The sequence below is a fragment of the Hemitrygon akajei genome, chromosome 21 (genome assembly GCF_048418815.1).
Source record: "Hemitrygon akajei chromosome 21, sHemAka1.3, whole genome shotgun sequence".
NCBI classification, from domain to species: Eukaryota; Metazoa; Chordata; class Chondrichthyes; order Myliobatiformes; family Dasyatidae; genus Hemitrygon; species Hemitrygon akajei.
The window spans coordinates 35,321,156-35,465,334 of NC_133144.1; the positions used below are offsets into that span (position 1 = coordinate 35,321,156).

Below are 144,179 nucleotides of genomic sequence, written 5' to 3' on the forward strand. Positions count from 1 at the left end.
GGCACAACCCGTACTTTTTGTCTAGGTCATACCTGCCCTAGAAGAGATTTCAATGATCCAGTAATCTGAAATCCTGCCTCCTATACCAAATTTTTCAGCCACACAATCAACCTATTCTTACCCTCATCGGTGTGTGGCACAAGCAGCAACCTAGAGATTATTACCCTCAAGGTTTTGCTTTTCAACTTCTTCCCTAACTCTCTATATTCTCTCTTCGGGGCCTCCTCCACCTTCCTACCTATGTCATTGGTTCCAATATGTATAATGACGTCTGTCTGCTCACCCTCCCCTTTACAATGCTCTGGATCCAATCTGAGACAATTCTGACTCTGGCACCTAGGAGACAACATACCATCCAGGTATCTCTTTCATGGGATCAGAATCTCTTGGCTGTTCCCCTAACTATTGAATCCCCTATCACCAGGGCACTCCCCTTCTTTTCCCCCAACCCCACCTTTCCTTCTGAGTCACATAGCTCGACGCAGTGCCAGTGATCGGCAGCCTTTCCCTGGTAGGCCACTGAGGTACGTTGCACTATTTCCTTTTCTTCTCCTGACAGGCACCCACTACCTGCCTCCTGCAACTTAGAAGCTATAGGAATGTAGTCATAGAAACATAGAAAACCTACAGCACAATACAGGCCCTTTGGCCCACAAAGCTGTGCCGAACATGTCCTTACTTTAGAAATTATTCAGGGTTGCCCATAGCCCTCTATTTTTCTAAGCTTCATGTACCTATCCAGGAGTCTCATGAAAGACATTATCGTATCCGCCTCCACCATCATTGCTGGCAGCCCATTCCATGCACTCACCATTCTCTGCATAGAAAACTTACCCTGACATCTCCTCTGTACCTAAGGTAGATGGTCATCATTATCTACCACCTCTGCTTTTTCCAGCAGGAGCCAAAGGTCATCCAGCTGCAGCTCCAGTTGCCTAACATGCCCTGTAAGGATCTGAAGCTGGATGCAATACTCCCATGTTAGACATGAAGAACACACACAGTTCCTGGACCTATTTTCACATTAATAGACCAAGAAAGAAGGAAACTTACTAGAAACCTATCAGCCTCCGCCTCACCTCATCAAAGCCTCAAACCACTCTACCTGTCCCACTCCCAATGATGTCCTCTCTGCATAAAACTCTTTTTAATGGTCCTTGCCAAATGCTTAATTGCTCAACCATCACACGTTTGCTGAATGACCCGACTGGCTCCACTGTTTATTTTTCAAAACTTGCACTCAAAGTCTAAGGCCAATAACTCTGCTGATTGCAAGAGTGCTGAAAGACCTGAGTAGTCCATTGTTTTCTTTCAAACCTCGCACTCAAAATCCACAGGCCAACAGCTCTACCGATTGCCATATTTTGATCCATTATCAAAGCATCGAGGAAGGATGAGAAAAGGGTAAACAGGTAACTTTATGTAAAACCTCACACTACAAATCAATTTTCTTTGGAGCTATGATTGAGAAGTGATGTGATCCAAACTACAGGATAAATGAGGGTTTTTGGATGGAGTGGACACTTTAACAGATCCAGAGGTTGTAAGATAGCTATTGTGAGGGTGAAAAATGTACAGTAATTGTTTTCTTCATGTCCAGCCATTAAATAGAAGGAACCTAAATAATGAGGAACCTAAAACCATTTTTAAAAATGAGCCAGCGATCTGTATAAGAAGTTATTTTGTCTTTTACTTCATTCAATAAGAACTTGGGAAAATAACAAGGTGGGCTGTGAGAAGGGGCACTCAGTAGCTCAGCTCTCAGCAGGCAAGCCCGAGGTAAAGTCAGCAGTGTTCAATGGTCAGAGATCACCTTTCACCATGCAAGAAGCATTCGATATTGATTTGTTAAACAGGGAAATAATTTACCACTTAAATTATGAAATAAGTTCTAAAAATCTTGTTCGGAATATTGGTCATAAAGTGGGGGCAGCACAGAATGCAGTGAGCAGAGAAGCTGCCTTACTGTTCCTGGGATTTAGGTTCAATCCTTACATCAGGTGCTGCCCGTATGGAGTTTGCATCACCACCCTGATACCCTATGAGTTTCTCTGGTTTCCTCCCACATCACAAAGATGTGCAGATTGGCAGGCTGTTTTGTAACATTCTTCTGAAGATCCTACATAAGTGAGAGAGAGCTTGAGAGAGTGAGAGTGAGGGTAAGGGTGGGAGAGAGGGAGAGAGAGAGTGTGCAGAAGATAGTCTTTTTAAGTTCTCAGTCTTCTTAAGTACAAATTCTTCACAACAAAAATCTGTAGAACCTGGAAATCTGAAAGAAAAACAGAAAATGATGGACGCATTCACCCAGTCACATTGATTTGAGGAGTCAGAGAGAGGTACAGCATGCTCGCTTTAGCACAATGAGACCACCCCAATAATCAAATGACTATGTATGCCAATCCCTCATAAATCCCATTCTATTCTCTCCACATAACCTTCGACCTCTTTAGCTGCTACTCACCTACACGGTGGAGATTTTACAGTGACCAATTAACCTACCACCCTGCACATGATTGGAATGTAGAAGGAAACGGGAGGAAACCCATGTGATTATAGGAAGAAAGTGTGTCAGAGATAACAGTCTTGTTAAGTTTCCAGTCTTCTTTGGTACAAATTCTTCACAACAAAAAAAAATCAGCAAATGGTAAAATTCTGAAAGAAAATCAGTAATGATGGATACACTCAGCAGGTTAGGCAGCTTCTGCAGAGAAACCAAGCTAACATTTCATCAGATCTATGAAGTGCTAGAAATCAATTTTGTTTTTAAGTTTCAGAGAGGTGGGTGAGGGTGAGGGGGGCATGTGTAGAGGGAAACAAAGGAATCACCTTTGCTAGGGATGAGATCATGAGAAACTGGATGAAAACAGATGGTGGTGCTAATTGAAGGAGAGTGACAAATATTTCTAGATGCAATTGATCTGCCTGGAGGAGTAAATGGAAGGAGACAAATGAGAGCAGAGTAGAGAGAAACAAGGCTGGAACTCTACAACTCTGCTTCAAATCCAACAATATCCATGTGGCTATCAGTCACCACTTTGTGACGGCAGTCTGCAGAATATTAATTCACATCCAGCCTGCTACCATTCTGATGAAACACAACATGTGGACAGAATGGACAAGCAGACACAAGATAATGCAGATGCTAAAATCTTCGCTTAAGAAACAGATGGTGGAAGAATCCAGTAGGTCATATAGCATCTGTGGAAGCAAAGGGATGAGGGGTAGGGGTGAGCAAGGAGCCCAAACTGTTTTTCTTAGATAAGGGGCCCAAAGCTGCACACAATTCTCTGTGTGGTCCAATCAAGGCCTTATAAAGCCTCAACAGCACATCCTTGTTCTTATAGTCTAGTCCTCTCACAATAAATGCTAACATTGCATTTGCCTTGCTTACCATTGAATCAACCTCCACGTTAACCTTTAGGAAATCCTGCACAAAGACTCCCAAGTCATTTGTACTTCTGGTTCTTAAACTTCCTCCCATTAATCTATGCCTTTATTCCTTCTACCAAAGTGCATGACAATGTAGCTCTCTACACTATATTCCATTTGTCACTTCTTTAATAATATTCTTAATCTGTCCAAGACCTTCTGCAGAACCCCTTCTTCCTCAACAGTACTTGCCCCTCTAACTAACATTGTATTGTCTGCAAACTTGGTCACAAAGCCATTAATTCCACATCCAAATCATTGACGTAAAACGTGAAAAGAAGTAGTCTCAGTATAGACCCTGCAGAAAACCACTAGTCACTGGCAGCCAACTAGAAAAGTATCCATTTATTCCAATTCACTACACCCTACCAATCAGCCAATGCTCTAGCCATGCTAGTAAATCTCCTGTAATACCATGGGCTCTTAACTTGGTAAGCTGGCTCATGTGTGCCACCTTGTCAAAGACCTTCTGAAAATCCAAATAAACAACATCCACTACTTCCCTTTATCTATCCTACTTGTAATCTTCTCAAAGAATTCCAGCAAGTTAATCAGGCAACATTTCCCTTGAGGAAACCATACTGACTTTGTCCTATCTTGTCCTGTGTCACCAAGTACTCCATAACCTCATCCTTAATAATTGACACCAACATCTTCCCAACCATTGAGTTCAGACTAACCTGTCTATATTTTCCTTTCTGCTGCCTCTCTTCTTTCTTAAAGAGTGGAGTGACATTTGTAATTTTCCAGTCCTCTGGCGCTATGCCAGAGTCCAATGATTCTTTAAAGATCATTACTAATGACTTCACTATCTCTGCCACTACCTCGTTCAGAATCCTAGGGTGCAGTTCCTCTGCTCCAGGTGACTTATGCACCTTCAGGTCTTTCAATTTTTTGAGCACCTTCTCCCTTGTAATAGTAACTGAACTCACTTCTCTTCCCTCATACCCTTCAACACCTGGCACACTGAAAGTGTCTTCCACAGTGAAGACTGATGCCATCTCCTTGTCCCCCATTATTAATTCTCTGGCCTCATTTTCTAGAGGTCCTATATCCACTGTCATCTTTTATTTTTTCTGTACTTGAAAAAAGGTTTTTCTATCCACCTTGATATTATTTGCTGGCTTGCTTTCATATTTTGTCTTTTCCTCCTATTGATTCTTTTAGTGCTTTCTGTAGGTTTAAAAAGTGTTCCAATCCTTTCTCTTCCTGCTCAATGTTTCTTTATTGTATGCCCTCTCTTTTGCTTTTATAGTAGCTTTTACCTCCCTTGCTTAGGAGGACGATGGCACCTAAAGGTGACTCCTTCCTTTGCATCTTCAGGGTACTAACATTTAACATTCATTCTTTGGGGCATTCCTCTGTTTTCATGGATGTTGCGAAGAAAAAGAATTTCAGGATGTGATATTGTATACATTTCTTTTGATATTAAATGTACCTATTAAAACCTATTGAAATGTTGACAGCCACAGTTGTAATATTTTGTAATATGAGTATTTCTGTTTTTGGAATACATCTATCCTGCACCATTCTCATTTTTCCCAGAAAGTCAAGCCATTGCTGCTCGCTGTAATTTAAAGGGCTTAGAAATTTAAGAGTTAGTAATAACCTGAGCGGTAGGAGACAAGTAAATTAATTTAACTCAACGAATAAAATTAGGCCCAAAATTAAACTTCTCTAAGGTCTTAAAAAGATAATTCCACTCAATCCTATCGAAGGCTTTTTCTGCATCTAAGGATAAAATACACTCTGATATTTTTTTGGATGGTGAATATATCACATTCAATAACCGACATATATTAAAATGTGAGTAACGATTTTTAATAAATCCTGTCTGATCATGTGATATAATAGATGATAAAATATTTTCAAGTCTTCGAGCTGAGATTTTGGATAAAATTTTTGCATCAACATTTAATAAAGAAATTGGTCTGTATGAAGAACATTTCTAAGCCCTTTGAATTACAGTGGGGAACTAGACAAGGTTGCCCTCTTAGTCCTTTACTTTTTGCTTTAGCTATAGAACCCTTAGCAATAGCATTTCGAGAATCTAAGGACATTTCTGGTATACTAAGGGAAGGTATGACTCATAAAATTGTGTTATACGCTGATGATATTTTACTTTTTATCTCTAATACTGAAACTTCTTTACTTTTGGTTCTTTTGTTAATTTCCCAGTTTAGTTCTTTTTCAGGATATAAGCTGAATTTACATAAAAGTTCATTAAAGTTCTATTTCCTTTAAATGACCTAATGTCATCAAATGCCAAATTTCCGTTCCAAGTTGTTACAAGTCAATTTACATATCTAGGTGTAACAATTACTAAAAACTTCAAGAACTTATTTAAAGAAAACCTAAACTCCTTATTGAATTATGTGAAAAAGACGCTTTCTAAATGGTCTCCTCTTTCTTTATCCCTAATTGGCTGAATTAATTCAATTAAAATGAAGATTCTTCCTAAATTTTTATATCTTTTTCAGGCCTTACCTATATTTATTCCTAAGACCTACTTTGATTCTTTAGATTCAATTTTAACACCTTATATTTGGAATAATAAACAAGCTCATTTAAGTAAAGTTTACCTACAAAGAAATAAAGAGATGGGTGGATTAGCCCTACCCAATTTTAGGTTTTACTATTGGGCTGCCAAGATAAGGAATATTATTTTCTGGTCTTATTATACTTATTGTAAAGATTGCCCATCATGGGTCTCCTTAGAAGTTAATTCTGTAAAAAATTCCTCTATTGTCTCTCTTCTTGGATCATACTCTTCTTTTTCAGCAAATAAAATAACAGATAACATAATTGTTAAGCAAACTTTAAGGATTTGGTCTCAATTTAGGAAATTTTTTGGTTTAGCGAATTTTTCATTATCATCTCCCATTCTCCTTAATTATTTTTTTGTCCCTTCCATGACTGACAAAGTCTTTAAGGATTGGGATGAACTAGGTATTAAGTATTTTTGGGACCTGTTTATCTCAGGATCTCTTGCTTCATTTGACCAATTGTCAACTAAATTTGCACTCCCAAAAACACATTTTTACAGATAACTTCAAATTAGAGATTTCTTATGTTTCCAATTAACTACTTTTCCTATAGGTCCTGATAAAAATTTACTGTATGATCTTTTAAATTTAAAACCTTTTGTTAATGGTTCTATTACTGGTATCTATAACTTGTTGATTGATTCTAGACAAGACTTTTTAGATAAAATAAAAAAAGCTTGGGAGGATGACCTAAATTGTCAGATTTCAGATGATAGATGGAATAAAATTCTTAAACGGGTTAATAAATCATCTTTCTGTGCTCGTCATTCTCTTCTACAATTTAAAGTGGTTCATAGACCTTACATTTCTAAACAGAAGCTGTCCAGTTTTTATCCGAATGTTTCTCCACTTTGTAATAAATGCAACTCTGCTGATGCTTCTTTAATTCATGTTTTAGTTTTGCCCTAAAATTGCAATGTTTTGGCGGGAAGTATTCCATACCTTCTCACAACTTTTTAGGGTCCAATTTGATCCAAATCCCCTTACTGCCTTGTTTGGCATTATTGCAAATGAAGATATAACTTTAAGCCATTGCTGCTCTGCTTTCATCCCTCCCAGCACCTCCTTCCAATTTACTTTGGTCAACTCCTCTCTCATACCACTGTAATTTCCTTTACTCCACTGAAGTACAGCTATGTCCGACTTTACTGAGGAAGATCTGTACCAGCAAGGCGGCTGGACCGGATGGAGTTTCCCCACGATTACTGAGGGCCTGTGCGACTGAACTGGGAGAACCACTACAGCGCATCTTCAACATGAGTCTAGATCAGAGAAGAGTACCCAGACAGTGGAAAACATCCTGTATTGTCCCGGTACCGAAGAAACCACAACCAAAGGAGTTGAATGACTTCAGACCTGTTGCCTTGACGTCGCACGTGATGAAGACCATGGAGCGGCTGATAATACAGAATCTGAGGCCACAAACCAGGCACGCCCGGGATCCGCTTCAGTTTGCGTATAAGGAGAAGGTGGGAGTGGAGGATGCTATCACGTATTTGCTGCACAAATCACTCTCTCACCTAGATGGGGTCAGTTGTGCTGTGAGGATTACATTCCTTGACTTCTCTAGTGCCTTTAACACCATCCAGCCCAAGATCTTAAAGCACAAACTAACGGAGATGGGAGTAGACTCTCACATGGTGGATTGGATAGTGGACTACTTGACAGATAGACCTCAGTATGTGCAGTTGGGAGACTGTAGGTCTGACACGGTGGTCAGCAGCACTGGAGCGCCACAGGGAACCGTACTCTCTCCGGTCCTGTTCACCCTGTACACATCAGACTTCCAATATAACTCGGAGTCCTGCCATGTGCAGAAGTTCGCTGATGACACGGCCATAGTGGGGTGTGTCAGGAATGGACAGGAGGAGGAGTATAGGAAACTGATACAGGACTTTGTGATATGGTGCAACTCAAACTACCTGCGTCTCAATGTCACCAAGACCAAGGAGATGGTGGTGGACTTTAGGAGATCTAGGCCTCATATGGAGCCAGTGATCATTAATGGAGAATGTGTGGAGCAGGTTAAGACCTACAAGTATCTGGGAGTACAGTTAGACGAGAAGCTAGACTGGACTGCCAACACAGATGCCTTGTGCAGGAAGGCACAGAGTCGACTGTACTTCCTTAGAAGGTTGGCGTCATTCAATGTCTGCAGTGAGATGCTGAAGATGTTCTATAGGTCAGTTGTTGAGAGCGCCCTCTTCTTTGTGGTGGCGTGTTGGGGAGGAAGCATTAAGAAGAAGGACGCCTCACGTCTTAATAAGCTGGTAAGGAAGGCGGGCTCTGTCGTGGGCAAAGTACTGGAGAGTTTAACATCGGTAGCTGAGCGAAGGGCGCTGAGTAGGCTACGGTCAATTATGGAAAACCCTGAACATCCTCTACATAGCACCATCCAGAGACAGAGAAGCAGTTTCAGCGACAGGTTACTGTCGATGCAATGCTCCTCAGACAGGATGAAGAGGTCAATACTCCCCAATGCCATTAGGCTTTACAATTCAACTGCCAGGACTTAAGAACTTTTTTTAAAGCTATTATTAATGCTTTTTGAGTTAGTGATTTAGATGCATATCATATTATTACTGAGTTAAGTATTGTATGTAATGAGTTTTTGCTACAACAAGTGTATGGGACATTGGAAAAAAATGTTGAATTTCCCCATGGGGATGAATAAAGTATCTATCTATCTATCTATCTATCTATCTATCTACTTTCTCCCTATCAAATTTCAAGTTGAACTCTATCATATTGTGATCACTGCCTTCTAAGGACTCTTTTTACCTTAAGCTCCCAAATTGTCTCTGGTTCATTACATAACATGCATCCAGTATAGCTGATCCCCTAGTAGGCTCAACAGTAAACTACAGGCAGTCCCCGGGTTATGTACGAGTTCTGTTCCTGAGTCCGTCTTTAAGTCGGATTTGTACGTACGTCGGAACAAGTACATCCGGTATTATTTAGCGTCAGTCAAATGTTTGTCTTAGTATATAGCACATATTTTACCTTTCTATGCATATAAAACACTTAAGAAATGTATGTATTCCAATAATTAAACCACTGCGTTGCTTAGTAATAATTGTAGCTTTCATCAGGGCAGAGCCTTTCAAATGCTCCATTACTCTCACTTTATCCTTTATCCTTTAAAATAGTTCAGATCGTTGACCGACTGTAGCCTAACGCTTTTCCAATGACCGATGGCGTTTCACCTCTTTCCAAACGCTTTATTATTTCCACTTTATTTTCAATCACGATTGCTTCCCGTCAATGGAACAGAAACACTGCGGGCGTCGGGTCCCGACCTCCTCCGGCTCCTGAGGTCTGCTGGGTCCTAAGGACCACCACGCACCATCAATGGAACAGAAACACTGCGGGCGGTGGGTCCCGAGCTGTGCCGGTTCCAGAGGTCCGCTGGGTCCTAATGACCACCGCACTGCAACAGGCCAAATGGGACAAGTGGGGGCTGTGCTGGGTTTGGGTATTTGATCCTCCACAATATTTCGCGTGGGAATTTAAACTGGAGGTGGCTGTGTTTTTTATAAGCAGTCAAGTTGCGAGCTCGAAATCAACCTGGCATGGTATGGGAGACACTGGATCGACAACAACCCAGCACGGGAGCGGTCTGTCAATGGATCGAACTCGCGAACCTCCGTTCTCCAGCCTTGCGCTGATCTCACTGCGCCACCAGCCGACCGGAATGGGGTGGGGGGGGGGGCGAGGTCAGGGTCAATCTTACTAAGAACAATTTAAGCCAAATACAAAGTTAAACACTAAACTCAGTGACAACGGCAATGACTTAAAATGGCAGGCGGCGTCACAAAATGGCAGACGGCGTTCTGCTTCCTCGGTTCGTAAGTACGAGTTGTCCATAAGTCGGACGTTCGTAACTCGGGGACTGCCTGTACTCTAAAAAGCCATCTCTTAAGGATTCAACAAGTTCACTCTCTTGAGATCCATTAGCAACCTGATTTTCCCAATCTACCTGCTTGTTAAAATCTCCCATGACGATCATTCCCATTGTAATCTGTGGTCCACATCCAAGCTACTGTATAGGCCAGTATGTAACAGCCATCAGGGTCCTTTTACCCTTGCAGTTTCTTAACTCAACCCACAAGGACTCAACATCTTCCAATCCTATGTCACATCTTTCTAATGATTTGATTACATTCTTTACCAGCAGAGCCCCTCTGCCTACCTTCCTATCCCTCTGATACAACATGTAACCTTGGACATTCAGCTCCCAGCTACAACCATCCTTCAGCCACGATTCAGTGATGGCTACAACATCATACCTGACAACCTGTAAATATGTAACAAGATCATCCACCTTATTTCTTATACTCTGTGCATTGAGAGATCTAACACTTTGAGTACTCTATTTGCTACCCTTTTTGATTCTGTATCTGTAATGCACTGATAATCATCCTACTGGCTTCAATTTTGTCCTATCATCTGCCTGCCCTTCCTGACAGTTTAACTGCATCCCCAAAACTTCTCTCTTTACAGCAACATCTTCCCAACCACTGAAATTAGGCCTACTGACCTACAATTTCCTTTGTTCTGCCTCCCTCCCTTCTTAAACAGTGGAGTGACATTTTCAATTTTCCAGTCCTCTGCAATAATTCCAGAACCCAATAATTCTCGAAAGATCATCACTAATGCCGCCACAATCTCTTCAGCTACTTCTTTCCATCTGGTCCAGGTGACCTATCTACCTTCAGACCTTTCAGCTTCCTAAACTACTTCTCTTTAGTAACTGCAATTAAACTTACTTTTTCCTCCTGATGTTCTTGAATTTCCAGCATACTGCTAGGGTCTCCCACAGTGAAGACTGATGCTTAATAAGTTCATCTGGCATTACGTTGTCCCCATTACAACCATTCCAGTGTCATTTTCCAGTGGCCCAATATCCACTCTCACCTATTACTTTTTATATATCTGAAAAAAAACTTTTGGTATCCTCTGATATTATTGGCTAGCTTATTTTCATGGGTGCCATGGTAGTGTAACAGTTAGCAGACCCTATTACAGCTGGAGTTTGGAGTTCAGTCACGGTGTCTTCTGTGAGTTGTCTGTACGTCCTCTCTGTGGAACATGTGGGTTATGCCCAGGTGCTCTGGTTTCCTGCCAGTCCAAAGACATACCATATAGGTTAACTGGTCGTTGTAAATTATCCCACAAGGGCCTACTCTGCACTGCAGCGCTAAGTAAATAAATATTTCTTCTTTTCTCTCCTTACGTGTTTTTTAGTCATCTTCTGTTAATTTTAATTTTCCCAATCCTCTAACTTCTTACTAATTTCATTGCTTTTGCTTTTATGCTGTCTTTGATTTCCTTTGTCAGCCATGGTTTGCCTCATCCTCCCTTTAGAATGCTTGTTCACCCTTGTGATGTATCTATCCTTTGCCTTCCTAACTGTCCCCAGGAACTCCAGCCATCATCCCTACCAGTGTCCCATTCCAATTAACTTTGGCCAGTTTCTCTCTCATGCCTCGGTAATTCCTTTTAATCCACCGTAAAACTGATCCAGCTGATTTATCTCCTCCCTCTCAAACTGCATGGTGATTTCTATCATATTATGATCACTGCCTCCTAAGGGTTCCTTTACCTTAAGTTCCCTAATCAGATAAGATTCATTACACAACACCCAATCCAGAATTGTGTTTCCCCCATTGAGCTCTACCAAAAGCTCTTCTAAAGCCATCCTGTAGGCACCAACAAATTCCAGCACCAACCTGACTTTCTAAATCTACCTGCATATTGAAATCCCCAATGACTATGTACAATGTACTGTGTATATTAATCAAAATGGCTTCTTTGTTTTGTTAAGAGTAGGAATGCTTCTTTGTTATGGTAAGTGCTTTCTCTCACAGTTGTTTAGCGTTAGAATTGCTGGTAACGGGATTGTATTCATTTGTTAACCAATGGGGAATTGTTATTTTGTCTTGTGGGTCTGGGAGGGGGTTTTTCACGGTCTTTTCGGGAAGTCGGGAAGAAGACAACGAAGAAGGTGGACGTGTGCTGCACTGCTCAGTCGACCACCAGGGTGGTCCCAGGTCTCTTCCTTCATATATACTGTATTGTTAGTACTCATTTAGTTTTAGTAAAATCTTAAAAGTATATTCCATAACGGTATCTGGTGTGAGATTGATATTGTGTGTGCGACGCGGCATAAACTTGATTCCCACAGCACCTGCGTATACGGGAGGCGGGGTTGGTGAGTGGCTGGATTTCCTTTTCCCCTAGACATATACCAGCCTGTTGGGTAAGTGTTACAACTATTATAACATTGCCTTTATTACATGCCTTTTCTATTTCTACTTCCCACTGAAATTTACATATATCCCACATCATGGCAAAAGCTTGGGGGCCTGTATATAACTCCCATCAGAGTCGTTTTACCCTTGCAGTTTCTTAACTCTTCCAACAAGGACTCTACATCTTCTAATCGTAAGTCACCTCTTTCCAAGGATTTGTTTTCATTTTTTTACCATCAGAACCATCTCACGCTTCTAGCTACCTGCCTGTCCTTTTGATACAATGTGTATCCTTGGATAATAAGCTCCCAAATATGATCTCCTTTCAGTCACAACTCAGGGATGCCCAGATCATATCTGTCACTCTCTAACTGCACTACAAAAGCCTGTATCATATTCTGTATACAGAATGCATTCAAATATAACATCTTCAGTCCTGTATTCATCACCCTCTTTGGTTTTGCCTCCATGTTACTCTTCAATTCATCCCACTGACTACAATTTTGCCCTTTCTTCTGCCTGTCCATCCTCACTGTCTCACAATACACTGTATCAACTTGTATATCAATTGCCTTATCCTCAGCCCTATCACTCTGGTTCCCATATCCCTCCCAACTTGGTTTAAACCCTCCTAACAGCTCTAACAAACCTACCAGCAAGGTTTTTGGCCCCATTCAGGTTCAGGTGTAATCAGTCTTTTTTTATACAGGTCATATCCTCTCCAGGAGATCCCAATGATCCAGAAATCTGAAACCTTGCCCAACGCACCACTCCCTCAGCCACTCATTTATCTGTACTATCTACTCCTGCCCTGTGTAGCATGCGATACTGGGAGTAAACCAGGTATTACTACCTCAAAGGTCCTGCCTGCTCTTCAAACTCTTCTGTAACTCCCTGAACTCACTGTGCAGGACCTCTTCTCCCTTTCTAGCTACGCCATTAGTGCCGATGTGCACCACAACCTCTGGCTTCTAACCCTGTCTTGAAAATCTTCTGCAGCCATCTGAGTCAACTAGGGTGCTCACACCTGGGAGGCAACACACCATCCTGGCTTCTTTCTCACGGCCACGGAATCTGCAGTCCATACCCCTATCGAGTCTCTTATCACTATCCCTTTGCTTGACTTTACCCTTTCCTACTGAACGTCAGACGCAGTCACAATGCCACTGGCCTAGCTGCTGCTGCTGTGCCCTGATAGGTCATCTTCCCCACCCCCCCAATATTATCCAAAAATGTATACACTGCTGAGGGGAATGGCCACAGAGGCACCCTGTAATGACTGCTTAGTCTCCTGGTGGTCACCCATTTACTATCTGAAGCCTGCACTCTGGGTGTCACCACCTCAGTAAAAGTCTCATCTATGAAGTTTTCAGCATCCCAGATAGCCGAGTACATCCAGCTGCAGCTCCACTTCCTTGACATTGCCAGTAGGAGCTGTAGTTGGGTGCATTTCCTGCTGATGCAGTCATTAGAGAAATGTTAGGGGCCCTGAAATCCCACAGTTCATAGGAGGAGCATTCTATTGACTGAACTACCATCTTGCCTACACTTGTTATATCACTAACTTCTCGAGCTTATATCCTGTGCCTGTTCTCACCCAAAGCCTGACCACTCTGACACTGTGCAGTCATACAACGGCCACTCCGCTTAAACCTCACTTCATTTTATTGGCCCTTGCTAAATTACGTTAATCCAAACAATCTCCTGCTCCATAGAGAAGATCCAACTGGACTCACTTGCTTTTTAACACTGCCACATTAGTTCCATAGGGAACTATGTCCAACTCACTCTGCAATCTCCCACTCCGCAGACCACCCTCTGTATAAAAAAGGTTAACCCTCAATTTCCTATTGACTTTCTCCTTTCAGCTTAAACATATGCCCTCTCAACTGTGATTCCCCATCACAGGGAAAAAGACTGCACGCATTACAATGGTTATAAGCAGAATTTGTGATGTCTTTTTCCATTACCTCATTTACTAAACAGCTGGGAGCAATTAATCTGTGCCTCTCATGATTTTATACAGCTCTATAAGATTAGCTTTCAATATGTCATGCAAGCAAGGAAAATAATCTTAGCCAATGCAATCTCTCCCAAAACACAATCCTTCAAGTCCTGGCAAGATCCTTTTAAAACTTCTACAGCTTTTCCAGCTCAATAACATCTTGCCTATAATAGGGTGACCAAAAGTGCATTGATAGGCAGATGTAGTTTGTTGAAGGAGAGAGGGTTGGAAATAGTGACAGGGGCCAGTAAATTTTATGTGGAGACAACAAAAAGCTGCAATGGTGGATTCTGATAAGAGAATAAGATATGAATGGAACCAGATAAGGGAGAGATGGTAGGAACAGACAGAGTAGGAGATAGGAGACAAAATTTGTTGAGCATGTTGGTAAGAAGCCGATGGAAGTACATGAAGGGACGGGAAAAGGAATGACAGTAATGAAAAGCATTCAGGACGCACAAGGTAATAAGGGATTATATGGGAAGAGCGGTGATATTCTGAGGCAATGGATCAATGATTGCATTGACAGAGAGTATAGTAGCAAAGGGCCAAATGGCTCTTATGATTCAGTTATTTCTATGTTTCTAGAAACAGTTTGGCATTTAATTTAATAGTGCAATTCTGCAGATAACCAAACAGTGAGTGGCCCCATTCTTGTTTCTGCAGTTTTGATTTTAATAAAAATGTCGACCACCACCCTCAAATCACCCCTAGATTCTATAGCAATGGAGACACAGGAGACAGCAGAAGCTGGAATTTGAAGCAACAAGGGAAGTCTGGAGAAATTTAGTGGGTCGGGCAAAATCCATGGATTGAATTGGATAGTCAATATTTTGGGTCAAGAGACTAACTATGATTTCAGTTTGAAGGGCATGGCTTTGGAGATGAAACTCATGACCTTAATATTTCTCATAAGGCTTCCTCTAGCCTTAGATATGAACATTACTTTATGTCATCAATTAACCCATAATGTCCTCTGGGTTAACTGATAATTGGAAATCTAAGACCAGTAGTGTCCAAGAGTGTGAGTATTTAATAGGACAAAATGCCAGCACAGAGCAAGGCATTGCCATGTAATAAGAATATTTAATGACATGTCAGCCACCTTACAGAGATATTCCCAACCATGGTTACAGTAAAATGAAACACAATTATCAGAGACATACTCTGACCTACAGTACATCCATAATTTGTGTATTCAATGATCAACTCTCTGCAAGCCAGCTGCAGAGCAACTCCCCGATATCCTGTGAAGAAATCAGATATCGGGCAGACATGAGGTAAAATTACGTGTGTTCTCACAGCTAGAATGGATCTGACTTGCACATTTAATAGCCAAGACTCCTGTTCACACCTGCGTTGCTGTGATTTGCAGGTTAGTTTGACCTATTTGTCAAATAAAATAACTGAGAGACCAAGAGCTGACTAGTTCCTTCATGTTGCCTAAAAATTAATCATTAAACAAGATGAAGTAAAGATCAAGTATTTGAGCTCTCCTTAGCCTAAGTGTCCCACAGCTTCAGCCTGGCTCAGGAGTCTTCAGCAGGTCAGAGGTCAGAGTTAGAGACTCTGTGATGTCAAATCAAAGCATGATAAAAACACAATTTTGAAGCACTCACACAGTGCTGTGGCAAGACTATGGACGGGTTTGGGATTAAATAGTTACCATTTGAGAACTAAGTGACAAACACAGCTTGTAATTGGCAAAGCCTTGTGCTAAGCTGCTTACTTGTCTGGTCCAAGAACGAACACAAAGGTCTCAATCATATGCATTTCTTGACCCAAGACCACCCTGTTGCTCTCCCACAGGTTTTGCCAATCTTTGATGTGACTCCTAAGGCAGACAATCTGACTGTCCAAAGCCCAGCCATCAGTCAAGATGACTCTGCTGCAGACATGCAACGTGGCCGTGCTGTGCACTGTTAACTAAATTCCATGGATGTGGTCAGCTAAAATACGATGGCATGATTCTCTTAGAGAACCTCAGATGCCAGAAAGAACAACCATGCAAATGAGCTGGTTAATGCAGCATTTTGGTGACTGAATTATTGCTGTTCACTAAAGCAGGACCAGAACGCAAGAGTTCCCTCAAGTCCTGAATCTAAAAGAACTTCAAAAGGAGTATTAATTGACCAAGTGACAATAGAATTTATAGCAGATAAACAGTATCCAAATTTCTCCCAGCACTCTTCCAGATTCCAGATCTCTATGTTCCAGTGGATGCTCCCAAGATGTACAAACACCATTATAACCATTGCCTGTGCACACACTACAAAACAGCCACACCGTGCTAAAATACCAGAGGGAACAGATTACAAAGGCATTGTAGTCAGGGCTCTTTACTCCAAGATTCAATGCAGAAATCCCCGAATAAGTAGTCTTCCTTTGGCGTGGTGGGTGGTGTGTACTATTAGCCTAATGCCGGAAGAGATACCATGGGACTGGGTGAAATGATTGTTTTGTTTGTAAATGACCCATTCATCTGGCAGAGTGTGAATCAGCTTTATTCTTGATGCAGTCGGTTTCTAGACAGGTGAAGGTTATTCCCATTTATTAAGATTCTTAGGAACTTCAGCCAGAAACTTGGATCTTTAACAGTTGTTCAGGACAGAACACTTATTCCAGTAACATTTAAGATTGGTGTTGGAAGGTTGTGGGTGATGCCTGTCGCCTTGCATAGGTGTGAAAGAAGGGTAAGCAAAAGGGTTAATGAACTAAGTAGCTAACTTGCATTTTTCAATTTGAACATTGTAGCCCAATGAACTTTCGTAAACCAATGTCCTAAACTTAGACCTGCAGACGGCAGACAAGTCTTTCAGAATCAGGATTCAGGCACTGAGTGTAGATGGTCATAAAGAGGAACACACACTCATGTGATTTAGTCACTTGTCTATTCTATGCTTAAAAATTTCTTGCTCCTGGTCATATATATATGCTTATTCATCAGTATGATATATGCCCGAAATTGCTCTGTAACTACAGGCTTTCCATGATATCAATGTGAATAAAGGTATCACCACGTGAAGTCTGGTCTCTAGAGTCATTTTACTTCAACAGTATGTCTTCTAGCACTTGCTCTTGACCTACGGGGTGTAGTCATCTGCATTTAATCCACTATAAACCTAACTGAAGTCTTGAGAATGAAATGGGATTGTAAGTAACCAAAATGCCTTCTTGGACCAGCATAAGCTCCTCTGCATAGATTACAATAGCTTGTCAATTTGAGTAAAAGATCTAAGAGAAGTTATTCAAGAGATGGAAATAAAGAAGGAACCAAATCTCTTATTTCCACTAACAAAAGAATTGCTTTACACCAAATGTCTACAATACATCTCTAAAACTTTGAGCATTTATCTAGCCATCACATTCATTCCCCCTTCAAATTTAGTCTCAAATATAGGCTCAATGTCTAGTCAAAAATATAATATTTGTCCTAAAGGTATCTCTAAAATTGGGTGAAAAATAAGCCCTGAAATTCTATAAAAAGAATTTCTATAATTTAAAATCAAAAATAAATTCACATCCCCTATAATTTGATTTTTAACCCTAATGTCTAAATTCAGTAAAAATAGGATTAAGATCCTTTGTAACCCTGTAACCCCATCTAGCCTCAACACCATGCTAAATCTTTATAAAATCAAGTCATAAAAATAATCTTTCCTTTAATAAATAAATCCCTCATGTGTGTGCATAATATATGTGTTTCCATTATTATCTGTACTCAGGCAACTGCTGTGTCCTTGTCGTGCCTAATAAGGCCATTGCACATCCATCCAGGAGATGTTAAATTTACAACGCTTCTGAAGAAGGTCCAAGAACCTTCAAGCTTTATCTCTGACAATAAACTGTATTCCTTCAGTGACTGGAAGACAATCAAAACTTCTCCCTAAATTAGGTTATTCGAAAGTTTCTGTTCTCGAGCAGGCTGGCGGATCTATTGGCAAGTGTTGCTGCGTCTTTGACAAACTTGTAGCCAAACAATTTCATCGCTGGCTCACACACTTGTTGGACAACTCTGGCAATCTTGAATGGCAGACCGAGTCGCCATTTCTCGAACTGCTCTGAAGAGTTTTTGTGCGTTGAGTAAACATTGTCACTGGCCTTGGAAGTTTGGGTGTTTTCGTAAATCCACTTCTTAACCTCAGGTGTGAAGGGAATGCCAGCAAAGCGGTACATCTCCTGTGCTCTCTTCAAGGGTTCTAGAGCAATGTCCTCATAGCGCATCAGCATGAAGCGATCCTTGAGCCAAGGTGGTTGGCTGATACCAAGCTGTGCTGAGGCACGGAGGTTCTCGCAGTTCCCTCGGAGTTTACCCACCTCCTCATCATCAGGCACTTCTCCTTCATTGGCCCATTTCTTCCACGCTTCATACTTACTGGGGAAGGCCACCATCCGAGAAGCCAGCACAGCCCTGGGATCCCTCACCAGCTGAATGATCCTAAGGTTAATCCTAAGGTCCTCCACCAGCGGCCGAAGAAACTCCAGCTGTCTTAGCCGGACAGTCTTCATGGCCACGTGCTGCTTCTGGAGGCATGCCTGAGCGGCCAAGGTCATGTTGAGGAGCCCACAGTGACGCAAACGACAGGGAAACCTCTCCGTCCCCCCTCTTTTGGCCGGAGTGCAGACCGCTCCCTCACACAAGGACTTGCTTGAGCCTCGCCGGAACAGGAAGCCTGTAATATGGCGGTCAGGGATTGGGAACAGGAAACTTTCTAATGCATACAGATCACACAGCATTAACTGCTGCACCACGTCGCGATATATGATGGACGTGGCCACACCATTCATTCCACCTGGTTCAAATGTAACTGTCTTCTCCACATGCCACAGTGGTTCAAACAGGTAGAATATATTGTTGTTCTGGTTAAAGAATTCACCAACAAACGAAGAGCCTGTCCTTGTCGTTGCCATCAACAGCAAGTGTTTCCTCTCTACCAAATCCTTTCTTTCCTCCCTTCTCGGCACAGCCTGCAATGACGAGCAGTTTCTCTGTGCTTTCAGCAGCTGCCAGAGGGCAGTGTTTGAGCTCAAGAGAAGGGAGTTGTTCTCAGTCAAGGCTCTGGCTGAAATTGTGTTGTTTGGCCCCACCAATTCCATGTGAGGTAATTTCAGCGTAAACTTGTCCGATACCCTGAAGAGGAAGAAGGTAACATATTAATAGAATTATCTTCAGTTAATCCAGACTTTAGATTTAATCAGTGGATGTTAGAAGAAAATAAGGAAAACATATCAGAAATCGGCATTACAATTTTACCAACAGATCAAAATTATAAAGAGTGGCTATTGCTAGATAGACACTATGAATTAATATTAATATAAACAATTTGTCAAGGTATAGATATCATAAATGGGGCCAGCAATGGATGGGCATTATACAAAGAATCTATTAATGAATCCATCTTATCAGTGGGATCTGTCAATGGATCAACATCATACATAGAACAGATTGTCAACAGACTGACGTTCCAATTACAGCCAACTGACGGCTGAGGAGAATAAACAAATTTTTACATTTACGCAATAAATCCATATTATAAATAGGATGTGTCCGTGCATTATTACACTGAGAATTTATCAGTTTGTTTATGCTAAAGAACTAAATGTGTAAATCAATCAGGATTAATTATTATTTATAACACCAGTTTCACTCGCTGCTGGATGGATATCTGGCAGCATAATAGCATTAGAATATGTTTCTGGTGCAGCAACTAACCAAAATGAGATCAAATCCCAACACAGTGTGAAAAGATGAAACCAGGAAGCAAAGGTCACATCCACAGGGTGAGAGGCCGATCTCTACCATGGCTCCCATACTGGTTCACAGCTAATCAGCACCTGCACTGAAGCAACACACGAAATGCTAGTGGAACTCAGCGGGACAAGCAGCATATATGGAGGAGAACAAACATAAGCATTTTGAGCCAAGACCTTTCATTTGGACCTGCAATGAAACAGCCTGTACTCTGTGGATACCAGAACACATCACAAGTTTGGTATATGGTAGCACATATTTCATTTCCTCACAGACTATACCCTTCCACCACTAATGCAAAAAAAAACAGCACAATTGAATATTACAAACAAGAGAAAATCTGCTGATGCTGGAAATCCAAGCAACACACACAAATAATGCTGGAGGAACTCAGCAGGCCAGACAGCATCTACGGAAAAGAGTACAGTTGATGTTTCAGGCCGAGAACCTTCATGAGGACTCTTTTCCATACGTGCTGCCTGGCCTGCCGAGATACTGTCACCTTGGACAACTACAGAAGGTGCTTTGGAACTCCAGCGGATTCAAGGTACCCTGCAACTAAACACCTCCCTTCAACATCTCGGGGCCAGATCCTTATTCTCTCAACACAACCTCTGGAATATGAGGGTTAGTTAACCCTTTCCACATTTTAAGGAATTGTCCGTCTATCACAGTTTATTTGCACAATAAATGCTGAGCTTGTTGGTAACCGCCGAACAGTTTATTTATTAAGGAAATATACAAATAGAACACATCAACTGTTTGGGATTTATAAATAGAAATCTAGGCAGGATTTAGTGAAAGAACAAGGAGTGGAACTGCCATGCACCCAACCTGCTTCCTGAAATCACTGCCCATACCACTCGCACTGAGCTGGATGTAATTAACAATAACAGAACATATAGCTACAGCTGTAGGCTACTCACCCCCTCAAACTTACCCCACCATTCAATATGATCATGGCTGAACTGCCCCAGGTCTTATGAAATCTTTTGTGCCAACACCCTATGGTCATGAAAAAGTTAACTTCTTTCACTTTACATACTCACAAATATCTAGCCTCCTCTGGGGAAGATAAATCCAGACATTCATCATTCTGCACAGCCAAGCTCTGAATGTTCACCCCCTGAACTTTTAGCTAAGTCCTTCATTTGAAACTCATCCCCTGGTGGATGCATCTCAAGAAATCATTTTGCCTTCTTCTACATCTTGTATGTTTAAATACAGTCATTCATCATTTCTTTAAACTCCAGAAAATGCAGATCTTCTTTAGAAAGACTAATTGATCTGACACTGCACATGGGACACATCAGGTCTCAGGAGGCACCAGCAGAAAGGGAACTTTGGGGAGCATTATACTGAGACCACATCCTGAAAAGCTTTGGCAAGGTTTTGATAGAATGCAAATTGTGTGGCAGAACACTGTCTCCTCTTAAAATGGGGATTCATGCAGAAGTGAATTATCTGCTACTTAGAGACTGCAATAGATGTACATTATTTTAAATTAAAAAACTAATTCAAAACTTGTAAACATTAATAAATAATTTTAAATGTTAATATAAAATAATTACAAGACAAATAACATCCCTTTATTTTTCTTATCCTGTGGACAGGAATCCACATCCTGCAAAACAGGGATTCTTTCGTCACGGTGCCCAGCAGCTGAGGGAACAACAAATAAGAGTCTATTTGTGGAGATACACAGCATTTCAGCCCACTGAATCCATCCCATGTTGACAGTAATCCCTTTCCTCACTCTCACCAGTGTTCCCCAGATTCTACCACTCAACCCCATGCTAGGGACAATTTACAGAGGCCAGTTAATCTACCAACTTGCACCTTGCTGGGATGAGGGAAGAAAGGAGAGCACTTGACGAAATGCACGTGGTCACAAGAAACTCCACAATGACAGCACTCAAGGTCGGTACTGAAACCAGGTCTTCAGCGCTGTGGCAAACATGTTTGCTCTCTGATACTACAGATCTGCGCAAGGCTGGGGTTAAGAGGAGTGACTGAACACTCACAGCTCCCTGCTCTCCCCAGAAACAGGCAACATGGGTTGTTGGTCCAGTCTTATTAACAGAAGGAGTCGTGCATGAACTGGGATTGCATTTGTAAGTGATCCCTAGCTTTGCTTCCTTAAAGAATTTAAATGAGATAAAATTTGAAATCATGAGCATCTATTAAAGGAAAGAAACAGTTGAGGTTTCAATAGATTTGTACGAGATTAACAATTGATATTGTCTTTCACTTTAGCACGGTTAGTGTGAACTACAATTATTAAAGCAAAAGTTTTCAAGTTCTTTGTCATAAATTTGATGACAATAAACTTGGGATCTTTTATTTTGATGAGTTTCATTCTCCCTCACCCTGCTGAAGTGAAAGGAAATGCAAGCTATTTATCTGCATTTGCTTAAACTGGAGATGCTATTTATGGCTGGAAAGGGAGACAGACGTACCATAGATTCACTGCAGGCTGCAATCAGCATAATCTCTACTTGTAAATTAATACAGAAACAGGGAAGAGTATTCAGCCACTTGAGTACTACCATGGTGGTCTTTGTGTCCTTTTCTTTTTGCACTAAGGCCTTGCTTTTACACAGTCTATTTTATTCAATGTGATGTGATGTGATGGCATCCGTTAATCTTGCGAGACCAAGTGTCTGCGCCTGGAAAGTCTGTGTCCTCTCCAGGGTGCAGGCCTGGGCAAGGTTGTATGGAAGACCGGCAGTTGCCCAAGCAGCAAGTCTCCCCTCTCCACGCCACTGATGTCAGTAGAAACAGTTCCGCCAGGCTTAGAGGCTAAGCCACATGAGAAGGCCAGGAGTTCAATATATGGTATCATTTTATGTATAAATTATATTCCATGTCTGGCCTGTACCTACATGCCTTTGATGCTACAAGAGGTCTTTCACCATACCTGTGCACATAACAAGAAGCTTAACTTGAGCATGGCTGTAATTGGATGATTTGCACCTAAACACCATTAATGTTGGCCGGCTGGTGGCGTAGTAGCATCAGCACCGGACTTCGGAGCGAAGGCTCCTGAGTTCGAATCCAGCCGGCTCCAAAAACCTGGAGAGGGATGGGCTCCGCCAGGTTTCAAATGCCCGAGCCGTACGATGAGCAATCACCAAAAAGATCGGTGCAAAACGGCGCCCCGATGACTCCACCAGGAGTTAAGGCGCACACGCATACCATAATTGGGTAAAAGACATTGAGTTAGTTGTCCAGAGCTGCACCATCGAAATCAAATGGTTAGTGACAGACCAGACAAGTTTATTTTCATCAAGTAACTCAACTGTTTGGAGATGTAGCTTACCTGGAAATTAAGTTGTTTTCTTTCTCAATGATCACAAGAGCAACAACAAAAAACAGAATAATTGCATATTTGCTCCTCATTCTCATCGCTACTGGCTTTGAGTCTGGAAAGCTGACACAGTCCTGCACGGGAAGTCCCTATGCACTGAAGCGTTCCCTCAGAGATCCTGTAAAACCAGCTTCCGTGCCAGTGCAAGGCCAGTTTGCCAGTGAAGGCATGGGTCACATTAGCTTTCTCTTCTTCCCCAATCGCACCAAACTGTGCTGCAAAGACAAAACAGAGAAGCGGGTTTATTAATGAGTACATGATTCTCCCTGTAAAAAAAACCTGCCCCAGTACTTCCATCAATTCAAGAATGCATTCTTGAAAGCTTAGTCTCTTGACCTTCTGCTCACCCTACGTACTGATCTATGCCTCTCTCAGGGAACATCTGCACCTCCCTCACTGAACACGTGAACCTAATTCCCATCGGTGTATCTCGTATTGAGCATCAGTCCATTACCCCACCGGCAGTCGTAATCTTAACCCCCCCCCCCCCCAATTCATAGTGTCTGTGCTCTCATATAATTATTGTAGAGACTTTTGCATCGTTTTGCATGACTTTATTATCACAGAGACATCAAAATGACACATCATTTTTCAAATGCCATTAACAAAGCCCATGTGAACTGCATACAATTTTTTTCCTTTTCACATTTGATCATCATAGAAATGAACCCCAGGGTGCTCATTGCTTTTCTTTGTGTTTATTACCTTGGTTAACAGACATTGCTATTTTTATTTAAACACTTGGCAATTGGTTATTGGAAAATTGACTGCTGGTACAGGACCCATCGCTGAGAAAGCAAAAAGAACGGGCAACTAGTGAACGTTTGGGAGAAGTTCAGTGAGGCCAGTTGGATACTGGGTAAGAATCGTTATAAGGAGTCTGTGCCCTCAGCTTAGACGTGATCAGAGATTTAAGCCTGACTCCACTGTGGTCTGCAAATCACCTGAACAATTAACACCCACCGCGTTCCTCCTCCACTTCCCCAGCACTTGGAGCACACTTTGCGTCCAACCACCACAGGACCTCTGCATTTTTTAACAATTGCTTCAAGCTTTTCAGAGAGCCCATTTCACGCAGTGCCAACAGCATCACCACAGAGAGGGCTTCATTATTGGAGTCTTCATCCACAATCTCAGGATTTCCCAAATTCCTGCCAGACCTGCGAAGTTCTAGTCCAGTGGTTCCCAAAAAGGGTGGGTGATATTGCCCCCATGGGGGCAGAGGAAGTTTCTAAGTGGGTGGAGGGGAGCCCTCAGTAGAAAGGGGAGCAGCAGAGAGAATACAGTCTTAGATTAAGAAATGAATTGCTTCTTACAAGCATTTGATCCTCAGTGTCTCATAATTGATTATATGTTTACATGATAATTTGCTAAGCATTCTCTTAAGCTTTGCTCGAAGCATGTTATACCTGTTGAAAAGCAGTGTGACACTTCTGTATTTGGCATATCATGAGAAATATGGGCTGAAGAAACTGTGTTATTTCCAAGACCAGGCCGAGCATTATTGCTGTTCATTACTGTAGTACAGCGATAGCTAATATGATTCCCATACTCTAATCACGCAGTGACGCAATTCCTCTGAATTGGGGTACGACGATCATTGGGGTAAAGTTTAGAATATGTCCATATGAATGGTCTTGACCACAATTTTCTAGACCATAGCCAAACCAAGATATCACTGCTCGACTTAACGTACCTTCAGGTAGAGAGGTCATAAGGTTCCTCTTTATCGATTGCCGTGCATGAGGTTGGACTTAAACAATAAGCGATTGACCATGCTTGCCTATTCATAATGGAAATGGCAGAAGCAGACTAAATGAAAAAGAACTGCAGACAGTATAGTGTGGAGGATCTGAAATATGGAATTATACCAGCACCAAGCAACCAACAGAAGCCAATGGGCAAACACGAGGAAATCTGCAGATGCTGGAAATTCAAACAACAACACACACAAAATGCTGGTGGAACACAGCAGGCCAGGCAGCATCTATAGGGAGAAGCGCTGTCGACGTTTCGGGCCGAGACCCTTCGTCAGAAGCCAATGGGTCTGCTCTGTGAATTTTTTTTTCAAATGAGGCAATGAGACTATCCAGGCTCCTTAACATTCAACGAGAATACACTCTGCTAAAGCAAACAAGAACATGGTTTATTTTCAGTCACTTCGAGAAAACTTTCAGAAACGGAAAGCGCTACAAAATATGTTTGCCAGTTAACAGTGACACTAGTACATCAGACACTAGTACATCACAACAGTACATAAGGTGACTGACAAGAAATAATAAAGTAATGGTGGAGTCTTACTGTTTTTGGGTCTGCAGGTCCTGGTGTAGATGCTACACATAAACAGATATGGGGGGGGGGGGGGTCAATATTTCAGGTTGTTGAGCAATTTTTCATAAAGAGGACATTCCACTCACCAACATAACAGGACACCACCATGGGGTTATTACTTTCTTGATACCAGCTGTAACTAACATATTTACCATTCACTGTGTAATTCACTAAAACATCTTATTGCAGAAAACCTAAGTGATCGGCAGCACAAATCATTAAATACTATTATCACAGCAGTAACTAAAATCAAGACCCATGCTCTCAGTTCTTGACTATTTCAAGAGCTCTGTATTGAGAATGATTAACAGTTTGAATATTGCTGTTGCACACACAAGTCAAATAGCTCTCAAAAAAGAAACTGCTTGAGATGGTCTTATCCATTCCTGAACACTTGAAATGGGGAATTAACAGGAAGGATGGAAGAAGAACTGATCTCACCACAAAATGACCTTGAGCTGAAGGCAAAGGTCATTTTGTCGCAGAAATAAATCTCTGAATACTATCCTGCACTGTGGAAAAAGGTTAAGATACTCTTTATTGACCTTCTAACATACTTATTGGAACGCCATTTCAGTGCAGTCGCCCAACTTCTTTCAAAGCAATGAAACAGACTGCAAATTACTGATCGTGGGGATCTGAGACTCCTTCTGAGTGACAATCAGCCTGATGTTGAGAAGCTGAAATCACTGCACCAAGCCCATCCATCTCATTGAAAAGAGAAAAGGCAATGAAGTAGTCAATAGTTAAACTACTCATGTAATGTCAAAATTGTTGATGAAAATTGTTTTTACTGTAATTAAAGAAATAATTTTATTTATAGCTTTAAATAGATTTAAATAGCTTTTGCAATTATTTGTCACTGCTTTGAATTTGAAGTTCCTTTTTTTCTTTCACTATGTATCATTAGTCAAAATTATTTACAGTTGTTATGTAATGGCTGGAAAGGGAAAGAGATCACTGGGGATGTGGTCTGGAAGCCAAGGGGGCAGTAATTCAAAAACATTTGTGAATCACTGATCTAGTCACTATTGTGCAGAATATGACATTGGGTACAGAGAGACCCCAACTAAGGAACATGATAATGAATGATAATAATTATCTCATTATCCTCTCAACGCACTGGAGCTATGCTCTACCCCTATATATCCCAGCAGGGAGCTGGCAGTTCTGCACAAGTTCTCCTGCCCAGTCGGACTCCATGAGTTGTCCCGTGGAAGAATGTTCTTCTGTCCACATCCTTTGTGCTGGGTCTCCCCAGATGGAAGATATTGTATGAGCCATCAGATGCTTACAGGCGTTGGCAGAACATCTGCCTGCTGAAATTTGGGCAGATGTTCATAGTTTAGAGGTTACAAGGGGCTACTTGACATATCCAGCACTGCAGAAGTTACGTAAGCTGTTAAACAGGGAGGCAGTTTTCCTACTGCTTACACAGTAATGTGCATTGAGAATCATACAATACTTACACCAAGAGAAGTCTAAGAGCACAATCTCAGAGGAAGATCTCCTGGGCTTCAAACAGTGGCAGCACTGAGGCAGACCAGCACTTGCATAAACAAACACCTTAGTGACAGTCAAGTGTAATAGGACAGCCTTTCCTAAGATTAATAGGAGGAAGAAAACTAGAATACGGTGATTGTGAAGCACCATCTCCTCAGGGAGTCTGTAACCCTTCCTTGTTCCTTACAGACTCCTGAGGCTCTGAAGCATGGTGGTCAGAAGCTGCGCTGCAAAGATATGCTCGAGCACTGGCATGAATGTCAACACCTGGGAAAAAGATGCTTTGGACAGAAGAAGTTGGTGCTGCATTGTCAAGAAGTCAATCCCAGCTATCGAGGAGAAAAGGCAGAAGAAATATGAAGCAGGTCATGAACGCAGACATTCGGTGCTAGACCAGTCAAATCACAAATGTGACCGATGTGGGAGACAGTGCCGATCCAGTGCTGGTCTTGTGGCCCATAAACGTGGCTGCAGAGTCTAAACTCTCAGCACAGTCAACATCGAAATTGATGGCCAGCCAAAGAAGAAGATGGAACATTTGAGTAGGATGTTGCCTTGCATCTTGGGTACAATAGGAAGCAAAGCTCCTTCCTGAACTGCCCACCAGAATCAGTTTTATTATCTCTGACATATGTCATGAAATTTGCTTGCATAAATTGCTTGCTGTTTTATTGCAGCAATATAGTGCAAGATGGAAGTCACATAAATAAATAGATAAATAGATAGATAGATGCATAAATGGTACAAAAATACTGTACATGGTTTCATAGACCATTCGGAAATCTCTTGGCACAGGGGGGAAACTGTTCATATAATGCTGAGTGTGTTATCTTTACCTCTTCCCCGATGGTAGCAGTGAGAAGGGGGCACATCCTGGGTGGTGAGGAACATCCAGGTCTATGAAGTCCCATTAGATTTAATGCAAAACTCTCTCCCTATAATCTCATCAATGATGGATTAGTTGTCACATTACTCAGTGCCAGACCTCTGCTCTGTCTGCCCTGCCAGATTCTACATATTATGGGAAGAATGTAGTGGTGTGCCATATTTAACTCTCATCAGCTCTGCAGGGGAAGGGAGAAATGAATCATCTTCAGATTGAGCACTGGGCCTACCTAACACTTCAGATACAGTTTGGCAATGCAGATACTGTACATAGAAATGATATCCAATTTCAGCCATTTCAATTAGCTTTCTACTTTGTAAGCTTCTAACACTGCTAGCTAGATTTCCAGACAAGTATTTGTGTTTATGTTTGTGCTTATGTCAGAGTTTAGTTACCATACTAACCAAGTTCTATTTGTTTCAGCTTTAACCATTTTCTCAAGTCAGCACTCTAACAGACACCAACTGCAGTGGAATTAACAATTTTAGGGAGGCTTCCACTTCCCATTTTAGGTTCCATATCAATTTGAATCACAAATCCTGTAAAGGAGGCATTGTTTGTCCAACATCTTCCACGTTTTCAACCACAGCTTCCTAGAGTTGGGAAGCGGGGATGAGGCCATTTCTCGTGGTGTTCTGAAGAAGTTCTCCACTGGGTTGTCCAGTGTCCAGCCCCAACTCCCATGCACATCAGAACAGCATAAAGAGGCCGACTTTTGTAAATTAAAGCACTTTTCAAAATACCCCATCAGCTTGGAACTCAATGGAGGTATTCCAACGCCTCAAGGACAGCAGCAGTCCAAGAAGGCAACTCACCACTATCTTTTGATGGGCAACTAAGGATGGGCAATTAAATATTGGTTCAGCCTGTGAAGCTGACACACCTTAAACAAATAAGTATATATAAAAATGAAGCCTAATACAGTTTGAGAAGTGTCAGTTCTTCAATCAACTAGACAGCTTCTTCAATAGTAAAATATGGAACTTTGGGAACCATAATTTAATTTTGTCTGTTAGAAACATCAGCTACATCCATCAGGGAAGAGGTACATGGGCCTGAAGACCCATTCTCAATGGTTCAGTAACAGCTTCTTCCTCTCTGCCATCAGATTTCAGAACAGTCTTTCAACACTACCTCATTAGTCTTTTCTTTGCACTAGTTAACTAATTATTTTGTAACTTATAATAATTTTATGTCTTTATACAGTACTTCTGCCACAAAACAACAAATAAGACAGAGATAATAAACATGATTTTGAGTGCTTTGAGGCATGGAAGCAAGAGGTTGTTCAGTCCCTCTCACACTGTTCCCATCATTCAAATTACTTCAGGGACAACTTCTATCGATCACATTCAAGTTATACTCCTGGCTTAACACCCAAAGACCCAACACTGCCTTCTGCTGCATCTCCACCATCTCTGGCAGGGATGAAGACCTCATTATTGCCCATTCATGAAGTCTGTAATCTAAATCATAAACGTGGAAACCCATTCATCATTAGACCCCTAAGATACTTTCAGAGTGCTGCGGGTAGCAGGAAAGTTGCTTAAAGATATTAGGGCCTGCTTAACCAAGACAGATAGTGTGCTAAATATGTCAAGCTAGCCATTGGGTGGTCTCCGGGTGGCTTTTGGACTGGTGTGGTGGCTCAGTGATGGAGAACAGAGATGGGGTCCTTGTGATCCTCAGGGTTTTGTACAAGAATATAAGGAAATCAGAGCAGCTGGGAGCCACTTGACTTCTCAAGAATGCCCCTCCATTCAGCATGGTCACAGATGACCAGCCCCACGCCTTAGCTCCTTTTCAGTGCTGATTCCCACAGTCCTCAATTCCTGAATTTCTCAGCTCTTTCAAAAATGCATTTAAAATATGCCTGACTACCTGTACGTGCCCCCTACAGCCCTTGGGGGAGTGGGGGGGGGGGGCGCGTGTAAGAAGTCCACAGACAATCTCCTGTCTGCAAAAAAATTGTACACAATTTGGTTTAAAATGACCAGACTTGTGACTACATTGCATCGTTTGCGACTCTCCCACAAGTGAAAAGACCTCAACATCAACCCTGCCAAGACCCCTGAGAATCTTCCATATTTCAATAAGATCCTTCGTCATATTTCAAAACAGCAAATAATACAAACCCAACCTGTATGGACCACCTTGATAGGTCAATTCTCAACAGGAATCAGCCTGCTATATCTCCTTTGGATTGCCTCCAATGCTACTACATCCTTTCCTTGATAAGGGGACCAAAACTGTTCATGACACTCCAGGTGTGACTCCCTTCAACAACTGTACAATGGCAGCAATCTTCCTTATTTCTAAACTCCATCTCTTTTTCCATAAAGCCCGATGTGCCACTTACCTTCCTATCATCTTACTGCACCTGCCTGCTAATGTTTTGTTATTCATGCAGTAGAATACCTAGATCTCTCTAAACTTCACTTATCTGCTCACTCTCCCCAATTAGACAGTAATATGCCTTTTGATTCCTCTTATCAATGTGCTGAACCTCACACTTCCCCCACGTTACTCTCGATTTCTTGTACTTTTACTCCATCATTCTATCTGTGTCCCATTGCACAATCACAATGGCCTCATTGCAACACGCCCTTCCTGTCATTGCAGACTCAATGAAATCTAAGGATGCCTTAGATTTTATTTCCTTCTGTATAAATAAGAGCTAAGTCATGGTGTACTCTGACATCCGTCAGAGCTGAAGACCAAGTTATTCCAGCTGTTTGCTTTCTGAGTGGTAATCAATTTTCAACTCACGCCAACAACATGAGTTTTTAAATTTGTGAACCAAAGTATGGCACCGTGTGAAATGCCTTTCAGAAATCTAAGTACAACACACATACAGCTAGCTCTTTATTAATGCTTAGCGTACATAACTCAAGCAAGTTTGCCCAACGTGACAGATTTGGACACGTTTGTTCAAATGCCATCATCATGCTTGTCATTTATCATTGATTTACTGTTGACCCATCTGTTCTTCTATCTGTCCATTCATCTCCCTAGCTGCACCAGGAACTGAAACGCTTTGCTACAGTGTGTGTTGGTGAAAATTGCTGTAGAAATGCAAGTTCTTTCGTTTCATTGCGCTGCCTAGTCACCTTATCAGAGATTAATTCATAAGCAAAAGAGGTAAAAAGAGGAAATAATTAATGGAGATGCATAAAGTTTGGACAGACAAATTTTCACTTTCTAGTACTTAACTTGGTGTCAGGAGGTAGGCTACTCGGCCCTGTACTTTGTACGATCTTTCTGCTATCCAATCTGCTATGTTATATTTCTCTCTGTATATAAGTGATACAATTCTCATTGAAGCTAATTATTGACCCTGTCTCCATCACCTCTTTGAATAGCAGGTTCTTGAACACTCTCCACTGTGGGCCTTCCAGCTGATTAATCAATTCTTTGTCCCCAGTTGCTGATTCTCCTGTTGGTGGATGCAGCCTCTCCTTAATTGCCCCATTGAAACCCTCCATGATTCTGAATGCCCCTATTGAAGCCCTGCTCTTGAGGGCAATTGACATCAGTTCCACTCAAAGCATTTTTGTTCCAAAGAAAATATCAAACCAGCTTGCTGTCAGCTGAAGTAAGCATAATAGCAAGCCAAATATTGAGCAACTTTAAAGAGGACCCTTTCATTTCCTATTCGATTAAAGTTGAATAGACAAGTACATCACTGAGTCCCTTCAACTACCATAAAAGCAACGATACAAACACTTCTTACAATGAATAGCATCTGGTCTCCTCTGATTCTGGAGTTTCTCAGAAATGGACAGTATTCTTATTGAATACTCCCATACTGTTAAAGGTCTAGATGGGTTAGAGTTTGTGAAATGTGTTCAGGAAAGTTTTCTAAATCAATATATAGATGTACCAACTAGGGAGGATGCAATATTAGATCTCCTATTAGGAAATGAGTTAGGACAGGTGACGGAAGTGTGTGTAGGGGAACACTGGTTCCAGTGATCATAACGTCATTAGTTTCAACTTGACCATGGATAAAGATAGATCTGGTCCTCGGGTTGAAGTAATAAACTGGAAAAAGGCCAAATTTGAAGAAATGAGAAAGGATCTAAAAAAACATAGATTGGGACAGAGTGTTCTCTGGCAAGGATGTGATTGGTAAGCGGGAGACCTTCAAAGGAGAAATTTTGAGAGTGCAGAGTTTGTATGTTCCTGTCAGGGTTAAAGGCAAAACGAATAAGAATAAGGAACCTTGGTTCTCGAGGGATATTGGAACTCTGATAAAGAAGAAGAGAGAGATGTATAACATGTATAGGCAACAGGGAGGAAATAAGATGCTTGAGGAGTATAAAAAGAGTAAGAAAATACTTAAGAAAGAAATCAGGAAAGCTAAAAGAAGACATGAGGTTGCTTTGGCAGTAAGGGTTAAGGATAATCCTAAGAGCTTCTACAGGTATTTTAAGAGCAAAAGGATGGTAAGGGATAAAATTGGTCCTCTTGAAGATCAGAGTGGTCGGCTATGTATGGAGCCAAAAGAAATGGCAGAAATATTAAATGGGTTTTTTGCATCTGTATTTACTAAGGAAACTGGAATGGGGTCCATGGAAACCAGGCAAACAAGTAGGGAGGTCATGGAACTTATACAGATTAAAGAGAAGGAGGTGCTTGCTGTCTTGAGTATTTGGATAGACAAGGACTTATTAGAAAAAGTCAGCATGGCTTTGTGCGTGGTAGGTCATGCTTAACCAATCTATTAGAGTTTTTCGAGGAAGTTACCAGGAAAGTGGATGAAGGGAAGGCAGTGGATGTTGTATACATGGACTTCAGTAAGGCCTTTGACAAAGGTCCCGCATGGGAGGTTAGTTAGGAAGATTCAGTCGCTAGGTATACATGGAGAGGTAGTAAATTGGATTAAACATCGGCTCAAAGGAAGAAGCCAGAGAGTGGTCGTGGAGGATTGCTACTCTGAGTGGAGGCCTGTGACTAGTGGTGTGCCACAGGGATCAGTGCTGGGTCCATTGTTATTTGTCATCTATATCAATGATCTGGACGATAATGTGGCAAATTGAATCAGCAAATTTGCTGATGATACAAAGATTGGAGGTGTAGTGGACAGTGAGGAAGGTTTTCAAAGCTTGCAGAGGGATTTGGACCAGTTGGAGAAATGGGCTGAAAAATGGCAGATGGAGTTTACTGAGGACAAGTGTGAGGTACTGCATTTCAGAAGGTCAAACCAAGGTAGAACATACAAGGTAAATGGTAGGACACTGAGGAGTGCAGTAGAACAGAGGGATCTGGGAGTACAGATACATAATTCCCTAAAAGTGGCATCACAGGTGGATAGGGTCGTAAAGAGAGCTTTTGGTACATTGGCCTTTATAAATCAAAGTATTGAGTATGAGTTGGATTGTAATGGGGAGGTTGTATAAGACATTGGTGAGACCGAATTTAGAGTATTGTGTGCAGTTTTGGTCACCTAATTACAGGAAGGATATTAATAAGGTTGAAAGAGTGCAGAGAAGGTTTACAAGGATGTTGCTGGGACTTGAGAAACAGAGTTACAGAGAAAGGTTGAATAGGTTAGGACTTCATTCCCTGGAGCGTAGGAGAATGAGGGGTGATTTGATAGAGATGTATAAAATTATGATGGGTATAGGTAGCGTGAATGCAAGCAGGCTTTTTCCACTGAGGCTAGGGGAGAAAAAAACCAGAGGTCATGGGTTAAGGGTGAAGGGGGAAAAGTTTAAAGGGAACATTGGGGGGGGGGCTTCTTCACGCAGAGAGTGGTGGGAGTGTGGAATGAGCTGCCAGATGAAGTGGTAAATGCGGGCTCACTTTTGACATTTAAGAAAAACTTGGACAGGTACATGGATGAGAGGGGTTTGGAGGGATATGGCCAGGGTGCAGGTCAGTGGGACTAGGCAGAAAATGGTTCGGCAGAGCCAAGAAGGGCCAAAAGGCCTGTTTCTGTGCTGTAATGTTCTATGGTTCTATGAAGCCAGTACTTCTGCATGTCCAGGGGGAAACTGGAATTACTGGTAAATAACAACAGGTATTGCTATTTTAAGAGTCCAGGCAACATTGAGTTTTATTTAACTGCAACCTCTACTCTAATGGTCATACTTGAGAAATCTAGACCATCACTGGCCTGGTGACACGTGTTAATCATTAGCATTATTTAAGCACCTTTGATAGCTCTTTGTTTGGTGCAGTTTGTCTGTAACCATCTGTAATGATTTAAAAAAATCTTTATACTGCACTAATTGCTGCAGAGGCAAACTAAAAGATCTGTTGAGACTGAATGAATACCACATGTTTTCCTAAATTAAATTGTGCATTTACATCCCATTCCCAACAGTCAAATGTCCTTGTAAAAACGACTTTCATGTTTATGGTTCTATTTTTTACACACTGTCCCAAAGTGGTTTGCAGCCAATTAAGTATTTCTGAAGTATTGTCACTGATGTGTCATGTTGTAAACGCAGCAGCCATTTTGTGCATTGCAAGTTTCCGCATACAGCAATGTGATAATGCCCAGAAAATTACTTTCTAAAAATGTTCACTGAGTGACGAGTATTGGCCAACCCACCAGGGATACAACTAATGCCAGCTGGCCTTCAAATGGTGCCATAGAGGTTTGCATCCAATTGGGAGAGCATGTGGTGCCCGATCTATGATTCCATGTAAAAGATATCACCACTGACAATGTAGCATCCACTCAGTACTGCACTGGAGCAGAATGGTGTACTTGCGAAATTTAGACAGCAATGCAGTTCCAGAGACTGCATTTTACTGCTGCAACTGCAGTCTGGATGTCAGGTTAAACTGAGACGCTACTGCTTTAAGTAAAATATTCCAAAATGACTGCGGACCGAGAAGCAGGACAGCTCTCTCCCCGCAACCTGCCCGATGTTTACTCTCCAACAACCGATGCATGTGGGTGCTAAAAGGCTACTGCAATTTGGACAAGTGTCCAGACATCACAGATGCTTGAATGAAGCAAGAGCTTTTATCAACCAACATATTTCTTCAACAGGTCTGCAGACTGTAATTTCCCTTTTAAGAGCGTTCCTTTGGACCAACTAAACGATCTGGCACTTTTGTGATCTTCTGGGAGATTTGGCGAGCTAGACTCTCGAGAGTGCAGGTATACGGCTGGGTGGGCCATCACTGAGGATGGACATCCCATCAAGACCTGACTGCGGAAGACGGACCCATAGTCAGCTTGATTACTTTGTGCCACTTAAAGCATCAAACACGATTAAAATTTTCGAGGATGAGAACAAAAAAGAAGGTTCAGGTGTTCAGCACCATCTGCCTGTGTCTGACCGGTCTCCCTCTCTTCCCAGTCCTGGTGGGAAGTTCATGAGCCTTTGGTCCCACACTGCCAGGTTCTGTCCTGTGACCATCGGGCTCCAGGACGGCTTCATTTGCCTTAGCACGTAACACGCTCCACCGCTGTGGACTCTGCAAGTAATCGCCACTATGCTATTTGTTTACGTTTTTAATGACTGCGTGCTTTGTTCTTTCATTGTACATTATATGTTTGAGTCTTTATGTGTTTTTTGTTACTTTGCTTTGTGGCTGCCTGCAAGAAGCCGAATCTCATAGTTGTATGCAGTATACATCCCTTGATAATAAATGTACTTTAAACTTAGACTGAGGGAAAACTTGAAAGGAGTTTATAAGATTATGAGGGGCATAGATAGACAACTGATATCTTTTTCTTATGGTCAAAATGACTAACAACAGAAGGTGAGCAGTGGTAAGTTCGAAGGAGATATGTAGGGCAAGATTTTTTTTAAAAACAGAGTGATAGGTGCCTGCAATGCACTGCCAGGGATGGTGCTGGAGGCAAACACAATATGCAGAGAATGCTGGAATACAGATCCATGTAGGCAAAAGGACCATGTTAGTAGGCTTTTATAAGCGAGTTTAATTAGTCTGCCTCAACATTGTGGACTGGCTGGCCTGTTTCTACACCACACAGTTCTCTGTTCTGTGCGGAATCCTTTTTGTAAAGTTGGCAGCAACCTGCAAGAAGGAAATTGGCGATCTTTAAAATCAGCAGCTCTCTAAATGTAAACATCATTATTACCATCCTGATCAAGGGATTCAGCCTGAAAAGTTGCCTGTTTATTCATTTCCATAGATGCTTCCTGACCTGTTGAGTTCCTCTATCATTTTGTGTGTGTTGCTCTGGATTTCCAACATCTGTAGAACCTTTTGTGGTCATTATTACCTTGCCACTTGTACATTCAACCATTCTCACACATTTTGTTCAGTATGGTTCACAATCCCAACTCACCATCCTTAGCTCCACAAACCCACAAACACCGGCACCTCAAGGAACTTCTGTACATTATGACACCATATGAAACACTTGGGAGTTTAGCAGAATGAGTTCATTGCTGCCAACAACTGAGGATGTTATTTTTCTATTGCTGGTGTTGAGGTTGCTGGAAGGTGTGAGCAGGAAGTGTGAAAGTAGGTCACTGATGACCCAGCTAGGAATACATTTTCATATATTTGCACAATATCCCTGTCAGCACATGCTCATGGACGGACATTGGCACAGTCCAGCATATTAGAGCTCAGTCAACGTATAAACCCTGCTTCGGTGCAGTAATCCTTGCCTCAACCTCAAACATTCTCCTGGAGTTCCCGTCCTTCCACCATTGCTGTCCCTTTTATCTTCCCCTGTCTTCCAAGATCTGTGAACTCTTCCAACTGTAACTGCACTCCTTATTTTCCTCACTGCACCTGTGGTAACTGTCCCTTCAGTTGCCTTTGCCTTGAGCTCTCAAATTCTATTATTAACACTCTATTTCAACTATCACTTTAAAAATAGAGCATGCCACCAACAAAATTTTGGTCGCCTGTCGTATTACAGCTTGTGAAGTTGTATCAATGCCCCTTTGGACATTTTACAGAACTGAAAGCATTAGGCAGATGTAGGCTGTTTAGGCATGAGTCAGAAAAAGGTATTGGACAATACAGTCGACCTTCACTAATCTGACTACCAGTGATCCGGTTCCTTCGATAATCCAGCCCTGATTTCAATTTTTCCAAGCAACTGTAATTTCAAATTTCCCGGGCCACCGTACCAATCTGCTGTGCATTGTTTTGGTTGCGCTAGACCTGTTCACATGTTGGCGCACCCTTGTAAGCACAGACAGGTTGTTTTCCTGCATTTAATATTATCATTTGCATGAGGCACAGCCACCCAGCACCCACCTGTCTCACCCACCAGCGGCGGGGGAGCTAGCGCACGCTGGTTCGGTCCGCCTTCTCACCTGCCTGCCAACAGTTGCGCACTACCCTCCAGTGTCGCTCGGCTGGCACTCCGTTCTCTTCTGCCTACGACCTCAGATCAGGCGTGGCAACCCGCTGAATTTAAGCATATTACTAAGCGGTGGAAAAGAAACTAACGAGGATTCCCTCAGTAACTGCAAGAGGGAAGAGCCCAGCGCCGAATCCCCGGTTGCGTGAACTATGGTGTATAGAAGACCTTCTATCTCCGACTCCTGCTTCTGCTCACCCAGATGTGCTGCCACCAAGATCAACAGTTTTTGAAGAAGCTGTTGTGCCAGTTTCAGCACCAGTTCCTGATGCTTCACTCATTTTGCAAGATGAAGATGTTGATGATCCTGACAACCCCACACTTGCAGACATGTAACTTTGCCTGAAGGTATATTAATCGTCTCACTTTAGAAGCGGAAATGCTCAACTGTTCTATTTGTTATGATCCCAGGCCCCTCCTTTGTGAGAATCGCCAGAGCCCTAGTGAAGGGGGGGTCAATGACCCAAGAGAAGAGAGAGATACGTGCGGTGTCCCTCGTTTCACGGCGAGGCAAAGCTGGCGACTGTGGTCATTGTCTCGTGGAGACACCTTTGTGAATTGGGAACTGTACTACGTGTATACCCTCAGGGCAACGTGGGTGGAGAGATGGAGAGAGATTGCATCATCCCAACCTGATTGACAGCTGAGACCCCGTGAGTTCAGATAAAAGAGGGGTTGTAAAGACGGCCCCCCAGACGCACCAGAAGACACGCTAGAAATCCTGCGACAGCGTTTAATAGCGACAGCCGGTGGTGGGGTTCGTGTGCGTCTTTTCCTTGCCTGGGATTGGCGACCTCACCACGAAAGAACGGCTTAGCTACAGGGGAGGCCACAAGTGAGCGTCCATTCCCCAACGAGACTCCGACGAATCAAACTCCTAAAGGTTGGAAAAACCCGCTGGGTAACTGTTTCATTTAATCTCTATCTCTCTCTCTCTCTAACAAGGTGCACCAACGCGACACCACAAAAGACGGCAGCTGGTGGAACTGCAGTGACCGCAAGAGACTTTCAGATATACAACGGACAATATATACATTACCCCTAGACAACGATAGAGCTTATTTCTTATTATTACTATACCTGTGCTTTAGATTGAGTATTGATGACTTATGTTATCTGAATGTTTGTATTAACCTTACTTTTGTGCCCCTTTATAAATAAAAACGTTTGAAAATGGTACCATCAGACTTCAGCGGACCTCTCTATCTTTGCTGGTAAGTGATCCAGTTACCGGATACGTAACGTATTTAAGTTAATTCCTGTACATTTACCTGTACCCTTTATTTTATCTGTGCCTGTACAGTATATTACTTTATTAAAATTTCACTTGCTACTCATTTAATATTTCTGTTTCATTATTATCTAACTTGTACTGATTTACATGATATTGTAAAGGTATGATGAGGCGGTTAGCCATTGCTTAATATGATCCTTCTGTAATTCGGTATTTTCACTAATCCGGCACTCCTCAGGTTTCAATGGTGCCGGATTATAGAAGGTCGACCTGTACCTAAAGGATAAAACCAAATTCCACTAGGACCCCTTCAGTCAGTGCCACTGAGCAGTGGTCAGAGGCTCCTGTTCAAACTGTTGACCCTTTTCAGCAGCACCTGGCATTCTTTGAAATCTTCCCTCCCTAAATCAGGAATAACACAAATATTGCTGGTTAAATCCTGCTCCTTGTCATATTAAATCATCTGCCAACAAATGAGGCTACTAATCAACCAGGACAGTGAGTTGTGGACGGGGTGGTGCCCTTAGCATCATTTAAAGTTTTTCATACCCTATGTCTGATAGTGAAAGGAGGCAACAATGTTTTCCTATTTTTGGTTCCCATTGCTAATACAGGTCCAATGCAGCAATATCTGCATACAAACTAAAATACCAGGTTATCTTGTCTTAACTTAATTCTAGCAAAGTGCCCCTAACCACAGCTTATATTAAGCAGTAGTAAATTAAGGCAACAGGACTTGCTGTGCTGTCTATAAGACATTTTGCCACTTATCCAAGAGGCTTCTCCAGTTCTGATCCATGGTGGGTAGTTTTCCAGCTTATAAACTCTGTGAGTTGTTTCTAGGTAAAGCAATCACATGAGGGTCGTAAGAGTAATAGAGATAATGAGAGGGTCATTAGTCTTATCTTTGCATGAATGGAACTGCTGTGGAGATGCCGGGGCAGAGATGTGAGGACTACACTGCAAGTAGCTGATAGATGAGGTCGTACCTTTTCCCTCTGTTCAGGGGTGGGAGTTCCAGTTTGACAAAAATGGGTTTTTTAACCCCTCTTTCAAACCACCTGTCCTTATCATCAAAGGAGTGTCCCTTGTCCTTTAGGTGTAAATATACAGCCGAGTCTCGACCTGAGGTGTCAGCCCTCCTATGTTGGGCCATCCGTTTGTCAAGTGATTGTTTAGACTCACTGATGCACAGATCTGTGCAGTTCTAATTGCCTTTAAGCATCTCACAGAGTTTGTAAGCCGAAAAACTACGCTAGGGATCAGAACTGAAGAAGCCTCTCAGATGAGTGGCGAAGTGTCTTCTAGAGAACACAACAAGTCCAGTTGTCCGGATTTACTACTGCTTGATATACAATGACCTGGATGACTTAGAATCTCCATAGATCTAACCACAGCTGTGTCACTCTTCCTTTGAAGTTAATCATCGACACCAACTTCATCATTTTGTGTCAAAGAATGTTCACTTTCTGTTGCAGTTCACTACCCATTAGACAATGGTTCAAAGTTACTATGATGTTGCAAATTTTTGGTTTCTGAGAATTCAGACATCTCCTCTCTGGCATGGAAGTGAAACTACGGTAGTTCACCAATTGAAAGGCTGTTAATTAAACTAGACCTTAAAGTTAGAGCTCGAAGGTTGAAGACTGAATGTACTCCATTGTTCACTGTGGAGTCAAGTTACCCATTAATAAAGCTTACTATGCCGACAGGTTCCTCTTAGTGGAATGGAAGGGTGCACCGAGATATGCTAGAATGTTAGATATTTAATTTGTCTCACTCTTCACACTATGGAGATCTGTTTTACAATTTGCTACCAATGCAAAATCTTCTTAAGAGACTGGAACTTGTCATTAGTCATGAAATGTCTTGGGGGGAATTGTTAATATATTTACAAGTGGGGTATTCTAGTGGTTGTTGGTTAAGCATCTCCTGCCTACAATGTAGCTCTTACATCGGAACAGTCAGCCAGGTTCAGCATAACAGCAGTTCATGCTAAAGATTCCCACAGAGTCAGAGTCATAGAACCATAGCACAAGTAAACAGGCCCTTTACCACACCAAGTCCGCGCAGACCATCAGTGTTACACAAATCTCATCTTATTCTTCACAATTCCCCCTCATTTGAACACTCCCCTGTACATAGGGGAGAACAATTTACAGTGGCCAAAGTACATGTGGAAGGAAACTGGAGCACCCAGAGGAAATCCACACAGTCATAGGGAGAATGTGCAATCTTCAAAGAAACAGACCCCAAGGTCAAGATCGAACCTGGGTGACCAGAGTCAGGAGGCTGTGTCACTGTGCTGCTCACTCCTAAACTGATTCAAATGCATAGCGTACCATATAGCCTACTGTATAATATGGGACTATTTTATGTCGCAGTAACACATTATTGAGCATGCGCTATTCGGCGCGTAGTAATCTGTATATATGTGTTCAGTTTGGTTTCAATTAGTAAAGAACCCTGTTAACGTAGCTCCTGTCTCCGGCGTTATTATTAATGATATTGTTGTGTAAACGGCCACATACACATCACATCAGATTGCTCACTGCCCCTCCTCTATGACTGCACTGAATTCAACCAGTATCAGGTTTAGCAAACTGGGTCACTGAAGCTGAGAGGCCATTAAAGATGGAACTTTAGAACCAAATGTGTTAGATGGCTCCCTTCACCTTGTAACGTACACCAGTTTTGAAGTGTTAGGTCTCCCATTGTTGAAGGTTACCTTTTGTATCACATGCAATAAACTGGACAATACGGCGAGTCTGTGCAAAAGTCGTAGGTGTATATTTCTATACACATATATATGTATACTGTAAAATACCTTTGTACAGTATTGTAGTAATTTTATGCATTGCACTGTACTGCTGCGACAAAAAAGGCTAATTTCATGACATATGTCAGTAATGATAAACCTGATTCTGGTATGGGTCTCTATTGTGGACTGAGAGTGGGAAGGGGGCAGGGAGAGGGGAATCATGATCAGAGAAAGGGGAAGGGAGAAGGGAGTGAGAAGCACCAGAGAGGCATTGTGTAATGATCAATAAATCAATTGTTTGGAATCAAATTACCTTAACCTGGTGTTTCAGGGCTGGGTGTGTCTGCATTCACTCCACACCCCTCCTGCGGCACTCCACCCATGCAACAGACTCTGATCCCACCGGATTTACAAACTCGCTCTCCAATCCATATTAAAAATATAGTACTGCAAAAAAGCCTGAGGTATCTTAGCTATATACAAACCCCATTTCCAGAAAAGTTGGGATATCTTCCAAAATGCAATAAGAACAAAATTCTGTGATATGTTAATTCACATGAACCTTTATTTAACTGACAAAAGCACAAAGAAAAGATTTTCAATAGTTTTACTGACCAACTTAATTGTATTTTGTAAATATACACAAATTTAGAATTTGATGGCTGCAACACACTCAACAAAAGTTGGGACAGAGGCATGTTTACCATTGTGTTACATCACCTTTCCTTTTAATATCACTTTTTAATCGTTTTGGAACTAAGGATACTAATTGTAGTAAATTTGCAATTGGAAATTTTGTCCATTCTTGCTTGATATAAGACTTTAGCTGCTCAACAGTCCGTGGTCTCCATTGTCTGATTCTCCTCTTCATGATGCGCCATACATTTTCAATAGGAGATAGATCTGGACTGGCAGCAGGCCAGTCAAGCACACACACTCCGTGTCTACAAAGCCACGCTGTTGTAGCCCATGCAGAATGTGGTCTGGCTTTGTCCTGCTGAAATAAGCATGGACGTCCTGGGAAAAGATGTTGCCTTGATGGCAACATATGTCTCTCTAAAATATGTCTCAGAGTCAATGGTACCTTCACATACATGCAACTCACCCATGCCGTGGGCACTGATGCACCCCCATACCATTACAGATGCTGGCTTTTGCACCTTTCGCTGATAACAATCAGGATGGACATTTTCATATTTGGCACGGAGAACTCGACACCCCGTTTTTTCCGTAAACTAGCTGAAATATGGACTCATCTGACCACAGCACACGGTTCCACAGTCTTTCGGTCCATCTGAGATGAGCTCGGGCACAGAGAACTCGCCAGCGTTTCTGCATAGAGTTGATGTATGGCTTCCTCCTTGCATAATACAGTTTAAAGTTGCATTTCTGGATGCAGCGGCGGACTGTGTTAAGTGACAATGGTTTTCCAAAGTACTCCCGAGCCCAGGTGGCTATAATTGTCACAGTAGCATAACGGTTTCTTAGGCAGTGCCGCCTGAGGGCTCGAAGATCACACGCATTCAGCAGTGGTTTTCGGCCTTGCCCTTTACGCACTGAGATGTGTTACGAACCCCGTAACTGGGTCACTTACCAGCAAAGATAGAGAGGTCCATTGAAGTCTGATGGTACTATATTTAAAAGTCTTTATTTATAAAGGGGCACAAAAATAAGATTAATACAAACATTCAGATAATATACGTCGTCAATACTCAATCTAAAAGCGCGGGTATAATCATAATAATCAATAAGAAATAGCTCTATCGTTTGTCTAGGGGATATTGTATTGTCCGATGGAAAAATAAAAGTCAATTGTCATTCAAGATGCAGCTCCTTGGATTTTTAGAGAGAGACAGTCTTAAACTTGCCCGTGTCTTTTATGAGGCCAGTCCGTTGAGTCGGGGGAGTTGGTTCCCCGTTGTTAGTTCAAAGTCGTTTTCCGTGGTACTCGCCACCAGCTCCCAGGCAAGGGAACTGAACGCACGTGGCTTCCTTCCAATGGCTTCCCGCTATTACGGGATCGCTAGCGTTTCTTCTGGTGCGTCTGAGGGGGCTGTTCCTACAGCCCCTCTTTTATCCTGACTTGCAGGGTTGTAGACGTCAATCAGGTTGGGGGGATGATGCAATCTCTCCCCTTCACCCAGCCCACTTTGCCCGAGGGCTGTCACGTAGCATAGCATCGCAATCCACAAACGTGTCTCCAAGAGACAATGGCCAATGTCTCTTACATCACCGGGGAACGAGGCAATTTGCACGTCTCTCCCTCATTTCCTGGGTCCCCTGACCCAACCCAAGAGTGTTCTTGCAATTCTCACAAAGGAGGGGGCTGCAGGCATAACAGATGTCTCTGAATTCTCTGAATCTTTTCACAATATTATGTACTGTAGATGTTGAAAGACCTAAATTCTCTGCAATCTTGCGCTGGGAAATGTTCCTTTTGAACTGACTAACAATTCTCTTATGAATTTTGTCACAAAGGGGTGAGCCAATACCCATCCTTGCTTGCAAAAACTGAGCCTTTGATGGACGATACTTTTGTACCCAGTCATGATACCTCACCTGCTACCAATTAGCCTGCTTAATGTGGAGTCTTCCAAACCGGTGTTACTTGAATATTCTGTGCACTTTTCAATCTTATTTTAACTCTGTCCCAACTTTTGTTGAGTGTGTTGCAGCCATCAAATTCTGAATTTGTGTATATTTACAAAATAAAATTAAATTGGTCAGTAAAACTATTGAAAATCTTCTCTTTGTACTTTTGTCAGTTAAATAAAGGTTCAAGTGAATTAACATATCACAGATTTTTGTTTTTATTGCATTTTGGAAAATATCCCAACTTTTCTGGAAATGGGGTTTATATATGCACCTCAAACTTTTGCACACTGCTAGAGAAATTTCTTAGAGAGACCTACAGTTATGGCAAGCACTGAGGTATCTTAACTTATATGATATGTTGGGACAGGCATTGATTATACATCACATGATGAGACAACAAAACATATGAACTTGTCAGAAAAATGATGAATACACAGCCCAATACTTTTGCTTGTTGACTTCCGATTCCTGAAGCTCCATTTTGCTTCGCCCCACATTCAGTCAACAAAAACAGCTTCCCTCAGAGATCTCCTCTTGATCTACGTCTCTCTCACACGGCACCAGATTTTGTTTCCCTGTCTGATGAAACCATCCATTCCATCCCATAGTCCCATGGCCACCATTCCCACCACTTCCGGGATACAAAGAAGGAATCACATTCTTGCACATTTTCCCAAGACCATTGGCCCTTGTGCTGCCTGTGTGCAGTTTGCATGTTCTGTGAGGGTTTGCTCCCACATCCCAAAGAAATGTAGACAGATCTGTTAATGAGTCACTGTAAATTGCCTCCAGTATGTAGGTGAGGAGGGAGAGTTGATGGGAAAGTGGGGAAGACAAAATTGGATGCGTGTAGGATCGATGTATATGGGTGATTGACAGTCAGCAAGCATTTGATGGACAAAAGGCCTTTTTCAGTGCTCTATCTCTCGGAGACTGTGGCCAGCTTTAACATGCAAACTTTATTAAAGCAAGTCTGTGACTCTCTGACCTACTAGAGAATATTTACAGCAGACAACTATCTTACCAGCCAGCAGCTCTTTGGAATATGGGAGAAATCTGGAAAACCCCGAAGAAACCCAGTGGATCACAGGAAGAACGTGCAACCTCGATGCAGACAACACCAGAGGTCAGGATTTAACCCCAAGCTGGGAGGAAGCAGCTTTTCTAGCCCGTTCATTGTATCACCCATAGCAGTCAATATTAACACATCCAACACAGGATAACCTCCCAGCCCTTGGCTGCCTCAATAATTGATGCTGACAGATAATTCTATGTTCCAGCTATTCCCTGGTAAGATTTAAAGCTTTCTCTTTATTAACTAGTGGTTATCTTCTCATCAATCTGCAGCTGCAATCTTTCATTACCTATCCTTTTTATAACCATTCTTAATTTTAAGGTTCTTTGTCAGATCCGACTTAACCTTCTCATCTCTATAATCTCTGTATAATTAGGGGCCTCATATCTGGCAATATCCTCCTCCATTGCTTCCTTATAAAGCAGTGCCCAAAACTTCATATAATGTATCTGAGACAGGACCTTGTGTAAATTCAGTCTCTTCTCCGTTCTTTCAGATTTCATGTATTTTACATTTTCTTATCAGAAAGGAGAAGGTTATTTGGCCCATCACATCCATGCTAGTCTAGGCCAAATTTTATAGAGTAATAGAAAATTGCAGCATAGTAACAGGCCCTTCGGCCCATCTATCCTGTGCCTAACCATTACTCTACTCCCATTGACCTGCACCCGGGCCATAGCCCTCCATACCCCTACCATCCATGTACCTATCTAAGCTTCTCTTAAATGTTAAAGTTGAGCTTGCATGCACCACTTCTGCTGGCAGCTCATTTCACACTCCCGTGACCTTTTGAGTGAAGAAGGTTCCCCTCATATTCCCTTTAAACTTTTTATGTTTCACCCTTAACCCATGACCTCTAACTGTAGTCCCACCCAACCTCAGTTGTATCAGGGCAACTGACATCCTCAATGCTGGCTGATTGTTGTTGGATACTTAAGCAAGAAGCTTCAGACACTGAATACAAATAAAAATCATCAACAAAACATTTTGAGCTTAGTTGAACCTCAGCACCGTCATGCAATTAAATGCATTATATTCAATTTGTTAATTTCCTGTTTCTCCATATTCCTGTGTGATGCAAGTAGTCTGGATTTACATTTGTGTTCAGATTCAAGCAGTCTATCCTGATCAAAAAACAAATTGGTGGAAGCAACACTTTTGAAAACATTTGTTGTCCAGTGAAATTTGCTGACCTAGTTAACGACATTATCATCCAGATCACTGAAACAGATGACACACAACAACGGGCCCAGCACCGATACCTGTGGCACTCCACTAGTCACAAGCCTCCAGTTAGAGAGGCAATCATCTAATGCCCCTCTCTGGCTTCTCCCACAAAGCCAATATTTAATGCAATTTAATACCTCATCTTGAATGCCAAGTGACTGAACTTTCTGACCAACCTCCCATGTGGGACCTTGTCAAAGGCCTTGCTAAAGTCCATGCAGACAACATCCACTGCCTTGCCTTCATCAACTTTCCTGGTAACTTCCTTGAAAAACTCTTTTAAGATTGGTTAGGCACAACTTACCAGGCACAAAGCCATGCTAACTATCCCCGCTACACACACAAAATGCTGAAAGGACTGAGCAGGCCAGGCAGCATCTACGAAAAAAAGTACAGTCAACGTTTTGGGCCGAGACCCTTTAGTGGGACTGGAGAAGAAAAGATGAGGAGTAGATTTAAAAATCGGTGGCGGGGGGGGGAAGAGAGTAACAAAAGGTGAAAGGTGAAACCAGGAGGGGGAGGAAATATGTAAAGAGCTGGGAAGTTGATTGGTGAAGGAGATAGGGCTAGAGAAGGGGGAGTCTGATAGGAGAGAACAGGAGGCAGTGGAAAAAAGTAAACAGCAGAAAAACAGGGGAAGAGCACAAGAGGGAGGCAATGGGCAGGCAAAGAGATAAGGTGAGAGAGGGAAAAGGGGATGGGGAATGGTGAAGGGGGATGGGAGGGTTACCAGAAGTTTGAGAAATCGATGTTCATGCCATCCGGTTGGAGGCTACCCAGATGGAATATAAGGTCTTGTTCCTCCAACCAGAGTATGGCCTCATCGCAACAGTAGAGGAGGCCATGGATTGTCATATCGGAATGGGAATGGGAAGTAGAATTAAAATGGGTTGCCACTGGGAGATCCCACTTCCTCTGGCAGATGGAACGCAGGCGCTCAGTGAAATGATCTCCTAATCTACATCAGGTCTCACCGATATACAGGAGGCCACACCGGGAGCACCAGACACAGTATATGACCCCAACAGACTCACAGGTTAAGTGTTGCCTCACCTGGAAGGACTGTTTGGGGCCCTTAATGGTAGTGAAGGAGGAGGTGCAACGGCAGGTGTACCACTTGTTCCTTGTTCTGCTTGCAAAGCTAAGTGCCAGGAGGGAGATCAGTGGGGAGGGATGATTCCCATAGGGAGCAATCCCATCGGAAAGCAGGGGGGGGGGGGGGGGGGGGGAAGATGTGCTTGGTCGTGGGATCCCACTGGAAATGGCAGAAGTTCCAGAGAATTATGTGCTGGACATGGAGGCTGGTGGGGTGATAGGTGAGGACAAGAGGAACCCTATCCTTGGAGGGATGGTGGGAGGATGGGGTAAGTGCAGATGTGTGAAATGGAAGAAATGTGGTTGAGAGCAGCATTGATGGTGGAGGAAGGGAAGCTTTCTTTGAAAAGGGAAGACATCTCCTTCATTCTAACATGAAAAGCCTCATCCTGAGAGCAAATGTGCGGGGACAGAGGAATTGAGAGAAAGGGATGGTCTTTTTACAAGTAACAAGGTGGGAAGAGGTAGCTGTGAGAGACGATCCCTAATCAGTCCATGTCTATTCAAATACTCATATATCTGGTCCCTTAGAATACCTTCCAATAATTTTTCCACTACTGTTGTCAGGCTCACCAGCCTATAATTTTCTTGTTTATTTTTAGAGCCTTTCTCAAACAGCGAAAAAACATTAGCAAGCCTCCCATCCTCTGGTGCCTCGCTTGTTGCTAAGGATATTTTAAATATCCCTGCTAGGGCCCCTGCAATTTCTGCCCTTACTCCCAAAGGATGCAAGGGAACACCATGTCAGCTCCAGTGGATTTCTCTACCCTAACTTGCCTCAAGACAGCAAACACCTCTTCATCTGTACTCTGTATGGGGTCTATGACCTCGATGCTGCTTTGCCTCACTTTTGTAGTAAATACAAATGCAAAAAAATCCTTTTAAGACTATGCATAGATTCCATTCTGATCTTCCAGAGAACTAATTTTGTCCCTTAAAATCCTTCTGCTCTTATGCATCCTCACACATTTGATTTTTTATCTAAAATGGCATTACCAATAGAAAATGATGTGGTTGAAGCTTGTAGCTTCAAAATGCAAAACACTGCAGTTGTGCCGGAGTTCAATATGAGAACCCAGCTACTACCTGTTGCAGTCATATGAAAATCATAAAAACTGATTATGAAACAAGAAGCCACCATGTTTATAACCAGGCCACAAGTTTTTGGCAAACAGGGAAAGTAAGACTGCTCAAGGGATACTGATATCCAAAGTGAGTCATGGGGTTAAACTGTAAAGATAAATTTGCAGCTTGAGCAGAGGACGGAAGATCAGGATACAGGAGGCCCGATCATCGGGTTGACTGCAACGTGAGTTGCGCAGGGATTTAATAGGTTAATACAGTCGGCCCTCCTTATCTGCGAGGGATTGGTTCTGGGACCCCTCGCGGATACCAAAAAACGCGGATGCTCAAGTGCCTTATTTAACCTGTCTCAATGCGATGGACCTTAGGACCCAGCGGAACCCCTGACCTCATTTAACCTGTCTCAGTGCGGTGGACATTTGGACCTGGCGGCGGAGCTCTGAATCCGCAGTGTTTCTGTTCATGAAAATAATCATGATCATGATTGAAAATTAAGTGGAAATAATAAAGCGATCGGAAAAAGGTAAAACGCCATTGGTCATTGTAAAAGCGTTAAGCTACATCAGTCAATGATCGGAACAATTTTAAAGGATAAAGTGAGAAAGGCCCTGCCCCGATGAAAGCTACAATTATTACTAAGCAACACAGTGGTTTAATTATTGGGATTTGGGGTTTTGAGTTTTTGATCCTCTACATCAACCCGGTGTGGATGGAGAGCGCACTCAAAAGCGGTCTGTCACTGGCTCCTGAGCCCGGTGCTGAAACATACGTTCTTAGGTGTTTTATATGCATAGAAAGGTAAAATATATACTATATACTAAGACAAACGTTTGACTAACTTACGCTAAATAATACCAGATGTACCTGTTCCCACTTACTTAGTAAGAGAACTTCCAATTTTTTCGATCCCGATCCACGATAACCCACGCACATCTCCCCATATACTTTAAATCATCTCTAGATTACTTATAATACCTAATTCAATGTAAATGCTACGTTAAATAGTTGTTTCACTGCATTACTTAGGGAATAATGACAAGAAAAAAAAGTCTGTATATGCTCGAACAACAAGTGCTGGAAGAGCACTTCCAGGTTTTCTCGATTCATGGTTGGTTGAATTCGCGGATACGAAACTCGCGGATAAGGAGGGCCGACTGTATTTTGTAACCGGTTCCTGGAGAGAGACATATTTAAGTTAGACATATATATATATATATGAACGTAATGACATGAGTAGGACTGATCTACTGCTTCCGTTTCTTTCCTTCTACACATAAGGTGTGTAGGTCACTGAATACTGCTCGTCCTATCTCATATCGTTAGAAATAAATGCTATTGGATTAAAGTCTTTACCGATAACATGAGTCTGCTCTGCAATCCTTAGCATGCAAACCACAGAACTGGTCTGTAACTTCAACTGTCCAACTAAAGGAATGAGGAATACTCGCAAGTAGCTCTGTACAGTGATTTCTTTGAAAATCAGCAAGCAATACCCAACTAATAGTGAGGTAGATTAATTTTAAACAAATCAAGTAGAGGAAGTGAGGGAAAAGAGAGAAAAAAGTTTCAGAATCCTACCCATCTACTATAGCACGGAAAGCAACTGGAAGCAAGGTCTACCACAATTTCAGATCCTCTGTATTCTTGTTCCAAGGTCACAATTGCCTTTTTTGGGATTCCGGGAAGTGTTAAATAGAAATGCTGTAAATGGCCAGACTCATACAGAACACGCTCCTGTATTCCTTTCGGCACAGTGGGTGTTTCTCGGCAACAACAACAACATTATACGCCCATCAATGCACATTCAACAAAGCAAAGCGCATCAAATATGCTTCAGAAGTGAGTTGTGCACAAATAGACGGCAAAAAATGTTAAGAAGTACTAAGTGGCAGATTTCTTAACATTTTTTTCTTCTAGGTTGAGAGTCCCTTCAGCCCACCAGTTTGGACTGGATCATAGACAAGTCCCATTCCTCCACCTAACCTGCTCTCAGAATGGGTTTGGCGCCAGGATTTAGAGGAGGAAGGAACAAAACCAGGATGATTTAGGAAGGGATCTCCAAAATTCGGGGATTTGGCAGCTGAACAGACTCCCGAGCCACAATTAAATACAATAATAAGCCACAAGCCAAGAAAGAGAGGAGTTCAGATGTAGGTTTTCGGCAGCCCTCAGTCATCGCGAGCACTCACAAAGGCCAATGAAAAAGAAGTGAGGTGTAAGCGGAGAGGCCATTGTGTGAGAGGGCCAAAGTTAGCGAATGGTCAGGCTGAGGCTCTAGAGACAGTGAAGACTCTAAGTAAGTTTCTAGTCAGTTTTTCTTTCTTCGTCTATTAGTACACAGCTAATACAGAAAGGATGAGTCCACGGTTAGTCAAATGTTCTTTGTGCAAGGTATGGGAACTCCATGATAAATGCATCTGCACGAGGTGCATCCAGCTGAAGCTCCTTAGAGATATGCTAAGGAACTGGAGCTGCAGCTAAATGACCTTCGGCTTCTATCAGAGAATGTGGTGTTAGGAGCTACCGGGAGGTAGTCACCCCAAAGCTGATACCTGGATGACAGCCAGGAGAGGGAAAAGGAATAGGCAACCGGTGTAGAGTATTCCTGTAGCCCTTCCCTTCAATAATAAGTATACCGCTTTGGATACTACTTGGGGGAGCCACAGTGATTGCCTCTCTGGCACCAGGTCTGGCTCTGTGGCTCAGAAGAGAAGTGGGAAGAAGAGAAACGTAGTAGTGATTGGAGATTCCATTGTTAAGAGACAGACAGACATACTTTATTGATCCCGAGGGAAATTGGGTTTCCTTACAGCTGCACCAACCGAGACACCTGAATAGTACATTGCCTTCCAGGTGCCAGGGTCATGGATATTTCAGAATGAGTCCACAGAATTCTAAAGAGGGAGAGTAAACAACCTGAAGTTATGATACATATTGGTACCAATGACTCAGGTAGGAAAAGGTCCTGAAGAGAGAATCTAGGGAGTTAGATAGAAAGCTGAATAGCAGGACTTCAAGGGTAGTAATCTCTGGATTGCTACCTGTGCCATGAACCCATGAGGGTAAGAAAAGCATGATTTGGCAAAAGAATGTGTGGCTGAGGATTTCAGATTTCTGGATCATTGAGATCTCTTCTAGGAAAGGTATGATCTGTACGTAAGGGTCTCTGTTGGTAAAAAATCAAATCAAATCCTTAGAAAGAGGTGAAATGGGATCGGAAGATGGAGAATCCTTGTGGGTAAAGTTTAGAAAGTGCAAAGTTAAGAAGACCCTGCTAACAGTTATATATACAGATATCTGAACAGTAGCTAGGGTGTGGTACAAGTAAAGTGGGCGATCGAAAAGACATGTTAAAAAAGTCAATGGTGTCATGGGGGATTTCAATATGAAAGGAGATTGAGAAAATCAAGTTGGCAGTAGATCCCAAAAGAAGGAATTTGTAGAATGCCTGCGATATGGCTTTTTAGATTGGCTTGTGGTCAAGCCCACTTCGGGGACAGGCAATTCTGGATTGGGTGTTGTGCTTAGGGACCGTAAGGTAAAGGAACACTCAGTGATCATAATATAGAATTCACTCTGTAATTTGACAAGGAGAAGATAAAATCAGATGTATTGGAGCAAAAGAAATTACAGAGGCATGAGAGAGGAGCTGGCCAAAGTTGATTGGAGGGGGACACTAGCAGGGATGATGGCAGAACAGCAACTGCCGGAGTTTCTGGGAGCAACTCGGAAGACACAGATGACTTGGAAGATACATCTCAAAGAAGTATTCTAAAGGTAAAATGAGGTCATTGTCACTGACAAGGGAAATCAATGCAAAAAGAGGGGAAAAATTAGTGGGAATTTAAGGAATGAGAAGCTTTTAAAAACTAACAAAAGGCAACTTAAAAAGCCATAAGGACAGAAAAGATGAAATATGAAGATAAACTAGCCAATAATATAATAGAGGATACCAAATATATATTTTTAAAAGAGGCAGGAGTGGGTATCAGACCACTGGAAATGATGAAGGAACGGTAGTAATAGGGACAAAGAAATGCAGACAAACTTAAAAAATATTTTGCATCAGTCTTCACTGTGGAAGACAACAGAGTATGCCAGAAGTTCAAGAGCAGGAAATAGAAGTGAGTATAGTTCTCACTTCTCAGTGATTTGGATGACAGAATTGACAGCTTTGTGACCAGGTCTGCAGAAATACAAAGTTAATTAGAGGAGCAGGTAGTGTTGAGGAAGCGGGCAATCAGCAAAAGGACTCAAGGCAGATTAGGAGAATGGCGAAAGAAGTGGCAGATGGAATATTCTGTAGTGTAGGGAAGTGTGTGGTCATACACTTTGGTAAAAGGAATAAAGACGTAGGCTATTGTCTAAATGGTGAGAACATTTAAAAATCAGAGGTGCAAAGGATTTGGGAGTCCCCGTGAAGGATTCCCTAAAAGTTAACTTGCAGTTTGAGTCAGTGGTAAGGGAGGCAAATGCAATGTTAGCATTCATTGTGAGAGGACTAAAATATAAAAGCAAGGATGTAACACTGAGGCTTTATAAGCAGTTTGGGGCCCCTTAATCTAAGAAAAGGTGCTGGCGTTGGAGAGGGTCCAGAGGAAGTTCACAAGAATGATTCTGGAAATGAAAGGGTTAATGTACGAGGAACATTTGATGGCTTTGGGCCTGTACTCACTGTAGTTTAGATGAATGAGGGGGTGGATCTCTTTGAAACCTATCGAAAGACCTACCGGTAGATAGAGAGGGTGTGGAGAGGATGTTTCCTATAGTAGGGACACTAGGACCAGAGGGCACAGCCTCAGAATGAGCAAAGGAGGAACCTCTTTAGACAGATGATGGTCAATCTGTGGAATTCATTACCACAGATGCTTTGGAGGCTAAGTTACTGGGTATATTTAAAGCAGAGGTTGTTTAGTAAAGATGTCAAAGATTACAGGGAGAAGGCAGGATAATCGGATTGAGAGGGATAATAAATTGAGAAGAATTGTAGAGAAGACTTGATGGACTGAATGACCTAATCCTGCTCCTCTGTCATATTGTCTTATGGCCTTAATAGAATTTCTGCCAGGATTCAATATTCCTGCATGCTACAGGCCAGATAACATCACCCACAAGGCAAAACCCACAGCCCAAGGCCACCACCAACACATCTCTGAGATACACTACCCAGAACACACGGACCCACCAGTTCTGCCCAAGAGGACTAACTCTGCCCAACATGTGATGATGCATTGATTTAATACCCATCTTTGTGCATTGTAATTATTCTCTAAGCTGCATATTTCTGATGAAATAATCACTTATTTATTGTAATTTTGGTCTGAATTATCTTTGTTCTCATACTGAAAGCAACAGCTTCTACTTTTGGGGTCATGGCCCAATTTGCAAAGCTAAGATAATCAGTTAATAGCAAAATAATACTTTAAGCACTCTTTACTTGAGAATCTAACTGATGCCCTACCAGTACAACAGGATTTATTTAAGTCAATCTCTTTATTACACAAATAAACAATATTATAGGGTACAATAGTATAATGAGTGCTTATAAAAATTTGCTGATATAAAACGATTCTGGTGTTCAAATGTAGTCCTCTTAAGGAAAAGACTGAGATGCACAATGACTTGGCAGTATTGGTGCCTTCCGACGAGCGTAGGTAGCTACTGACTGCAGTTGTGCGTCCATCCAGATTCCCATTAATAACCATTACTTTACACCAGCAGGACAGAGTTTCAGTCTCTCAAAGGACAGGTCATCTGAAAATCCTCCTGGTGATAACCTCGCTTACAAGAAGGCAACTCCTCTACGGGGGGGGGGGGGACTGCCCTGCTGGAGATGTTTAGTCGCTAGCAATTCCCACATGACGGAGCCTGGGTAACAAGCTCAGCCATTAACTTCCCTGGCTCCCTATACCCGTGCACACTCGAACAACAGCAGCTGAGCTCAGGTGCGACTCCCACCGTTAACGATGTATCGCAGGAGACGCCCCATCTGGATGCATCGTGTTTGGTAAGGCAGCTCCTGTGCCCGTGACCGCATGGAACTGCAGAGGGTTGTGGACGCAGCTCAGCACAGCATGGAAGCCAGCTTGCCATCCATGGATTCTGTCCACATTCCCTTCTGCCTCAGTGAAGCAGGAAGCATATGGGCACCAGGCTCATGCATAACCTTTATCCTGCTGTGAGAAGATTCTTGAACAGACCTCTTAGTCAATAAAACTTATACAATCTACTTTGTTATGGCCTTGGATATTGTTTCATTATACTTGCCCGGCAACCGTAACCTTAATTCTGCATTCATTCTATTAGTGCTTGTCCTTTCTTCTAACCCAATGCACTGATACAGTGAATGATCTGTGTGGATGGCACGTTTCCATGATACCTCAGTACATGTGGCCATCATAAGCTAATTATCAACACAACTGAGCATTTACAGTTTACATTTTGGGAAATGGTGACTGTTTATTCCCCTCCATACTTGCTGCCTGATTTGCTGAGTTCCTCCAGCATGTTGTGTGCGTTGAACAGGTGAAGAGCAGCAAGATGCCCTGGAGCCCAATGGATGGAGGAGTCTGGAGAACAAAAGACAGTAAGGGAAAAAAATAATGTCCTGCTCAACATCTACAACCTCACCTCCCTGCACAGCAGCAAGACAAGCCAGGCTGCACAGGTTATAGAGGATTCACTAACAGGAAATATTCACAAGGACCCTGTACAATACTACTCCCAACACAAACCGAGTGACCCTCACACCGTGCACCCACAATAGCCCCATGTCTCGTCAGTCTCCAATTCACGACAAGACGCATGTCAGCAGGTATACCGATCGTCTATATCTGAACAAATGCTAAAGGCACCTTGCTGGCGTGTGAAAAGCTGCTACACTGTACCACAGATAATACACTTGGCCTTTAGACATATCAGCCTTGCAAGTTGAGACGCAATTAGAACTAATGAATAATTAAACATGCAGGAGGGCTTCAAATTACCAGTAAGCAGGAAGCCTTTCAGCTGCATAGGCAGATTCACTGAATTGAGTTGCATGGTAATTACATACATTTCAAGCTTATAATGTATTAAATTGCATGACTGGTCTTGTTAAATGAGAAGGTGGCTAATGAAGGGGTTGCACTTAACATCCGAGTCTCACTGAACAAGCACAAAAATTAGCACAGTATGTTCAGTTTTAATCCACCAATCAACCCTACGTCACCATGAAACCCCATTGTGACACGGGAGTCACGCATTGCTGCCAATACACTTGGGTATCATTAGAATCGGGAATTATTAGAAGTCTCTATTAGAAAGAAAAAAAAGTTGCATTTACATAGCACTTTCAGAGTGCCTCACAAACATTGTGATAAACCATATATAACCATATAACAATCACAGCACGGAAACAGGCCATTCCGGCCCTCCTAGTCCGTGCCGAACTCTTAATCTCACCTAGTCCCACCTACCTGCAGTCAGCCCATAACCCTCCACTCCTTTCCTGTCCATATACCTATCCAATTTTACCTTAAATGACACAACTGAACTGGCCTCTACTACTTCTACAGGAAGCTCATTCCACACAGCTATCACTCTCTGAGTAAAGAAATACCCCCTCGTGTTTCCTTTAAACTTTTGCCCCCTAACTCTCAAATCATGTCCTCTCGTTTGAATCTCCCCTACTCTCAATGGAAACAGCCTATTCACTTCAACGCTATCTATCCCTCTCAACATTTTAAATACCTCGATCAAATCCCCCCTCAACCTTCTACGCTCCAATGAATAGAGACCTAACTTGTTCAACCTTTCTCTGTAACTTAAGTGCTGAAACCCAGGTAACATCCTAGTAAATCGTCTCTGCACTCTCTCTAATTTATTGATATCTTTCCTATAATTCGGTGACCAGAACTGTACAAATAACTTTAAAGTGATTTGCTGTGGGAAACCAGGAAGGATTGCGCAATCAGCAACATCAGCCATTTTGACCGAGCGCCAAAGATCTCTGGGCCACTCTGAGTCTCACTCTGCTCTTTGAGTGACATTGGCCTGTAATCACAGACAGCTTTAATGATTGGCTCGGTTTACTATTGTCATGGGTACTAAGATACAGTGAAAAGTTGTTTTGTGTGCAGACCAGCAGATTATGCTACATGTGAGGCAATAAAACAAATGTAGAATATAGTGTTACAGTGACACAGAAAGAGCAGTAAGGTAAACCAAGTGTGAAGGGGACCAGGTAGATACGAAAATCAAGAATTCATCTTTAGTGTATGAAAAATTTGTTGTAGATCAGTGGAATAAAAGCTGTCCTGGAACCTGATGGCACATGCTTTCGTAGTCCGATGGTGATGGGGTGTGCAGTCTGGAGAGAGAATGACCTGGATGAGAAGATTTCTTGATTACATTGTCTTCTTTCCTGAGGCAGTGGGTGTCAATGGAGTGATGGGGTCCATAGAGAAGAGGCGGGTCGCGTTTGTGTAATGGACAGGGCTCTGCAATTTTTTTGCAGATTTGAGTAGAGCAAGCTGTGGTGTGTCCAGATAGGATTCACATCAGCTCTCTGGATCAGGTTTTAAGCAACCTTCTAATTAGGGAATCAGATTTCATCCCTCTGGGCCACGGCTGATACTGTTAACTATGTGTCAGAATTTAACAGGCTTCATTGGAGAAAGGCTGGAGATTAGTGTTGAAGGTTCTGAATGGGTACTGTTCATTTGCTGCATGCCTTGGCAAATCATCGACATGCTGGCTCTGAATCAGCGGTGTTTAATTTGAATGATACAGGGTGAGTTACAATGAGTATTAGAGAAAGGGAATTATATAAGGGAGCAAATTCCCAGGGAAATGGGGAGGATGGGTTGGATCTGGCACAGATACTATGGGTCATTTGGTCTCCTATTATACGACTGGTTCCACTAATCTATGCTTCAACGTCAGGCTTGTTGAGAGTTAGTTTTTCATTATGCACTGCTGATATGAACCTGACAATCTGAAAGGAGATGTCTGATATTCCGATCTGCACAAACATGGATTTTCCCATGTATGTTCCCAATCCGCCACACTTCCACTGGAACTGCACACTTCAGGAATTATTTCTATATTCTGTCTGGTTTAGTGCAGCATCCTCTCACAATATAGGTTGAGTACTTTTTATCCAAAATTACAAATTCCAAATTTTATTTTTGAGCACTGACATGATGTCACAGTAGAAAATTCAACAAGGTGCTGGGAAGTTTCCCAGGCGATGCTCAGGCCTCTGCACGCCACAGACAGTTCTGAGGAGTGCCCTCACATATGTAATGAACAGAAGTTAATGAAAAATAGAAAATCACTGCGTAAAGCGAAAAATGAAGATCTCGACCGTGCATCGTCAGCGTCCGCTTTAACAGTATACTGATTGTGCAACATGCAAAGATCTATCACAAGAAACTGAAAATTGAAGGTAATTGTGAATCTTCAGCAGGCTGGTTGCAGAAATTTAAGAAAAGGCACGGCATTAAATTTTTAAAGAGCCTGCTGATCATGAAAATCTATCACCAGAAATGTCTACAATGCTGGTTGCTTTTGTACCTTACATAACAGTACTAAATTTTTAAAGCATCACTGTTGAAAATATACCACCAGAGCAAGTCTATGATGCTGATTGTTTTTATACCTTACATAAATCTAAAAAAAAGTAGCATACAAATACAGTGTACTGAAACCTTTTCATCAAAATACGGCATCGTAGGTGGAGACTGAAAGCCGGCTGTTGTTTGTTGTCACTCAACAGCTGATTCAGGTAGTCTCCTGATGCTGCTACGCTGCTTTTGTTACCCTGCATACCTTCTATTTTCATTTTTATTAATGGTATGTAATCATTTTTACTGTGACTACCTATGTGTGATGAACAAGTGTAAGACAAAGACCGCTTACCGCTAGCACAAAAATTCAGAGTCAGAAATGATGGCAATCCCAAGCTATCTCATTATATATTCCAAAATCTGAAAAAATCCAAAATACAAAACACTTCTGGTCCCAAGCATTTTGGATAAGGGGTAACTCAAACTGTGTACAAAAACCAAAGCAAACTGTCAGGTCAGCAGGACTTGTCTGCGTCGCAGACAAAGGAACAGCCAGGAAAATAATTGCAGACGCTACCCACCCTGCAAACTGCCTTTTCCAAATGTTCCCTTCTGGAAAGTGCTACAGAGTCATAGAGTCATAGAAAAGTACAGGTCCATGAAACAGTCCTTCAGCCCATCTAGTCCGTGCTGAACCACTTGAACTGCCTACTTTTAATAGGGCTATTAAAAAAAAACTTCACGTCACCTGGAAAGCTTCTCCCATCCTGCCACCCCCAAGGCAGTTAATCTAATGAACAATTCTAGGTAGCTCCCCCCAACCCCATCTATGTGGTACACACGTCTCTGCCCTGCCCTGTAGACATTTAAAACCACATTTGCTGTTTACTTGTAAATACATGCTGGTATTTATGTAGTTGTGCACATTTCATTCCATATCCGTCCTTTAACCTCTAACTTTATTTTGTCTTTAATTCTTTATAACTGTTGAAAGTTGTTGTTTTTCATTGCACATCACACTCTGACCAACACACCACAGCAAATCCCCCATGCATGTAAATGTATCTGGTGAATAAAGCTGATCTTTGATCCTTGATTCATAAGTAGCTATTTGGAGGGAGACCTCCTTTCACATGTTATGCACAGCATGAACACAAAAGCTACCGTAAATTAAACCAGAAGCCGTGAAGATGGAAATTTCATGTCAAAATAACAAGGAAACATGTTGGCTCAAGATCTGCTTAAAAGTTGGCAGATCACAAGACATGTTTCTCAGAGACTGAACGAGTCTTCCTTCCTTCCTTTTGGTATTCTGTGTGGAAGAAGAAGAGAGAAGGCGAGATTGATTCATTACTACTGTCTTGCAGTTAATTATTGTCGAGTCCTACAGAATGGAAACAGGCCCTTCTGCCCAACTCACTCATGCTGACCATCTCAGCTAGTCTCATTGGCCAGCATTTGGCTCATATCCAACTGCACTTTTCTTATCCATGTACCTGTCCAAATCTCCTTTAAATATTATACCTACCTCAACCACTGTGTCTGGCAGCTTATTCCATATACACACCACTTCTGTGTGAAGTAGTTGCCCCTTAGGTCCCCTTTATACCTTTTCCCTTTCACATTAAATCTATCCCCACTAGTTTATGATTCCCTTTTCCTGAGAAAAAGACTGTGTGCATTCACCCTATCTATGCCCCCCCCCCCCAGTAATGATACTCTCCTGAAAGGGCAGCCCATCAGTTTGCTATGCAAGGAAGAAAGCCCATCTTCTCTCTGTAACTCAGATCTTCGAATCCTGTCAATAATGTTCATCACTTAGTCATTTGTGGGAACATGTTTGCCAGCACTCTCTTTGTGACAGAATGGAGAAAGGGAGAGAGTGAGGAGAATTAGGGGCTTAGGGGTAACCTTAGAGGTCAAAATCTCGTTTTGCTCCACTCAGCCATGGCCTCTGGTCTTGAAGGAGCCTAATTTCGTCCACACTTTCTGTGTCCCTAGGTAAATTTAATGTTTCAGCAGCTGTAAGTACTATAGTGGTGTGAGTCAGTGTCCAACTGCCAGCAAGACCAGCAATGCTCAATTACTTCTCTAGGGTCTCTTGCAGAGAATTTTTTATTAATGTAACTGAAACACAATCCAGGAGCAAAGGATAACAGAGGAATCTTAACTAACATCACTACACCTTTTCTTTCACCATTCCTGCACTACACTTTAAGCAATAGGTGAAGAGGAGGTAAGAGATGATGAGACACTTCAACTGAACATGATGGCATAAGCATTGATTTCTCCAACTTCTGACCCCCACTTCCCTCTGTCCCCCTACTTCCCCTTGTTCTTTCTTTTTCATTCCCCAATTTGGTGGTCCCTGCCTACCACTTCTCTTCCCTTCTCCTGCCCTCACGACTTCCCATCACTTCCCTTTGGGTCCCCACCTCCTTCCCTTTATTCTATGGTCTACAGTCCTTTCCTAACAGATTGCTCCTTCTTCAACTCATCCCCTCCCAGATTCTCATATCATTCCCAACTTCCCCCCCACCCACATACATTCCCCCATTAGGTAACCATCTCATGCTGGAGGGCCGTCAGAAGCACCAACATGGAATGTGACCGGTTGTGCCCAATTTAATTTAGTACTTGGTGCAATTTCACTAGGAAATGAACAGTAATGAGATTTATTTATGACAAAGTTGACTTTGGATTGCATAGCCAAGAGAAAAGCACTACTCAAAACAACTCCTGGGCTAACTTGACAAACTACCGCTGAGCCCCATCCAAAGAGCTAAGTCAGAGGCAGCAGCAGTAGAATATAAATGAGAGGAAGTGTAGTGGGGTGTCCAGTGCTCTGGCCTGGCTGCTCCACGAATACTGTCTCAATGTCCAGACCGCATACAAAATGAGAAGCTGCTGAAAGCAGAACAAAGACAGCTCATGACCGGGCTCCTGAGCCAAGAGACTGGGTTATAAAGAAAAGTGGAGCAACTTGGACTTTTTATTCTGAAGGGGAGAACTTTATAATGGAGTGCAGCATCGGAATACTGAAAAATAAATTCAGATTTAAAGTTAACAGGTTCTTCTCAACATGCAGAGTTTTGAGCAGATGCAATTGTTCCTTGCTAGGAAAGGCTGAGACAAAGCACAGAAGAATCGATTTAATGATGTAATGAAGTAAGAACAGAGATATATTTTCAAGATGTGATGGTGGTTGGAGATCTGAAGGAGGTGACGGTGTCCTCAATAACTTATAGCTCTCGCATTTCCAACTGAAGGAGATCTTGTGTGTGCGTGAAGTCGCCCTTTGCAAATTAATGCAGTGGATCTGTCAGATGGGATACAGCTCAGAACTGGCAAGGGTGCTGTGTGTGACTGAGCGGTTAAGGTGGTGAACTGCCTAATGGGACAGAGAAAGAAAATGCAAAATAAGTGCAGCTGCCAAAAATCTGAAACTAAAACAGAAAATGATGGAAAAGTTTAGCATGTCACCGACCCAAAAATTGACTGTTTCTCTTTCCGCAGTTGCTGCTTGTCACCTGCTGAGTTTTTCCAGCTCTTTATTTTTGTTTCTGCAAAGAATGAACCCTTGGCCATGAGTTCTCTTCCCAAAGTTAGCCCTGGTCAAAATCCAGAGTGCCCCTGGAGTTTTTCCTGTTATGGGGCAGCAGAGTACCAGCAGGCAGTGCTGCTGCCTCTCAGCTCCACTGGCTGTTATTAAAAAGTTATTTGGACTCCACTTGGTAGGCTGACCCAGAAGATTAAGATACACAGGATAGCTTGGATTCAGAATTGTTCGCCATTGAAAAAAAATACGGGGAAAGGCAGTAATAACATCAACTGCTGTGGAGGAGAAAGTGAGTATCAGAGACAAGTGATCATAATGAGGCAATGATGATGTTTTGGAACATTGTTCGGATATGGAATTGTGCATTCCTTTATGATTTTGTGTCTTTGTACCTGTCCTTTAGAAGCTGCAGCAGAATGGATGCGCCTTTTAAAAAAAAACTAGGTATAGGCTATCAAGCGTACACTTTTTCATTCCATTGTTTAACTTGTTTCCTTGCCAAGGATACAGGTGAAGATCACAACCTTTCACAGCTGCACAAATTCACAAATTAGGTCTCAAAGGGAACACATTGTACACACTGAGAGCAGCAATGTATTTGCATGGTGACAGCATCTGATTTTAACAGGAGACCCATAAAATGTCATGACAAGTTGCAAATAGTTTTACATCATTAATATATGAGGCAATGTCACAGTCCCGGATAGAATCCACCTTAAAAGGTTCATTGAACTCTAAATGGTAGGCTGATCCAGAAGATTAAGATCAACAATGATTTGTAATTTGGATTTAGAATTGGTTTGCCTATAGATGAAACACTGGTGGAAATTTATTATTCTGGCTGGAGGTCTATGACCAGTGGTGTTCTGTAGGGATCAGTGCTGGGACCTTTGGTGTTTATAATCTACAGACATAACTGACCTGGATGGAAATGTAGACAGGTTGGTTAACAAGTCTGCAGGCAACACAAAAATTGGTGGAGTTGCAGAAAGTAAAGAAGATCATCAAACTATTCCGCAGGATATAGAGTAGGTCAGTTAAAAGCATGGACAAAGAAATGGCAGGTGCTTACAAAGAGGCACGGACAGAGAAATGGCAGATGGAGTTGAATCCAGGCAAGTTTGAGGTATAGAGTTTGGGAGGTTAACTGCAAGGAAATAGTTTGTAACGAATGGTAGGATCCTCGCAGCACCAATGTACAGATGGATCTTAGAGTCCATCCATAGCTCCCTGAAAGTGCCACCACAGGTTGATGAAGCGGGAATGAAGTAGTTACCTCCATCAGTCAAGGCATTGAATATAGGAGTCAGACAATAATGTCACAGCTATGAAACATCAACAACTCCTTTCCTCCCAGAGATTCTGCTTGACCCGTCAAGTTTCTCCAGCAGACTGTCTAATGCATGAAACTTTGGCTAGGCTGCAGTTGGAGTGTTGTGTGCAGTTCTGGTCACACAGTTACAGAAAAGATGTGGACACTTTGGATTGGGTACAGAAGACGTACAATATAAACCTCTATAGTAGGCTGAGGAATTTCATCTATTAAATTAAACCACAAAATTGATGTTCTTAAAAACAGAAACATAGAAACATAAAAACCCTACAGCACCATACAGGCCCTTCAGCCCACAATGCTGCACCGAACATGTACTTACTTTAGAAATTACCTAGGGTTACCCATAGGCCTCTACTTTTCCAAGCTCCATGTACCTATCCAGGTGCCTCTTAAAAGACCCTATCGTATCCACCTCCACCAGCAGCCCATTCCAAGCACTCACCACTCTCTGTGTAAAAAAAAAACTCACCCCTGACATTTCCTCTGTACCTACTTTCAAGCACCTTAAAACTGTGCCCTCTCGTGTTAGCCATTTCAGCCCTGGGAAAAAGCCTCTGACTATCCACACAATCAATGCCTCTCATCATCTTATACACTTCTATCAGGTCACCTCTTGTCCTCTGACGCTCCAAGGAAAAAAGGCTGAGTTCACTCAACCTATTCTCAGAAGGCATGCTTGCCAATCCAGGAAACATCCTTGTAAATCTCCTCTGCACCCTTTCTATAGTTTCCAGATCTTTTCTGTACTGAGGTGACCAGAACTGAGCACAGTACTCCGTGGGGTCTGACTAGGGTTCTAAATAGATGTAACATTACCTCGACTCTTAAACTAAATCTCACAGTTGATGAAGGCCAATGCACCGTATGCCTTCTTAACCACACAATCAACCAGTGCAGCAGCTTTGACTGTCCTTTGGACTCAGACCCTAAGATCCCTCTGATCTTCCACACTGCCAAGAGTCTTACCATTAATACTATATTCTGCCATCATAGTTGACCTACCAAAATGAACCACCTCACACTTATCTGGGTTGAACTCTACCTACCACTTCTCAGCCTAGTTTTGTAACCTGTCGATGTCCCATGGTAACCTCTGACAGCCCTCCACACACTATCCACAACACCCCCAACCTTTGTGTTATCAGCAAATTTACTAACCCATCCCTCCACTTCCTCATCCAGTTCATTTATAAAAATCATGAAGAGAAGGGGTTCCAGAACAGATTCCTGAGACACACCACTGGTCACCAACCTCCATGCAGAATATGACCTGTCTACAACCACTCTTTGCCTTCTGTGTGCAAGGCAGTTCTGGATCCACAGAACAATGTCCCCTTGGATCCCATGCCTCCTTACTTTCTCAATAAGCTTTGCAAGGGGTACCTTATCAAATACCTCGCTGAAATCCATATACACTACATCTACTGCTCTACCTTCATCAATATGTTTAGTCACATCCTCAAAAAATTCAATCAGGCTCATAAGGCATGACCTGCCTTTGACAAAGCCATGCTGACTATTCCTAATCATTTTATGCCTCTCCAAATGTTCATAAATCCTGCCTCTCAGGATCTTCTCCATCAACTTACCAACCACTGAAATAAGACTCATTGCTCTATAATTTCCTGGGCTATCTCTGTCCCCTTTCTTGAATAAGGGAACAACATCTGCAACCCTCCAATATTTGCCACAATTCCGCCATACATTTCATTGAGAACATCTGTTCCCAATTTATGCTTCCAAGTTCCTGCCTGATAGCTTCATATTTCCCCTTACTCCAATTAAACACTTTCCTAACTTGTCTGTTCCTATCCCTCTCCAATGCTATGGTAAAGGAGGTAGAATTGTGATCACTATCTCCAAAATGCTCTTCCACTGAAAAGACCTGACAACTGAACAGGTTCATTTCCCATTACCAGATCAAGTACAGCCTCCCCTCTTGTAGGTTTATCTACAGACTCTGTCAGGAAACCTTCCTGAACACAGCTAACAAACTCCACCCCATCTAAACCCCTCGCTCTAGGGATATGCCAATCAGTATTGGGGAAATTAAGTCCCCATCATGACAACCCTGTTATTTCTGCATTGTTCCAGAATCCGTTTCCATATCTGCTCCACAATGTCTCTGTTACTATTGGGTGGTCTATAAAAAACACCCAGTAGAGTTATTGACCCCTTCCTTTTTCTAACTTCCACTCCGTAGACAATCCCCCCCCCCATGACTTCTTCCTTTTCAAGAGCCGTCACAGTATCTCTGATCAGCAGTGTCACGCCCCCACCTCTTTTGCCTCCCTCCCTGTCCTTTCTGAAACATCTAAAGCCTGGCACCCTAAATAGCTATTCCTGCCCCTGAGCCATCCAAGTGTCTGTAATTCCCACAACATCTTAGCTCCAAGTACTGGTCCACGCTCTACAAGCTCATCTGCTTTGTTCATGATGCTTCTTGCATTAAAATAGACACATCTCAAACCATCAGTCTGAGTGCATCCCTTCTCTATTACCCGCCTATCCTCCCTCTCACACTGCCCTCAAGCTCTCTCTTTATTGTGAGCTTCCTCCGTCTCTTCTGTTCAGTTCCCACCCACCAGCAATTCTAGTTTAAACGCTCCCCAATAGCCTTAGCAAACCTCCCTTCAGATTCAAGTGCAACCCATCCTTTTTTTGTACAAGTCACGCCTGCCCCAAAAGAAATCCCAATAATCCAGAAATCTGAATCCCTGCCCCCTGCTCCAATCTCTCAGCTATGCATTTATCCTCCACCTCACTTTATTCCTATACTCACTGTCACGTGGCACAGGCAGTAATCCCGAGACTACTACCATTGAGGTCCTGCTTCTCAGCTTCTTTCCTAACTCCTTCTAGTCTGTTTTCAGGACCTCCTCCCTTTTCCTACCTATGTCATTGGTACCAGGGAGTGTCAGGGAAGTGAAGTTTGTGCAGTGAAAATTACAACTGAGAAGGAGCTCAGGAAGCTTCATGGTCTGAGAGTGGATAAATCTCCTGGACCTGATGGAATGCACCTTCAGGTTCTGAAGGAAGTAGCTGGAGAGATTGTGGAGGCATTAACAACGATCTTTCAAGAGTCGATAGATTCTGGCATTGTACCGGATGACTAGAAAATTGTAAATGTTACTCCGCTATTTAAAAAGGGTGGGAGGCAGCAGAAAGAAAACTATAGACTTGTTAGCCTGACATTTGTGGTCGGGAAGTTGTTGGGATCGATTGTTGGGGATGAGATTACGGAGTACCTGGAGGCACATGACAAGATAGGCCAAAGCCAGCATGGTTTCCTGAAAGGAAAATCCTACCTGACAAACCTACTGCAATTCTTTGAGGAAATTACAAGCAGGGTAGACAGAGGAGATGCAGTAGACATGGTGCACTTGGATTTTCAGAAGGCCTTTGACAAGGTGCCGCACATGAGGCTGCTTAGCATGGTAAGAGCCCATGGAATTACAGGGAAATTAATTCCCTGTAAATTCCCTGTAATCTGGCTGATCGGCAGAAAACAGAGGGTGGGAATAAAGGGATCCTATTCTGGCTGGCTGCCGGTGACCAATGGAGTTTCACAGAGGTGCTGTTGGGACCGCTGCTTTTTACGATGTATGTTAATGTTTGGACTACGGCATTAATGGATTTGTGGATAAATTTGCCGATGATACAAAGACAGGTGGAGAAGTGGATAGTGTTGAGGAAATAGAGAGCCTTAGATAGTTTAGGGGAATAAGCATAGAACTGGCAGCTGAAATACAATGTTGGAAAGTGTATGATCATGCACTTTGATGGAAGAAATAAATGGGCAGACTATTATTTAGATGAGGAAAGAATTCAAAATGCAGATCCTTGTGCAAGATACCCTAAAGGTTAACCTTCAGGTTGAGTCTGTTGTGAAGAAGATAAATGCAATATTGACATTAATTTTAGAGGTATAGAATATAAGAGCAGGGATGTGATATTGAGTTCTATAAGGCACTCATGAGACCACATGTGGAGTATTGTGTGCAGTTCTGAGCTCCTTATTTTAGAAAGGATATACTGACATTGAAGAGGTTTCAGAGAAGATTCACGAGAATGATTCCAGGGGATTACCATATGAAGAACGTCTGGCAGCTCTTGGGCTGTATTCCCTGGAGTTCAGGAGAATGAGGGGGGATTTCATAGAAACATTCTGAATGTTTAAGGGCCTGAACAGATTCGATATGGCAAAGTTATTTCCCATGGTAGGGGATCCTAGGACAAGAGGGCACAACTTCAGGATTAAAGAACATTTTTTTAGAACTTAAATATGGAGAAATTACTTTAGTCAGAGGGTGGTAAATCTATGGAATTTGTTGCCACGAGCAGCTGTGGAGGTCAAGTTATTAGGTTTATTTAAGGCTGAGATAGATAGGTACTTGATTAGCCAGGGCATCAAAGGGTAAGAGGTGAAAGCAGGGGAGTGGGGATGACTGGAAGAATTGTATCAGCCCATGGTAGAATGGAGGAGCAGACTTGATGGGCCAAATGGCCTACTTCTGCTCCTATATCTTATGGTCTACCAATATGTACCACAACCTCTGGCTGTTCTCCTTCCCACTTCAGGATATCCTGGACACAATCTACCATCCACGTTTCTTTCCTGCGTCCACAGAATTGCCTGTCTACCCCTCTAACGATAGAGTCCCCTATCACTGCTGCCAACCTCTTCCTGTCCCTACTTCTCTGAGCCACAGGCATGGCCACTGTTGCTTCCCCCAGGTAGGTCATCGATTCCCCCCCTCCCCAACAGTACTCAAACAGGAGTACTTATTGTTAAGGGGGACAGCCACAGGAGTACTCTCTAGTATCTGACTCTTGTCTTTCCCTCTCCTGACTGTTACCCACTTATCTGTCTCCTGAGGCCCAGGTGTGCCTACTTGCCTATAGCTCCTCTCTATCACCTCCTCACTTTCCCTGACCAGACAAAGGTCATAGAGTTGAAGCAATTCAATCATGTTCTGGAAACAAACAAAGATATCAGAGATAGAAAAGATCACACCAGCTTTAGAGAGACCAAATGAAGATAGTCCCATTCCCAGATGGTTCAACAATCAGGAGATATCAATTTAAAGTGATGTACAAAGATACAGGAAAACCTCTATATTTACTGTTATAATTTGGAAGTCAAGCACTTGTAGGTGCTGGAAATCAGGAATAAAAATTGAAAATGTTGTATATGCTCAGCAGATCAGGGAGCTTCACTGGACAGTGTGAAGCCAAACCTGCTGTAATGTGAGTATTATGAAAAGTAAGTTAATACTAATCGGGGTGCTGTTGGTAACAAGAGGTGGGATCCGGGGTTGGTGGGGTTTTAACTTCCGCCCTTTTTACTCCCAGTATGCATTGTATATAGTCCCTCCACCCATGCCGCACGGGGTACCTGGAAACCTCTGTACTGTAAATATCACTTGCCGTCCCAGATAATCTTTTGGCCATCAAATTGTCGAGTGGTCTTTTGTAAAGTAGAAGTTACCACATATTTTTGGCAACAAGGTAAACTGGTTTTGTGGACGGGTCAGCCCGTTTCAAACTGGAGCTGTGAGCAGTCGAGGAGTCTCGTGTTCGGATGGCTACGTTCAGTAAAATCAGTGATTTCGAGGAGCGGACCGAGGACTGGTCGGAGTATGAGGAAAGGTTGGGCCACTTTTTCTATGCTAATGGAATTACTGAGGAGGCTAAGAAGTGCTCTATTCTCCTGAGTGTGTGTGTGGCAAAGACGTACAAGCTGATAAGGACCTTAGCTACACCACAGAAATTGGGAGAAATTCCATACGACAAACTGGTCAAGCTTGTGGGGAACCACCACAATCCGAAGCCTTTGATGATAGTCCAACCGTTCAAGTTTCACTGCCATGTCCGGAAGCCAGGTCAGTCTGTGGGTGATATTGTGGCAGAGCTTCGGCAGCTATCGGAGCATTGTGATTTCGGGGCAGGATTGGATGACATGCTCCGTGATAGGTTAGTATGCAGAATTAATAATTGACACCACACAACGCCGCTTGTTGGGGGAAACCCCACCGTTGACTTTCAAGAAAGCCCTAGAGATTGCCAAGGCATGGAGATGGCTGCTAATAACGCCAAGGATATGGGGGGTTGCAGTCGACGGCAGTGCTCCAAGTCAGGAGGGAGACTGGTGGACAGGCAAAGCAGGTGGACTGTTTTCGGTGTGGAGGAACGCACTATGCAAATGTTTGTAAATTCAAAGATACTGTCTGCCATGCTTGTAGCAAAAGGGGACATTTAGTTAAAAAGTGCAGGAGCATAAAGGGTAAGGTTAAGCCTGGGCAGGGGAAAGCTCAACAGACTCAGGCAGCCACACACCACTTAGGAGAAGCAGATGAAGAGGCAACGTGTGCCTACAACATGTTTGGGGTGGAAACGGATGAGGGACCACCTGAACCATATTATGCCACAGTCACTGTCAAGGGAAAGGACATTAAGTTCCAGATTGATTCAGGGGCTACTGCATCGGTCATTAGTGAAGAGACCTATAGGAGAACATGGGGATCCAACCTGCCTCCCATCAGACAATCTAAGCTCAAACTCAGGACCTATACGGGGCAGCCAATACCTCGTTTAGGGGTGTTATATGTGGATATTTCAGCCGGGGACCAGAAGGTGATAGCTAAGGGCAGTGGGCCCAGTCTTTTGGGCTGCGATTGGCTTCGCAAAATCCGGCTCAACTGGCATGAAATTAAGTATGCACACACAGCGGAGGACATTCTGCAGCGGTATAGTGACGTTTTCAGGGACGAGCTGGGCACACTGAAGGGCGTGACCGTGAAACTTCATGTTGACCCTGAGGCCACACCACGTTTTTTTAAGCCCAGGTCGGCTCCCTATGCCATGAAAGGCAAAGTCGAGGTGGAGCTGGAACGTTTACAGGGGCTGGGCATCATTGAGCCCATCCAGTTTTCAAGGTGGGCGGCTCCTATTGCTCCAGTTTTGAAGGCAGATAAAATGGTGAGAAACAATCAGCAACGGCTACCTGGTGTTATTCCTAAGCAGAGTGGTCCAGTCTCCTATGTTGTTAAGCTGACTGATGGGCGTGTTTTCCACAGACATCAGGACCATGTGCGCCTGCGTCATGATTCCGGCTCAAAGGTAGACAGTTCCATGGAGTTTCCAATGGTGAGACAGACTACTGGGGAAGCGTGTCCACCAGTGACTTTGCTAGAGGGAGAGACACTGGCAGAGGGGGCAGAGTCCCCTGAAGAGGATGGACATTCTCACGCAGACACACAGACCCCTCTCATGTCCCCAACACTAGATTCACCGAAAAAATCCTCACCAGCGGTGCCTGCTGGGTCACCGGGGGTAATGCGTAGATCGCAGAGCCCTCGCAAACCTCCTGACAGACTGAATCTTTGATTGGATAGATTTTTTTGTTGTTAGATTGAATGTTGAATTTGCCATTTTTTTTAGGTGTTTTTGTATTGGTAACCTGTTGCTAATGGCACCACTGTTTTTATTTCCCAGTTCTTCTATATTTGGGGAATGTTGGATTTTAAAGGGGGAGAAGTTTTGTAATGTCAGCATTATTAAAAGTAAGTTAATACTAATCAGGAAGCTGTTGGTAACAAGAGGTGGGTTCCGGGGTTGGCAGGGTCTTTACTACCGCTCTTTTTACTCCCAGTATGCATTGTATATAGTTCCTCCACCCATGCCGCATGAGGTACCTGGAAACCTCTGTGTTGTGAATATCATTTGCCGTCCCAGATAAAGGTGTTCTTTTGGCCATCAAATTGTCGAGTGGTCTTTTGTAAAGTAGAAGTTACCACAGAACCTTTCATCAGAACTGACTCTAAGGTATAGAGGACAGGCAGAAGTCCCAGATGTGAATACAAAAGAACTTGCCGGAGGTTGCCATTGCTGCTAGTGGCAGGGAGTTCAGTCGCAATGGAAGTCAAAACAGCTGCAAATGCTGGCAATCAGAAACAAAAGCAGGAAATGAATGACGGAGACTACTGGTGGAAAGCAAAACAGTCATCGTTTCTGGTAACAGCACCTATCATTAACAACTAGCCTAGACTCAGGAACAGCACATCTGGAACAAGGGGATTTCTCAGAGGGCGGCGATCAGCATGAGAATTCATTCAATGGCGACGCAGATGGAGGTTTAGAGTACTCAGGTACTTTTCCTTTTCGGTATTTTTCTTGACGGGTGGAAATCACTGCAAGAGGTTGGTTGTTGGTAACGCAGTGCACGGTTTAAAAAGAGATTGGGTATTTTTCAGTTTTTTTCCCTTGGCAGGCAGCAATCAATGCAGAGCCAATCAAAAGAAAGGAGTATGGCTATGGTTGGAAGTGGGGCATTGTTATAATGGTCCGGCTTAACTCAACAGACTTGGGCAAGCACAGACACAGGCTCTAAGTAGGTAAGCATCAAAGTCTTCTAGTAAGTTTTTTTTTCTCTTAGCACACAGGTAGTGCGCTGAGAACAGAACCAGAAGTAGGAGTATGTTCCTTGTGTGAGATGTGGGAACTTCAGGTCTCACTGTTAACTACATTTGCATGCAGTGCATTGAGCTGCAGCTCCACAGATACTGTGTTAAGGAACTGGAGCTGTAGGCCGATGACTTCCAGTTAATATGGGAAACTCAGGAGGTGATAGATCAGAGCACAAGGAGATAGTCACTCACGTGTTGCAGTCGGCAGGTCCCTAGCTGAGTGTCAGGAGAGGGAAATGGAAAAGACAGCCAGTGCAGAGTACCCTTGTGGACGTCCCCCTCAATAATAGGTATACCACTTGGCTACTGATGGGACTGGGAGGCAGTTGAACTACCATGGGGAAGCTGCAGTGATCAAGTCTCTGGCACTGAATCTGTCTCTGTGGCTCAGAAGGGGACAGAAGGGGAATGCAGTAATGACAGGGGATTCCATTAATGAGAGGAACAGAAAGCAATTCTGTACACATGATAGAGACACCAAGATGGTACGCCTCCCAGATGCCAGGGCCGGGGATGTCTCAAATCAGGTCCATGACATACTAAAGGGGGAGGGTGAACTGCTGGAAGTTTTAGTACATAATGGTGCCAACGACATAGGTACAAAAAGGGGTAGGAGGTACTGAAGAGAGAATATTCTGAAAGAGGTAGCTGAATAGAGCATGGAGGCATTAATAATGATCTTTCAAGAATCACTGGATTCTGGAATACTTCTGAGAAATGGAAAATTGCAAATGTCACTCTGCTCTTTAAGAAGGCAAACAAAAGGAAATTATAGGCCCGCTAGCCTGACTTGAGTGGTTGTAAAGATGTTGGAGTCTATTATTAAGGATGAGGTCGGGTACTTGGAAGCACATGATGAAATAAGCCAGCATGGTTATCTAAAGGGGAAATGCTGCCTGACAAATCCGTTGGAATTCTCTGAGGAAATAACAGGCAGGAAAGACAAAGGATAGTCAGGCGATGCTGTTTATTTGGATTTTCAGATGGCTGGACATGAGGCTGCTTAACAAAATAAGAGCCTATGGAATAACAAGAAAGACACTAGTATGGACAGAAGATTGGCTAACCGGCAGGAAGCAAAGTGTGGGAATAAAGGGGACCTTTTCTGGTTGACTGACCATGTGCCGCAGGAGTTGGCATTGGGACTGCTTCCTTTCACGTTGTATGCCAATGATTTGGATAAAGGAATTAATGGCTTTTTGGCAAAGTTTGCGGACAATATGAAGATCGGTGGAAGGACAGATAATGTTGAGGAAGCAGGGAGTTTTCAGAAAGATGTAGACAGACTGAGGGAATGGGCAAAGAAATGACAGATAGAATATAATGTAGGGAAATGCACTTTGGCAGAAGGTATAAAGGCATAGACTATTTTGTAAATGGGGTGAGAATTCAAAAAATCAGAGGTTCAGGGGGACTTGGGAGTCCTCGTGAAGGATTCCCTAAAGATTACCTTGAACACTAAGTCAGTGTGTATGGAAGGCAAATGCAATGTTAGACTTCATTTCAAGAGGACAAGAATACAAAAGCAAGGATGTAATGCCAAGGCTTTATAAAACATTGGACAGACCATACTTGGTGTTGTGAGTAGTTTTGGGCCCATTATCTAAGAAAGGATATGCAGGCATTGGAGAAAGTCCAGAGGGTGTTCACGAGAATGATCCCAGAAATGAAAGGGTAAACATATGAGGAGCATTTGATGGCTCTGGGCCTGTACACACTGGAGTTTAGAAGAACAAGGGGGGACCTTATTGAAACCTATCGAATATCAGAGCATCAGAAGTTATAGGGAGAAGGCAGGAGAATAACTGAGAGTGATAATAAATCAGCCACAATGGAATGCCGAAGTGGACTCATTGGGCCAAGTGGCCTAGTTCTGAACCTAGGTCTCATGGTCTTATAGCAAGAACTCATTTAGTTCACCCAACATCCTTAATAAAAAGAAATCTGCTCTCCTTTCCCAACCTGTCTTAAGTGTGACTTCATATCCACCAGTAGTAGCGGGACAGAGGCACAGCTGGTACAGCTGCTGTGCAAAAGCTCCAGCACCCAGGTTCAACCCTGACTTAGGGTGCTTTCTAAGGAGTTTGCATGTTCTTTCTGTGACAACACTTAATTTTTTCCCCCACTTACTTCTGTTCCCTCCCACATAAGACCATAAGACATAGGAGCAGAATTACTCCATTCACCCTTCTCAGTCTGCTCTGCAATTCCTGCATGGTTGAATTATTATCCCTCTCAACCCTATCCTCCTGACTTCTCTCCATAACCTTTAATGCCCTTACTAATCAAAAACCCATCAATCTCCACTTTAAATATACCCATCGACTTGGCCTCAACAGCCATTGAATCCATAGGTTTACCACCATCAGGCTGAAGAAATTCCTCCTCATCCCTGTTCTAAATGGACATCCCTCTGTTCTGAGGCTGTGCCCTCTGGTCCTAGACTCACCTACTATAGAAAACATCATCTCCATAGGGTTCAATGAGATCTCCCTCTTTCTTTCCAGCAAGTACAAGCCCAGAGATATCAAATGCTCCTCATAAGGTAACCCTTTCATTCCCAGAATGAAGATTAATAGTCATCATGAAGCCTGAAGCAGCTGTACTTTCCACTACAAAACACTTTTGGCTGACCTATAGCAAGACAATGTTGCAAGAAACTAGTGCACCAAGAAGTTAGAAATGGTAGCAAGCTTCCAACACAGCTACACTCTATGACACAAGCTGAAAAACCGGCTGCCAGAGCCAACTATCAGTGCCAAGCACAGGATGGAATGGAGTCAAGAAATTATTATTCCAGAAACTGGGACTAAATTAAGATCTTTAACGGTGCAGGAGATGATCAAGGGAACCTGTCTTCACTACACAAATGTAGAATTGGATCCTAGATGTCGGACTAAATATCCAGTTTCAATTTATTTCTGTTCCAGGAAGGGATTCAATCATGCCACGACTGCACGACCTATATATAGATATTTCAGTGTTAAACTGCACACGTCATTGAACAAATGTTGGTCTTTTGGTAAACATGAAGTGTTTCAGCTCAGGCATTTTGTGCTAGTTTTGAGATTTAAGCTGGAGAGGGACACCTTACCTATACTGAGGTTCATCTGCTCCACAAAGCATGGTCTACACACCTCATCAAATCCTACATGACCACACCTTTACACAACCCACTCTGATCCATCTAGGTCCTCCTCTACTGGAGATCTCCGAAGCTGCAGAAGGTCCCTCATCCTCTGGCACTCTCTCCCAAGGCCACTTCACTGTTCTCTGCAGAGCAATCATTCATTCCTTCTTCACCTTTGACTACAGTACGACTGAAAACCTTTTCAATCTTTTGCAGATCTAGCACCCAAACACTTGTGTCGGCAGCACTCCATTTTTCCACACCTATACGCTTCCTCCAGTAGCTCTTTGCCCAGAGAATTATTTTGGGTTCCAGCACAGAAAATGAAATCAAATTTCTGCAGATGCTGAAAATCTGAAATAAAAACTAAACATGCTGGAAGCACTCAGTAGGTCAGGCAGCATCTACGGACAGAGGGTTTTTGATCTGAAACCACTTATCTTTCCAGTGTCAGATCCACTATGTGTTTCATTGAATAGTGATGAAAGAATTGGCAAGTGTTGCACATGTGCCACTTGCAGGGTCAAATGTCAGGATCAGTGATGAGGGATGAATGTCTAACGGAATTTAGGATTACATGATCCCTGTAGAAAGGGAGAATGGGGAATTAAAGATGTGTTTGGTGGTAGGATCCCATTAATGATGGCGGATGTTGTGGGGAATAATGTGCTGGATGCAGAGGCTCATGAGGTGGCAAGTGAGGACAAGAGGAATCCTGTCCCTGTTATATCAACGGGAAGATGGGAGTAAGGGTGATGTCTGAAAAATGGAAGAGTTCTGGGTGAGGGCAGCATCAACAGCAGAGGAAGGGAAACACCGTTACTTGAAAAAGGACACTTCAGTTGTTCTGGAAAGGAAAGACATACCGAGAACAGATGTGGCAGAGGCAGAGGAACTGAGAAAGGGGGATAGCACTTTTACAAGTGACAAGGTAGGAAGAGGTATAGTCATGATAGCTCTAAGAGTCAGTAGGCTTATAAACGTTATCAGAAGACAGTTTGTCTCCATAGATGGAGACAGAACGTTCAAGAAAAGGAAAAGAGGTGTCAGAAGTGTACCAAGTGAATTTAAGGGAGGGTGGAAGTTGGAGACAAATTTGATAAAAATTGCCGAGCTCAGCTTAGGTTCTGATGTACAGTATTTTGATCGGTGCTTCAGTGCTATAGAAATACAGTCTAGTGCTGCTTGTAAGTTTCTCTATGGTTTAAAACCATCTGCAAAGATCAGAGCGACAATGATCTTTACAATAATAATTACACTGAAAAATAATTCAAAATCCAATCAGGCTCCTTATTGCCTATACATATCACATCCCAACAATTCACCCATCAGCATGTCTGCCAAACTCCAGCTCAGCAGAAGTACTGGCTACACCCAATGTCGAGATGTTGACAGCACTTTTTGTAAGAAGTGGCAGAGAGATCATTGTGATGGCAGTGTGGAAATCTCAGGTGGCAGCAATCCAAGTGAAAATGAGAGGGCAGAGGGCCAGAGGTACATTTATATTTTTATTCATATATTTAGATATTGAGATGCAACCTGGAATAGATCCTTCCAAACAGCTACACTCTCACTACCTCAGAGATCCCAGCCATCAAGTTTGGGCTCCGGCGTTCCTCCTCAGCTGCCAATAAACTTTCAGTGTGGAATTCACTGTCTCAAGTTGAGCGGGATGATAAAGTTGGATGGATGATGGGCATAAAAATAACTGGCAATTGGGAATGTGGCAACTGGACGTGTATCAAGTTGGATGGATGATGGACAAAAGAATAACTGGCAACTGGGAATGATGCGATTGGTGAAGGGAGAACCAAAAGACTGGAGACTGGAGGCCCAATGTCTGTGAGTCTGGGGCCTGGAGACAGCCTGTCCTGGGGTTGAAGACACATCTCTGTGTGTGACGGTGAAGATGGGTGGGGAAGGGGCTTGCTTTGTTGTTGTCATTTTATTCTGTTGCTGTTATTGCTGTTTGTGTTGCTCTGCTGAACACTGGTTCCAGAATGTCAGGGGGATATTTGCCATCTGCCCCCAGTACATCCCTGGGTATAGTGGTCAGTGAAGTGGAGGCAAACAAGAACATCCCCAGGGCTGATGTATTTTGGTTGGACTGCATGTCAGTGGCACAGAATGGCCTGGTCTTTATGAACCACCTACCTGCTGACCCCCCCCCCAACCTCCCACAGCCCAATGAATGTTATTCACGTGGTCCTTTTCCTTTTATCGGTAGTGTAGCAGTCAGCATGGGGGGGGGGTGTCAGAGTTCAGAGGTCAATTCCGACGTTATCTGTGAGGAGTCTGCACATCCTCCCCATACAATGAATGGCTTTCTCCGGGTGCTGTGGCTTCCTTCCTTTCACTGTCTAGAGTAGTAGATTAATTGGTCATTGTAAATCATCCCACGATTAGGCTGCGGTTAACTTGCAGGATGCTGGGCAGCACAGCTATTCCACGCTGTATCTCAATAAATTAAAGAAAAAGACTGGTTCATTTCAGCTGAAATACTCTAGTGATCCACATCACTAACTTCCTGCGACTTACATTCTCAATACACCTCTGGGAGATGTGATTCGTTGATTCATTCAAGAGGGCCTTGTTTCAAAACTGAGCTTTTGTGCTCCATTCCCAAAATTTCTGTACAGTTAATTCCAATTGGACAAAACAGTTCGGCGATTCCCAGAAAGTGAAAAGTTGCAGAAGGCCTGGCTGAAGGCTAGAAAACTGGAGGGTAGTTAAAATTGTGACTTTACTTAAGAAGGACTGCGAAGAAAATCATGAAACTGTACATCAGTCAGCCTAACATCTGTGGTTAGTCAGTTACTGAGGAACAAGATATACAAACATTTGGATATGCAGGGATTGATTAGGTGTTGCTTTGTGCATGGGAGATCACTCTCAGAAATTTGATCGAGTCTTTTTTCAAGAAATAACCAAGGTTGTTGATGACAGCTAGTTGGTAAAAGTGGTCCCTATAGACTTCAGTAAGGCCTTTGATAAGGTTCCACATGATAGGATGCTATGGAAAGTTAGATCGACTGATATCCAGGGAGAGCTGGCTGATTGGAATCACAACTATCTTGATGGTAGGAAGCAGAGGGTGATGGTTGATGGTTATTTCTTGGACCAGAGATGCATGACCTCTGGTATTCCCCAGAAGTCAGTTTGAGGCCCATGGCTATTTGGCATCTACAACATATCAATGATTTAAAAATGTACAAGGTATATTTGGTCAGTCTGCTGATGACACTGAAATAGGTGGTGTCACTGACAGTGAAAATGTGTATCAGGATTTACCGGGGGATCTTGATCAGATGGGTAAGTGGGCCAAGGAATGGTAAATGGCATTTAATTTACATAAGTGCAAGGCATTGCATTTTGGGAAGACAAATGTGGGTCGAGTTTTCAAAGTGAATGGTAAGGCACGGGGGAGTGTTGCAGAAAAGAGAGCCCCAGCAGTACAAATACAGTAATGTGCAGAAGTATTAGGCACACATGTAGATTTCGGGTGCCTAAGACTTTGTACAATACTGTGGTAATTTTATGTATTGCACAATACTACTGCGCAAATAAAAGACAAATACCATGAGTGACGATAAACCTGATTCTGATATGGCACTCTACTGTGAACTGAGAGTGGGAAGGGGGCAGGGAGAGAGAGATCATGGTTTGGAAAAGAGAGAGAGCAGGAATCACTAGAGAGACATTCTGTAATAAACAATAAACCAGTTATTTGGAATCAAATGACCTTGCCTGGTGACTCAGGGCTGGGTGTATCTGCACCCGCGCCGACCCCCTGCCCCATAATCCCCTTCTCTGCCACCTGTTCCACACTCCTCCCTCGCCATTCCCAACATCCTTTGCTCCCACCAGATTTACAAACTCATTCTCTGCTCCACATTGACAAATACAATACTGTACAAGAGTCTGAGGCACCTTCGTTATATACTGCGTATGTGTCTATGACTTTTGCCCAGTACTGTACATGGTTCACTGAAAGTAGCATCGTAGGTGATAAGGTGGTGAGAAAGGCTTTTGGCATGGTAGTCTTCATCAGTCATGGCAGTGACTATAGAAGATGGCATACTATATTGCAGCTGTACAAGACGTTGGTGAGGTCACATTTGGAATACAGCTGGCCCCCGTTTTTCGAAAGTTCATTTTACGACAGCTCGCTGTTATGAAAGACCTGCATTAGTACCTGTTTTCGCTAACCAAAGAGGATTTTCACTTTTACTAAAAAAAAGACGCCCGCTTTATATGTGTGTTTACCCTGAGAAAGACTACAATGACCGTGAAACCTTGTGCGGGCAGTTGTGCGCGCATGCATGTACTGCTTAAGCATGTAGGTGTCGATTGTTTTTCTCCACATCAATTTTGGCTCGCTGTCTTCCCAATTTTGATAAGTAAAACTACACTGTATATAAAATATTTCTATTTTATATAGACTGTATATTTATCATATCATTCCTGCTTTTACTATATACTCGTGTTATTTTAGGTTTTATATGTTATTTGGTTCAATTTGGTAAGTTATTTTTTGGGTCTGGGAACGCTCAAAATTTTTCTCAAATAAATTAATGGTAATTGCTTCTTCACTTTACGACATTTCGGCTTACAAACCATTTCATAGGAATGCTCTACCTTTGGATAGCGGGGAAAACCTGTATTGTGTTCAGTTTTGGTCACCCTGCCATGGGAAAGATACCATTAAGCTGAAAGACATGCAGAGGAGATTTACAAGCGTGTTGGCAGGAACTAAGGGACAGAGCTATGCAGTGAGGTTGAGCAGAATAGTGTATGATCTTATAGAGGGCTACAACATCACAAGAGCATAGATATGGTGACTGCACACAGTCTTTTTCCCAAGGTTGAGGAATCAAGAACTAGATTGCCCCACGGCAATGCAATATCTTTAACATGATGATGTACCAACAAGTGTTTCACTGGAGGAACAGCAGCTGGGACTTGGCATCAAACTGAAGCCTGATTGGAAATGGAATTGGAATTGATTTATTATTGTCACAGTGAAAAAACTCCTCTTGCATATTGTTCATACAGATCAATTCATTACACAGTGCATTGAGATAGTACAAGTTAGAACAATAACAGAATGTGGAATGAAGTGTAGCAGCTGCAGAGAAAGTACAGTGCTGGTAGCAATTCAAAGGAGGATAAAATTTAGATTTAAAAGAATAGAATGGTTATAATAGAAGTAATGAGAGGATTTGCAAAGAGCACTACACTCTGGCATCATCTTGCGATTACCAGTATCAATGAAAGGGTTATTAGGGAATGCAGGACACTTCATACTTAGTATCCAATGACCGATGGACCAATGAAAGGGAAATATTGTTTGCTGAAACTGGTAGAACTTGAGCTTATAGTTAGCGAGGAGCAACATTTGGATGTGGTATGGTTGGACTTTTGGAAGCACTTAAATGCAGAGTAGAATCATCAAAAAGTTATCTGGACTGGAGTACCTCCATTATAGAGACAGACTGGAGAGGCTAGATATGTTTTCCATTGAGTGAAGAAGGTTGAGGAATGATCTTATAAATTGAAACAAGATTAAGAGAGGTAGTCAAAATCATTTTCTCATGGTTAGGGTATGAAAAACCGCAGGACATAGATGTAAAGTGAAAGGAAACAGTTTAAGATGTATTTGGGAGAAACGTTTTATTTTCATACACAGTGTGGGTGATAGCTGGAATGTGCTGCCAGAGGAGGTGGTGAAATCAGATACAAATCATTGCAGAGAAAAGGTATTTAGATAGAGACTTAAAAGGGCAGGGCATAAAAAGGATATGAACCTAATATGGACAAATAACACTAGAGTAGATGGACAAAAGGTCAACATGGACAGTGGGCTGAAGGGCCTGATTTCTTTGTTCTACAACAGAAGAAAGTCACTGAAGCTGTTACTCACCCTTCAGAGAAATAAACAAATAGATAAGCTTTGGGAAATAGCTAATTTTGGGAATTAGCTCTCTTTTTAGAAATAGCACAAAGGCTGGATGTTGAGCAAGTTTTCAGTCTTCTAGGAGGAAAAAGAACTGCCTGGCATTTCCTACTCCCTTCAAAGTTCTGTATGATCTACTGCCCCAGAAACTGTCCCACAGTACCAGCCAACAGAACAAAAGGGTGATTTTGTAATCAAAAAGAGAATGATTCCAAACTCTTTCAGTTTACATGTTCTAATTAGAGAGTCCAGAGATTACACTGAACAACAAAGATTTCGCATCCTGAATACTTTTGGGTATTTCTTTTGAATTTTGAGCTGCTGATCATGAAAATCTCCATGATATTTTCCTGTCATGCACATTTTTTGAAATTGCCTATATTTGTAATTTCAATTCATAATTCTGTCAATTAAAATGGTGCCCACAATATAAGCTGTAAAGGTCTTGTATCTTGCCCAGGCTTGCCTGGGCAGGACTGATGCTGCATGGCAGGACAAGTTTTAGAAGGGCTATAAAAGCATCACACACACTGTTCTATACATTATGCTTATATGTACATTGGTTGCGATCACATTGAAATGCATGCTTTACGCGCATAGCATATTTTGTGAACTCACCATAATAAAGTAATTGTATTTTCAGTATTTGTGACATAAAACGTCTCAACAATGCTGCAGCAGTCATGATACCTCCTGTCATATTTGTGGCAAGCATACACTTAAATCTCAAAGACGGAGCGCGACTCATCTTGTTGAGAAATCCAATGAGCTCTACTTTGGGTGTAAATTGGCGACCAAGACAAAGCCTGGGCTCCTCACATTTGTTGTGCAACATGCGCTGTCGACATTCCGAGAGGTACTCGGAAGTCAATGCCGTTCACTGTCCTGATGATATGGCGAGATCAGAAGGAGCATGTGACAGAATGCTGTTTCTTTCTGAACAGTGTGTCTGGTTTCTATGCTAAAACAAGAAATCCATTGAATACCCCAATCTCCCTTCAGTCAGGAGACCTGTGCCGCATGGATAGTCTTCCATTACCGAAGCCACCAGAGACATGGAGTCCAGAGGAGGCAGATGAAGATGCCATGATGCACAGAAATGAAAAATGACACTGATACTTATACAGCTTTTAAACTGTTTATGTTGAGTAAGCCTCATCTGACAACTCAATATGAGTTAAGTAACCTGGTCAGATTGTCAAAGGCAATATTGGAATTACTGTGTTCAAGACTGCAAGGATGGAATCTGCTATAACCAGGCACAAAAATTTCCGTGAAGGATTTTGATATTTGAGACAGATGTATCCCAGAATAACTAATGCCAAGATTAAGAAAGGCGTTTTTTGTTGGTCCACAAATCAAACAGGTCATCAATGACAGGCAATTTGAAGAACTTCTCGTGGGACCAGAGATAATCGCATGGAAAGCATTCAACGATGCTGTTGAAAATTTTCTTGGCAACTACAGAGCACCAAACTACGTGCAGCTGGTTGACAGCATGCTTTCAGAATACAAAACCATGAAGTGAAACATGACAGTAAAGATTCATTTTCTGCATTCCTATTTAGAATTCTTCTCTGCAAATGTTGGTGCTATCAGTGTCAAGCATGGTGAAAGGTTTCATCAGGAAATTGCAATCGTGGAGAAACAAACTCAGGACAACAGGAATCTAAGCAATCAGAGGAAAGATCAAGGGGTGGGGGAGGGAAAGCAGGGAGGGAATAGGCAGGAAAGGTGAAGAAGGAATGTAAGGGGAAAGCACTATGGGTAGTAGAAGGCAGTAGAATCATGAGAGAGGTGATAGGCAGCTAGAAGAGGAGGCAGAGTGAAAGTGGGATGGGGGAAGGGAGAGGGAGGGAATTACCGGAAGTTGGAGAATTCGATGTTCATACCAAGGGGCTGGAGACTACCCAGATGGTATATGAGGTGTTGCTCCTCCAACCTGAGTTTGGCCTCATCATGGCAGTAGAGGAGGCCATGTATGGACATAACTGAATGGGGAATGTGAAGGAGAGTTGAAGTGGGTGGCAACCGGGAGATCCTGTCGGTTGTGGCGGACAGAGCGGAGGTGCTCGACGAAGCGGTCCCCCAATCTGCGTCAGGTCTCTCTGATGTAGAGCAGGCCGCACCGGGAGCACCAGATGCAATAGATGACCCCAACAGACTCACAAGTGAAGTGTTGCCTCAACTGGAAGAACTGTTTGGGGCCCTGAATGGTGGTAAGAGAGGAGGTGTAGGGACAGGTGTGGCACTTACCTTTTCTCTGACTGGTTTTTCACCTGCACCTTCCCCCTCCCCCCACCTTCTTTATCGGGCCCCTGCCCCCTCCGTCTTCAGTCCTGCCGAAGGGTCTCGGCCCGAAACGTTGACTGCTCCTTTCAACGAATGCTGCCCAACCTGCTGAGTTCATCCAGCTTTTTTGTAAGTGTTGATTTGACCACAGCATCTGCAGTGTACCTTGTGTTTAGGAATCTATCAATGCTGGCTAATTATTGTTGGACACTTAAGTGAGAAGCCCCAGACACTGAGTACAAATGAAAATCAACGAAACATTTTTAGCTCAGTTGAACTATTGTAATGCATCTGCACCATTATGCAGTTTAACATATCACATTCAATAAAAGTTAATTTCTTGTTTCTCCAAATCCCTATGTGATACAAGTAGTCTGAGATTATATTTGTGTTCATCTAGAAGCAGTCTATCATAACTAAAAAACTATTCTGAAGAAGCAACACATTCAAAAACATTTGCTGTCCAGTGTTATGTGAGATCTCTGCAAGAAGGCAGATGATCATGTTGGCTCACCTCTAAAGCAAAATTAGAGAGATCTACAACTCAAAGCACAGGACAAACCAGCAGGGGAAAAGGATGATCTTTACTATAAGCAATGGGTAAAGTGAGGTTTTGGAGTCACCACTTGGACCTTTAGATGCTCAGCTCCACTTGCTATTTCTTTAGGAACAGTAATGAGTTATTATTTTTCCTTGCACTGGCTCCCACAAACCTTCCTTCCAACTGGAAAGTGGGTCTGGACCAGACACTGCTTGCTTCCTAGATGTTGCATCAGTTTCCTCAAGCCTTTGTGAAGGGGAGGTTGGTTTTGCCCACAAAAAAAAAGGCATGGGAATCTCAGCAAAATGACAGTGAGGGCACTGAGCTCATAGATCCCTGCCAGCAAATGCTTGGTGGTGTGCAGCTGCATGATATTGTGCAGTGACTGACCACAGGATGTAGAAGCAAGGATTTGGCCAATCAGCCCATCTAGTAGGCTCTGCCATTCAATTAATTTGTATTTTTCTTCTAACCCTGTTTTCCCACAATCTCCCAATAGCCTTTAACCCCTTTACCAATCTACCAACCACTGCCTTAAATACGCCAAGTGAATTGGCACCCGTAGCCCTCCATGGCAACAAATTACACAGATTCACCACATTCTAGCTGAAGAAATATCTCCTCGTCAGGATCAAAGGGCCATTGCATTATTCTGAGGCTGTGCCCCCACATCCTAGACTCCCCTACTAATGAAAACATTCTCTCTGCACCACTCTGCCCAGGCCTTTCAGTATCTGGTGAGTATGGGCTGCAGGGACATGACGCAGAGCTGTAACCCAGAGCAGAGTGCTCCAGCACCAACGTCATGTGTGCCTGCTCCATGAGTCACGCCTGGCAAGCTCACAGAGCAGGCTTACCCTCCTTTTTACTTTTTTAACTGGATTTTGAGAGGGCAGGCCAGTCAGGGCACTGAGTATAGAAGTTCACCTGTTACGATGTCGTTGTACAAGATGATAGTGACAGGACACCGCTATCCAGAAAAGAAAACTTCAGCAGAAAGCTTCATTGTTGTAACAACAAGTGAGATTCCATGCCGGTAATTTTACAATCCATTCATCACTTGGCCTGCGGATATTGATTTTGGCTCAGATCAGTTTCTATCTGCACTGCAATCCGGCGATTCAACAAAGTGATGGAAATGGACAGTAAGCGGACTGTGGCCAGCTGTGGCAACCAGAAATCTGAGGCAGGCAAACCTGCAATAGGTCCATAGCAGTGCTCAAACACAGCAAAGAAGAGGCTCTAAAATCAGTTATTATCACTAACTTATGTTATGAAATTTGTTGTTTTGCACAGCAGTACAGTGCAAAAGCATAAAAATCACTAAAACATACTAAATAAATAAATAGTGCAAGGATTAGTGAAGTAATGTTCATGCACTTATGCACCATTCAGAAACCTTATGGAAGAGTTTACAATTCTTCAGTCATTGTAAGACTGGGAACTACACTATCTCAAGTGTGTGTAAAATGAGACAGTTAATGTTGCAACTCTGGAACCTTTTGTCAGAACAGAGATTGTCTCTTTCCCAGTTCTAACAAGGGGTCCCAGACCTGAAACATAACTGTCCCTCTCTCCCCACAGATGCTGCCTGACCTGCCGGGACTTCTCAGCATTTTCTGCTCTTTTTATTTCGGATTTCCAGCAGCTGCAGTACTTCTCCCACCCCCACCTATCCCACACCCCTCCACCACCATTTACTTAGCTTAGATTGTGTTGAACGCATTTCTGTAGTGCCTTCCACAACCTCACAATGTCTCGTGAACTTCCGAGACACTCATCACTTATTAACAATGTTTACTGTACCCAGGGCATAGGAAAATGGGGGAACATTAAATCTTACTTTAATATTTTATCCAAAAGACGCTGCCCCTGACAATGTTCCAGTCCTAAATTGATGTCTGCTCTGGTTATTCTGCTCAAAATCTCTGTCATAAGAATCAAACCCATCACCTTCTGACTCAGAAATAAGAATGTTACCCACTGAGTCACTGAGAAGCACCACCGGGAGGTAGTAAACATATCTTTCCAGTAGCATACAATAAGTCAGTCTTGGACTTCCACGCTGCACAGCCAGGCACTAATAAAGCCTTATTCATTCACTAGCGACGCTGAAACATTTTAATTGGCGACACACATCCCTTGATCGTGTGTAGCATGATGCTGGCTGAAGGGAGTACAAGCAGCCTATGTTGCAGACCAGTGACAGAAACAAGTTCTTATAAAGAATAGCCACAGCTGTCAGTGTATTCTTTTTGTAAATTTTCCAACAGTGGCAATCACAATTTTTAAAATCACAGCTATTAATGCAAAATCAATAGACTATTAGGGAAAAATGAATTGATACAGCATCCTTTGTAACCTCAGGACATCCAAAGTTCCCTCATCAATGGCTATAGTGTAGGAAACACTACTGATATTGTGCATAGGTGTCCAAGTAAAAGTCAAGAAATGATATGAAGAAGAGCTGAGATTACAGAATATAACAAGAACCAGATAGCATCCCGGTATGCTCAGATCTAGAGCCTGCACTCCAGAGGTAGACTGACCAAGCTATTCCAGCACAGTTACAATACTGGAACATATGTGACAATATGTAAAACTGCCCAGATAGATTCCATTTAGGTGTGGGTGGTAATTAGTGAATTTAACATATCTTGCAAGACATATTCAATCCACTAATTACTACCCAATCAACTCATCAGCAAAATGATGAAATGTCTCTTGAACGGTACACTTGCTCATCGATGCCAGCTATTTGGGACAGAGTTTAGATTTCACCAGGACTATCTTGCCCCAGGGTTCATCGTAGACCTGTTCCAAACATAAGCCAAAGAACTAATTTCCAGGGAGACATGCTGAGAGACTGCTTTGGACAATGAAGCAGCTTTTGACTGTGTGTGAAATCAAGGAGACCTGGGAAAACAGAAGTCAATGTTAACACTTCAGTGATCAGTCACCCCTTATACAAAGGAAGATGGTTGTGGTTGCTAAAGGCTGACCATCCCGAACTTCACAACCGGAGATAATCAGGGCGGGGCCCTGGGTCCCACAGCAGGTGCATAGGAACGTCACCACTACAGGCCTTCTGCAAATTGCACACCATCCTTGCTGGTTCCAATGGCGGTACAGTGGTGCAGCCACTGTCTCAGGGCTCCAATATCCTGATCCTGATTGCCACTGGCATTGGACTAGAGTTTGCACATTTGCCCTGTGACCCCTGGCAACTCTGGTTTCTTCCAACATCCCAACGTCGTGCTAGCTGCTGGGTAAACAGGCCACTATAAATTACACCTCCTGCAAATGCATGGCACGAGAATCAGAGGGGTGGCGCGGGAAAGTTTGTGGCTATGCGAGAGAGAAAAACAGCAGGTTAAAGGGATGAATAAGAATGTTCTGAGTGCCATTATGGACTGGATATGCCAAACTGACTGCTTCAAAGTCATAAGAAAATATGGGAAATCTCTGAACTCTCTCTCAGGTGTAAACGGTTAGAATCACAGAATCATAAAGCATTCAGGTACAGAAACAGGCCTTCCAGTTCACTGAGTCCGTGCAGGCCTGGTTTTCTGCCCAGTATAATCTACCTTCACGTAGACCACAGTCTTCCATACCTCCTTCCTTCATGTGCCTAACCAAACTTCTCTTAACTGTTACAATTGAAGGCCCATCTATCACTTCTGCGGCAGCTCTGTCCATACTCACAACATCCTCCGAGTGAAGAAGCTTCCCTTCAGATTCCCCTTATATATTTCTCCTTTCATTCTAAATGTATGACCTTAGATTCAAGTTTCAGCCAAGCTGAGGGGAAAAAGCCAACATGCATTCACCTTATCTACTGTATACCTCGAAAAGATATCCCCTCATTTGCCCGCATTCCAGGGAATAAAGTTCTAATCTATTCAACCTATCCCTGTAACTCAGGTTCTCAAGTCCTGGCAACATCCGTGTAAACATTTGTTGTACTCTTTCAAGCTTATTGATATCTTTCCTGTACTTAGGTAACCAGAAGGTGGTAACAAAACCCAATTTAAGGACAATTTTAGATGGGCAATAGATACTGAACTTACCGCATATCCCAAGAAAATAATGGATTTTTAAGAAAATGTAGAGGTAGAGATTGTAGAGAATGCCTGCCGATGCCAGCTTTAATTACCCATCTGTAACTGCCTCGGGACAGGGCAAATTATTAACTTATATCACATGTGGTCTGGGTTGGGCAAAGCTGGCAGATTGTCTCCATTAAACAACACAGGTGAACACGAGAGGCCTTAATAATCAGCTGGTGGATTCAAAGTCAAATTTTTGCAATCCCGGATTTGTTTCATTATTTTTAATTTAAATCTGCAGCTGCCGGAGTGAATTCAAATTCATGTCCCTGAATCTAGATCTCAGGCTGCGAGCCTCAAAACTGAAATCATTACTTTTCTCTATATCCAACATCTGGGTTGCAATCCAGATGAGTCTGGTTAGGTTCTGGTCTTGTGCAACAACTCGAATGCACAATTAGAACACTGCCTGATACATCACGGGCACAATCCTCCCCATTACAAGTAGTATCTACAGGAGGCACTACCTCAAGATGGCAACACTCAAAGTTCCCTACCATCTTGGCCATTCCATCTTCCCGCTGCTACCATTGAGCAGGAGGTATACAAGTCTGAAATCCCACACCGGTAAGCTCAAGAACAGCTACATCTTCAGCCATTTGGTTCTTGAATTCATGACACAATCATGATCACTACAGCTTAGCAATAACATCACTGCATTAAACTGACTTTGTTTTTTTTTGGTTCCATTTGCGTGTTTTTCTTGAAAATATCATGTTTTTCTTGGATATGCTACTTCTCTAATACTATGTGCCTGTAACGTTATTGCAAGCAAGTTTTTCATTGTATCTGTGCGTGCATGTACAAACGTTGTACTTGTGCAGATGACATTACAATCAATTTTGATCTTAACAACTCCACTTCGAATTGTGCACTTTTACAAATCAATTTAAGAAGAATAAAAGAATTCTCTCAGGGTTTTCAGGCCTGATTTTAATCTCTGAACCAACACAAATATGCAACTATCTTCTCATTAATTCAGTAATGTCTTTGGTAGCTTCCTGTGTATGGATTGGCTAGCATATTCTCTCAAAAATTCAGTTATTCCATCAACTGGAAAGCATTTTAAATATTCTTAAAATGTGTAAGTATGTGGAGTGGGGGGGTTGGTTTCCACAAGTAAGTCAGCAGCTTGTTGGGTATCCACTAACCACAAACCAGCCATAGGTCATTTTAGTACCCAACATTTGAACAGGCCCAGAAAGACTCAGGGCAGCCATTCTGGGAAATGGGTTTTAACTCAGCGAAGTGGGTGGGATCAGACTGGTGATATCGGTTAGAAAGCCATAAAAATTAGATGGGAACATTTCTATTTGCTGAATTTGGCACTGGTAGACAAGCAACATGGAGTCCTAGTGGTGGCCTGGCTAGCATTCCACTCTCATCCAAGGACAGCAATAGGTGCTCTGACCTACATTCATCTGGTGAGCCTTGTTGTGTCCAATTTTGTCAGTGTCCATGAGTGAAGTCTATGCTGATACCACAAGACCATGAAACATAGGATCAGAATTAGACCATTTAGCTCATCAAGTCTGCTCTGCCATCATGACTGATTCATTATCCCTCTCAACCCCATTCTTCAGCCTTCTCCCCATAACCTTTGACACCCTTACTAATCAAGAATCCATCAAGCTCTGCTTTAAATATGCTCAATGAGTTGTCCTCCACAACCAACTGTTGTAATGAATTCCACAAGATTCACCACCCTCTGGTTAAAGAAACTCCTCCTGAAAGGACATCCTTGTACTCTGAGTCTGTGCCCTCTGGTCCTAGACTGACCCACTATAGGAAACATCCTCTCCACATCCAATCTAAGCCTTTCAACATTTGATAGGGTTCAATGAGATCCCCCATTCTTCAAAACTCCAATGAGTACAGACCCAGAGTCATAAAGTGCTCCACATATGTCAATTGTTTCATTCCTAGGATCATTCTTATTAATCTCCTCTGGACCCTCTCCAATGCCAGCACATGCTTTCTTAGATAAGGCGCCTAAATCTGCTCACAATTCTCGAAGTGCAATCTGACCCATCCCTTATAAAACCTCAGCATCACATCCCTGCTTTTATATTCTAGTCCTCAAAACTAAAGCCAACATTGCGTTTGTCTTCCCTATCTCTACTGCAACCTGCAAGTTAACATTTAGGGAATCCTGCATGAGGACTCCCAAGTCCCTTTGCACCTCTGATTTCTGAATTTGCTCCCCGTTTAGAAAATAGACTATGTTTTTACTACCACAGGTATATGACCATACACTTCGCAACACTATATTCCATCTGCCACTCTCTTGCCCATTCTGCTAATCTGTCTAAGTCATTCTGCGGACTCCCCACTTCCTCAACACTACCTGCCCCTCCACGTATCATGTATCATCCACAAGCCATCAATTCCGTCATCTACATCATTGACACATAGCATGAAAAGAAGCAGTCCCGACACTGACCCCTGTGTAACACCACTAGTCACTGGCAACTAACCAGAAAAGGCCTCCTTTATTCTCAACAAGACCTCTAGTTGTTGAAGGAAAGCTCTGAGTGATAATAAACGGACATTTCCTCAGAGTGAATATAGGTAATTGTTTCCTACACAACATCAACAAGATTATACAAATTAGTCCACAGCTTGGACTAATGCAAACAGAAATGCAAACATTTCTTTACTGGTTTGGAGAATGGAAAGAAGCAAAGAAACCTTGGGCATCTGGACACAATGAGCAGCAGACAGCTTGGGCATGAATGGAAGCAAGACTAGATTGAAGGGATTTTCACCGGGAAAATGAAGAAGAAGAAGGCATTGTTCAAGCAGAAACTTCCTTTCAATATTCGGGAGGGACAGAGTGGCAAAAAGGCTGCTTTTCAATTATCATTAAATTACAAGTAAGAATTTTACATTTTCCCCAATTCAGCACTATTATTGTTTGGATGATGCATACAGGTGAAAATAGGTCTAGGATTGTGCAATATTATGGTCTTAACTCCACTCTTCTCGCAGAAGCTAATGGAAAGTACAGCAGTTTGTTGACAGCAGCTTTAGACTTGCATTGATTCATCTATACATTATAATAATTAGTGTACTTGATGATTAATGAGGTTAGTGGGACTGAATACAATGGCTTCAGCCTTCTCAATATTGCTTATGTAGAATAATTTGCTCATCCAGTGTTAGACATTGAACAAGAGGTTAGGGATGGGACAGATGCTGTTGGGACTAGAGTTCAACACCAGTAGAGTTTAGGACAGCAGGTGGGGGAAATCAAAGTCAGGTGTCCACTTCTATCCTCTTCTTTGGCTTATGATATTCCGAGATAGTTCCCTCCACTCACTGTCCTAAATCATTTGCTTTGGTTACCCTTCAGCGCCATATAGCATTCACAACACAGACATTCTAATTATGACCCTCTCCAACAAGGCTGAGTCCTTCCAATGTCAACTCAGTGTCACCCAGCTCCAGCATCCTGGGTGATTTTTTTTTTAATTAAACAAAATATACTTTATTCAAAAATAAAATTATATACAATAACAATTCAATGCCTTTCAATTCTTTACAGTTGTTACCATTACTGTCTTTACATTTTCAAAATTCAAATTTTTTGCCATCCACATGGCATTCTGTTCTTTCGTATTTACATTCGATTGTATACCCCCAACCCCCCTACCCCTCAACTCCCGCGGGAGAAGAACCCTAGACTGTGGTCCTTCCCCACCGGGCCCTTGCGGTGGCTACACCGAGTTTGAGTGCATCCCTCAATCTATCTGGACGGTCACAACACTGGGGCTACAAAAGTAGTTCAGAGACAGGGTGCACTGCTGTGAGTCTCACTTTTAGCTCGCTAAAGACGTTCCACCAATACACAGGTTAGTGTAGTGATGGCATACTTGCCTCAGTGAGCAGAGTTCCATCAACACCATATAAACTCAACACGATCCACGCTGCCTCAGTAATCAGCAACTAAACTCCAATCTAACCACTCCCTTTCATCACCACTATGGCTGCTATGTGGACCACCTATAGATAGATAGATAGATACTTTATTCATCCCCATGGGGAAATTCAACTTTTTTCCAATGTCCCATACACTTGTTGTAGCAAAACTAATTACATACAATACTTAACTCAGTAAAAAAAATATGATATGCATCTAAATCACCATCTCAAAAAGCATTAATAATAACTTTAAAAAGTTCTTAAGTCCTGGCGGTAGAATTGTAAAGCCTAATGGCATTGGGGAGTATTGACCTCTTCATCCTGTCTGAGGAGCATTGCATCGATAGTAACCTGTCGCTGAAACTGCTTCTCTGTCTCTGGATGGTGCTATGTAGAGGATGTTCAGAGTTATCCATAATTGACCGTAGCCTACTCAGCGCCCTTCGCTCAGCTACCGATGTTAAACTCTCCAGTACTTTGCCCACGACAGAGCCCGCCTTCCTTACCAGCTTATTAAGACGTGAGGCGTCCCTCTTCTTAATGCTTCCTCCCCAACACGCCACCACAAAGAAGAGGGCGCTCTCCACAACTGACCTATAGAACATCTTCAGCATCTCACTACAGACATTGAATGACGCCAACCTTCTTAGGAAGTACATTCGACTCTGTGCCTTCCTGCACAAGGCATCTGTGTTGGCAGTCCAGTCTAGCTTCTCGTCTAACTGTACTCCCAGATACTTGTAGGTCTTAACCAGCTCCACACATTCTCCATTAATGATCACTGGCTCCATATGAGGCCTAGATCTCCTAAAGTCCACCACCATCTCCTTGGAAATAGAAATAGAAATGCACTGGGAGAAATAGCCAAGCTTCACAGAAAGCACCTCCAAAGAACACAACTCCATTCTAACCATTCCCCTTCTCCACGCCAAAGACCACAGTGTCTACCATTTAAAAGCATAAGGACAACAGGAGCATGGAAATTCCCTAGTTGGAAGATCCGTAACAATATGTACTGTTCACTGTTTTCTTGTTGCTAGGTCCAAATGCTGGAACACTTCACCCAACTTACCCCGGAAGCACGTTTCCAAACTAACCACAACAGCTAAAGACAATAGCTCATCACAAACAAGGACAACCAGGGACTGACTAAGACATGCCTGCAGTGACTCAGTCCAGGCATGAATAAAAATATCTTTAATTAGTCCATGTCTATCCAAATACTAAAATATTCGATCCCTTAGAATACCTTCCAATAACTTTCCCATTACTGATGTCAGGCTCACTGGCCTAAGATTTCTTAAATGCTGGAACAATATTAGCACCCTGGCACTTCACCCATGGCTAATGATGTTTTAAATATCTCTGCTAGGGCTCCTGCAATTTCTGCACTAGTTTCCCACAGTATCCGAGGGAACACCTTGTCAGGTCTTGGGATTTATCCACCCTCAATCCCTTAAGACATCAAGCACATCCTCCTCTGTAATCTGTACAGGGTCCATGACCTTGCTGCTGCATTGCCACACTTCTATGGACGTCCATCTCCCAAATAAATATGATTGCAAAAATTCCATTTAAGACCACACCCATATCTTTCAGCTCCACTCATTGATTACTTCTCTGATCGTACAGAGGATAATTTTTGCTTGCTACTATCCTTTTGCTCAAAATATATCTGCAAAATCTCCTTCACCCTGTCCTTTAGCCTTCCTGATTTCCTTGTTAAATGTTCTCTTACATCTCCTATACTCCTCAAGCACTTCATTTGGCCCTGAATGCCTATACCTGCTCTGCACCTTCTTTTCCTGAACCAATGCTTCAACATCCCTTGAAAAGCAAGGTTCCCTAAATCTGTTATCCTTACCTTTTATCCTGTCGGGCACATACAAGCTTGGTACTCTCAAAATTTCACTTTTGAATGACCCCCAATTACCAAGCGTACCTTTGCTAGAAAGCACTCTGTCCCAATCCACACTTGCTAGATCCTTTCTGACACCATCAAAATTAGCCTATCTCCAATTTAGAATCTCAACCCAAAGATCAGACTTATCCTTTTCCATACTTATCTTCAAACTAATAGTATTATGATCACTAGTTGCAAAGTGTTCCCTGACAACTCTTCTATCCCCTGCTCTGACTCATTTTCAAACAGGAAATCTAGTGCCGTACACTCTCCAGTCGGAACTTCCATGTATTGATTAAGGAAACTTTCCTGAACACATTTAACATATTCTTTCCCATCCATCCCTTTTACAGTACGGGAATCCCAGTCAGTAAATGGAAAGTTAAAATCACCAACTGTCACAACCTTATGTCTCATACAACAATCAGCGATTTTGCTACAAATTTGCTCCTCCAAATCCCATGGACAGTTGGTGCTCTATAATATAATCCCATTAACATGATCATACTTTTCTTGTTCCCCACTAAATGAGCTTTCCAGTCTGTCCTGACTGAACATTTCTGTGACAATTTCCCTGACTAGTAATGTCTCCCCTCCCCCTTTAAATGCTCCTGTTCTATTACATCTAAAACAATGGAATCCCAGAACATTGAGCTGCCAATCTTGTCCCTCCTGCAACCAAGTCTCACTAATGACTATGATGTCATAATTCCATGCCCTAAGTTCATCTGCCTTTCCTACAATAGTCCAAGCATTGAAATATATGCAACTTAGAACAATAGCCCACCATGCTCAGCCTTTTTATTCCTGACTTGGTATGTAGATTTAGCAACATCTTTCCCCATTACCTCTCCGCTATTTGTTCTGGCACACTTGTTTCCATCCCCCTGCAACTGTAGTTTAAATCACATCCCACCCCTCTCACCCTCCCCCCACAACATTAACAAACCTTCCCATTAGAATAGTAGTCCCCTCCAGTTCAGGTGCAAACCATCGCTTCTGTTCAAATCTCACCTTCCCTGGACACAAACTCAATGATCCAAAAATCTGAAGCTTTCCCTCCAGCACCAACTCTTTAGCCACATGTTAAACTAAATGTCTGTCCTATTTCTGGTGCCACTAGCATGTAGCACAGGTAGCAATCATGAGATCACAGCCCTGGAGATCCTGTTCTTTAACTTATCATCTAACTCCCTGAACTCACTTTGCAGAACCTCGCCACCTCTCCTACCTATGTCAGTGGACCATGACCATGACCACTGGCAGTTCAGCCTCCGACTTAAGAATACTGTGGACTTGATCGGAGATGACTCTGACTCTGGCACCTGGGAGGCAACAAACAATTTAGGAATCTCATTCTCGTCAAAAGAATCTCCTTTCTGGTCCCCTGACCAATGAATCCCCTAGCATAGTGGTTGTCAACCCGCCTATCACGATTGACTGGTCGATCTTTGAGACTTTCCCAGTAGATCCCGAAAAAAAATGAAAAATAAATACACAAATACTGTTGAGAGATTGTTTCCAGGTTGCGGGGTTTTAGTTCCATTCTTCCTGCCCAGTGCGCATGCGTGTAGCCCCCCCGCACTACAGTGTACTTCAGTGGTCCCCAACCACCGGGCCGTGAGGAAACGATAGGAGTCAGCTGCACCTTTCCTCATTCCCTGTCAGCCCACTGTTGAATTTGAACCCACGCGAGGTCATCAGTCGCCTAAACGCCGTGATACCCTCGCGCCAGGGATCACTGGTTGGCCTTGCGCGACCGGCGGGAAGTGCCGTTGGTACCGGCCTGGAGCGCAGACAGATGGGCGCTGTCTCTAAACCTGTTTAGCACACCGAATGTTTGTGAGAATCCAGTGCTAAAATATTCGCAGACGACCTAATTCGGGCTCAGGGTTTCATAATTAGCAGAGCAGCTACCGCACTGCAATCTACTGAAACAAACTTTTGTCGGCCGATAGATCCTACAAGGGGGGCGGGCACGCATCCTGCCGCACTCCTCGCTCCCTTGGTCGCTCTCTCCGGACTGCGACTGCTGCGGCCCCAGCATGGGGACCTCCAGCCCTTAACTTGTCCTCTCACCCCACCCACGACCAGTCACACCTGGCCAAGGCGGCTGGCAGCAGGCAGCAGGCGGGAGGCTTTAGTTCGGGCCGGGAGGCTGTCTAATGAGGCAATGAAGCCCTCAAAACTGCTTCAGTACCTTGAGTCCAAGCACCCTGCACTTAAAGACAAACCCGTTGAGTTTTGCGAGCGGAAAAAACATGAGCAAGCAGGACAGAAGCTAAGTGCCGAGAGCCGCGAAAACTAAATTGCAGAATAGACTGGACATAAGGAACCTGCTTCGAGTATCGCTGTATTCCGGTCGTGTTTAACACCACCCACCCCCCCAGCCCCCGTCGGCCAGTCCACAAGAACACTGTCAATATTAAATCGGTCCGCGGTGTAAAAAAAGGGTGGGTACCCCTGGTGTTTATACATTATTTCTACTTCCGGGTTGCGGGGTTTTACTTCCTGTCTTTTCTGCCTCGGTGCGCATGCGTGTAACTAATTGATCTGGGGTCGATCTTGCCTTTCACTAAGGCCGAGGTAGGGGATCTTGGGCTTAAAGAGGTTGGTGACCACTACCCTAGCACTACAGCTCACCTCCTCCCTCCTTCCCTTCTTAGCCACAGAGACAGACTCAGTGTCAGAGCCCTGACTACTGTTGTTGTCCTCTGCTAGATCATGCCCACCAACAGTATCCAAAATGGTATAATTGTTGTTGAGGGGAACAGCCACAGGTGTACTCTGTACTGGTTGCCCAGACCCTTTCCCCCTCCTGACATTCACCCAGTTACTTGTGTTTTGCACCTTGGGTGGAACTGCCTCCCTATATATCCTGTCCTATGAACCCCTCAGCCTCCCAAATGATCCAGAATGCATCCAGTTCCAGCCCCAACTCCTGACCGTGGTTTGTTAGAAACTGCTGCTGGATGCACTTCTTGCATGTGTAGTTATCAGGGACACTGGAGGTCTCCCTACCTTCCCACATCCCATAAATGGAGTATACCAGTGTTCTCTCTGACGTCCCCACAACTCTAACTGTGCAATTAGAAATAACGTAAGAATAAATAACAAAAAAAATCTGCCAATGGCCTAGCCTCTCCTCACCAAGCCCTCAAGCCCCCATTCCAACACTGGGCCACTCCCACAACAGCCCCTCCACTTAAACCTAACTTTTCTTTATTGGTCCGAGCCAAGTGCCTAATTATGCGCAACCCAATATTGCCTTGGGACTGTGGGACGCAAAATGTGCTAACTGCCCCTGCTCACTTCTTTTAACTCTCTCTCCTTTCAAGCAATCCAGTGACTCCTCGGAATTGTGGATAAAGAAATAAAAATGGCAAATGCGCCATTTCACAAAAACCCTGTCCAATCTGAGACATACATCCTTAAACTCACATTAGGTCTCATGCTGTACATAACCTTCCTAATTGTTTGCTGTAGCTATCTCCAAGCATCAGAAACCAATAAAGCCAGATCTCTCTGTACACCAAGTCTTATCACTGTTTCAAGAGTATTCACTTTACCACTGTGTACAAAATCACGCTGTCTTATTTTGTGGTCTAAATCTGACTACCATGCCCTTAACACCTCTGTAACACTGAATCCTCCTCTCTGCTTACTTTCCCATTGTACTTTACATCATTGGCAACCCACAATCATTAACACAGCTGGTGAATAGTTCAGGGCCAAGGGCTGATCCATTTTGTCTTCTTCTCAAGCAGTTCTTGCAGATTCATGATAACTTGCTTTCACTTGCCTTTGTAGGGATCCGAGGTGGATGATGAGGCTAATGTGGGAACCACAGACTCTGCGACAGGAGGTGCCTGCCTCAGTTTTGAGGGAGGCATGCTTCTTCGGATGGCTGGAGAGCTTTTGTGCCCCTGACGCATGGCCTCAAAACTCTCTACACTATCCCAAATGCTCCTCTGTCGCTCTAAGCAGTTGTGGGCCAGAAATTTCCACAGATGCATCTGCTCTGTCTACCTGGCAATGTCCTCCTACAGCAGAGATCAGCATAGAGGCCCCTTTGTACCCCTGCAGAACAGTCTGTTAATCCAAAATGACTCTACTATACTCCAATATGCTTGTTCTTCTTTACCCTATCTGCTCCCCATGCTGATGCACTATCCTAAATCAGTGAGCTCATATTTTAGACAATAACCTTTTTGAAACCTCATAAATCCTGAAATGCTCCATCCAATTGTCACCCTTTTGATTACATTTTTAAAAAACACAATTCCCTATATACAAACATATTAAATCATGTTACAGTTTTCTAAGTGCCCAGTTAATGTATCTGGTCTGACAACAGACCAGTTGGCATCCAGCCCTTCATTTTATCTGTTTCTCTGAATTGCATGTTATATTTGCTACCCTGTGAGCTGCCGGGTCAGCTCTAGTATCAAGGAGATTTTAAAAGAGCATCCTAATTCTCCCAGTAATTCTGCAGTCATTCATGTTAGAACTATAGGATGCAAATTTTCAGGCCCAGGGAATCTGCCTGGTGTTAGTCCTCTAACTTTTTCAGATACTTCATCTTTCATGATATTGATGATTTTTTAGTTCCTTAAGTATGCTGAGCATAAAGTATATTGCACTGATGTAAAGGGTGCATTACTACTTATTTCTGCATAGTATGCTTTAAGTTTAAAACTCATTTCAGATCAATTTGCATCTCCATTGAGCTGAATTTTTCCGATTGTAATCAGTTGTCCCTGGAGAATTGCCTTACTGTGAACTCACTAAATGATGCCTGCAGACATAAAGTGAACCTCCTCTTCTCCAACCGAAAATGAGCCTCAGAATTATGCTTTTCTATCAACCTAACGACTTGCTGTATCACCCACCCCACGTCCATGTTCCAGATTCAGTGGCAATTGGAGGCTGGTTTGATTTATGTCCCTCCAGCCAGAATGAGCTAGTTTAATATTAGTTAAACATTTCCTATAAAGTTATGATCATGGAGAAAAGGGCATTAACTTATCACGTTTTACAATTTAACAATCGTCAAGATGAGAATTAATAACAAAAAGAAACTCTCAAGCTAGTTTTTCCTCTGTACTGCACACAAAAGATTGACAAAAAATTCTCTTAGCTTCAAATTTTCACAATGTATCTAATCTATAAGCAAAGAACAACAAACAAATTAAAGTGCAGATTGCTATCTTTTGATCCATTACAGGAAGTTATAGCATTTAGGAAATGTTCTGCCAGTTTTTTTAAACAGTACAAAAATTGTGTAAACTTGCAAATGAAAAACTTAGAATCTCTAGTAAAAGTCTTTGCCATAGTGACTGCGATGAATGATTAGAACTGAGCTTTATTAATAAAGCACAGCTGCAAGAGAGAAAATGTATGTCTCACAGGCAAAGGTTAATTGAATCTCATGAATGTTTTGTTTCAAACCCAAACTTCCTTGCCCTCCAAACTAAAACGCAAAATGACAAAATGGCTTGCTGTAAAAATTCAGACAGATGTTACAGGGGAAAATGTTAGAAACAAGAATTCCTCTGGATGCAAATAAATCAAAAATCTTTCACCAGATTCAATACTGCATGAAAGTACTGACTTCTCAGGCTACATAAGATGACTGTTGTGCTAATGTTCCCACTGTACAGCACTGCCTTGCCAAAGTTTCACACAAGTAATAAAGGAATGCAACAGAAATGAGAATACTGGTGCTATGGAAATGGACAGCCTAATTCTCCAACAAGTTAACCACTCCTGAACTTAACCTTTGTAGCATTCTTTACCATCCACTGCACTCCACCAGCAATAATTCTCTCTGTATATTCCCCGTTGTATCGCTCCTCTTTCCACTGAAAAATGCATTTTTGGTTCGGAATGCTGTTCACTTCAATTGTTTGCACGATTTGTATTTTTTTTCACTTGTGCATCAAGGGTTGGTCTTTTATTTTTTAAATTTTTTTTGTTTCTTTAATTGGGTTCTTTAGGGTTTCTTGCTGTGTGGCTACCTTTGAAAAAGCAAATCTCAAGGTTGTATAATTTATGCATTCTTTGACAATAAATGAATCTTGACTCTCAAATTTAACATTGCGGTCTTTAAACCTTCTACATTGAACATGATGACATGTTACAGAACGGATTTGTTTGTTTGTTAAATATTCTGACTGTACAGAAATGCCACAGCCGGAAGTGGTTCACATATCCAATGGAACTCCATCCCTCTTGGCTCCTACTCAACAAGCAAACCACCCTGTAACTGGTTTTCAGTCATTAAAAATCTGGCCGTAAAATTGCCCAAACACCACCAAAATGAAAACTAGCCCCAAGAGTAAAATATCCACAACCCCTCTCCCCTCAAAAATAAGGGGTGGCATGGTAGCATAGTGGTTAGCTCAACGCTTTACAGTACTGGCGACCTGGGTTCAATTCCCACGATAAGGAGTTTGGACGTTCTCTCCATGACCACGTTGGCTTCCTCCAGGTGCTCCGGTTTCCTCCCACAATCCAAAGAAGTACTGGTTCTGGTTAGTAGGTTAACGGACCATTGTAAATTGTCTCATAATTAGGGCTAGGATTAAATCAGGGGTTGCTAGGCAACTTGATCTGAAGGGCCAGACAGGTCTACTCCAAAATGCATGTCAGTAAATAAATAAATACAAGTTGGAGCATGAAGGGGCGAGAAAAAGAGCTTTAACGTGGATTAAAAGGGAGAAGTCAGGGTGAAGGATTGGTTTAAAGATCTTCTGGCAGCCAGACACAATATTTGAATTACCTAAAACTACCTGAGCATGGCAGGGAGAGCAAAAGCAAAAGGTTTTTTTTCTAAATTTATTTGCTCGTTATGTAAGTGTTTAATCATTATCCTAGTGAACAGTAGTCTCTAAGGGCTCTCATTGCTATCACTATTTTAATAAAGGAAATGCAGCCACAATTTAATTGGTGAAGAACTCATCTGTTCTTTGAAACGTTCAGTGGGATACTTCACATCGATCCAAGATGGGCCCTAGGTTTAACTTCTTATGGCAAGACATCCCTATCCTCAAACCCGCCCCATTACCCCTGGAGTCACCAAGGAAATGCTTTCACCCTGTTGCAAAGTCCCATTCTGTGATATCATCCCATGATCCATGTGAATGCTCAGCCTATCTTGTCACTAGCTCCCCCACCCCTTTCATATTACGCTTGCACTTCCATATGATGCAAAGTAGGCCATTTGGCCCATACAGTTCCTCCTGGCTCTCTGACGAATACCACAAATTTCCCACATTTCTCTGTAATTTGTCTGTCCATATGTGCCCATCAACTTTCCCCATCCAAATTCTCTGATCTACACTAGACGTAGCTCACAGTGGCCAATTAAACAACTAGCACCTCGTTGGGATGTGGGAAGAAACCCACACTATCACAGGGAGAAAGTGCAAATTCCACACAGACAACACCAGGTGTCGGGATTGAACCTGGATCACTGCAATTATGAAGCACCAGTACTACCCGAGGGGCTGCTATGCTTCCTTCTCCCTGGGCTCCGATATTTTTACTGCTTCCTGACATCAAGTTGCATGAGAAGAAATTTCTTGTGACCATACCACAAAGATATGAGAGGACAGTCTGTTGTCTCCGCCATTCCTACCCATTGACTCATTCAGCCTTGTTTGGGACACTGTAACCAGACAGGGATCTAAGCCACTAGGGCTCTGGCAGCCCCCTCCCCAACACTTCCTATTTTTGTTTTAAAAGCATAATAAACAAAGACTCAACACGAGGAAATCTACAGATGCTGGAAATTCAAACAACAACACACACAAAATGCTGGTGGAACACAGCAGGCCAGGCAGCATCTATAGTGAGAAGCATTGTCGACGTCTCAGCCCGAAACGTCGACAGCGCTTCTCCTTATAGATGCTGCCTGGCCTGCTGTGTTCCACCAGCATTTTGTGTGTGTGTTGTATAAACAAAGACTACATGGAATTTTATCACTGTATTTTGAGAAATTCTCCAATATTGCCCACCTTCTTCAACCTTGCCTTTGACCTCATTCCAGGTCCCAGAACTCCAACAGATATCAGAATCAGGTTTATTATCATCATCTTATATAACTTGAAGTCTGTTGTTTAGTGCAGAGTGTTACGTACCCGTGACACGTGACAGTGGTGTACTTGTCACGTGACAGGTGTTGAAGCTATAATGGACTTGAGGTAATGGTCTTGTGATGGTGGAGTGACATCATTTTCCCACCAGTAGAGGTCATGACAGGTTTTTTTTTACAGGGTATAAAAGGAGGACCCCTCCCTGTGAGGAGGGGCAGTTCATGGCTGGATTTGCCATGTTGATTCATGCCACTGCGTGATTTAATGTTATGACGCAGTTTAGTTGAAAGATGGAGTTTTATTTAATGCCTAAAGTTTAAAAGGTCATTGCCAGCAGTTTCTTTATAATACTGCTAGTTAAAAATCAGTGGAGAGTGAAGATCGGAGTTCGGGAGTTAAAAGATCGAGGAAAGTCGATTTCAACGGTGAAACAGGTTCGACCTTGTTTGATCCTCATTCGGAAGGAATTCGTTGACTGTCCCCGTGTTAATCCCTGTGAATAGCAGAAAGGATTGGGAACAGTTTTGTAAAGGAAAGGTCAGTGCCTTTAAGCCGTTTCATTTTCCATCTTCATAAATTCTTCGTGGGAAAAGTAGTTCGACTGGGAACCGCAGCAACACGACGTGAAAGAGAATTTAAATCGTCTTAAAAAGTCTCTCCCTTTAATGGACTGTAAGCATTTTGAACTTTAACAGTACTACTTTGAAGAACTGTTTTTGCAACATTGCTTTAAGAACTGTTTAAGCTGCCGCACAGCAGCTGATTTCCAGTTACGTTAGTGATTTGTTTACTTTTGGGGGTTTGTTTTTCAGTGTTTAATAAATGTTTTATTTGTTATAAAAACCCCTGCCTCACTCATATATTTATTGTTGCTGAATCCGTAACAAGAGAAATAAAGTTACTTTCTCTTGACTTCTCCTTCCTGAAGTCTGGTTAATTCTTCGGTCTTACTGTTGCTGAGTGTGTGGTTGTTGTTGTGAAACCACTCAACCAGCCGATCCATCTCACTCCTGTAAGCCTCCCTATCACCATCTGAGATCATTCACACCCACTCACCCCAGTCAACACTGAGCCAAGCCTTGATTTCTGATCCACATCATAAATCCCATTCACATCCATCTCTATGTATCATTGGTCACTGCTCCCCTCAACTACTCCACTCCTGAAATCTCCGTGACCACCGGTGCTCATACGAGCATGTACATTTTCCAGAAACACTATATTGAGATGGCTTGTACCCATTGATCCTAATGCTCTTCAAACTTTCTATCACCCGCCTCTCTACCCTCATCGAGCTACAGTACCTCCACTCCTGACATTTAATATAAGAATTGGGATGTCATGTTACAGCTGTACAAGACGTTGGTGTAGTTCTGAATGCCACTCTGTAGGAAAGATATGATTAAACTAGAGAGAGTACGAAATTATTCAAAATGATGTTTCCAGATCTGGAGGGCTTGAGTAATGATTTTATAAGATCACGGGGGTGGGTAGGTATGATAGATTTTCCCAGGGTAGGGGAGTCTGAAACTAGAGGGCATAGAATTAAGGGGAAAGATTTCAAAGGGGCAGGTTTTTTAGAGGGGGTTATAACAAACTACCAGAGGAAGTGGTAGAGGTGGCTACTATTGTCAGGTTTAAGACATATGGAGAGGTACACGTGACGGAAAAGTTTAAAGAGGTGTAAGCCAAACATAGTCAAATGGGATTAGCATACATTGGTCAGCATGGAGATGTTGGGATAAAGAGGCCTCTTTCCACACTGTACCACTCCAGGATAACTAATCAATGACACTTTAGCATTCTCATTCTTGCTTTCTGGTCTGTAGGCATCTCCCTGTATCCCTTGCACCACCACCACCCCACGCATGCACCCAAACACTCTACATTATTCTGCCTTATTCTGTCACTATTCTGGCACAGGCTATAAGGCATTCATTCTCTGTGGTTTCTTGACTCCTGCACTCCCAAGAACCTAATCATTCCACCACAGGCAGCTATACCTTCTGGTGGCCAAGCTCTGGAATTCCCTTGCTAAACCCCTTATAACTTGATCAAACTTTTGGTCACTTTTCATAATTGCACCTTCTGTAGCACAGATTCAAAGTTTGTTTGATAATATCCTCCAAGGTGAAACAGGACACCTTGCACCATTAAAGTCTCTGCAAGCCTGCAAGTTATTGACACATCCATTGTTGATTTAAAAACATAGCCAGCATTCCAGCAACTATGTGTAGACTGCACTCTGCAGGATAACAGCATTGCTTCAAATAAAGTCATGGTCTGCAACTGGACCTGTGGTATAAAGGGACCATTAAGCACACCTCTCTCCTCTCTCCTGAAAATCCAATGGGAATATGAGGCTATGAGGATAGATCTGTACTGAGCCACTGTGTAAAGATGAAAAGGCTGTTTACTACAGGCAAGAGAAGCTCTGTGCTCACCCTGCAGGGACCTTAGCATTGAAAATGTAATATTGCCCAGCACAGCAAATACCATCAACCCTGGGAGATCACCTGCAAGGTGAGCTGTACTGAATACAATTGCCAAGCAATTGTAGTGAACCCAGATCCACTCCCTACTGAAACCAAGTCAGTCCTGTCAGCACACTACCTCTAGTATTTGGATAGTCCTTTCTCTGCCTACTGAATGTGGAATAAGAGGAACAATTCTCTGTGTCTCTTCCCCTGCACTGATCACCTTCACTAACCACTGAATCCTGCTGACACAAATGAAGAAGGACCAAATCAATGCAGCGGTGAAACTGGTGCCAAAGATGTCAATATGAACCATACATCTGCTCTGAAGCAATAGTGGTGAAGTGTCTGTTCCATATGACACGAATGAGGCTGAGGAACCAACAGCAAAAATGAATAGGCACAGACATCCAGCACACGAATTGATCTAGTTGTTTCCCACCAGAAGGATTAGGATAAATATTCAATACAACCCAGCTGATTTGACTCCCTATGTTATTGAGTCTGCTGCTGTGACTGGAACCTACTCTGCCTACTACCCTGTGAATACAATATAGTTTATCAAACCTCCTTGGCAATTGAGACAGGATGTAATAAGCATAAATCACTCATTGGCAAAGTCATGTTGCCTGCTCTGGTAACACAACCTGCACCATATAATTTATCAATAAGTAATTTCCCACTCATCGTCAGTCTGACCTGCATGCAACTCAAAGCCCACCAACATGTCTGCCTCTGAAGCTCAGGGGCAATTAAGGAAATGCACAAATCTCAGCAACTTCAGTGAAATCCACGTGAATAAAACTTCCACATAATTGACTGAGCTCATAATAAATTAGAATATCAAAATGCTATGTATCAAAATAAATACTTTCTCAAAAAAAGAACCAAACAGTTCCCCTTCACCACCACCCTCCCCAGTTTGGTAGAACTAGACCTCACCCTCACCAATTTTTCCTTTGGCTCCTCCCATTTTATCCAGACATGGGCACACTCATAGGCTCCAACTATGCCTGCATTTACATTGGCTACGTAGAACAGTCCATGTTCCAGACCTTCCCTGGTAATGTTTCGCAATTCTTCCTCCAATACATTGACAACTACATTTGTGCTGCTTCATGCACCCATGCTGAGCTCATCAATTTCATTAACTTTGTCTTAACTTCCACCCTGCCCTTCCACCATTCAGAGCCCCAAACAGTCCTTCCAGGTGAGGCAACACTTCACCTGTGAGTCGGCTGGTGTGGTATACCGCGTCCGGTGCTCCCGGTGTGGCCTTTTATATATTGGTGAGACCCGACGCAGACTGGGAGACCGTTTCGCTAAACACCTACGCTCGGTCCGCCAGAGAAAGTAGGATCTCCCAGTGGCCACACATTTTAATTCCACGTCCCATTCCCATTCTGATATGTCTATCCATGGCCTCCTCTACTGTCAAAATGAATCCAAACTCAGGTTGGAGGAACAACACCTTATATACCGGCTGGGTAGCCTCCAACCTGATGGCATGAACATTGATTTCTCTAACTTCCGTTAATGCCCCTCCTCCCCTTCTTACCCCATCCCTGACATATTTAGTTGTTTGCCTGTTCTCCATCTCCCTCTGGTGCTCCCCTCCCCCTTTCTTTCTCCCGAGGCCTCCCGTCCCATGATCCTTTCCCTTCTCCAGCTCTGTATCATTTTCGCCAATCACCTTTCCAGCTCTTAGCTTCATCCCACCCCCTCCTTCTCCTATCATTTCGCATTTCCCCCTCCCCCCACTACTTCCAAATCTCTTACTATCTTTCCCTTCAGTTAGTCCTGATGAAGGGTCTCGGCCCGAAATGTCGACAGTGCTTCTCCTTATAGATGCTGCCTGGCCTGCTGCGTTCCACCAGCATTTTGTGTGTGTTGTTTGAATTTCCAGCATCTGCAGATTTCCTCATGTTTACCCTGCCCTTAAATTCACTTAATCCATTTCTGACACCTCCTTCCACTTTCTTGATCTCTCTGTCTCTATCTCTGGAGACAAAATGTCGACTGACATCTTTTCTAATCCTGCCAATTCCCATGGTTATCTTGCCAACACCTCTTCCCACCATGTTTCCTTTTAAAATGCTTTTCTCTTTTCTCAGTTCCTTCATCTTCAGCACAACTCTTCCCAGGATATGGCTTTCCTTTCCAGGACATAAGAGAAGTCCTCCTTCAATGAATGCATTTATCTTCTTCCACCACTGATGCTGCCCTCATCCACATCTCTCCACTTCCCGAACATCCATGCTCATTCCATCTTCCTGCTGCCTCAATAGTGATAGAATTCCTCTTGTCCTCACCTACCAACCCATAAGCCTCTGCAACATCCACCTTCTCCAAAAGGATCCTACCGCCAAGCAGATCTTTACTTTTCCCCCACTCTCTCTGCTATCCGCAGAAATCGCTCCCTCTGTGATTCCCTTGTCTATTCATCTCTCCACACTCATCGCTCTCCCGGAAAAGTGCTGCACTTACCTATTCACCTCTTCCCTCACCTCCGTTCAGAGCTACAAACAGTCCTTCCAGGAGAGGCAACATTACACCTGCAAAACAGCTACGGTTATCTATTGTGTCCGGTGATCCCAATGCAGCCTCCTCTGCATTGGTGAGCCCTGTGGTAAATTGGGAGGCCACTTCGTCAAGCAGCTCAGCTCCATTTGCCAAAAGGGGAACTTCGCCGTGGCCAAACATTTTAATTCCTCTTCCTATTCCCATTCCGAAATGTCCCATGATAAGGCCACCCTCAGGGTAGAGGAGCAACATCTTATATTCTGTCTGGGTAGCCTCCAACCTGATGGCACGTATATCGATTTCTCCATTCAGTTAAAAAAAATTCCCCTTCCTCTTCTATTCCCTACTCTGGCCTCTTACCTCTTCTCACCTGCCTATCACCTCCCCCTAAGTCTCCTCCTCCTTCCCTTTCCCCTATTCTCCACTTTCCTCTTCCATCTGATTCCCTCCTCTCCAACCCTTTACCTTTCCTAGCCACCTGGCTTCACCTATCACCTTCTAGCTAGTCCTCCTTCCCCTCCCCCCACCTTTTTATTCTGTTGTCTTCCCCCTTCCTTTCCAGTTCTGAAGAAGAGTGACTGTTTATTCATTTCCATAGATGCTGCCTGGCCTGCTGAATTGTGTGTGTTACTATCAAAATGAACCAGGTGTGAAAGATTGGCAATTGGCTCATCCAATCTTGCCCAATGGATGGTTGTATCAGGAATTCACTCCCATCTGTGCAATAACTGAATCATTCAAAATACTGAGAGTAATTGATCGTCAATCAAGAATCATAGAATAAAGGATGGATTGATGAAATAAAAGGACGGATTAATGATGGTGTAGCAGCCTTAGAAGACACGAAAGGTACAGAAGGTAACCAAGAATATAATCGTTTATCCTTATTCATAGGCTGCTTATTGGAAACACATACAATCCAATAAATTAATAAAAACAGGGACTGGGAATCGGTTAGCATCCTTTCCATAGCAATCACTCAAGCAAGTCCATTTCTGAAGGCAATGCACCCCAGTCAAGAGGCTGCAGTTCACCCACTATGAGCTTAGTCATGCAATTTTAGATTGTAGAATCTAGACAGAGTCAGTTTTGTCCGACAATATATATTACTACTTCACCATTTTCAAGTCAATATGTAAACATGAAAAGTAGATCATGAGATTTTGGGCTTGTCATCTTAGTGCTCATTTGTGAAACCAAAAAATGCAGATTTGACTGGCCACACATACTGACCAAACCAACAGTGTCCTCACCTCCGACTCAGTCTTTTGTCTCTGAGTTAGAAGATTATGGGCTTAAATGTAAATCCTGTCACCTGTGCAGCACTCTAGATGGCATCAAACAATGCCCAAACTAATCTCTCAGGGGGATATAGAATATTCTAAAAGTGCTTGGCAGCTCCTCTGTGTCCTGGAAATATTCCTCTGCTGTCAGCATTACCAAACAAAAAAAACAGATAATCTGATCAATAAGACATCCCTGCTTATTAACCTTGCTCTACGCAAACAGGCTGTGGGATGTGGCTATGAAATGAAACACTGAGATTAAAAGAATTGTACAAACTACAAGTTCTTCCTTTCCCACAATATTTTCCAAGGATAAAAAGGGTACCGAGTGTTGGGGTTAATTCGGGACTGCCATTACAGGTCAGGAGTGGCTCACGTAACACACATAATGTTAGGAGGCTGGGATGCGAGGGAGGGGGGAGCGAAACTGGGGACCCCGCTACATCGAAACTACTAGTGTCACGCGATTCAGTAAACAAAAGAAACAGGTAACTCGTGAGCATATGGCTGCGGGCCAATAAGATGGACACAAGTGCCCGATATTACCTAATATGTAACGGGGGGTTGTGCTGGGGGGAAAAGGGGTATAAATAAGAGCAGATTGTAAGGGGAAAACAGAACGCCTTCTCCAGCGACTCCGTGGATTCGCTGTGCCAGTTACGAATTCTGCAATAAAGCCACGTTTTGTAATATTCCGGTGTTAGTTGTCTCTCTTCCTAAACGAACACAGGGCAGAATTTCAAGCCCAACATTTGGTGACCCCGACGTGGGGAGGGAGAGACAACACAGGCTGGCGGGTCCGACAGCAGACAACTTGCGGCCGCAAGCTCGACTAAGGTCAGGAAGTGCCTGTTATATCTAAGACTTCCACTAGATAGTCAAATCACTGAGTTAGATCTTGTCTGCTGACGGACCCTCACCAACCCCAAATTACCCTGGGAGAGATCATTCCCGGTGCAGAATCGTGACTGGTAAGTACTAACTCTTATCTGTTTTTAGGAAGATCCTCCGCCCGTGGAAAAGTCTTCTGAGTGAGGGTACCCGCCGCCCACGATGGGCATAAAAGTCTCAGGAGTGAGGAGGAGAAGAGAAAGTGTTCCGCGGTACACCTTAGTGCACGGGGATACTGACGGCGCCTACCTTAGACTGGTTGTTAAGAGGAGAAATCTCCCACGCGAAGGTCAGGTTTTGAAAGGCGACCGTCCCATATTTGATCCTCTCTGTGTACTAGGGAGCCATGGAGCACTTCAATTTCGAGTTACCGAAACTCAGACATTTGTGTGTTGAGTAACAGAGTATATGAGAGTTTTTAGAAATATGGTAAAATTGATAACTGTGCGAGTTCAATAAACTAACAGTGAGCAGCCGCAGGGGTCGGACACCATCAAGGTAGGAGTGGAAGTGTTCCTCCGAGGCCCAGGGAAGCTCACCTGGAACGGAAAACGGTGGCATGGTCCATACCCTGTCGCCGAGGTCTCCAACAGGGCATTAAAAGGTAAGAAGGGAGGGGGACAATAACTGGCATCATTTTCTACTGGCTAAATAAGATCTCTGGCAAGTGGGGAGCGTTTCTGGGACAGTCGGCTCTAGGACTGTCTATTTAAATTGCTATCTTTATCACGTGTGGTTGTTGTTGCATACCCTGTATTAGGACCCTAGTCATCCGGACTATAGATCGAGCCTTGACTGGAAAGAATGGACCTCCAGCGGCGTACCAGGCACCCTTGTTCCCGGTGGAAGGGGAGGACACGGCCCTCCCGGAAAGCGGACGCGCTATGGGAGGACACGGACTGAAATGGACCATGGCAAGGGGGGGGATTGTGAATCTGTTCTTGAATAAGTTTTCTGAAATGTTGCATGCTACTTGTAAAAATTGCGGATGTTTAGGGAACCCCTACCCATATTTTGTGACCCTAGGTCGGACAAATCAGGATAAGCAAATAGGGAGGACACGCCAAAGAGTGCCGGGGGACGCTCACCTCTCTGCCTGATCCCGGCCGCCGCGGAAAAGATTGTAAGGGATGTGGGGATGTGGCCTCTGGGAGGCCAAGGGAGGGAGTGTTGGGGTTAATTCGGGACTGCCATTACAGGTCAGGAGTGGCTCACGTAACACACATAATGTTAGGAGGCTGGGATGCGAGGGAGGGGGGAGCGAAACTGGGGACCCCGCTACATCGAAACTACTAGTGTCACGCGATTCAGTAAACAAAAGAAACAGGTAACTCGTGAGCATATGGCTGCGGGCCAATAAGATGGACACAAGTGCCCGATATTACCTAATATGTAACGGGGGGTTGTGCTGGGGGGAAAAGGGGTATAAATAAGAGCAGATTGTAAGGGGAAAACAGAACGCCTTCTCCAGCGACTCCGTGGATTCGCTGTGCCAGTTACGAATTCTGCAATAAAGCCACGTTTTGTAATATTCCGGTGTTAGTTGTCTCTCTTCCTAAACGAACACAGGGCAGAATTTCAAGCCCAACACGAGTTAATGGTGACATTTCTCTGATGAAAACGCTCTCAGGAAGCGAGCAATAGGACAAAAACAATAGCCACAGCTTAGACTCATAAACGGCTGTGGTGTTTGAGATTCTTGAAACAATTTACCATTTCTGCTGAAAACCGTGGTGCCCATCTACAGACGAAACTGAACAGAAAGTTGCATATAATCCACAACCTGAACTGTCAACTCTGCTGGACTCGGAGGGCATGACAGCCACCTGTTCACCCTGTGATGAAACACCAACTGCTGTTGGAAGGTCCGTATTTCGGTCTATACTTCTGCTGTCCCAGTAAAGTAGCCAGCATAATCAAACATCCCCACGTACCTTTTCCAAACCCCATCAGACAGAAGATACAAAAGCATGAAATCATGTACCAACAGGTTCAAGGGCCATTTCTACACTGCTGTTATACACTATTGATTAGTTCCCTAGTACAATAAGATGGACTCTTAACCTCACTATCTAGTTCATTATAATCTTGCCACTTAATGTTCACCTGCACTGTATATTCTCTGTAGTTGTTACACTTTCTTCTGCATTCTGTAATTATTTGACCTTGTACTACCTCCATGCGCTGTGTAATGACTGCAAGACAAGCCTTTCACTGTACCTTGGTCACTGTACCGTGATCATAATAAATCAAAAACAATTCCAATTGCAAGGCTATCACAATGGTGACGATACCCTCTAGACTGCTCAAAACTCACTGGTCTTCCAGTGCACAGTGTCTACGACTGACTGCTGCTGGATGACATCTTCCTGGTCTAGAAGTGTGTGTCAAGGGATGTGCTAATATTGTTGACACAAAGGTTCCAAAGGGAAAGGGCAGTTTACGGCCTTCTTGTCATTGCACATTGAAGGGGGCTTAAAACACAAAATCTGTTGGACTGGGTGTGCTAGGACTAGAAAGACCTAAGTGGAGTGGATGTAGAGAGGATGTTTCCTATAGTGGGGAGAGGAGCTGTATCCACTTTTGGAATTCCCTCCCCAAGAACCAGAGGACACAGCCTCAAAACAGAGGGACATTCATTGATGAAGAAAAGTTTATTAGCCAGACGGCAGTGATTCTGCCACAGGTGGCAAGAAGATACAAGGTATTAAAGTATGAGCTAATAGAAGAGTGACAGTTCCAGTCAATAAAGGGAGCCTTCGGCGTCCTTTTCAGTGCTGGTTAGGTGACAGAACCTTTGTGCGCTTTCTTTCTATTAGCACCACTGCACACTGCCCTCTAAGCATCTACCTTTCCATTGAGACATGGTACAACTGTTGGCATTAAAATCACCATTGATTTCAACAATGTCAGAAAAATCTGTGTTCCCTCAGATCTGATAGCAGTCCTGTGTTCAGGACTGCACAGACCCAGCGGTATGCTTTTCTTTCTGTCCTGTTGTCTTTCATCCCCCTCAACTGAGGCCTCCTCCAGAGAAATGAATTAACAAACCTCTACCACCCTCTCTAAACTGGAACTACCACCATACATTTCATTCAATCTCTTGCTCTGCGCCCAACCACTGTTTTGTCTTCCTGCCCATTCTCCTTGTCTTACAATCTAAAATCATACGTTTCTGGCTTTAGCCACAGTTCACATGGAAGGCCATCTCCCCAAAATTAACTTGGTTTCTGTCTCCACAGATAATGCCTGACCTGTTGAGCAGGTATGTTTTTTTAAATACATCAGACCAGTATCTGCCGTTGTTAGTTCCCTCTGTGCAATGTATAGAGGGATGTTTCTGTGAGGAGAGGCCGAATCTTGGGGCCTCTGGTTCATGGCGGCATGGTAGCGTAGTGGTTAGCACAACGCTTTAAAGTATAGGTGACCCGGGTTCAATTCCCGCCGCTAAGGAGTTTGTATTGTATGTTCTCCATTGTCTCCTGATCAGCGTGGGATTAAATCGGAGAGTTACTGGGCGGTGGGGCTCAAAGTGTCTGTCTGCGCTGCAATTCAAATTAATAAATATGCAGGAGGTGGTGCAAATGGAATGTAGGCAAAGGTTTCCTCTGCTTTGTTTACAAATATTTTGCGATTAAAAACACTTGGTTTCTTCCCATGCTATCAGCTTTGTAAACACATCACATCTTTCACACACCGTACCAGGAGTTTTTATCTCACTCAGTTTTCCATTACTGTCACTTTAACACTTGTTACACACTTCAGACTGGACAACTGTCACAACAATGCGTTATTCTGTGCTCCTCGCTGTATCATTTACTCTGTGAGCTAAAGCAAATTTCATTGCAACCCAGGTAAATAATCTTACCTGAATCGGAATGATACTGAACATCCCACCCGAAAGATCAACCAATAGCGTAACACTTCTCCACTACACCTCTGTCAGTAACACACATACTGGTATAATTTACCATGAAAAGCCCCAGAAGCTGATCAACAATAAACGAGCCCAAATCGGAATCGCCCTGAGCCCAGTGGAGGTTTGAATGGATTTCCGGAGCCCGTGCAGTACCGGGCTCTGAGCACTCCCACCGGGCATGGCTCGGCCAAAATTCGTTAACGCACCTCTGATCGCCGCAAGCCCCGATTTAGATCCCATCCCTCCCGACACAGAGTCAGGAATTCTGCCAAAAGTTCCCTCCTCGTGGTAAACTTCCCCCCCCCCCCACACAAGATTCGGATATGCAACCGAGCGAGCGTGCGGTAAATCGCCAGACGTTAATCTTAAATTGGTTTTACTTAAATTTCATCTTATTTCAGTGTACACTATTGCCGGGGGTCTCCGTTCCATTCATCGGAGATTGATATGATCATTAAATACAAATGTTGGTAAAAGTCCAGGAAAACAATGATCACAATCCGGTCCTGACCGCAAACAAAATGAGCCACGATTTCTAACATTTGGTGAACTATCTTTAAAACTCTACTGGGTATCCGAGCTGATATACAGCTCTGGCTGCTTGCTGAGACATACAGCCGAATGAACCGAGAGCTTTCTCTGAGCAGATTCAGATCTGGGATGGGATTTCGTGGAAAACTGACTCAGTATGGAAGCAAGCGTTAAGAAAGAACTGGACAACCAGACGGTTTCTGGTTTGTTTAACAGTCCATAAAACAGAGTCCAACGCAGCCAATGCGCTTTACATTTGGAAACCGTTGCTGGTGTAAATCAACTTAGATCAAACGAATCTGGCCTCTACACGGAAATCCATCCAGTGCAAAAAGCAAGTGATCTTTAAAAAAGCGGCATTATAGAACATCTCCTCCACCTTTAACCAATGTTCCACAAAGAGTGAGGCACCATGCACTGGGTCAGAATGGTCCCTTAAAGATGCAGAAAATGATATTAAGTGTTCCAGTGTGATTAATAGGAGCGACCCAGCCCATCCCCCTTGCAATAAAAGCATCCCTTTGAAAGCTTCTAACTTTTTTTTACAAACTTCCACCCACCACCACCAACTCCCCCCCCCCCCCACACACACACACACACTGGAAACGTAAACTCTGCCGACTAGCTTCGCATTGAAGTGCCAACGATTTAAAAAAAATCACTGAGAAATCCGCATACTACATTATGGGAAAAAAATGTCTTTACAATCAAGAATAGAACCGTAAAGAACGAGGCAGAGTTGCGAGCAACTTTGGCTTTGCAGCGAAAAAGACGGCTGCCCCGCTGTGTATTTTCCGGAGCCCGGCGGAGAGTGTGAGACAAGGCGGGTATCGATCCGGAGCCAGCGTCTCTGCAATGCAAACACGGTGCTCCCCAGAACCGATCTCTGTGTATGGTAAATGCACAGAATTTCAAAGCGTACCTTGAAGTGTGAAGGCGGACGGAGCTCGGCTTCACATCACCAGGCTAACCCACGTCGCTGATGAAGGCTTTGGACAGCCTTCTTTTCCGCAGGCATCGTGGCGACTGGAAGCAGTCCCGGACGAGGAGATCCACAGTGGGACGGAACGTGCCGACTCACTCGCTGCCCCTCAACAAGTAATGAATGAAACTCGTTCTGGCCTCACTTCCAATGGCGCTGCGATTAAATACGGCGGGAGGTCGCTTGGTCCAACCCCTCTCGGGCAATCTGGGACGAGACAGTTGGAAGCATCCTGGAGTTGGAGGGGAGCCCCGCCTCCGGCCAGCCACATCACCCAGAAACGGCTGCAAAGCAGTAAAAACTATCCTTTGGGCACCTCCGACCAAAAGGTCCCGATCTTCTCCAGCGAAGTGGGTGGGAGCTCGCTTCCCCGCCCTGGGGTCTGCAGCCGCTACCAGGCTGGAGCAGCAGAGACAGAAACTCTCATCAGCACTTCTCCAAAACCCGGGAACGTGTCTTTGATAAGCCTCGAAAAAGCATAGCTTTACGGGCACAGACACGACGGGCCAAGTGGCCTTGATCAGATTAATATTTTATTGTACAAACACAGGGAAATCTGCAGATGCTGGAAATTCAAACAACAACACACACAAAATGCTGATGGAACACAGCAGGCCAGGCAGCATCTATAAGGAGAAGCACTGTCGACGTTTCGGGCCGAGACCCTTCTCCTTATAGATGCTGCCTGGCCTGCTGTGTTCCACCAGCATTTTGTGAATATTTTATTGTAGTTTAGTTTATTAAGGTCACATGATTTAACGGTATAAGTGGGAATAATTCTGTGTACATAATAATAAAACTAACAACCAAATACAGTGTTAATAGAGATAGGCACAGTCAATGTAATAGTAAGAGATATGGCTATAGATACAATAACTAGTGCAAAAATGGTTCCCAGCCACACCGGGGCAGGGAGCTGGTTCTCTGAGATCAAATTTGCCTTGACTCTGGGCTGTGGTACAGCAAAGGTCCCATCCTTCAGAAGCGTTGAAAACACAGCCCTGTTCTCCCAGCTGATTGTATCCTACCCTCCCACATGTTGGCACATGGCCAAGTGGTTAAGACGTTCGTCTAGTGATCTGAAGGTTGCTAGTTCGAGCTGAGGCTGAGGCTGCGTGTGTGGCCTTGAGCAAGGACATACACACAGCTCAAGGAGCAAGGAGCGACAACACCAGTGCCAAGCTGTATGGGTCCTAGTGCCCTTCCCTTGGACAACATCGGTGGCGTGGAGAGGGGAGACTTGCAGCTTGGGCAACTGCCAGTCTTCCATTAAAAAAACCCTGCCCTGGAAACTTTCCAAGGTGCAAATCCATATTGAGACTAATGGAGGCCTATACACACCCTCCCAAAGGACAGAGAACCTGAAATGTTGACTTTCTAATTCCCTCCACAGATGCTGTCTGACCTACTAAGTTCCTCCAACATTGTGTGTGTTAATATAAATTACAGTATCTGCAGTCTCTTGTGTCTTCATCTCCGGGAATTTATCCTTAGGGGTGGCTGTCGTACCTATCCCCACAACCAACACAGTTTAATAGATTAATTTATCACACAGCTGATTGTGTCCATTTGCTATGCATGGATGCATTATCACATTAAGTAATAATGCCTCTGACAGGAAAACACTGGTGTGTCCTCAGGTACAAAGGACATTTCCTCTGGACTTGATTTATTTGCCTCAGTTTTCTGCAGTGCCCGGTGATTCCTGTTCCACTAGTATGGGCAATCCCTGGTGCATTTTATGTTCTCATTATTGGGATCTGGATGTCAGAGCCCAAATGTCAGCATTTATTGCCCATCCCCAATTGAGAATGTTTGGTGAGCCTCCTTCTTGAACCCTGGCAGTCCTTCTAGTGAATGTGTAGAGCTGTATGGAAGGGTGTTTGTAGAATTTAGGCCCAGAGCGGATGAAGGACTGATGATATATTTCCTAATCACACTAGCATGCAACTTGGAAGGGATCCTGTTGTGGGTGGTGTTTCCCTTGCCCCTTCTCAGTGATAATAGTTGTGGGTTGGGAGGTACTGTTGGTGTTTCTGGAGTGCATTTCATGGACAGTAAATACATAGTAAGGGACTGGATATTTAAAGGCAACATGAGTGAATCTGCAGATTCTGGAAATAAATAAAAACACAAAATGCTGGCAGAGCCGAAGCGGCATCACTACCTCCTCCCATAGATGCTGTCTGGCCTGCTGAGTTCTGCCAGCATTTTGTGTTTTTATGACTGGATATTTAAATTGGTTTGTCCCGGATGGTGTTGAGTTTCCAGATGTTGATGTTGCATTCTTCCAGGCAAGTAGAGAATGTTCCATTGTGCTTCTGAAGGGCTGGTTCCATGCTGTATTACTCTATAACTCTATTCATTGTCCCTTCTATATGTGGAAGGAATGTCGAGTTTCAAGTGAGTCTCTAGTCACAGGATATCATGATCTACTCTTGAACTCACAGTATTTATTATGGTCCAACTAAGTTTCAGGTCAACCATGATTCCCAAGGCTGTTGATTGTGGGATACGAGTAAGGGAAAGGTGATGCCGTGGAATATCAATGATATTGCAAATGGAATTGCACATGGTGATATTCTGACCTTAGGATGGAAGGAAGACCATTACTGAAGCAACAGGAGAGGTTTGGTCTAGGTCCTAGTCGCAGACATTACTGTTCGAGTTCCTTATCATAGTCTCTAGGATATGGTACTAAGGAACTCTAATAGTAATGTCTTAGGGCTCATATGATTGGCCTTCAACAACCTTAGCCACCTTAGTTTATAGGAGTTATGACTAAAACTTTGAGAGCTTTTTCTTTGATTTTTATTGATTTCAATTTTACCCAGACTTCTTGATGCTACATTTAGTCGAGTGCAATTGGAACTATTATGGTAGCTTTGCACTCAAGGATTTGAGATAATTTCTCAGTTACTCTCAGATATTTGGACACAGACAAGTCGTTCTGTCATTCCCCAGTCTGATTGCAGTACTGGCACCTCATTGTCTGTAACAGTAGTCATTCATTATTAGCCCAGTTATTTCATTATCTGCATCTTCAAGGATAATAGCAGACTAGAACTTTCTCCTCCCTCCCTCCCAAGCAGAGGTCATGACCTCACCACAAGACTCCTCTTCCTCACATTTTGACTCCTTTCTCCCCCATACCTTGATGCATAACTCCTCTGGAAAGCCTCTTCCCTAACCCTCTTTCCCACACTCAGTCTCTGACACCCCTGTTACCATCTTCCTTGTTCCTCCCACTAAAACATATACTGTCCCTTAACCCCACCTCTTCACCCCTTTCCTTGAATCCTGTACCCACCCCTCCACCTACAACGCACAACTTCTTCCTTACTTCTGCTTCACTGCCATTGTAGTGTCTCATCATCTTTGGCCAGCTCCACCTTTGATGTCTTGGTTGGATCGTTCTTTGTCTGGACCATGGTCCTTGATCTTTCTGCCATGGGTGACCTACCAGGACCTAAACTCCAGTCAGCATCACTCTCAGGATCTCAGTAGCTCACAAGTCTCTCCACCACAACAAGGTGACGATCCTCGGAGAAGATGGTTGCTTCTTTCAAGCAGAGACTAACAGAGTCCTGCTACACTTCACAAGAAATTATTTTTTGAGAACAAAAAGAATATATAACAGTACAGAATAGAAAAAGCCCTTTGGCCCACAATGTATGTGCCAACCATGATGCCATTACAAGCTAGTCCCATCTGCCTGCACATGTCTGTATCTTCCGTACCCTATCAGTTCATGTGCCTGTCTAAATGACTCTTAAATGTTGTTGCTATATCTGCTTCTGCAACTTCTGCAAGTGCATTCCTACCACTCTCTGTCTTAAAACAAAACTTGGTATATCAATATCCTTTAAACATTCCCTCTCTCGTCTTGTGACTATGTTTTCTAATATTCAATATTTGCACTATGGAGAAAAGATTCTGGCTAGCTACCCTCTCTATGCTTCTGAGGATTTTATATAATTCCATCAGGTTACTCCCTAACCTCTAATGTTAATACACTCTAATCAAGGCAACCCCCGATGAACCTTTCCTCTTTAAAGTCCCTATGTCCTTCCTGTAGCGCAGTGACCAGAGATGCACACAACACTCCGAATGCAACCTAACCAATTTTTGTACATCTGCAACATGCATTGGCTACTCTCCAGTTCTCTAGGACCTTGCCTGTTACTAATGATCTGTGTCAAAGCTCCAGTATTCCCTTGTCTCACTCAATAATCTGAAGTAGATCCCATCAGGCCTTTGGGAATTTCCCATCTTAATGTTCTTCAAGAGCTCCAACTCCTCCTCCTCAATGATATCAACATGCCCTAGCTTATTAGAATATCCCTCCTTGTTCTTGCTATCCTCCATATCCCTCTTCTTTATGAATACTTCTATCCTTGGACTCACTTTACACCACACGCTGTCGGAGCAATGCTGCCAGGATAATCAAGGACACGACCCACCCAGCCAACACACTTTTTGTCCCTCTTCCCTCCGGGAGAAGGTTCAGGAGTATGAAGATTCGTATGGCCAGATTTGGGAACAGCTTCTTTCCAACTGTGATAAGACTGCTGAACAGATCCTGACCCGAATCTGGGCCGTACCTTCCAAATATCCAGACCTGACTTGCACTACCTTACTTCTCCTTTTTTATTTTCTAATTATGATTTATAATTTAAATTTTTATTATATTTACTTCGATTTGTACTTCAGGGAGCGCAAAGCGCAGAATCAAATATCGCTGTGATGATTCTACACTCTAGTATCAATTGTTTGGTGACAATAAAGTAAAGTAAGTACTCATTTAGTATCTTGCTTATTTCCTCTGGTCCAGGTATAAATTCCCTCTGTTCTCCTTAGGTGGTCTGCCCTCTCCTTTGTTATCTTCTTGTTTTTAATGTAACTATAAATTGTCATTGAATTATCTTTAATCCTACTTGCCAAAGGCATTTCATGCCCCCTTTTATCCCCCCACCCTCAGTTTCCTGTTTCTCTCCTGTTCTGTCCTGCTTCCTTTATATTCCTCAATGGATCTATCCTATTTCAGCTTCCCAAACATTATGTATGGTTATTTTTCTTTTTTACAAACTTAGCAACATACCTTGTCCAAGGTTCCATAACCTTGCCATTCCTCGTTTTTTTCCTCACAGGAATATGCTGATCCTGAATTCTGAAAAAACAGATTGGAACAACTCCCACATATCAGTTGAGGACTTACCCAACAGCAACCAGTCACACTCTTCTCCCCCCAGCTTCAGCCTAATAATGTTGCAATTTGCCTTTCACCAGTTTAGCACTTTTGCCCAAGGTACAGTCTTATCCATATCAATGACCATCTGAAGTTATAAACACTGCCACAGTTCGTGTGCATTGTACTCTCTTTGTTTTCATTTGTATGGTGCTAATATGAAAACCCTTTTCCTACAGTTCATGTTTCTACCAATAACGATGATATTCTGAATCCTATAACTACCTCAACTATCCAACCTACTAACCTGTGGATCTGTGTACACCATGGGTTCTCAACCCAGGTCCACTGACCCCTTGCTTAATGGTATTGGTCCATGGCATATAAAAGATTGGGAATCCCTGCTGTATATCCACTGCTGTATGTTGCTATGTATTCTTCATTTACTTACCAGTCGTTGTGCATTCCTTGTCATGTATGCCCTTCCAACTTTCTATACTCAACAGTTTTGTGGACTGATTCTAATTTCCTCACTTCCTGACAGTCCTCTGATATCTTCATGCCCCATACACCTTTATTACTTCTTAATTCCTATCAACTATATTGTTAATGTTTGCACGATCTGCAATGCTACTTCTTGCATTGAAGTTTAAATCACTGATCCATACCGTAGAAACCAGGGGGATTTGCTGCAATGTCTTACCTATCATCCACTCACCTGCGCTTCCTGCCACTCAACCAATTTTGGATCCAAACTGCCCCTCTTACCTGGATCCTATTTTGCTGTTCAAGGTTTGGTGAAAATTGTCACAGACCATGTCAAAAGCACCATCCTCATCAATCCTTGCTATTGCCTTGGAAATATTCCATAAATATAGACAGACGTGCTCTTGCCTGATGAAATCCATGGGGCAGTCCTGGATGACTTTTGCAGATGATATAAAGATAGTTGAGGGGGCAGGTAGTGTTGAGGAAGCATGGAATATGCACAAGGACTTAAATTTGGAGAATGGCAATGAAGTGGCAGGTGGAATACAGTTCAAGACATTGTATGTTCATGCACGTTGGTGGAAGGAACAAAAGCATAAACTATCTTCTAAATTGGAAGAAAATTCTGAAATCAGAGGTACAAAAGGACTTGTGAATCCTTTTATGCAGGATTCCTGACAGGTTAACTTGCTGGTTGAGTCAGTTGAAAGGAAGGAAAATGTAAAGTTATCATTCACTTTGAGAGGACTAGAATACAAAAGCAAAATTGTAATGCTGAGCATTGGTCAGACCTCACTTGCAGTATTGTGAGCAGTTCAGTGCGCCTTATCTGAGCAAAGATGTGCTGGCGTTGGAGAAAGTCCAGACGAAGTTCACAAGAAGAATGATCCCAGGAATGAAACAGGTAATTATGAGAAGCATTTTACGGCTCTGGGGCTGTACCTGGTGTAGATTAGAAGAATGAAGGGGGTGGGGAGTCTAGGACCAGAGGGCACAGCCTCAGAATAAATGGAGGCCATTTAGAACAGAGATGAGAAAGAATTTCTTTAGCCAGAGGGTGATGAATCTATAGAATTCATTGCCACAGACAGCGGTGGAGGCCAAGTCATTGAGTATACTTAAAGCAGAGGTTGATGGTTTCTTGGTTAGCCGGGTCATCAAAGGTTACAGAGAGAAGGCAGGAAATTGGGGTTGAAAGAAATAATATACCAGCCATGATAGAATGCTAGAATAGACTTAATGGGCCAAATGGCATAATTCTGCTTCTGTGCCTTATGGTCAATGGTCTTATGATCACTACTCCCAAAAAATTCTCTGCCCTTTCAACATAAATCTGCATTTTCTAAAACTGAGACTAGAGATACCCGAGCTTTTATGGCAGTGCTGCATTAAAAGAGAGCTCTAATCTTGTTGCACATCATGCCAACAATTATTTCAGTTGCATGGAGTCACAGGAGACTACAGATGTTGGAACCTGGAGCAAAAGAAGAGGTGCTGGAGGAACTCAACAGGTCAGGTGGTATCTTGGGAGGGAAATAGGTAGTCGACATTTTGGGTGGAAATCCTATAGTTCAGACAAAGGGTTTCATCCTGAAATGTTGACCATCTATTTCAATATTGCCTGAGCACTGAACTCCTGCAGCACCTTGTTTGTAGCTGAAGTTAAAGCTCATGGAGGCAACCATGACTAGGACATTATCTGAGCTCTTCAGTGAAATTCCTGGAACACATCCTCTTTGGTGTGGACTGTCTTGATATGGCTTATTTTAGGTTATTGGACACCACACTCTAGGAGCTCATTGGTAGGGTTAACCGTTTATCTGTTATTTTATATTGATACGATGCAGCCACTGGGCAGGATAGAAACTCATAGTCCTGGGGAATAGATGGCAGTAAAAGCAAACTGAAGGTAAGCAATAACATTCAGCATTCATTGTTATAAGCATGGTTATGAGAACCTATGAAACAGGTACTTGGCCTCTCTAGCTAGCTCCACCTTGGTGACTGTGACAGATCTGACTGTAACATCAACTCCACATTCCCACATTAATCTGCAACCCATCTCAATTACATATATAGATCTTTCTTCTTTGTCATTGGGTCTAAATCCTGGAACTCCACATCCAACACAAGAAGTTTCTTCACCTGAAGGACGTCAATGTTTCCAGAGGGAAATCAATCCACTACCTCGACAACAAACTGCCTTGCTTTGCCAACAAAGCAGAACTGGATAATGGAAAACTTTCCATCCCAAGTGGAACTGGTGCAGTCACCTCAAGTATTATAAATAACTAGGTCATTGTCATGGATGTCTTCAACTTCCCTAATATTGACAGGCACTTCCTTAGTGCAAAAGGCTTAGACCTTGTTAGGTGTGTCCAGGAAGGGCTCCTGTCACAATAAGTAGACAGGCCGACTAGAGGAAAAATCATACTGAATCTGAAGCTAGGCATTGAACCTGTCAGTGTCAAAGCTCTTAGTGGGTGAGCATTTCAGAGATAATGGCCACAACTCCCTGACCTTTACCAGGGATAGGAGCAGACAGTATTGGAAAGTTTTTAATTGGTGAGGGGGAATTATGATGCTATTAAGCAGGAACCTGGGAGCATAAATTGGGAACAGAGGTGTGCTCATGGAAATGCACAACAAAAGTGTAGATGTTACTTATGGAGTACTTGCACGGTGTTCTGGATATGCTTGTTCCATTTGGCAGGGAAGGATGATAGGGTGAAGGACCCATGGTTGACAAGAGATCTGAACAACTTGTCAAGTCGTAGAGAAGCTTGCCCTGGGAATAGACCACTGAGTCTTATTTCTGTGGTTAGCAAATTAATTATTGGAGAAAATTCTTAGAGAAGGGTTTGCGAGCATTTGGACAAGCATACAGTAATCTGACTAGGGATAGTCAACATGGCTTTGTGAAGGGCAGGTCATGCCCTATGAGTTTGACTGGATGTTTTGAGGATGTGACAAAGCATACTGATGAAGGTAGAGCAGTGGTTGTGGTTTACTGTATATGGATTTTAGAAAGGCGTTTGTTAAGACTCTCATGATAGGCTCATTCAGAAAGTCAGGAGGCATGGGATCCAGGGAAACTTGGCTGTGTGGATTCAGAATTGGCTTGCCCATAAAAGGCAAAGGGTAATTGTAGGTGGAGTGTATTCTGCCTGGGGGTTGGTGACCAGTGGTTTTCCACAAGGATCTGCCCAGGGACCACTGCACTTTTTGATTTTTTATAAATGACTTGAATGAGGAAGTGGAAGTGTGGGAAAGCAAGTTTACAGATGACAAAACAGGTTGGTGGAGCTGCAGAGAGTGTATGAGGTTGTTGTAGTTTACAATGGGACATTAACAGAATGCAGAGGTGGGCTGAGAAGTGGCAGATGGAGTCCAACCTGAAGAACTGGGAAGGGGGCAGCGAGAGGGAAGGCTATGTAGGAGGGAAGGGTTCAATAGATCCTAGAGTAGTTTAAAACTTCAGCACAATATCGCAGGCCGAAGGATCTGTACTGTGTTGTCATGTTCTATATTCTCTGCTCTATGTTCTATACAACGTCCCTTCACTCAACCCCAGCATTTCTCCCCACAGTCGCCAACCTGGCTGTAAACTTCACTTCACTCCACCCCCCCCCCCCCCCCACCAATGTTTCCCTTCAGCTTCTATGATCCATGATTTTTTTCTACAATAATCACAGATGAAAAGTATTCATTTAAGACCTCATCCTCCCATCTCCAGTGGCTCCACAGACAGATGATCACACTGACCCTTAACGGGACCTATTGTCTCCCTAGTTACCCTTAATACACATATAGAAATTCTTAGGAATCTCCTTTGTCATGCTGTATCTTCCAAAGGTATCTTATAAATCTTATTTTCTTCCTAAATATACTCCCACTTTTCTTATAATCCTCAAGGAATTCACTTGATTCCAGCTGCCTATACCTGACATATGCTTTCTTTTTCCAGACCAAGCCACAATATTTTCCATCTCTCCCGGACTTATAAAACATGAGCATCAAGTCTATTCAACAACTCTCCCATGTAATGAGTAAGTGAAACATTGTTCCATGAGTTCCACTTAAGGGCAGATTCCATCTTACTCAGCCAGGGTAGTGTGCTGGGAACTGAATCAAGGATTTTACATCATTGAAGGAAAAGTGAAAATCCAGCTTAAAGAAATGACCCCAATATCAAAAACATTGTATCACATCCCATGTCGGACATCAAAAGTTTAATCATACAATATCAAAGCTTAATGGGACAAACTTTTTGATTTAATTGTGTTTTTGTTGTGACAGCAACCAATCAATGTAACTCTCTCAGAACATATCCTGTTCATTCTAAAGCATCAAGTCTATTAACCGGCAAGTAGATAATAAGACGTCCCTGAGGGATAATTGTGGAAAACTTAAATGTAATGATGACTTTTTGGATCTTGTTTCGTCCCTTTTCACTTGGCTTCAATGCTCCGATATTCTCTCTTCAGTCTTCTTAACTTCTGTATACGTGCTCTCAGATTTCTAGTCTGACTCAATCATGTTGTCGTTCTACCCATTTGCCTGTTCTCTGAGCCAAACCCCCTCGTGTTACTGTTGTCCCTTCAAAGGAGTTGTTTTTCTCTATTATTAAGTTACATCTTGCATTTAGAACCTTCCTTTTCATTCAAAATTGCAGTCCAAATACCTCTTTATCTTTGTCCTACTTTTGCTCTAAATGTATTTTATGTTTTGTCCTTCCTGGTTTCTCAGTTACGGTCCTGTTAAACCACTTAATATATTCTTTATGCATTTACTGCTACAAAGCCTATTTTGTTTGCCTCTAGAAAGTATTGCTTGCTTCTCCAACCCTTCATTAAAGTAATCCAGGTAAATCAATTTATATGTTCTATTTCTGCATTCTTTAATGTTTTCTTCATCAATCTTATTCCACCTTGACTGTTGAAGCCAAATTAATCTGAACTATATTTGCTATCTGCAGAGCTCACCAGCTTTGAGAGTGGAGAGTAAGATGCCTACCCTTTTGTACCTGGGAGGGATGGGGTAATGTGTTGCAGAGTTTCAGCAGTAAAGAGAACACAGCCACATTCCACTGAGTCTCTGCCCCAGGAAGTCTTGACGGCTTTTGACAGAAGGCAGGCCAGGGGTAAGAATTTGCATAGGGTCTCTGTTAAGGCTTTCTGTTACTAGATCATGATAGAGATATTTCAAAACCAGTAAAATCACTATATACGAGGAAATCTGCAGATGCTGGAAATTCAAGCAACACACACAAAATGCTGGTGGAACGTAGCAGGCCAGGCAGCATCTATAGGGAGAAACGTCAACTGCTTCTCCCTATAGATGCTACCTGGCCTGCTGCGTTCCACCAGCATTTTGTGTGTGAAATCACTACATAGATTTTTCAAAGTTTATTTTAATTTTAAAAAATGAAAGCATTAAAATATTAAGAAGTAATTAAACAGAATAGAATAATTAGCAATGTACTGCTTTCCTCTTGATCTCTTGTCTGGATATTCCCCTTCAAATGAATAGGGACATCAGATGCACTTTGAACCTGGCTACTTTGGATAATAGAAGCAAATTCCTGGGCAGAAAGTGGAGGAGTTTACGCATGAAGGTGCTTTCACCTTCTTCCCACAACAATTTTATTCCAGGCTCCTTGCTGCAAGAGTGCAAACATCCCCCGCATCACCACAATAATCAGTCAAAACTGAAGTTTCTTTAATCAACAGTCTATTCCTGAATAAGGAATGAAGTCCTCCAGATACACTAATACACGAAGACTTCAACATAGCAATGATACTCTGTGTGTAATTACAGATGAGCTGTATCATCAAATTCCAAATTGATAGATTGTGGTGGCCCACACACTCAGGACTCGAACCGCCATCGGGAGCCGCGGGCAGACACGCGGTAGCGCGTTTGGAACTACCCGCTCAGGGCGGACCTTCCAGGGATAGTCTGACGTCACGCCCACCCCGCAGGTCGCAGGGGCCCATGGGAGGAGGAATTTAAGCGTGCGATTTTGAATTGTAAAGGCATTCTGAGTTCAGCTCTCTCTGCCTCCATGTGTTTCTTTAGCAGCTCGTTGCGTGCCACTACATTGGTGACCCTGACGTTCCAGATGGCATCTGTAGCCGGCGACTCAGCGACCAGCCATGAGTTCGAGCAACTCGCACAGCGCGGTCTCTCTGAAGCTCCCGACTTTCTGGGCCACTCAGCCCCACCTTTGGTTCGAGCAGGCTGAGGCCCAGTTCAATATCAGAGACATTACGGCTGACGCCACACAGTACTACTACATGGTCAGCACACTCAACCAGGAGACGGCAGTCCGGATCATCGATTTCCTACACCAGGCACCAACGGAGAACAGGCACACTAAGCTTAAGGCACTCCTGATCCATACCTTCGGACTCTCCCGCCGCGAACAGGCTGCGTGGCTCCTACACATGGACGGCCTGGGCGACCGCACACCATCCGAGCTCTTGAACGATATGCTGGCGCTCATGGACGGCCATAAGCCATGCCTTTTATTTGAACAGTTGTTCCTCGAGCAAATGCCAGAGGACATCTGCCTCCTCCTCGCGAGTGAGGATTTCCCACGCAGGGTCGCGGCTAAAGCAGACGTCCTTTGGCAGAGCAAGCAACGTGGAGCAGCCTCCATTGGCCTAGCCACGATCGCGCGCCCCAAAGCCCAGGCCCAACAACCGAAGCCACCGAGACCCAATTGGGGAAAAGACGACAGTTCGGAACAATGGTGTTTCTATCTCCAAAGATGGGGCTCAGGCGCGCACCGCTGCCGTCCACCAAGTGCTTTTCTGGGAAACGCCGGGGTCAGCCGTCGCTAATGGCTACGATGGCTGGCCACCGAGACAGCCTCCTGTACCTTTGGGGCCGGCAATCCAGGCGGCGCTTCCTGGTAGACACTGGGGCCGAAGTCAGCATACTCCTCCCCCGAACATGGACACTCGTAACATGATCCCAAGCCCCAAACTCACCGCTGTAAATGGCACCAGTATTCAGATGTACGGCCCGCGAACTATCTCACTGCATTTCGGGTCCAGCCGTTTCACTTGGACTTTCACATTGGCAGCGGTGTCACAGCCTCTACTAGGGGCAGACTTCCTACGAGCCAACTGCCTCCTGGTCGACTTGAAAGGCCGGCGTTTGGTCCACACCGAGACGTTCTAGACTTTCCAGCTCGGAGAAGCCAAGCTGCCGGCCCTCCACCTGGATTCTGTGACCCTCTCGGGTAACAAATTCGCCAGGGCGTTGGCGGAATTCCCCTCCATAGTCACCTCACAGTTCTCCACAGCCGACCCCAAGCACGGCGTGCAGCACCACATCCCCACGCAAGGACCGTCGCTGCACGCCCGAGCTCGCAGGCTCCCACGCAACAAGCTCCACCTCGCCAAGGAGGAGTTCTGTAAGATGGAAGAGATGGGAATCGTACGCCGCTCAGAAAGCCCGTGGGCATCCCCGCTGCACATGGTGCCCAAGTCCGCAGGAGGATGGAGGCCCTGTGGGGACTACAGATGGCTCAATGACGCCACAACCGCCGACAGATACCCAGTACCCCACAGTATAGGACTTCACGGCGAACCTGCACGGAGCGACCAACTTCTCGAAAATCGACCTGGTCGGGGGATACCATCAGATCCCAGTGCACCCCGACGACGTGCCCAAGACAGCCCTCATCACCCCGTTCGGCTTGTTTGAATTCCTGAGGATGCCTTTCGGTCTCAAGAATGCAGCCCAAACTTTCCAAAGGCTCATGGACTTGGTGGGACGTGGCCTGGATTTTGTTTTCATTTACTTGGACGATATCCTGATGGTCAGCAGTTCACACCAAGAGCACGTGGCACATTTGCGCCAGCTCTGCCAATGCCTGAGCTACCACAGACTGTCAATCATTCCAGCGAAGTGCCAGTTCAGGCTGACGGAGATCGACTTCTTGGGCTACAGAGTCAACCGACATGGCGCAGTTCCCCTACCGGACAAGGTCCAGGCCATCCGCCAGTTCCCCAAGCCCAGCACGGTCAAGGGCCTGCAGGAGTTCGTAGGGATGGTCAACTTTGATCATCGGTTCATGCCAGCTGCAGCACGCATCATGAGACCCTTGTTCAGCCTGACGGCCGGCAAGGCCAAAGAAGCAGCATGGGACACGGAGTCCACGGTGGCGTTCGAGCAGGCCAAGGAGACGCTGGCAAAGGCGGCCCTCCTAGTGCACCCGTCGAGGACCAGTGGCGACCACTCACTTTCTTCAGCCAGCATCTACGGACACCAGAGGTGAAGTACAGCCCCTTTCGACAGAGAGTTGCTAGCGCTCTACCTGGCTGTCCGGCATTTCCGGTACTTCCTCGAGGGAAGGGAGTTCACTATGTATATGAACCACAAGCCCCTCACCTTCGCACTGGCCAAGGTATCGGACCCATGGTCGGCTCGGCAGCAGAGGCACCTGTCCTTTATTTCAGACTTCACCACGGACGTCCGCCACATCGCAGGGAAGAACAACATCGTCGCCGACACATTGTCTCGCTCCTGCCTCCACTCAGTAGGCATATCGTCCACAGGAATAGACTACGCAGCACTGCCGGAAGCACAGCGGTCGGACCCGGAAATCCTGGCTTACCGCACCGCCGTTTCGGGGCTCCAGTTGGAGGACGTCTCCATCGGCCCGGCAGTGGATCGACTCCTGAGTGACGTGTCTACTGGCAAACCCCAACCCGTGGTACCAGCGGCATGGAGACGCTGGGTGTTCAACACGCTGTACGACCTGGCCCACCTGTCCATCCGGGTGTTCGACACGCTGTACGACCTGGCCCACCCGTCCATCCGGGTGTTCGACACGCTGCACGACCTGGCCCACCCGTCCATCCGGGTGTTCGACACGCTGTACGACCTGGCCCACCCGTCCATCCGGGTGTTCGACATGCTGCACGACCTGGCCCACCCGTCCATCCGGGTGTTTGACTCACTGCACCACCTGGCCCACCCGTCCATCCGGGTGTCCATCAAGCTGGTAGCGGACAGATTCGTCTGGCACGGTTTGCGCAAACAGGTCAGACACTGGGCGAGGACCTGCGTACACTGCCAGACCGCCAAAGTCCAGCGACACGTGAAGGCTCCCCTCCAGCAGTTCCAGCCGACGCACAGGAGGTTCCAACACATCCACGTGGACACCGTCAGCCCTCTGCCAGTCTCCCGGGGCGCCAGGTATATCTTTACCATGGTAGGCAGGTTCACCAGATGGCCGGAAGCCGTACCGCTCGCGGACACGTCCACTGAGTCCTGCGCCAGGGCGCTCATTGCAAACTGGATCGCCAGGTTCGGCCTCCGAACAGACATCGCCTCCGACAGGGGCGTAGCTCATGTCTGGTTTGTGGACAGCACTGGCACAGCTCCTGGGCACCCAACTGCATCACACCACAGCGTACAATCCCCAGTCCGACGGTTTGGTAGAGCGATTCCACTGGCATCTCAAGTCGGCCCTGATGGCGCGCCTCAGGGGCCCCAACTGGACAGACGAGCTTCCCTGGGTCCTACTGGGCATCCGCACAGCCCCCAAGGAGGACCTGGACACCTCCTCGGCAGAATTGGCCTACAGCTCTCCCCTGATGGTTCCAGGCGAGTTCGTACCGGAGGCCCGAGGTTCGGACAAAACTCCGGCAGCGGAGCTAATGAGGCTTCGGGACAAGGTAGGGATCCTGGCACCGGTCCCGACCTCCATTCATGGCCCCACGCCATCCTTCACCCCTAAAGACCTCCAAGACTGTGAGCATGTTTTTATTCACAGGGGCATGCACAGGTCACCTCTACAGTGGCCGTACGAGGGACCCTTGAAGGTGATCCGGCACAGCGGAAACACGTGTGTCGTGGAGGTGGGTGGCCGGGAAGAGACTTTTACAGTGGACCGCCTCAAACCGGCGCACTTAGACATTGAGCAACCAGTGAGGGTACCTGCACCGTGCCGGCGAGGCCAGCCACCCAGGGAAACCACACAGACTGGGGGCTCCACTCCCCTGATGGATGTTTCTGGGGGGGGGGGGTGGCGGCCTGCACACGCGGGACTCAAACCGCCATCGGGAGCCGCAAGCAGACACGCGGTAGTGCGTTTGGAACTACCCGCTCGGGGCAGACCTTCCAGGGACAGTCTGACGTCACGTCCGCCCTGCGGGTCGCAGGGGTCCATGGGAGGGGAGATTTAAGCACGTAATCTTGAATCTGTAAAGGCAATCTGAGTTCAGCTCTCTCTGCCTCCGTGTGTTTCTTTAGTAGCGCGTTGTGTGCGACTACAACATCATAGATCAATAATATCTTGGTCAATCCTCAAACATTCAACTATTATCCAGTGACCAACCAAAAATGAGACCCCTAGCCCTGATCAGTATCCTTTTTATCGGCTGGCTGAAATCAGTGCAAGAAGTCATTCGTTGGTGATGCAGCATGAAGTTTAAAAAGAGCCCGGGAGCTTTCAGCTTTCTTACAGTGGGCTAAAATCAGCACGAGAGTTCACTCACTGGCAACGCAGTGCAAAGTTTAAAAAGAGCTTGAGAGCTTTCAACTTGCTTTCAAGAGGTCGAAATCAGTGTGGGGTCAATAAAAAGAAAGCAGGTGTAAGCAGAACCTCAATGCCATTGTGTGAGTGGGCCAGTGTTAGAGTGGACCAGCTTTGGCTCAACAGGGAAATGAGTAGGTGATAGATAGGAGCTACAGGGAGGTAGTCACAGTTATGTTAAAGGAGTCAGGTACCTGGTTGATTACCCCTGTGGCCATTCCCCTGAGTAAAAAGTATACCACTTTGGATACTGTTGTGGGGGGGGGCTAGCTTCCAGAGATCCGGCCTCTGGCACTGAGTCTGGCATTGAAGCTCAAAAGGGAACGGGGTAGAAGAGGAGTGCAGCAGTGATAAGCGATTCCTCAGTTAGAGGAGCAAGGAGCAGGTTCTGTGGACATGGAGACACCCATAAGGTAAGGTGCCTCCCAGATGCCAGGGTCATGGACATCTTGGATCAGGTCCATGGCAATCTATAAGGGAAGGGTGAGCAGCTGAAGTCATGGCACATATTGATACCAATGACATATAGTAGGTAGCAAAAGGGAGGAGGACCTGAAGAGAGAATATAGGGCATTAGGCAGAAGCTGAAAAGCAGCACTTCCAGGATAGTAATCTCTGGATTGCTGCCTGTGCCACGTGCCAGTAAGGGTAAGATTCGTATGATTTGTGTAGCTGAGGAATTGGTGCAGGGGACAAGGTTTCAGATTTCTGGATCATTGGTGTTTCTTCTGGGAACGGTATGACCTGTACAAAAGGGACGGGTTACACTGAGCATGAGGAGGACCAATATCCTTGCAGGCATGTTTGCTAGAGCTGTTGGGGAGGGTTTACATTTATTTGGCACAGGGATGGGAACTAGTGTGATAGGGCTGAGAATGGAGCTGCTGGTGTACAACTAGATACAGTGTGGAGTAAGGCTCCTTACAGAACAGGCAGATGATAAGACAAAATTGCAATCATAGGGACGAGTTAAAGTGTAACAAGAAGCCAAAATCAAAAAGGGTGATGAATACAAGGTTGAAGATGTTATACTTGAATGCAGGCAGCATATGGAATAAGGTAGATGATCTTGAGGTGCAATCAGAGATTGGCAAGTAAGATCTTGTGAGCATCCCTGAGTCATGGCTGAAAGAAGATCATAGTTGGGAGCTTAACATCTGAGGATACACATTGTATTGAAAGCACAGGCAGGCAGGCAAAGGGGGTGGGGTGGCTCTGTTGGTTAAAAAAATAAAATCCTTGGAAAGAAAAGTCAAAGAATTGGAAGATGTAGAATCCTTGTGGGTAGAGTTAAGAAACTGCAATGGTAAAATAACCCTGATGGGTGTTATATACAGGCCTCTGAACATAGCCAGGATACAGGCTAAATTACAATGGGAGATAGAAAAGGCATGTAAAAAGAGTAATGTTGCGATAATCATGGGAGGTTTCAATATACAAGTAGATTGGGAAAATCTGATTGGTGCTGGATCTCAAGAGAGGGAATTTGTAGAATGCCTATGAGATGGCTTTTTGAAGCAGCTTGTGGTTGAGCCCATTAGGGGAACAGCAGTTCTGGATTGGGTGAAATGCAATAATCCAGATTTGATTAGAAAGCTTAAGGTAAAGGAACCCTTATAAGGTAGTGATCATAATATGTTAGAATTCACTGTGCAGTTTGAGAAGGAAAAGATAAAATCAAATGTATCAGTATTACAATGGAGTAAAGGGAATTACAGAGGCATGAGAGAGTACCTCATGCAGAACAGCAATGGGTGGTGTTTACAGGGAAATTTGGAATGTGCAGGAAAATGCAAGTCACAAAGATGAAGAAGTATTCTAAAGGGAGAATGAGGCAACCATGGCTGACAGGGAAGTCAAAGACAGAATAAAAGCAAATGAGAGGGCATATAATAGAGCAAAAACTAGTAGGAACCTCGAAGATTGGGAAGCTTTTAAAAATGAACAGACAGCAACCAAAACAAGCCTTAAAGTGAAAAAAGATGAAATATGAAGGAAAGCTTGCCAATGATATAAAAGAAGATATGAAAAGTGTTTTTCAGATATACAGTGTAGGGAATAAAAGAGAGACAAGAGTGGATATCAGAATGCTGAAAAATTACTCTGGAGAGGAAGTAATGGAGGATAAAGTAATGACAGAGGAACTTAATAAATATTTTGTGACAGCCTTAACCAGCAGAATGCCAGAAATGCAAGACTGTCAGTGGGCAGAAGTGAGTATCATTGCTGTTAATAAGGAGAAAGTGCTTGGGAACGGAAAAGCCTGAAGGTAGACTAATTACCTGGACTAAACGGACTACCCACAGGAAAAAGAGGCTGAAGAGATTGTGGAGGGACTAGTAATGAATTTCAAAGAATCACTAAATTCTGGAATGGTTCCGGAGAACCAGAACTTTTCAAATATCACTCCACTTTTTTAGAAGGGAGGGAGGCAGAAGAAAGGAAATTATAGATCAGTTAGCCTGACTTCAGTGGCTGAAAAGATATTGAAGTCTGTTATGAAGGATCAGGTTTCAGGGTTCTTGAGGCACGTGATAACATAGGCCACAGCCAGCATGGTTTCTAAAGGGGAAATCTCGCCTGATACATCTGTTGGAATTCTTTGAAGAAACAACAAGCAGGATGCACAAAGAAGAGTTCAGTGCAAGTTATTTATTTGGATTTTTAGAAGGTCTTTGACAAGGTGCCACACATGAGGCTATTTAACAAGATAAGAGCCCATGGTATTATAGTAAAGATGCTGGCATGGATAGGAGATTGGTTGACTGGCAGCAGGCAAAGAGTGGGAATAAATGTGGCTTTTTCTACCAGTGATTAGTGGTGTGCCACAGAGGTTGGTGTCGGGACCGCTTCTTTTCACATTGTGTACCAAGTGATTTGGATGAAGGAATTGATGGCTTTGTAGCCAAGTTTGCAGGTAGTGTGAAGATAGGTGGAGGGTTGTGTTGAGGAAGTAGGGTGTCTGCAGAAGGACTTAGACAGATTGAGGGGAATGGGCAAAGAAATGGGAGATAGGATATAATGTAAGGTCATATACTTTGGCAAAAGGAATAAAAGCATGGACTATTTTCTAAATGGGGAGAAATTTCAAAAATCAGACATGCACCAGGACTTGGGGGAGTCCTTGTCCATGATTCCCTAAATGTTAACTTACACCTCGAGTTGGTGGTAAGGAAGCCAAATGCAATGTCAACATTCACTTTGAGAGGACTAGAATATAAAAGCGAGGATGTAATGCTGAGGCTTTATAAGGCATTTGTCAGATCCACTTGAAGTAATGTGAGCAGTTTTGGGCCCTTGTCTCAGAAAAGGTCTGCCGGCATAGCAGAGACTCGAGCGAAGGTTCACCAGAATGATCCCAGGAATGAAAGGGTTAACATATGAGGAGCATTTGATAGCTCTAGGCCTGTACTTGCTGGAGTTTAGAAGAATGAGGGGTGGGGGGGGGGGATCTCATTTGAACCTATAAAATGGCCTGGATAAAATGGACATGGAGAGGTTGTTTGCTGTAGTGGGGAATTCTAAGACCAGAAGGCACAGCGTCACATATGAGGGACGTCCATTTAGAACAGAGATGAGGAAAAATTCCTTTAGCTAGAGGGTGGAGAATCTGTAGAATTCACTGCCATAGACAGCTGTGCAGGGCAATCCATTGTGTATATTTAAGCTGGAGGTTAATAGGTTCTTGATTAAATAGGTTGTCAAAGGTTATGATGAAATGGCAGGAGCACGGGCTTGAGAAGAATAATAGATCAGCCATGATAGAATGGTAGAGTAGACTTGATGGACCAAATAGCCTGATTTTGCTCCTTTTTTAATAGTCTTATCATAACCAAAAACCCTTGATCCAACCAATGGGTGCCATTCATAGCATGTTTTTATTAGTTTTATATTCCATTGACCAGATGTTCCTAAAGCTATCATTTCTGTCACATTCCTACAGAGGTTAATTGCTATAACCTATGGCCCCTTTGAAATCATTTCCTTTGAAGTCAACATATCAATTAAGCCCTTATAAATCCCTTATTTATTAGTTCTTACTTGAGCTAGAAGCTTTTTGTTCTTTTACAACTTCTTTTACCAGCTGCACCAATATTCCTGGTGTCACTAAAAGCTACATTCCTGCTCTCCCATTTCCTCTGGCTCCACTGCATTTCTTCTGGTGGTGATACTTTCTAATTGAGAACTTCTCAGACAGCTTTCTTTTGCCTTATATGGGGACTCCCCACACTAGAGCTCAGATGAAAGAGCTCTCAGACTGTATATCTGCACTCTGTCTCCCAGAACATGGATTTTCCTTGATCTATTCAACACCAGCCTCTGTGTTGAATGGATCATTTGATCTACCACTTTCCCCCTCCTCTATTGGAATTACAAATAGATCAATACACCTTCTTTCATCTCCACCAAACCCTGTTTCTCATCTCACCGCAACTCCCAATGAAACAGCAGATGCAATATCTGCCCTCTTTAACTCCTCTTTTCCAGTGATCCAGGAATCCAAACAGCCCTTTGGGAAGAAACAATAATTTATCTGGACCACTTCTAATTTAGTGAATAACATTCAGTGCCTACGGTGTGGTTCTCTTCCACATTGGACAACCCAAATTCAGTTTGGGTGGTCACCAAGGTTGATCCAGAGATCCCAATCACCTGTTACTGGTATTATCTCCCACTCTGACCTCTTTGTCTTTGGCATCTTCTGTTGCTTATCCAGATTCTTTCCTGATTGTGTAGCCTGACAGCATTAGGTGGGAGAAAATTTTACTATGCCTCATCTTTTCCATCTCAGCGGCAGTCCCTCTAAGCATGCTCTAAATGGCAGAGCGGACTCAATGGTCCAATGGTCTATGCCAGTCTTATAACAAAGATGCACATGTACTCCTCATAGTCATAACCCAATGAGCTGCAATGTGTTTCTCCATCTCTTCCTAGAGGGTTAAAATCCCAAAACTCAGAAGAGAAGCACAGAAGCAGAATTTTAGTGAAACTGCACTGAGTTAAAAGTTGCTGTTGAGGCATCTTCCGCTGCTGCTGGTAGATTAATTAACTATGTACAATGCGTTTGTTGTAGGTCAATGGGAGGAGGATTGGGGGTGGGGAGAAAGGGATTGATCGGAACTTGAAAGGCAAAAATGGAATCAGTGTAAGTGTATGCAAAGTTTGAAGGTCTGTTTCTATGCTTTATGACTGTAAAGTGAACTAAGGGAAGGTAATATGTTAATATATGTCCACAATCACCATCAGCACAGATGCACCACAAGGCTGTGTGTTTAGACCCCTTCCCTATTCGCTTTAGACTTATAACTGTGTAGCTAAGCACAGCTGCAATGCCATATTTAAGTTTGCTGATGATACCATTGTCATTGGTGACAAATCAGCATATAGAAGGGAGATTGAAAATCTTGCTGAGTGGTGCCACAACAACAACCTCGCACTCAACGTTGTAAAACCCAAGGAGCTAATCATTGACTTCAGGAGGTGGAAAGCAGAGGTTAATGAGCCAATTTCATCAGGGGATCAGAGGTGCAGAGGGTAAGCAACTTTAAATGCCATGGTGTTATAATGGCAGAAGATCTGTTGGGGATGGAGCATGTATGTGCCATTACGAAGGAAACACAGCAGTGCACCTATGCTCTTAGAAGTTTGCGATGATTCGCATGTCATCTAAAACTTTGACAAACTTCTATATATGTGCAATGGTGTATATTGACTGGCTGCATTACAATCTGGTAGGGAAGCACCGAAGCCCTTGAATGGAAAAGCACACAAGAAGAGGTGGATATGGCCATTCCATTAAGGGTAAAGCCCTCTCCAACACTGAGCACATCTTCACAGAGTGCTGTCACAGGAACGCAGCATCCATCATCAAGGATCCCTCCCTCCCCCACCACCATCCAGGCCATATTTTCTTCTCACTACTGCCAACAGGAACCTCAGGAGGCACACCAACAGTTTAGAAATAATTATTACCCCTCAAACATCAGGCTCTTGAACCAGAATGAAAAAACTTCACTTAACTTCACTCACCCATCACTGAACTGTCAAGGACAATTCATCTCATGCTCTTGGTATTTATAGCTTATTTATTATTATTATTATTATTATTATTATTATTATTATTATTATTGTAATTTTGTTTTTTCTTAGTTCAGACTGGGAAAACTGCTTCAAATGCTAGCAACTTCCAGAATATTGTGTTTAAAATTGTAGCTTTCTTGAGATTTGCTTAAATGTTATGGTACAGGCCTAATTGTTTAATGCTGTTGTGTAGTGATTTTGGTTTGATATTACCATTTACCATTGGGACAATGTATACCCTGTTCATGTTCCATAGTCTTTCAATTTCCTCTTTTAATTCAGCATATTTATGGTGTTTTTTACTTATTGATTCAGTATGTAATGTGTGTTTGGAATGGCTATACCTATTAAGTAAGTTGTTCCTGCTTGTTTATCATGTAATATTATATCTACACGGTTATTATGGACTGTCTATCAGTAATAATGGATCAGTCATAATGTAATTTGTAGGACTCTGACTCGAAAACTGGATCCAGCTCATATTTATAGTAAAGTATGGAGTCTTTCATGAGTTGTTTTAAAGCACGATTTTGGTGGATGATTCTTGCCACTTGATTGGACCTGTGAAAGTAATCAGATTCAGTTAAACTGCTACAGGATCCTGTAATGTATTGGATTGTTTCTGGTTTCTCCTGGCATTTTCTGCATTTAACATCTTGAATCTGTTGCTCTGTTATTATGTATACCTGTATTGCCACAAGGAATCCTTCTGTTTCTAGGAAGAGGTCTCCAACTCCGAGCCAGGTGTTCGACACTTTGTTGACATCTAGCCTGCTGAGATTGTGGGGATGTCTTGGAGATGTCATGAAGTGTCATGCTCTTCCATTGGTTAATTTCTTCTTCATTTTTCTAGGTTGTATTTTCATTTAAGTTTAGTGGTACGTACTTCCTATCAGAATTTCATATGCTCTCATGGAGTGCTAATTCCTGTTTTCATTGAAAGTATATCCTTAGAAGTTTTATATGACTGCTGTATGATTTTTTAATGTTTGTAATTCCTCTTCATCATTCTATCCTAGATAGTGCTAATCTAAATGTATTTGAGGTACATAGTGTTTTCTAAAATTTGTCATTTTAGTCCTTATTTTTCTTTGTAAATTTTCCATCTCAGTTTCAGACCAAGATATTATGGGTATAATGAAAGTGTTTACTGCCTTTGTTATATTTTTACCATACAGGTATGTTGTGTTTTCTATACTAATACGTACCATGGGGTTCTAATAATGAAACGTATTTTGGAAAAATAGAACTTTCATTTACAACAGCAGCAACTATATATGTCTTATAGTGCCATGCTTCTCAATGTTTCTAGATCTTTCTCAGACTTCTGCGCATGCTCAGAACTCTGCCCAATCACGTTCTGACATGTGATATCACCACATCTTCCTTTCCTTAAAAAGAAAAACAATTAGCAACATTGATCAGAATAAATGCATAATTTAACATGTCTCTATCAGTCTCTTTGGGGGTTTACAAACACAAGCAGACCTTCTAAGTGGTTCACACAGTTCTTGTGTTTCATTGTTATTTTCATGTTTTGTCTGGTCTGCATCAGTTAACTGAAACTCTGAAATTGGCTCTTTTTTGAGATCTTTGCAATTTCTTCTTAACACTGCTCCCTCTTCTGTTTGGACCATGTATGAGCTGGGTTGTACTTCTTCAAGTACTGTAGCTTTCTTAATTCCTTCCACTTCCATTTGTAATGAAATACAAATCTTCTTTTCTTCATCTAGATAGATAGATAGATAGATAGATAGATACTTTATTCATCCCCATGGGGAAATTCAACATTTTTTCCAATGTCCCATACACTTGTTGTAGCAAAACTAATTACATACAATACTTAACTCAGTAAAAATATGATATGCATCTAAATCACTCTCTCAAAAAGCATTAATAATAGCTTTTAAAAAGTTCTTAAGTAGTTTACTTAAATACATTAAATACAATCAACCCCGGCACTTTAACATATCTTACTGCTGGCGGTTGAATTGTAAAGCCTAATGGCATTGGGGAGTATTGACCTCTTCATCCTGTCTGAGGAGCATTGCATCGATAGCAACCTGTCGCTGAACCTGCTTCTCTGTCTCTGGTTTATTCATTAACTGTGTAATCTCTTTTTTTATGCTGAGACTTCATCATTTCAATAAAACTTCTCAATTCCTTCACTTGTGCTTTCACTTCTTCAAATGGATCCTGATGCTTGTCACTCTTTGGCTTCAGATCAGTATTGTACTGTACCGGCAAGCTTGGTCTCTGTCCTCCTGCAGAGGTGAGATTGTGATGGAATGCATGGCCCATTGATGCATGTGCGTTACTTCCAGAGGGCAAAATTGCAACTCCTGGTTTTGGTGGCAATGCTTTGTCAGATGCTGGTAACAAAGGGAATCTTTATGACTTCTTTTACTTCTGCCGCATTGGAATCAAGTTCTGTTCTCTCTTGCTCTTTCATCAAGCCACTGTATTCTGACTCTGTGTCACTGTCCAGTACTAATACCCTTTTCACCAAATTCAGTCACTCACAGGCAGATACACCCAGAACTGACTGTACATTCTTTGGCACTACCACAAACGTAAGCGTGTGCACAAGATTTTTGTGTGATACTTTTTCCATACATGTTCTCTTAATTGGAATGTCTGCACCTGAGTACCCAGTCACTTTTATATTTGTCTTATGTAACTTTGGTCTTGGTTTTAATGCATTAAACTCAGATTCTGCAGGAACATTTACTTGTGCTCCAGTATCAAGTTTAAACAGAATATTGTTTTGGTTTACTTGCAACGGAATAGTCCAATCATTCTTACATCATTTGGTTTCACAAAGTGCATCTATATAAAACTCCTCAAGTTCATTTTCAAGCACTGCATTTACTTGTTTTATTTTCTTTCTACTTCTGCAACAGTGTAAAAAATGATTACTCTTACCGCAGTCGTTGCACATTTTCCCATACGCTGGACACTGTTTTGGCCAATGTTGCCGCCCACGGTGATCACAAAGTTTTTATCTCTCAGATGACATCCTGCTCTCCGTCGGTTTTGTTTTCGCTTCATTATTTTTTCTAATATGTTCGCGCACAGCGTGAACATTGCAGTTCTCAATAAAAAGCTCTTTAGCCTGCCACGTCACAGTTTCTGAAGCTTTTCAAAGCACCAAAGCTTTTTCAAGATCTACATCTGGTTTTCTTAACAGTCTTTCTGTCTGACCATTATCCAGGATGCTGCAAGCAATTCTGTCTTTAATGAGAGTCCATCAGTTCTTCAAACTCGCATGTTTTATTGCGGTTTCTCAACTCCTTAACAAATTGAGCAATCATTTCACCATTTCTCTGCCTATATGTGAAAAATTTGTATTGCTCATATGTCACATTACGCTTCGGTATACAAAATACATCAAATTTTTCCATTATCAATTTTAAGTTTAAATTATTTCCATCTTCAAAAATAAACTGATTATATACGTCATGTTGCACAGAGCGATTGAGGAGAACCTAAGTGCAGGATACAAACATGGGGGTAGCATTAACAGAAGTGTATTTTATTAATAGTTGCCAGGAAAGCCAGGGAGCGAGGATAGAATGCTTACGCGGACGAGGATGCGGGACAACAAACATGAGGAGTTCAGACACAGAGCCTGGACTTGGACTTGGACTTGGACCTGAAGCCTGGTTTTGGACTTGGACCCGGAGCCTGGACTTGGACTTGGACTTGGACTTGGACCCGAAGCCTGGTTTTGGACTTGAACTTGGACCCGAAGCCTGGTTTTGGACTTGGACTTGGACCCGGAGCCTGGTTTTGGACTTGGACCCGGAGCCTGGACTTGGACTTGGACCCGAAGCCTGGTTTTGGACTTGAACTTGGACCCGAAGCCTGGTTTTGGACTTGGACCCGGAGCCTGGACTTGGACTTGGACTTGGACCCGGAGCCTGGTTTTGGACTTGGACCCGGAGCCTGGACTTGGACTTGGACTTGGACCTGAAGCCTGGTTTTGGACTTGGACACTGAACCTGCACTTGGACTTGGACCCGGAGCCTGGACTTGGACTTGGACTTGGACCCGGAGCCTGGTTTTGGACTTGGACCCGGAGCCTGGTTTTGGACTTGGACTCGGAGCCTGGACTTGGACTTGGACTTGGACCTGGACTTGGACTTGGACCCGGAGCCTGGGCTTGAACTTGGACTTGAACTTGGACCCGGAGCCTTGTTTTGGACTTGGACCTGGAGCCTGGACTTGGACACGGACATGGACCCGAAGCCTGGTTTTGGACTTGGACTTGGACCTGGACTTGGACTTGGACCCGGAGCCTGGGCTTGAACTTGGACTTGAACTTGGACCCGAAGCCTGGTTTTGGACTTGGACCTGGAGCCTGGACTTGAACTTGGACCCGAAGCCTGGTTTTGGACTTGGACCCGGAGCCTGGACTTGAACTTGGACCCGAAGCCTGGTTTTGGACTTGGACTCGGACTTGGACACGGACATGGACCCGAAGCCTGGTTTTGGACTTGGACTTGAACTTGGACATGGACATGGACTTGGACTTGGACGTGGACATGGAGAGACAGAACACCCAACTCAGAGCAGCGGCAAACGGCCAGACCTACTCAGCTGGAAATGAGGCGACCAAACCAAACAACAATAGACAATCCATATCTTGACACGGAGTAGCTCATGAAGCGGCAAACGGCCAGCAATCACTCAGTTGGACACGAAGAGACAGAATTCCCAACTCAGAGTAGCAGCAAACGGCCGAACCTGCTCAGCTGGAAACGAGACGACAAAGATGAAACAATGACAGTCCATTTGTATCTTAGCTCAGAGTGGCGGTAACTCAGCTGGGCACTAAAATGACTGAATTCACTAAGCAGCCACAGGCACCAAAGCAACTTAGAGTACACGATTCTCAGCGGCTCTGGGACGAGGATAGCCGCAATGGTTGTGGTGACGAACCAGCACCGAGTAGATGTAAGCCAGAGTTTTTATGCTGCCTGTTCGAATGAGGATCAGATGCCCTAATCAAGGAGCCCAGAGGAACACAGGGAAAAGGAAATTAACTGAAATGAGGAGTCAATGGACTGGACCATAACCAATTGCGTCAATTGCGTCGTCACTTATTAAGTGGAGTAGAATCGCAGCTTTCGTTTTTTCCCGTTTTTTATCTGCTGCAATTGCCGATAAATAAGTTTCAAAACGCTGTGTGAATTTTTTCCAGTTCTCAGCTACATTCCTAGATAAATGAACTGACGGTAGCAGTTGCAGTCCTTCCATTTGTAGAACCATTAGCAAGCACCAAAACAGTTCGAACTCTTTTTTTTCGATTATCTTTGATTCTTCTGTAGTACATGTATTATTCTTCTAGACTGACTTCTGACACAATTTTGTGTGCTTTATATTAATACATACCGTGAATTTCTAATAGCAAAACATATTCTGGAAGAATAGAACTTTTACTTATAACAGCAACAACTACACGTGTCCTACAGCACCATGCTTCTCGACGTTTCTAGATCTTTCTCAGATTTCTGCGCATGCTCACAACTCTGTCCAATCACGTTCTGACACATGATATCACCACACTATAGAGCTCTGTTTGACAGATATTCTTAAGCCTTGAAGTAAAATCTGTTGAAAGTTTTCCATTTATTGCAGTACAATCGATTTTCTTTGCTTGTTGATATCCCAAATATTTACATGGTTCATATTCATCCGTCACTTGTATTGGATCCTGTTGCACTGTTTTATATCCTGCTAGTTCTATTGCACCTTTCTCTACTTTTAATATCCAGCTCTTATCTTGTCCAAAGTTCATGTTTTTGTTTTTCATAAATCGTTCACTATTTGAATTAATTGCTGACGAAGGAGTGTATAATTTCAAATTGTCCACGTATAGAAGGTGAGTCAGGGAATAATTTGTTTGCTTGTCAAGATTTGATACCCTGTTTTTGTCAGATTCAGTAAATTAGAGAGTGGATTTAAAGCTAGACAAAACAATAGTGGGCTCAGAGAGTTACACTGAAAAATGCCTTGTTTTATTTTGATCATGGAGGTTGCTCCCTTTTAGTTGATAGATTCATCAGATGTAGAAATTTCACAAGTATTGGGTGTAGTTTATATATATTAAGAACTTCAATTAACTCTCTGTGGGATAGAATCAAATGCATCTTAGTCATCAATATAACAACATGAAAGATTTCTTCCTTTCCTCTGGGCTTGATTTAGAATTACAGAATCTAATATCAGTTGTTCTTTACATCCTTTCATACCCTTATGGCATCCTTTCTGCTAATTTGCAAATATATTGTGGTTATCTCAGTGAGCAGTGATTATTTGTGAGATGCATGATGTTACAATTTTATATACTGTACAGTTTGTAAATAAGTAACAGGACAATGGGGCATTTGTGACTTCTCCTTTAAGTAAGAGGTATGTTTTACCTTCTGTCAAAATTCACACTTTATCAGGATTTTTAAGAAAATTGTTGATAAGTATTAATAGGTACGGATGAAGACAGTAACTTTTTATACCAATAATTATGAATATTATTACTGCCAGTAATTTTCCAGTTGAGGGCAATTTTTATAACTGTTTTTAGCATATCCATTGTAACTTCAGGTGTTTGCACATCTTCAATTGTGTGAGTGCATTCTTTTTCCTCCCTAATGGAGCTTACTTCTTGATTGTGCAACGCCCTGTTTGACCAGATATTAGACCAGAAGTTCATTGTGTCCTTGCTGATAATTCTGAGTACGGCTTGGTGACATTTTGGTGCATCAAATTTAGTTTCATCATCCTGTAACAACCTTTTTCATTGTTCCTGAACTGATAATTCTGCTTGTCCAGCACATTTCACGTACCTAGTTAGTCTGGCTTTGCATGCACAAACTTGTTTTAGTACATCTATTAATTCTATCATACTTTTGTTTGGTAGATCATATCTTGTATGGACCTTATATTTCCATAGTATTTCCTTTGCTTTTCTCATAACTTTCTTGCCCAGATTATCCATTTTATACTCCATTAGGCAGGCTATTCCTGCTTTAAAGGTTTCAGTGTTGTTTCTTAATCTCTTCTGTTGTTTTGGTGTTCTCATTTCATTACTCAGTTTGGAGTTTCTGTTAAGGAGGGCCTTTATTCTGCAGCCATTGCATTGCCCTGCTGTTAATGCTGAGCAGTTACGTTACTGTGTGTAGTTCCTGAAATGTTTCAAGTTTTCCTAAATACTGTGGTAGTATTGTTGAGAGTATTAACAATTTTTGTAAATTTTGATGATGAGTTTTGTTTTGGTATGTAAGGTCTTTTTATTGGGTCAGTGCCCAGGCATCCTGTTAGTGTGATGTTAAATGTTAGGATAATTTTGTCTGTAAGTTCAGCTTCGTGATCAGCATTCTTTGGAAGCTCTACATCTTCTTGTTGCTATTACCGTCAGGTTGTGCAGCAGTTGTTGAAGTAATTCTATTTTGATCAGCTCTTTGTGGGTTGGCATCTTGACTATTTTCTTCTGAAGCATTGTTTGGTATTTAGGTTGGATTCTCTCTAGCTCTTGAGCATCTTCGTGTTTTATTTGGTTTAACACGTCTATAGGGATTAAGTTATTATTTACTGTCACTCTACGTTGATCTGTTGTGCATCTACTTGCAGATATTGTGCTATAAACCACTGAAGAGGTTTGTCCCTGTATGCTGTCTCAAGTTCCGTTACTCAACAACCTACACGCAATATGGATGTGCTTACTTCTAATGACCATTTCATGCATGCCTCTCTTCACTTAACAGCTTGACTGGTCTCAGCTGTGAGGTATTTTATTTCTCTCCTGCATTGATTATCTGCAGACCTTTCCCCAATCCATAACCTGGGGACCTGCTCGATAGGGAACAGAGAACAGAGAACACCTCATGGGTTATTATTAATTTTTTCTCAGCTCGGGCTGGTA

General features: G+C 43.3%; 1 protein-coding gene across 5 annotated transcripts; it reads right to left on the bottom strand.

Moving 5' to 3' along the window:
• Positions 1-14,895: 14,895 nt before the first annotated feature.
• Positions 14,896-114,087, bottom strand: LOC140714204 (carbohydrate sulfotransferase 3). Of its 5 annotated transcripts, none has more exons than XM_073025189.1 (4): positions 113,880-114,087; positions 54,942-55,031; positions 23,309-23,571; positions 14,896-19,365 (listed from the first exon to the last, which is right to left on the bottom strand). In XM_073025189.1, the coding sequence occupies exons 3-4, from the start codon at positions 23,392-23,394 to the stop codon at positions 18,126-18,128; spliced, it is 1,326 nt and encodes a 441-aa protein (XP_072881290.1). In that variant the 5' UTR covers positions 23,395-23,571; positions 54,942-55,031; positions 113,880-114,087; the 3' UTR covers positions 14,896-18,125. The 5 variants fall into 5 exon arrangements, with proteins under 5 accessions (XP_072881290.1, XP_072881288.1, XP_072881289.1 ...); XM_073025187.1 differs by having other exon boundaries at positions 54,938-55,031; XM_073025188.1 differs by lacking the exon at positions 54,942-55,031.
• Between the last annotated feature and the right edge of the window lie 30,092 nt (positions 114,088-144,179).

Excerpts from the sequence above, each read along its gene's own strand:
- LOC140714204 (XM_073025188.1), bottom strand. The coding sequence starts at position 23,394 with ATGAGAATGAGGAGCAAATATGCAATTATTCTGTTTTTTGTTGTTGCT. Across the intron at positions 19,366-23,308 it reads GAAAACAACTTAATTTCCAG|GGTATCGGACAAGTTTACGC; the intron begins GTAAGCTACATC and ends CTTCCTCTTCAG.